Source organism: Phaethon aethereus (assembly GCF_964289735.1).
Source record: "Phaethon aethereus genome assembly, chromosome: 8".
Classification (NCBI taxonomy): Eukaryota; Metazoa; Chordata; class Aves; order Phaethontiformes; family Phaethontidae; genus Phaethon; species Phaethon aethereus.
This window is the reverse complement of record NC_138584.1, coordinates 19,211,525-19,325,885: the sequence shown is the minus strand read 5'-3', so window position 1 is coordinate 19,325,885 and position 114,361 is coordinate 19,211,525. Positions and strand designations below refer to the sequence as shown.

The 114,361-nt window shown below is 44.5% G+C and overlaps 3 protein-coding genes across 3 annotated transcripts; all 3 read right to left on the bottom strand.

Moving 5' to 3' along the window:
- Positions 1 to 20,425: 20,425 nt before the first annotated feature.
- On the bottom strand, positions 20,426 to 22,341 carry LOC309407579 (UPF0690 protein C1orf52 homolog; the record flags this gene model as incomplete). Its single annotated transcript, XM_082003144.1, has 3 exons — positions 20,426 to 20,508; positions 21,733 to 21,940; positions 22,081 to 22,341. 3 exons carry the CDS (start codon positions 22,339 to 22,341, stop codon positions 20,426 to 20,428), a joined length of 552 nt encoding a protein of 183 aa, XP_081859270.1.
- Positions 22,342 to 24,851: 2,510 nt separating this feature from the next.
- On the bottom strand, positions 24,852 to 31,943 carry BCL10 (BCL10 immune signaling adaptor; the record flags this gene model as incomplete). The annotated part of the gene is made up of 3 exons (XM_082002943.1): positions 24,852 to 25,995; positions 27,101 to 27,389; positions 31,860 to 31,943. The coding sequence occupies 3 exons, from the start codon at positions 31,941 to 31,943 to the stop codon at positions 25,628 to 25,630; spliced, it is 741 nt and encodes a 246-aa protein (XP_081859069.1). The 3' UTR covers positions 24,852 to 25,627.
- A 9,166-nt stretch (positions 31,944 to 41,109) lies between these two features.
- On the bottom strand, positions 41,110 to 98,924 carry DDAH1 (dimethylarginine dimethylaminohydrolase 1; the record flags this gene model as incomplete). Its single annotated transcript, XM_082002706.1, has 6 exons — positions 97,723 to 98,924; positions 56,914 to 57,013; positions 55,678 to 55,751; positions 54,966 to 55,085; positions 41,640 to 41,783; positions 41,110 to 41,226 (listed from the first exon to the last, which is right to left on the bottom strand). Exons 1-6 carry the CDS (start codon positions 98,143 to 98,145, stop codon positions 41,110 to 41,112), a joined length of 978 nt encoding a protein of 325 aa, XP_081858832.1. The 5' UTR covers positions 98,146 to 98,924.
- Positions 98,925 to 114,361: the final 15,437 nt, after the last annotated feature.

Here is a 114,361-nt window from a genome sequence, read left to right as displayed (position 1 = left end):
GTGGGCAAAAACGTGGTTTTGGTGTACCTGTTGCCCAGCTACATCGTGCATTAGTTCCATTAGCAAGTGCACAGCCCTTCAAAACCAATCTTGGGAAAAGGTATGTCATTGATTTCTTACCAAGATAAAAATACCGAGACAGCTTCCATTGGTTAATATCTACATGGGTCTACGTCTCCTGCATTTCATTTCATTATAAACAGCTTCAGAAATATACTTTACAGCTTTTTATATGACATTATCTTACAAATCACCTGCGATACACCTATCTCGTGGTGGGTGAGAGCAGAGGAGCCATCGCCACGTCCCACCTGTTGGATGTCGCCGCCCCACGGAAGGCAGCCAGGAGCAGGCAGGCGTTCCGCACGTTCCGCATGCCAAGCACAGCACTGCCTCAATACATAGCAAGCCCCCAAATACTGGGCCAAAGGAAGTGCTCGTTCGGTTCTGGAGAAAACAACTGCAGCTCATGAACATCATGCATATTCACAGATTTCCTCTCTTACCAAATTTTGAGGGGGGGTTTAATAATTTGATCATTTGAAATGAAATCTTCTTGAATCTTCTTAATCTAATTCCTATGAATTAGATTAAAATATTGAATCTCTATATGTGAGACACCAACAGTAGTAACCCAGTAACACCTGTATTTCTCCAATGTAAAAAAAAATAAATTATAGACTAGTTATGATTTCTTTCGGTCCAAAATAAATCTCACAATAGTTATCATATGTCACATTGCAACAACTTGAAATGCCATTTTGCCATCCTCTTTTGAAACCATTTGCACTCCTTTAAATACACATATTGGGAAATATCTATGTACAGATTTCAGAGCAAGATGTAAAACCATTCAAGAATGCCTTTGGTTGGGAAAAATCACAGACAAGGCGGCGGTGGCTAGGACAGTCCCGATGCTCACTGCTGCGGAGGCGAGGAGCTGAAGGGTCTTCCCGGCCTCTGTCTCTGCGGGGGTCAGATCCTGCCCCCTCAGAATGGCATCGCAGCGCCCACAGGCTAGGTCAGAAACAGAATCTCGGGAAAAGTAACATGCAAGAAATCCATCAAAACAAAACCTACATGGCTCCTGCTCTGTGCTGGGGCTGGCCAGAGAAGCTCCAGGGGTCCCATCCAGCCTAAATTACTCTCCCAACTCTAAACTGTTCCTTGTACCGGAGCCGCCGTTCTCCCTAGCTGAGGCGTAGCTTGGATAGAAGGAATGAAGTCCAGCTGAGCAGAACACCAGCAACAAAACCCCTGGTAAAATTCTGCATGGGCACCACAGCTCGACTGCTCTGACCTTACTGATGCTATCAGGAGGTTAGCTATGCCACCAGCAAATGTATGCCTGAAGCAAAGGGCATGCATTTGAAGTCTGGAGGAGGGGATCTGCCCCATTAGAAAACACTGAAAAGATTCAAAACAGCTAGCAGATGAACTCTGGGCTTTTTCTCCAAGAAAAAAAGTTGTTGCAACCATTTCAGACTGAGCAAAGGAAAGAAATCTGCACCTACCTTGACTATCATCTTCACACCTGCAGATTTCCCACCTGTTCTAATGGGAAATCAGATTCCTGCTGTCTACCTGTGCCTTAGATTGTCTGAATTCGTTCCCTAGTGAATAACAGCTTACTGCACTTCAAGTAACCGTATGTAACTTTTAAGTAGTTCCTCTTATTTAGGTGGCTTTTTTTAAAATTTTTGTTACTTGGATATTTCCTTTAGGCAATTAAAACAGTATTAGTAGAAAAAAGGTACTAACCAGAGTGAGGACCAAATCCTGCGAAGAACTGGAGTGCTGACGTTTGGTGTGCAGTACTGCCTTCTCCCGTGAGTATTAGCTGTGGAAACAAAAGAAAATTCAACATCATTGTGCTTTCTGTGCTGCTTCACACAGTATTTTCTTCATGTTCTGTATGGTTTTAAATGTTAGTTTAAGCATTTAGATTATTCCACTATGCAATAGGCACACAGGAAATAGCTTGGTGAAAAGCTGCCAATAGTCGAGTCTATAAACACAGTTTGATCTGTATCTTAGAAAATTGTTTCCATTCCAAAATGTGGTTACAAAGCACTTTTTCTCGTTGGCAGCTGCATTTTTTTTTAAATCCCTATGCATCCTGTATTTGCCAAACAGAGTTGGCATTGATCACGCAAAAAAAAACCCTGCAGATAAAATAACATTAAGGATCTGGCTGGAACTAACTTGAGCCAGTGGAGTAAGAGTCAAAGCTGAGCTTTTGTTTTCCGCTCAGGCTGTTTTGTTCAGGAGTTGCAAAGCACACAGTGCTGAACGTGAGTCCTTTTACTTGGCCCTCTACAAAAAGTAAAAGTTACTTCAAGAGGATGGAACTAGAGCTTGCATCGACTTGAAGAGGCTTCTTACTAAGAGGCTGGCAAATATTTAGGACCAGTTAAACAGTGTGACTTTAAACAAATATCAAGCAGTATTCTTCTGAAGGTACAAAGAAATGTTCTTAAAATGTTAAAATGTTCATTAACAGACCGAGATTTTGCCAATTACTTAATTTTTCTGAGTTGATGACATGAGAACTGTAAATGACTGCACAAGCAAAAAAGTCAAACTTAAGTTGAAAAAAAAAAATGCATTGATGAGAAGAATATCCGTGGTGAAGAAGCTGATGCATAGGTGGCCATGTTTGGGTACTGATATAGCTGAATGACGAAATTAGGCAGATAAATAGTTCCTAATAAAAGACTGACAAATAACCTTCACAGCCTTGCCGACGGTTCCAGAGGTCAGCTCTGCCTCAGCAGATACCATGAAGAAGCTGTGCTTGCCCAAGTACACAGGCTTTCCTTTCTCTGCAAACTTGGGGACTGGTTTTGAACTGCTCTGGTCTGACTTTGGAAAATTCCATCCCTCACAGCATCTAAGACCTGTTCCTGTACCTGAAATGAAAGTTACATATTAATTTAGGATGTAACTGTGTAAAGATATACTTTATTTTACTTCAGTGGGATTCATTCATATGAGTAGAACTAGAAGTGTCTGGAAACGTGAGTCTCCTTTTCATTAAAGCTTAGGAAATCGGTATCTTTCTTCTCTCAAGACCTGTCACAGACAGGGGGATAAAGTGACAACTATATGACTAAAGCGGAGCTGATGACAGCTGGGAACTGGAAGCATTTGAATGCCCCAATAAAATCTCTAAGCGCTCTTTTTACTGAAAGCGTCTGCCCTCCTGACATCAAAATGGCCTGAAAGAAGAGTCCCATGAAACTCTATCAGGCAGCTAGTAGCAGTGTGCATTATCCCCAGCCTGCCAAAAGACTGACCTCTCTCAGATGCAGACACCACTACAGCCATCCATAGCTTTGCTACCCCCAGACCCTATTTGGAACTGGCCAGCCAAGGCAGCCCAGAGGGTCCGGAATACAGCTGTTTATCTCCTTAGGAAGACGAACCAGTGGGAGAATAAACCATTTCTATTCTAAACATGAGGAGGCTGCTAGACAACAGGCTGGACAAAGATGGTGGTGTTCATTACCCAAATGGCTCCACCATCTGCTCCCTGGTCTCTGCAACCATTTGAAGTTAGGGTTGCACTTTTTAAAAGCAAATTTTAGAGACTCCAAGAGCAGTCAAGTGTTTGGCTCAGACCTCTGACTCCCTTCTAGAGCGCATCCTTGCCAGAAACCTCCTTAATCCAAAACTGCTTTGAGAGGCACCGTTGTTGAGACCTGTCTTATATCCAGTGCACCACACCTGCATTGCTGTTGCTTGGCCGTGGCCAACCAAACTTGGTGCCTTCTCACAAAGAGGTAACAGACCTCTGGGAAGCCGCTGCCACCATCAGTTCCCCTCTGATTGGCATGGCCTCCTGGGCTCTGGTGATGTGACTTGTAGCATCAGGATGGTTGCTACCCTGGCTGGCTGTGATGTGCTGAGCCCATTGCTCCCGATGGCATGGCCTACTTGTCCTGTTAAGCTGTAATTAAAATTAAACAGGAGAGGATTTTAAGAACCATGTATGGTTAACCTAGATTCAAATGAGCAGCGTGATGGAAATACTTCTGTTCATAGCTATCAGCTAAGCTAGGCAGCAGGAGTGTTCACGGCTCTGCCTTCTGTGCTTTGTTTAAACAGAAGACAGACAGTAATTCATGCTCTTTAGTATCTTGCACTTATTTTTTTAAGTTGGTATTTGTCTTTTTAGAGAATGCATGATAACATCCCTATGAGCTTTTCAAAACATGTCATTGAACTTCAGGGCTGTCAGCAGGCCACCTCTGACTGCAATCTTACAGCATGCCAGTGCTGTGGTAGGACGCCAGTCTCGCTGAAGATATGCTAAAAATACCGAAGTATTTTGGGTGCGAAGAAGCCAAAGCATTACCCATACAGTAAAAATAGACGGTATCATGACCATCATCACCATTACCTTCTCCTAACATGGAGACAAAACCATCAGACTGGTGACACTCCACCTTGGTTGAAGTGAAAGTAAGCACCAACAAAGAGTGTAATTAAGTTCGAGCAAAAGAAAAACAGATTTGAGTTTATGCTCAAAACATTAGGCGATTCTCTGCAAAGGAACCGAAATCACTAAATAAGCATTTCTATATTTTGTCCTCTCTCTTCAGGCCAGGACCACATCTGTGGTCCAGTCGTTTCTGCCCGAGAGGGCAGAGGAGCAGCAGAGCTCTCACCCACGTCCGCCTGCGCTCCGGGGGTCCGTCCTTCGCCTCAGCCTCAAGCCTTCACAGAGCCTCTGCCACCATTCAGTCTCTCACAGTATTTGGCTATTAATCCAAACTTAGGTTAAACGTAACACTGGCGACTCTCACCCCTCACTAGCTGGAGCCGTAAGGTTTCTGCGCCGTCCCCTGCAGCAGTGCCTGTGAGCGCTGTACGGGAGTGCGGCGCCGGCTGACAGACCCTTAGCAGAGCCGAGGGTCTGCCAGCCCACACAACAGAGTCCGGGAGAGGTTGCAAGGTACAGCCACCATAAATCCCGTTATGCACGGGGTCTTAAAACCTGCTGCACATGCAAAATTCATTTGTTAGAAGTCCTGCAAAACTTAAACGCTGTAAGGAGAATACATTCAATGGCTTTGGATTGCCTATTAACAATCAACAAAACGCCAGAATGGGGGAACACGTTTAATGAATCCACTTTCTTAAAGTTCCTTTCTTTCACTTCTGTCGTTAGAAATAGCGATTTTTTTAAATCGTCACCCTCAAAACTCTGAGTTTCAAGTCAGAGCAAAGTATAGAGGACTTCTAAATGCTGTAAAAGGAAAGGCAATATTTAAAGAGAGAAGTGGAAACATCCTTAAATTGGAAGACTGATGCTTTTTAAGAACTGTATATAGTGTGCTGTGCTCGAAGTGCTTAAGATAATCACAAGGATGCCTTAAAGATGTGTTCTTATAATCTTAAATTTTAAGCAACAGATTTTTTTTCTGTAGGCAAAATCTGCCAGTGACTTTCACATGTTGAAAGGATCTAGTCTATTTTTCTCCTTTATGTAAGCTAAATAATTTTATCACACAAACAGCTTTACACGTGTAAAGCATATGTGATCATTGCATGATAGCACGTTACAAATGTGTCATTTCATCCTGTATGTTACAAAGCCAAAAAAAGGGGAAAAAAAAGCCAGAGAAACCCAGCATATCACCCCAGGCTGCTGAGAGATCTGTGGAATTTCATATAGGAAATATTCTCTTCTTTCTCTCCGTTGTGTGTGTGTGCAAGGGAGCGACCAGAAAAGTTACTATCAGGAAGCTGGGATAACGAAGTCTGTGCACGCGTTAGCGTGCTCCTGCTTAGCTTGTTTGCAGAATCGGAACAACGCTGCTTCAGTACAGCGGCTGAAAACTAGAAAAGCATTTTTGTATGGCTAAGCAAATGAACTCTGCAGTTTCTTTGCATGTCCTGGAGTGCACCTGTCAAGTAGAACAGAATAAAACTGTGTTTCACCGGAGAAAAAAGTTTTCCTGCTTCGGCCAGCGGCTATAGAGCCCATGTTTTGACCTGATGAGCTTTCTTGGCTGGTAAAGAACAAGGCAGCCAGGAGAGGACTCGCACTTTATCCTGCTGGCTTCAGGAGGGAAAGCCCCTCGTTTGCACACTTGCCAGGTTTGCTGCCCGCTGTCTGCTGACAGCTTGCTGCCGACGCTCGCTCGCTCCTGGGGTAACGAGGAGGGACAAAAGCGCAGCGGCTGAGGGCAAGGCGGCATGCTCGAGCTTCTTTTAATTATTAGTGTCCATCCTAACATTCAGTCTCCCCTGGGAGACGCAACGGAGTCCAAGAAAATGGAGGTGAAAAAATGGATTCATAGTCTCATTTGTGCTCCCTTAATCGCACATGTCCTCGTTCGCTCATATTCAGACCAATCTGGTTTTAAATATCTCAAGTTATATGGTGCTACTATTACCCCAACAGTTTAACTAGTCGTGTGGTTAGGCAGCATTTCCAAATACTTAACCCAACAGTCAGTCAGCTATTCTGTCTAGTCATGTCTCATGTGATGTATTAGTGTAATGTCCTGCTAGCCTTCTGTGGCTGCTCAGACTACGGCACGTGGTCCGAGGCGGCATCTCTTCCTACGCAGCCCGACGGGCTGCACAGCTGGCAGCAGCCCCACGGGCAGAGGTGACGCCAGACGCTGGCGCGGGGACCACCAGCCAGTCCTGCATGGGTTCCTCCGAGTTTCCAGGGACGTTACCCGGACGATACCGAAAAGATACATTTAAATGCAATTTAATCTTTCAAATAATTGAAAATCAATTTACTTTTCACTTTGAAATATTTTGTGAGTGGGAGTGGGAAGTCAATGCATCGCCGCTGATTTCAAGGAGACGGGAAAGGTTACAATGGCTTCTGTGCCTTCTCTTGAGGGCCCCCACAGTAAGGGCACTCTTCAGGTGAGATCTGTTACTGAGAAGTGTGAGCTATTGAAAATATTCAAAATATTTACATTCTTTAGTGGATAGAAGCACTACTTTATCCTAATCTCTTCTCTAACCACTTGAGTTTCCAGCCGTGCCACAGCATAATCTGTGTGACGCCCACAACAAAGACCCACAGCACTTTAATACAAGTTTCAGACAGATATCACAATGGTGGGGACTCTGAAAGACCACGTGCATTTCCTAGATTACATCCATTTTGCAAAGTAGCTTTTTACTTGTTTAGCCCCCCCAACCTTCCTTCTCATTGCTAAAATTTGTTTCCTAAATGCCATATTCTTCTCCAGAATGAAAAGACTCAGCAGTATGTAAGAAACAAGTATTTAAGGTAAAACTTATGGGTTTTTTTAACATTGAACTCTAAGATCTGAAATGACAGATTTTTTTAAATCTATTTTTGGATGGGTTTAACTTTGTGTGTTGCCAAACACCCGTTTCTGCTCTGGAACATCATGTGCGAGGTCATTTTCAAGCGTTTTTCCACTTTTGTCTGGCAAATTCCCCTGCTGTTTATATAGAAAAGAAACACAGCTAAACAGGATATACTGAGTGTAAAAACAGAATTTGCATGGGAGGGACAAGGCCAGAGGGAAGTCTGAAACTAAAATTACTCCAACTGGCTTTTTCAAACTGTGTTTCCAAGGCGACAGAAACCCCTTTATTGGAAGGCTGCTCATTTATCTTGAACGGTTGCCAGGATTTTGATCTAATTTTTAGTTCTGAAGAACTAAAATTATCCCACTCCTTCTCAAAATAAAACTCAACCAACCAAACACAACAAAACGGATTTTAACCGCGTAGTGGCTTCTGTCTTTACAGCCAGCAACAAAGAACAATCAGGTCGAATTGCAAAGCCGCCAATTTTAGCATCCCTTTGGAAAACGCATCCCCAAATAGCACGCTCTAATCAGGCACATAGTTCATCCCACGTCACGGGCCAAATCGTGCGCTAAGACCCCGTTACAAGTTTGCAGCCCCTCCGGGCCGGCGCGTTGTGCGCTCCTGTGAGACACGGGACCCTCTCTGGGCCACCACTGGGGGCCAAAGCCTGCAGGCTGTGAGAGGGAGACCCTGGGGGGACACACACAGAATGCGTTTCTTCAGACCGCCATACGTCTTCGCCACTAAGTATTTGGGGAAAAAAGAACCCCAGGCAAACACCAAAGGCTGCCTCCGGCATTGCTTTTTATATAAACAGCCCCAAAACTGGCAGTTCATTTCAGCAACGTTACTGGCGCAGTAAAGCTGATGCTTCCTTAACTACAGGGTCAGGCCTCAGGCCTTTAACACCCGTTAACATTCAATGCCCCCTTTTGCACAGCACGTTTTCCTTCTTTAGGGACAAAAACTGTAATGTTCCTTTTTCTTCCCCAATCCTGCCCCCTCCTCCTACCAACATCCCGCTCGCACAGAAAACAATCCAAAAATTTGACTCAGAGTCACCTTCCCCTTCTACTTTGCCTGCTTCTGAAACACAAGTTAATTAATGCTCTAAGCCAGCATTTTTTTTCCTTTCTAAATAGCAAATGGGCTTAATGAAGACCCTTAGGTATTTACCTGCCTTACCTGAAGAACCCCAGAGAACGATGCCCCCGGTTTTACCTCCTCTCTTCCCCTCATGACTTCCTTACCCTTGCTTCACCGAATCACAGAATCACAGGATCATTAAGGTTGGAAAAGACCTTTAAGGTCATCAAGTCCAACCATCAACCCAACACCACCAAGCCCACTAAAGCATATCCTGAAGTGCCACATCCACATGTTTTTTGAACACTTCCAGTGATGGTGACTCCACCACCTCCCTGGGCAGCCAGCTCCAATGCTTGACCACTCTCTCCATAAAGAAATTTTTCCTAATATCTAGTCTAAACCTCCCCTGGTGCAACTTGAGGCCATTTCCTATCATCCTATTGCTAGTTACTTGGGAGAAGACACCAACACCCACCTCACCACAAACCCCTTTCAGGGAGTTGTAGAGAGCGATAAGGTCTCCCCTCAGCCTCCTCTTCTCCAGACTGAACAACCCCAGTTCCCTCATCCGCTCCCCATAAGACTTGTGCTCCAGCCCCCTCACCAGCTTCGTTGCCCTTCTCTGGACACGCTCCAGCACCTCAATATCCTTCTTGTAGTGAGGGGCCCAAAACTGAACACAAACACTGACACTTACCCTGCCACAGCTGAGCTTACTGCAGGGTTTTGGGACAAGTGCCGTGACACAGCTCCGTAGAAGATTCATTTCCTGAAGCGGGACTTTACCATCCCCAGACCTCACATCCACTGCCGTCCCCGCACGCCTCTTTTGGCCTTGGAAGGGCTTTGCCCATAACGCTCCCAGGGCCTTAGGGCTTTGCCACACACAGGCGCAGAGCCCTCTCTGGAAAGCTAAAGTGTGTTTATCAGTCTTTTTGATGCTCTGTTAGTTAAAACGGTTTTAACAGTCAGAAACCTCTGAATGGAGACAGGTTTACAGATCATTTCAACAGAAACCTGTGTCTCCAGGATTCAGTGTGCGCAAAATTCAGGCAACACGCTTGGCTGGTGCCACTGACTGCCCCAGCTCCTCTGCCCACCCGGCGAAAACCAGCTTGTGACTCACAAAAGCGTCCTGGTCTCCAGTAGCATTTCTGGTTCCACATTTGAGGAGGACAACGGTTGTTGTGGCTGCACGTCAGGAGGAACCGCTTCCCAAGGAGGCGTCTCCTTTGCCGCTGACAGGCGTGAGCCCCGTTACTTCCCGTGCTCAGCGCCACGGCTGCTGTTGCCTTAGAGATCGGCACCAGCTGAAGAAGAATCTGCTGCTCCCAGGTATCAGGGTCTCCTACAGAACTGGTTGATGCTCGGCTTTCACCAGTCAGTCATTAGAGACTACTGCCAGGCCAGAGAGCCAATATCAAAGTCAGCGCTGATTCCTCGTGCAGAGGCGACAGCGGTAGTGACGGCAGCTGCCGATGCCGGAGTGCTGCTCGTGCTCTGCGGGGAAGCGAGCCAGCGCGCGCGGCGAGCAGGATGCGACCGCGCCATCGCTCTCGCTGGCTGGCTCTCTTCTCAGATGACATGGAAGACATCAGCCCTCCCTGCTTCTCTAATTCAGGGTACTCCCCAGAAGCCCAAAGTCAAACTACTTGTCATTCACGGTGCCAAGTCGTGCCAGCACTTCGTGTGCAGTCTTTGGGAATCCCATTAGGAAATGTACCCAAAGCATCAAAGAAAAGGTGAATGACGCTATTTTTGCATGTCTGATTCAGCAAGCGCTGCTGAGTCAGTTGCCTACTGCGAAGGCCTCTGTGGTTGTCAGAAAACATACCCGCCGCCTCTGCTCGTCCCCAGGAGATACGGAGAAGGAGGCTCTTAGCCCAGGCAGCAGGGGCGAGCCCCGTCTTACTGATGCAGCTATGACAATGCAATCTCTATGCGTCTCTTAAGATGCCTGTTGTACTGGCTTGCGCTCTCCCTGCCAGATTTGCATACGAAATATATGTTTTTAAAACACATTCACAAACGTTAACCTGAAGCAGAATTTTTCGTTGCCTGTCAGCGAAGAGCATCTGGAAATGATCAATATCTCTCTCCACCTTGCCCAAATGTCCTCCGGGAGAAATTCATCTTTGAAGGCAACTGTATCGAAATGAAAAAATGCTTTTTTAAGCTTGCTAAATTGAGATGCTAGTTAAGTTTTCCTGGGAAGAAAGCATAGGGAAGGGAAAGGGATCCATTCTTTCTAGGAGTGAAGAAACCGCAGGTCGCTTTCCTTACTCTACTGCTAGGTGCACAACAAGGCTTCAGCCCCTGTCCAGAACCAGAGGCTCGGTGCTATGGCCCCGGCAGTGTAAATTCACGTGTGTGATTAGCTTCATATACAACAGACTTTCCGTCACCTATAGTGGGATTCGTACATGGCTGAGCTTCATGCACACATACAGATTCTTGCAGGGATGAATGCAGCGCCTCTAAGGAGAAATGTTACCGGTCTGGGAACAGACAAGCAATGGTCAGTGCTGCAGTTTACTCTCACTCTCATTCTCCAACCCACCTTGTACTTCATATAAGAACCAGTGAATCAAATAATTAAAAAAAAAAAATTCTAAGGTGAGGAAAAAGCTAAGTTTAGAAGGTGATATTGGCGTGCTACCAAGAGCACAAACCTCAAATACATTTGTGTTTCTCCCAACAAGGCGTATTTTGGGCACGAAGGCGCGTCCCAGAGACACTGGGGTTCTGCGCGTGCAGGGCGTGACTGCAGAGGTATTTCGGTTTGGATCAGGAGGCTGCTTTTGAAGTGACTCTCCCTATCAGCCCGGCAGACTCTGCTTTGGTTTTCAGAGTGCACCAGCTGGATTCCTTTCAGATGAAACTCAAACCAAAAGATGCGCTCCAGGAGTGCATTTAACGTGCTTGGACCGCTGCTGGGCGCTGAGGCTACGGGAGCAAAGCAGAGCTAGTCCACAGCACTGACCAGTCCACGGTACAGGCACTCGCCAATTGTGCCAAATGACTTTCTAATGTAAAAGTAGCCACAGATTAAAGAGCATCCTTTAACATGACATGAGAAATAGAACTGAAGTGCTTGTATCTCATGTAGCTTCCCAACAACCCTATAGCACTAACCGGGAGAGTCAGTAAACCAGCTTATTCTTATAAAAACAGAAGAGCTACTTCTTTAACAAACAAAAGCCATATGCAAGGTAATTGAGAAAAACAAACAAATGTTCAAGATAGAACTGACCTTCTGAAACGGATTATTTCCCAAGTACCAGCAGAGCCAATTTCCCAACCTCTTTTATTTCTGGTTCTTAATGCTCAAGTGTGTATGTACAATCTGAGATATAAACGCAGCTCTGGTGGAAAATCTTGTAGAGTTTCCCAGGAATTAGTGCTGTTACTAAATGTGGTAGTTTTTCAGGTTAATTTCTGCAGAATGCTATTAAAATCTGTGGGGCTTCTGCAGAATGAGAAGGAAAAACAAAAATCAGGGTCTGCAAAATATTCCCAATATAAAATGACCGCTTCATTTAAGCCCGTTCACGTTACTTACTAAACCCTGAATTTCAGAGCAAGCAATGAAGACAACGGTGTAGCCCCCGGCATTACTGTGTCACTGCAGACAACGCAGGCATCAAGGGAAGTTTCCACCTGGCAGCATTGGCCCTTTAAGCAAATCACACTACGTATTTCCACAGTCAACAAGATCATTAACTTTCAGCTTCGTATGTTGCCAAAATCCTGTGAAAAATTAAATGATGTCTTTTAATTAGAAGCCTAAACACATACAGCGAGTCAGTTCCATCTCTAGGACCCCCACGTCTTCTCTCAAGTATAACAGTTTCTTTTCATTCCTTCTGAAGAGTCTTGAGGAACAAGATGGTTTTAAGGGCTAATTGACCTTCTGAGTGAACTGCAGGGTCTGACTGTTAAATCCTGTCCAGAGTTACCCCCGTACCGCAGCAACACAGTCCTCAGCAGAAGCCTGCTCTGAGGAAACTTGGACGCAGTGCTCTGGAGCAGGCTCTATGACCAGACAAACTGCCCTCAGATATGATGTCTTTTGCTATAATTCTGTTATTTAGCTTAGAATTAGTTAATTTTTTTAAAAATTACATAAAATGTTTTTTCCCTTGGCTATGCCACAACCAAAGAACCAAGGCAAAACCTGGGATAAATCACATTTTATAACGCTGAATGCATGATCCTGAGCCATTTACACCTGTGCTTACACAGGAGTCCTCGCTCTGTATTAACACAAAGCTACAAATCATAGAGCTGCTCAAGAGGGTTATATCCTTCCCCCAAATGGAGAAGCTAGTTACAAACTCCCTTGTTCAACTGCATGTTTTTGCTGGTTTCCACTGATTCATTAATGCACTAAGTTGCCGACACTGGAAGAAGGGCTGGCGGTGCTCGTTGCATTGCTCTCTTCCCTTCGAGCAGTTTTAAAGCTGAGAGGTCTGCCAGGACTGGCGCGGGTCCGGCCGGCCGGCCTGGGGTGGCCCGTGGGCTGGGTCGCCTTGGGGAAGGTGCAGTCCAGCCTTATTTGTGTAACTCTCTGTGAAAGAAGTTTATGACTCCATGGGAAATTAGATAAATCCAACTTTTCACAGCCAATTCTTCCTCACTTTCTTATTTTGCAGAAAGAAGGGTTTTTTTGAGTGTTTTAAATTTAAACTGTTACTCTTTCAGTCACAAGATGGTAAAACCCTTGTTCTTGGACTTTTCTCTACTAAGTTAGAAACTCTGAAACTCAATAGTTACTTTGTCTGAAATAGAAGTTTAGCGTGACGTTTAACCATTCATTATTTTCATACTGCTTTTCACTGCTTTGTTGCAGACAAGCACATGTGACTAAAATCGTGTTTGCCAAATCATTTTTTCATTGTCATCCATCAATGTAAGGCTTATTTTTGAAAGAGAAAAGATGACGGTAACTCTCCCCAGACCGCATTCAAAATTATGTGAAATTTACAGTGCAAAAGCTGTCTAAAAAGCCTTTGTAGTACTAAGAAAATCTAGAGCAAGATATCAAGAAAGCAACCAAAACAGATGCTTACTGTTTCAAGAGACACTTAATGAAGTATTAGAAAGAAAATTAGAAGAAAATCAAGGTCTATAGTTTAAAGTAGAGCTGCAAATTCAACCAGGCATCATGCCAGCAGTTAACACAGGCACCCTCTACCGGAGTAGCATGGCTGACAAGCCAGCGAACGGAGAATATAGAAATTACTGCAGGGCTTCGTTTGCCCAGTGGTCTGTTGGATGCTTTTGCTGATGGAGCGGTGCATCCTTCTGCCAGCTGCGTGATACTTGACTGACCTGACAGCATCCCAAGAAGGCTGAGAAAAGGCAGGGGAACAGGGGGTCCCCAGCAGGAGCGGGGGGACGGTACATGCCTGGGATCCTCACAAGGTCAGACCAGAATTCACTTGCCACTGGCACTCAAGTATGCAAGGAGCCCTGAATTTAGATACGTACAGTCTGTACCAGGTAAGTCTCCCTGTTTCATCAGCACTGGAATCACTTAATGACATGGGCTCGACTTACTTTTATATTGCCAGCTTGAGGTGTCAGTTATGCTTCTGTGGGGAAATAATGCAATGAATCTATTAATGTTATAACAATGTGGTAATTCTATAGCATATAACTCTCTGTGTAAGTCTTATATAAGGCTATGTGTTGCTTTATATAGATACTTTGAAAAAAATAAGTTTGTAAGATGTAAGCAGTATTTCATTACTATGTCAAAGATCATGGCGACACAGCTTATTTAAACTGTCAGAGAGATACGGTTTATTTACAACTATCCAAGAGGCATGCACAAAGGTTCCTGTGAGAACAAGTCAGTAATGGTAAGCAAAACCTTAGATCGTGTATAAAAATCAGTATTTCTAACTATTAAAACAGTATGTTTTCAAACAAGCCTTTGCCTCTGCTGACCTTATAGCTACATTAAATAATACAACTCTTTGAAACATTCCAGACAATATATAAGCTCTTAGTCGCACCAAAAAAATGTATTAGTCCTAAAGAAGGGATTTGTGCATTTCTCTTAAGCAACTTCTAATTACAACAGAAAGTGACACTTTTTCTAGACCAGAAGCCTAACAGAGAAACATTTTTTGTAAAACCCTTCTTTAGGTCTTTCTTAAGTAGTTGTGATCCTTCCTACAAAAGAAGCAAAATTAGTCTCTCACATTACCTGGTCTGGTTCCTCAAGGCATCCCTTACAACCCTGTGTCAGAGAAGTTACATGTTTTACCAGAACTGGACCATGTTCTGCTTCCCAGCAGAAAGGCTCCCCAATTACTTTTGTGAGGACCTGGTGCTGGGGGTGGGGGGCAGTTTGGTTGATTTGAGGAGAACATGTTAATCCTCTCCTGATAAGTCCTGTGGTTTAACTCCCCATTACACTTTCCTGGGGTTACCCTTTATTAATCCTTGGTTTCATATCAGTCTATTTACAGCAAGAAACAGATGGTGGGAGAAGTTAAGCAAAGGGATGGGAAATCAATGTTTGCTCCAAAGATTAAGCTCACCTTGTTAGAAGGCAGCAAAACACAGAGTCCTTGTGTTGCTGCTCACAGCTACAGCGAAGCAAAGATGTGATTTATCTTTTGAAGCTACCAAGACGAAAGCATTCTAAAGATGAAGAGCACTTCATCTTCTAAATGAAGAGCCCTGATAAAATTATTTGATAAGGACCAAAAATGCTTATCTCCATTCATTGAATTCATTGCATTCTTCTGTCAATCCAGCTCCGCAGGTCCTGACTTCCCTGAAAATTCCTGCTTTTTTCAGAAGTGCCCTGAAGAAAATAGTTCAAAGGAACCAGCAGCACAAACCCATTCCAATCTCTGGTGCGACTCTGCCTTCCAGGTCCAACTGATCTTTGCGCATTTCTACCAGCGACACAAATTCTGTGGGCTCCTCTGCAGACGACATTGCTCCCTTCGGTCTGCGACACTCTGCGCATGAAGAACAAGCTCACTGGAATCTCTGCCCCTGTGTTATTCCCACTATTTCTTGGTTCCTAATTATGAATCTTCCAAGCTTTTAGAAAGCAGTCCACTGCTACCAGCATGTTTGTCTCAGAAACAGAACCGTTCGCTAAGGTTCCCATATCCCACCGGAAGCCTCCTGTGCAATGAAAACACTGTGTTTCTTTCCGCAATTTTCTGTATCTTGCCAACATTTTACTCTACATAAATCCTGCTTTTGTTTCAGTCTTGATATTGAGACAGCTGCAGACTGCCTAGCTAATCGCTGCCTCTTGTTGCATCGTTCTTTAAACTTCACCTTCGTCAATGCATCCAGAAAACGCCTTTAGCAGTAATGGAATTGGATCTCTTGGCAAGGTGCCTCCATTTGCTCAAGGGTTTTCTAAACACGTCCCATGCGAGTCTTCTTTTCGAGAAGTTTTTTTCCTCTGCAACACTTGCCCTCCTGTGAATTACAGAGAGAGGAGCTGGCGACTCCTCCTGAGCACGCCTGGGCAGCCGCTTCCACCCCGTCGCCGCTGGAGCAACCAGCCTGACACCAAGCTCGCCTCCGCAGGGCACCGCTACGACCCTGCTCGTGCCCCGGCCCGATGGTGCTGGGATTTTTCCAGCTATTTGGAAAGCAACCTTTCAGATTTTTCCAGTCTAAGGAGTTATTGTGGGTGTCCTTGAACATCTTCTCTCAAAATGGAAATGTTGCACAGCTGTAGCCATTGCCAGGGGTCCCTTTCCACTGGTACGGCCATTTATCCTTGAAGGACGCCCACGTCAGCTGGGATCGGCTTCCAGGCTCTCAAGACATTCCTGCATTGTTCTCACCTCAAACCCACACCCAAAGCAAAAGCACAAACATCTGCAACCAGTAGTCAAAGGGGTTTAGAAAAAATGACCAAGCTAAGGCAGAAAGAGGCAGAAGAGCCTTCCCAGCCCGAAAAGAAAACCCAAACTGTATCCTGCTGGTGACTGAAAGCATTGCGTCTTTTCATCCAAACTCTGCCATGATTTTGCAAGATTGGCAAGCTGGCAAGTGAGCTTCCTGTCACCAGAGTCAGCCAGCGCCACACAGCTTCTGTCTCTCTCCGTTGATAAGAACATCCTCCCTCTGTGCTGATTCCAGGTTCATGATAAATTACTCTTTGTGGAACACACAGCATTTCCCTGGATTCAGTGATTGGCAGCCTTAAGCATATCACAAACCATTTGTAAATGAATCGGTTCTTCAATAGCATTAGTAGCCCCAAGCTGTTGCATTGGGAGGGATGACTTGCAACAACCTCTCCATTAGCATTTCTGACATGAAAGCAATTATCCTCAACAGCTGTACTTCTATACTGATGTGAATAATTCTTTTCCAGATCATCCTGCCTTTCTTGGAAATCCAAGTAATGTAGCTGCTACTGTGCCAGCATCTGGAGGCAACGCAATGTGTTCACTGCAAATTAACTGCCTTCCAGCCACAGTTCTTCTAATCTTGACGAATTTTTAAGAGAATTTTCTCAAATCAAATTTGTATGCATTCTTTACTGCCTTTTTTCCCGTTACACATAATGATCACCATCCCACTTGATTAATCATAAAAGCAATACAATGATGAGTTAATAGAGGGCAAATTTTCAGAGCCAATCATCTTCCCCATTTGTCAGTCAGGATGTGTGTTTGCTGTCACTGTCTCCTCCAGAAAAGACAATCCAGGATAAACTTCTCTAGTTTAGTTCTCTAGTTGAGAGATTTTTTTGAACATCTGAGCTATCAGTTTAAGTTTAGTAATTGTTCACTCATGCATTTCACAGATCCTGATGCACAGAGCAGCCGATTTTTCATTATTAGCTGCCCAAACCTGAAGAAAACCTACAAGTGTGCTTCTTATTCCATCAAGCTTTGTCCTTTCAACTTCTTCAGAGTCTTCCCCTCTTCTAGTTTCAAAACAAATGAGAAAACCTTGTTGCTTATTTCTTCCCACTCACCTGCCCTGCTTCCTTTAAGCATTGCATCATTAACAATTTTTATTGGTTTGTACAATCTGTGTTGCTTCTAATCATGCAAAAAGGGGACAGAGAAGACTTGAATCCCCTTTTGGGGACTGTTGGATGCCCTCCTGTAACTGCAAGGCTTATTGTGACCGCATCTTTCTTGGTAATGCTCTCTCTAGCGATTTACTGAGGAACTTAAATGATGGCTGTTCATTTTACAGCTTCATAGCTATGAATGCCATGGATGCGTTACCAGTAATCTCGATCTCGAAGCCCAGCTCCAGATGGGCATTTGTAACTTAGCCTATTGCCCATTTTCCTTAGAAGATTTTTATAGTATCTGAGTAAGACCTTACAGATCTTTAGCAAAATCAGTAGGCTTTCTCTTCCTTTCTTCCTCTCCTGGCTAGTACCTACATTCTGTCTAGCTCAGTCCAACCGCTCCCGAACAGCCTCCTTGTACCAGCTATAGGTACCTGTGGTTTCTTCCCTGCAGAAGCAAGCACTGCTTAGTAAGTACCATACTATGAAAGCTGATCACTGGAAAGATTTTGTGCCTTTCCAGCCATTTTCTCACCACATTCAGGACTGTAGCGTTTTTTTCCACTATGAGGAGTTCTGTAGTTGTTTGCATTACAAATCACTGATGATACAAACATAACAGTTCTTTTATGCAATCTCATTTACTTACAATAAAATGCACATGCTGTTATCTCTGAACTCTGAAGGGTCAGTTCCCTCTCTGCTCTGGGCTTTTTTGTATGCCCTGTATGTCAAGAAATCTTCTCAGTTGCTTCAGAAGCTGCAGCACTAGCACTTCTCTCATCATCTTCTGAAGATGATACACTGAAGCACCTCTACGAAAAAAACTTCCACCAGCAGAACCAGTCCACCCAGATAACTCAGCCTCAGACGGGCTGTCACAGCCTTGTTTCTGATGTCTTAAGAAAAAGCAGAGTAGCTGCTTTTGCCATTTCTCCTGAATAGGGAAGATGCCATGGTCACTGCTTACACTGAAGATTTCCTCAACCTGTAAATAATACAATTAATCATTCTTCTCCCAGATTAGCCATGCTGGAAACTTGGAAACTGAGTATCAGGGAGTGTTAACTTCAAGACAACTGGATACCAATATGATCTGAAAACAAAGGGAGTGATTAGCATGGTAACTTCCTGAGCTGACCTGTAGAATAGCAGAGCGAACAATACAAGGACAAACGCCTCCTTGGTCACAGCAGTCACGGGAATGCATCCTGTTTCCAGAGCTGGTGACATTAACCTTCAGCTGTAACACTCTTCGAGGAGCGCTTCAGTAGCAAACACAGTAAGACTTGAGAATCAGGCAGTCCACTGAACCATGTACTTCATGTCAAATCCTTCAGATTTCAAGAAATGGTAACATTCATCCCACATAACCCTGGAATAAATTCTGTATATATAGGATAGCAGAGGCACATTTCTCAAGCCAGCTCTGCTCTGCTCCCTGCTAGCCTAGTCCCTGCTCTAGCCCGGCCGTCACAACCCGAGATGGAGTATTTTGAGGAACGGTACACAGATCTGGCACTTCATGAGCTCTGCCTATGACACCCTCCCTCATCTTGGAGCTTGCTACGACAATGTCAGATATCTGGGTTTGTGCCAGGGGAGCTGGGGCACGGGGAACCCTCAGCTGTGTACAAGTACCACTCTTTGAATCGTTTTCAGATGGGCAGCACAGCAGGGGTGGAATATATCGTGGATTTGGCCCAACAGCCTGTGAAACTGGCAAGGAGCGGTTGCGGAGTCTGCAGGTAGAGAAGAATCCAGAGAAAGCATCATCACCCTGCCAAGGCTAGAATTGCATAACTTGTTGCTAATTTTTAGTGAGTATATGAAGTTAATACATTTAAATCACTTTTAAAAAAAATATTAACATTAGCGCATACACATACAGAACCTGCTGTCCAAGACAGAAAGAAAATAAAAACTATGAATGTTTACATTAATAATTTAATTACATAAACTCCTATTTATTAGGCCTAATCTCGCTGCAGACTTCTTAAGGCATAGAACCTTTATTTGAAAATAAACCTAAAACAACCCTCCCTGCAACCCAGTTTTGCTGGTACTTTTTCATATACTCAAAAATCCATGCAGCAGCATATCACAAATGCAACGTATACCGACTAGAATTTTGAGAAGATTACCAATGGTTTGTACTGAAATAAATACAATTTGGCAGTAAAGACTCTATGACACCTTTGTCATAATTTTTTTCCACATAAATATCTAGATCCTATTTTCAATTTTAGGAGAAATACATTAAATGCTTCAATTCTTCCTGCATCAATTGGTCTCATGTTTTGCTGATGTGGCTCACATAACATCAAAACTAATTATCAAATATGATAATTAGTTATTATTAGGTCCATGATTTTTCAGCCTGCAGTTGTGTATTTATTACAAACAAAACCCTGAGGAATCCATTGTATCAAAAGAAATACATCACTGAAATGCATATAGTACATAATTCATCTCATCTCTCCTATTCACCAAGCATGCAATGCAATATTTATACCATGGATGTTTTCAAATGCAGTTTTATTCCAGTGACCTATTTGCAGTCTTTACATACCTTTCAAAACAACATTATGCAAACATATCACGTGACAGCACTTAAAGAATCTTTAGTATACAATCCTTTATAAAAGGTCTTGACACAGTGGAAAAGTCAGTCCAGAAACACTCACGTTACAAGGTTTCTTGATAAACAAAATACCACGAACCCCTGTAACCTGCATGAGCACCAGTATCCATCACCATGGATCCCTCTTTAATAAACAGGTTTAAATTTTGTTCAGCAGACGAGTTTCTATCATGACACTGTCCATTTAATTTTGTGCTTTCCAAAAGGCAAGCATACTACAGAAATAAAATTCCCTACCCAATAGGAGAGAGAAATTCAGTAAACAGGTATTTGTTTCCCATTCCAGCAGGGGAATCCAAGTTCATTGAAATTCTCATATGGCTAAATCCAGCATGCCCTGCTTATAGATTCTTCTTCTTTGTCTGCTCCCCAGAGTCTAGTTTACGTTTCTTAGCAGAAGCTGGTTCATCATCTTTTTCACCATCTTTAAATAAAAGACAGAGTTAATCAAAATCAGCAAAGCCAGTATCTTTCTCTTAAACACCATCCTCATCTCAGAACAACTGACTTAACCACATCTGAGATGCCTGGAAAAAAGGCAGCAGTATTAACTGACAACATCATCCTTTTTGAAGTGTGAACAATATGTGGACAGAATAGGAACGATTACTTGTTATTTCTACCACAGACCATTGAGGATAACCAAGAGGCCTGGTTATGCTACTGTACAGTACCTTTTCTAAAAAAATATTATTTGAATAGGTAAGTGAAAAGCTAGGAAATTACATTTTAGAAGCAGGAAGTAATGTCAAGGTCGATTAACAGTTTATCCTCTTAGTCTTTGGATGAAGGCTGACTAAGAGAAATGTGTAGGGTAAAAACAAAAGCATATAGAACAAATAGAGGAAGAGAGAGACAGAAAAACTGCCACTGGGGAAGAACAGCCAGAACAAAAAAAGGAGCAAGACAGCAAAAAAACCTTCACTTTGAAAAGGTTTGCTGACAACTTTACCAGTGAACCAAAACATTATCATGTGTTCTGAAAAGCCAGAATTTCTTCTTCTGGTTTTGTTCTCTTGGTTGTTACTGGCTTTTCTTTTCCTCCAGCAATTTAAAAGAAAATAATTGCTCCCTGCTGTCAAATATTTCTTTACTTCCTATATTACCATTACAGCTTGTACCACGATTAAAAGTCAAGAGAACAGTAAATATTTTCTTCAGCAATCTGTCACATGGGCATTTCATTTAATTCCCCTCTCAGCCCACAACTTTTGCAAACATTATAAAAATAATCTCACCTACATCTACACCTAGCATCAAGACAGCAGCGCTTAAAGCTCTTATACAACCTTCTGTTTTACCAGTACCATGACTGAACCTGTTAATTTCATATAACTACAGTTCTACAGATTCTTTAATCATTCCCTGCTTCCACTAGCGACAACGGAAGGGGAGCAGAGAGATTGCTGGAGAGTCTCAATTAATTCTAGCAAAAACAAAACACACGCACTGAAGCTTCACCCCCCCTGCAGCCAACTACTGCTCTGCCCTTGAGCAGTGGTGGATGTAGAACAGGCCCGCAGAACTTCCTCTGAGTTTTGGGCAGGGAGGTCTCCAGTCACAGATCACTCACAGAATGCACCCGCCCAGTTCGCCTCCCTACGTACACAGATTTGAAGCGCCCAGCTGCTCTACGCCAGGACCTCACCCGATTCTAGGTGTTGCTGCTCCTCATCCGGCAGGAACCTGGCTTTGCTGGCCTGCCGGGGCGCGTCGTCGCCGTTGTCCTCGTAGATGTTGGACCACTTTATGGCCATGTCGATGGCAGGCGGCGGCGGGGGCTTCTTCTCGGGCGGGCTGTAGGTCTCCGGCGGGGGCACGGCGTTGCTCTTCCACACCTTGAACTCCTTGGGGGGCTGCAGGAGAGAGCAGGGCACGCGTCACACCGGCCCTTGGCGCCCGGGACGGCTGCAAGGCGGCGCGGCCCGGCCCAACCCGGCCCCGGCGGCCGCCTGAGGCTGCCCCCCGCGCCCCACCGGCCCCACGGCCCCCGCACCTCCTCGGGCGCCCGCAGGACGCGGCTCTCCCAGTCGATCTGCTTGTTGAGCGGGTTGTAGAGGAAGGCGGGCGGCTGCGACACCCTACGGAAGAGCTCGTCGGGCGGCGGCAGCCGCGGCCGCCGCCCCGTGCTGCCCCCCGCCGCCGCGCCGCCCCCCGCCTGGCGGTCGTCGGGCTGGGGCTCGTCGGCCTCCGAGTCGGAGCTGGAGCTGCCGTAGGCCGCGAAATAGCCCAACGGGTCCTCTCCCTCCGCCGCCATGGCGGGGCGTGCCGCCACAACAGCGCCCGCACGGAAACCGGGCCCGCGCCGAGGGTTCCGGCCTGCCGCCGCACCGACGGGAGCCCCAGCGAAGCGCACGACCGTTTCCGTGGTGGTGGTGGGGTCCCAGTTTGTACGTGGCGAAGGGGAGACGGCGGAAGGAGCCGGTGGAAAGCGCTGACGTTTCTGCGTCCGCCCTGGGGAACGCAGGGTTGAGCCCCAGCAACTCGGGGACTGTTGCTTCTGAGCGACCACAGACAAACACAGAAAACCAGACATGGAACCGAGAACACCTCCATTTCTCCTTTTTTACACCTGCAGGCCTAAGTGGAGAGAAAGCGCGTTTTCCTTAATGTTCGAGCGTTCACTAACCCAGGGCAGATAAAGCTTTGAGCGGCGCCTGTGCAGGAACAGCTCAAGCAGCCCCATAGGCTACCTTTACCAAAACAGATTTTTCAAAGCCATTGGAAAAATTTTGTACGAGACTGCACTTGTCAACAAGGCCCATATATCTGTTTTCGCATCACCTGAAGTACTTAACTAGCGCTGTTCAGGTCACACTACCAAGGAAGCAGGATAAGGTCTAAGGAAAGGGCCTTGGTTATACCATGATCAATTCTTTAACTGCAAAGATACTAAAACCGGGTCCAGCTGATCTCTCATAATCAATACTACAATCATTATTTTGAAAGAAACCCTACACACAGCGTACAATGAAAAGAGCCGCTGAAGTGAGCCTCCATGGTCCCTACAACATTCGTAAGTCCTTTTTTGAGTCACATTGCTCCGCACTCAAAGGTTTTGTTTCTCCCCGCTATTAAAAAAAAATAACAAAACCTTAATTTAAGAATGTTGTCAATACATGCACGGCTGGAAGCAGCACTTCTCACATGTTTAAGAAGTTGAGTGATTGAGTCATTTGGGAAAAAAAAAGCAAGAATCAGGTTCGCAACACTAGTCATGGGCCACAGAAAGTGTAGGTAAGCAGCCGATGCCTTAGTTTCCCATGTATGTTTTCCCCATATAGTGCTCTTGAATGCAGTCCTACAGGCACCTTTCATGTTAAGTCAGTCTTCCCACCAAAGACAAACCTCTCTAACAAGACAATGAGCACCAAAGCCTCCCACACACACAGAACCAAAACCACACATCCAGATACTGGCATGAATTGCTCCTACAACCCATGCATTTTAGTGAAGGGCTGACAGGAAAACAGGCAATTATACAAAAGAATTTATTCCCAAAGTTGTGATAACAATATTTCAAAATTTTAAAAAAATGCACATTATAAACATTCGGTAAGAGAGTACATTCACGTAACGTCTCAGGCGAACAGGCTCCACTGCAGGAGCCACCCCTGCACAGGTGGGCTCCCTGCAGGCCGCGCAGCACGCTGTGTGATGGGCAGCGCACCTCGCGTGTTCGGATTTAGATCTGCAAGGCAGTCTTCACCCCGAGCTGATACTCTTTTCCAGTTAAGGCCAAACTTGCTCATTCTCATCCATCCATCCCAGAAGGGACCCAAACCTAAGCACAGCTCTTCAAGTGGTTACAGTGGGCATTTAGACAAATCAATTTTAGACATCCTGAGTATCTGCAACTGCAATTCAAGTTAATGGAAGAGAGGGATTTAAGCCTATCCTTAATTTCATGTTAGAGAGCAAAATTTTGCTTGTATATGTAGGCACTTAACTTCCAAAGTGCCTTCTGAACCATGCTGTTTTGCTGAAAAGCATTTTCACCGTCCTGACAGTCTATGACCTTTGACGTATATGAGAAAAACGAGGATTTTTATAAACACTAAACAGAAGCTCACATCTTTATCAAATGTAAGCTATTCATATACTAAGTACAGAGTGTAGTTGAACATCGCAGTTTATTTTAACCTACTTCCAAAACCAGTGTAAACATAAAAAAAAAAAATTAGAGGCTATATTGAGGTCCTGCAGATGGCCTGTCTCCACAAAAGGAGAACACAGTTTAGGAGTATTACATGGGTTTGAATTTGAATGGAATTACACAACTATAGTGCTGTACCAGAGCCAAAATAATTTAAAGCCCTAAATACAAACCTACCCTTTGATATACTGAAAACATGCCATCACTTTAAAGTGTAGTACTGCAGAACACAACTGTACACATTTCCAAGTAAGAGTTTGTCCTTGCCTAGAAATTTTAAAGTAATTATAGGCCACCTTCATAAAAAGTAGATTACAATGCAAGAGTAGAGTATGAGAGCATATTACATTGTGTCAAGAAATGAGAACCTTCCCATGTTGAAATAGTTTAAAATGCTTTTGACTCTAAACCGTTTGAAATGTAAACCTGTCTATCTGCTTTGAAGAGTAGGTGTCTTTGAAGTGCAACATTTCCAAGAGTCCTTCAGGTATGGATACTTTCTTGCTACAGGACTCCTCCTCTACTTACCTACTGGGACAAAACATACAAGCTTTGCTCCTTATTATACAATAACATGTTCTTACAGCCCACATGATGCTGTTAGAGCAGTTTACATTCCTTTTCCAGTCTTAATGAGAATTTATATTTAAAGTGCATCTCAAATCAGAAATCTCTAACTAATATACAAGAAAAATATGCTAAGATTGTGGAAGTACATTTGCTAACTCAAATCACTGCGATACCAAGTGTCTTTTGATTTACTGGTAGGATAGAGAACAAAGTTCAGACAATTAAGAGACCTCTCACAAATACGCATAACTACAGATTTGGCCAGATTTTTTTTTTTTTTTTCTCAAATGGAGCTGCACGCACATACATAGAGGGAAAAATTTATCCTACAGGGAAACATTTAGTTTGGTAAATGAGTTTAAGCTAAGTGAGCTTAAGCTTTTAGTTCAGAAAATTATTCTTCAATATTTTTCCTAACCATCTTTCCCAATTCACCTGTCACAGGAACACTAAGAAAAACAGATTTGTTAGTTTCTGTAGGAAGAAAAAAACCCCATTTGTTCTATAATGGCAGGTTAAATATCTGCAATTAAATGTGCAAACTTACATATACTGGTTTAAAAACCTAACCTTTGCTGGTGTAATACCATGATCTTTTGAAAAAGGCTCCCTAAAGAACATAAAGTCAAGCAGCTCCACAGTCACTCAATTTAAAAAAAAAAAAAAAAAAGACTCCTTAAAAAACAGTAAATAGCACAGCACAGATTGTTTCCTCTGATTTTGCTAGTTAACAGTTTGAAAACATTTTTTTAACCTTTATAAAGACATCACACAAAATTTCAGTACCATTTGGATGAACAGACAAAAGCCACTACGTTCACTGTGGTTGAAGAGAACGTGATCTTAAAGGCAAAAAGCAATTGTCACTTGAACTAGCACATGGTTCTTGGTGCTCCGACTGGAGCTCTGGGGGGAGAGGGGGTGCACCAGGGTCTCCAGGCCCTGGAAGGGTGGCTGAGAAAACAGCACTCTCTGCATTTCCCATTTCTGCAATTGGTAAATTCATGGAATGAAGAGAGACAGCAGACACAAATGCGGCAGTGCTATAATCTTCTTCTGGATGATGTATCTGGGTAGATTCTTTATCTTTTGTTTTATCAAAAAAATTAGATTCATCAGAATATGATCTAGAAAGATTATTCGTTCCTCCATACAGTGAGGTCATACAGGTGCTGCAGCTTAGACCTAGGACAAAAAAAAACACCAGAGACTGGATTTAATTACAATGTGGTACACTCTTAAAACCGTGCTCCGATTTAATATCGGAAAGATTGTCAAAGATCAATTGTCTGTATTTTTAACAGACTAACCTCTTCATCTCACCTGTGACATCCCGATACTCAGGACAAATTAAAAAATACACGCAGTTTATCTAGGCTGATGTGATCATTTTCTCTATATCTCTGTATCAGCTACGATTTGACAAAGGTGCACCCTAACTTAAGCTTCATTTTAGGAAGTCACTTTAGCCCTCTGTCCCATTTTTTGACAGATTTTTCTCGTTGTGTTCTTCAAACATTTACAAGCTTCAGCTGCATGGTTCTGCTCCAAAGGAGACTGCATTTGAAGGCTGTTTTACCTGAAGCCAGAGAAAACTTCAGGCCTTTCATCTCTAGGGTTAAAAACGTACTTTCTTCCTTCTTTCTCTTTTGTTGGGTGTGGAAGGGGAAGTAAGGTTTTTGGTTTAGAAGGCTTATACTTTCTTTATCCACCTTAAAATATGAGTACATATAGTCACTTCAGGATTAGTGGGTGAAAAAACCTCTCCACCTGCATGATGCAACACATGCATACATTTACAGTATCTAATTTTAAGTTTTGGCATTGAAGGCATACAGGAGAACTCCCCTCAGGTTGCACTTGCTGGCTTATCTCCTGCTGAGGTGCAAAGTTTAACAAAACCAGAGCATCCTGCCCCTGGAGTAAATAGCTTCAAGAGAAATGCAAGATAGAAGATAATCACCTATTTTGAATTCTGAATTAGAACATCATAGAAAGCAAAACTAAAATGTGAAGACAGAATTATCCATCATAACAACACATGATAGGGTTTTTTTTCAATTTGTTATTTATGATGTGTTCAGACAGTAAAAAGGCAAAACCAGGATACGTGCACTAGAATCTTAAGCACAAACTGGCAAGATTTCCAAGAATGTTGTCCCAAACACTAGAGGAAGAAAAGAAAATAATCTGTACTAAGAAACATGATTTAAGGAATTGCTGGAGTTTAATTTTGCAGACCCTCAAAATAAAACTTATGTCTTACAAAATATTATTATAAACTTCTCACCTTTGAGAGCTTCAAGTTTTTCATTTTTGACTTTCAAGACTACGTCAGTTATCTTTTGTAACAGGAAGTTTTGTGTTCTTTCTCGTCTGATAGATTCAATCAAAGCGTCTAGCCCCTTTGGGTTTTCTGCTAAGTAGTCCAATAACTTCCCAGTTTTTTTCCTACTGGAAGATCGAGAAGAAATTTCTTCTGTGTCCTCTCTAGTGAGTATTTTCCTTGAACGCAGATAATCAAAGTGTCTCTCAGCTATGATTTTATCACACAGATAAGGACGCATCCTTTCTAAAGCCTGAAAAACAAAACAGACTACTATTAGCCAACATTTCAATTTATTTAGAAGCCTGTATCGATTTATTTAGAAGCCTGTATTTGAAACCTATATGATTTTGATACAGGTTAATGAAACAATTAAAGCTGACACTGTGTTACCTAGCAGAGATTTTTCTCTGTAAAAAAATCTTTTTTTCTTTTTTTAAGTCATCTAATTTACTTATCCCTTTCACTAGTTTTCTTTACACAAACTCAGGAGTTCTACTGCATGCTAAGTAATAAGGTGAATGCTTACTGGAAATGTTAATTACATCAAGTCTGTCATTATCACATTTCAGAACAGTCACCAAGTAAAAATAAAAGGAAATTATACCAACAAAACACAACAGTGCCTACTTGCTTTGTCTACAGACACACTCATTCTCACTTACTACCCAATTGCCACATCTCCATACTATTTGTATCCACAAGGCACAACTCCAAAATATTGCAATTATTGATGTTTTCTGTACATTGAGTAACAGCAGTCTCAGAGCAAGAGCATGAATGTACTCACTGTTTAAAAGGTTTGTTAAATAAATTTCACTATTTACAAGTTCAACAGATTACTGGCATCCAGAATACACGCACTTTCATCCACAGATGTACCTACTCTCAACAACTTCACTGGCTGCTTTTTGTCTTCATCAAACTGCATTCTTTTGGTTTAAGATTTTATATTAAACACCTGAAGCAGCTTGCACACCTCTGACAGGCTGCACAGGCCACTGAAAGTGCAACTCTGATGACTGGCAAAGCAGAATGACTCTACCCTCTGCTGCATAACTTCAGCTTACAAGTGTGAACTGGTTGCTTAAGTCCTTTCTATAACCAGCAAAAAGAAAGAGGTGGAACAATCTGCCCATGGGAGGGGACTCCATCCATCCTCTAAAGACCCTAACATATAGTCAATTAACAGTGGGAATGATGAAGCAGAGACATCTGTCTCGAGCGCTTCAGCAGCAGTGCCACTTTACAACTTCAGGAACTGTAACACCTTGCATCGGGTCACATTCCCTCAGAGATCTTCTTCCTGGGGAAACACGCTATCTTTTTAAACCATTTTCAGTTCTAACCTAACTACCAATTTATTTTGGAGGTAATTTTATAGGAGCAATGTCAGAACTAAAGACTGCCACATCACCACTTTGACTTCCTCTTTGGAAAATCAAGTGACTGTCCTGGTTTCAGCTGGGATAGAGTTAATTTCTGCTATGATAGGACATGACAGTGTCCTATTTTTACAGTTACCAAAACAAAAACCAATCTTCCTCCACCTTGTTCAGATGGTACATATAAACACAAACGTTGCCAAAATATAATAATTTTATATTATTTAATATAATATATTAAATTATATTATTTAATATATTAATATTCCTCTTATTTCAGTCCGTACATTAACAAGCCTGCTCGTTAAACAGAATTAACGCATGTGTTCACAACTCTCTGGTTTCAATATCTACTACTCTATAAGGATGAGAGTCACAAATGACATCTGTGTTTGAATAACAAGCTCTCATTTTACATAATACTACAAAATTGGCAGTTTCTCCCACCAACATTTTTCACTGTGCAGAATTACACAAGAAGTCAGATACCCACTAGCTGAATATTACTGATGTGAAAAAACTAACACCCCCCCAAAGTCTCATTTGATTCAAAAAAAGAAAAAAGATTTGAGAGCCAGGAAAAACACCTTTACATAAGACACGTGAAAAGACTGAAACAAACAAAACATCTTTCATAAATCAAGTTTTCAAATATCCTCCTGCTTGTTGAGATTAGATTCCATAATAGCAGCATTTAAAAATTAAAATTTGAAAATTACTATTTGCTTTATAGCCATTTAGTAGCTCAGTAAATAGAAGGTGAAAGAAAGCTAGATATCAAGATGCACTTTAAGACAGATTATTTCAAACACCAAAATACTGCCTGGCATACCGGTGCTAGGGAAAGCACCAATAACTCTTAAAAAAAAAAAAACATTCCTGGACTGCTCCAGTAAGTACAGCAGAGGATAAATGTGTTCTTCTAGTTGCTTTTTAGGATCCAACAAATACTAAGCTATCAATAAACAGCCTGTGGTTACAGAGTTGTTAAAGAAAACATCAGATAAGCATGCACAGAAGATAAAGGAAGGCTTTTAGCAGTAGACTATCACCACTAGATTGACTACAATGTAAAACTGGAAACATAAAGGCGCAGCTCCATGGTGGCCAATTCAAGTGCAAGGAACACTCTCCCCTGCATGGCAGCTGCGTGTTCCTACCCTTTCCCTTGTACTGGTGGATGAGAGGATCCAGACAAGAAAGTGATTTGGTGCTTTTTTTCCCTCCTCCCACAGCCAGATTAATTACCCAATCCAGTTTAATGTGCAGTCACATTGGCACTACTGTGGCATAAGAACTACAATATGAGCAGAAAAGTGCAACAGTACAGATTATATCAGTTTAGGTGGCTCTGGAATACATCTCACCAACTGCAACAAGCCTGTGCCTGAATGGTTACCCATGTAGCAAGCAATAACAGGTTTCTTCAGCTCTCATGGAAATCTCATCCTACCACCAGGAGGATCAATCAACAAACTCTGAAACACAAAAGTCTGCCAACATTTCAACATTAGGATAGAGTGAGTTGTTATTGAATGAAAAGACCATTGTGTTTTGACTAACATCTTCCTGTAATGATTCTTTCACTGTATGAAGTGTATCAGTTCTGAACTCCCCTCTGCATTGTCCTCCTAGGTTAACAGCTTATGACAGACAGAAAGAGTAAACACATTAGAACAGAAGCTTTAAATATACTTTGCTCTACATCAATGATTTTTTTATAGCTCACTGCCTTCTTCCCAGCTCTTGAATGTAAGACTCCAACCTTTATAATTCCTCCTCAAGATAAGTTTAACCAGACCAAGTCATCCTTGCAAGGTAGCTTTCCGAGCTATGCTATCACATAATATACACAGGACTTCTAGAAATGCAGCACTCCTGTTTGAAGTGATCCTATTAGAGTTACTTGCACGACTTTGAAACTGCTAAGTGCGTTTACACTGAACCAGCACTTTGTATCATGAAGCTGCAACACTTCAAATCAGAGAAGCAGCTCTAAAGTCAGATTTATTGGATTGTATTTTGATGATAAAACTAATGTTATTTCTTTCTACATATTAAGTTTCCATCGAGTCCTACAATTACTATGGGAGACCCTATAAGTTTAAGGGCTGAAGTGACACAGATGTGTTTCTGTGAGAAGCAGCCCTGAATTCAGTCATTGACGCTGATTAACATATGTATCATGTTACGTACAGTAGGTTTTTTTGGTGTAACTACCGGATGCTAACTATTGCAGTATTACCCTATGGTTCCACAGAAGCAAGTAATAACTTGAAAAACGTGCCTCACAAAACTATGACAAAGCCTCTAAAGAAAATGATACACACATAGAGCTCATAAGAAACCAAACTCATAAGAGTCCAAACATTCTTTATTGTACCTTAAAAGAACACAAAACCCAAATAAGTCAAACATAAGAAAACATAAATTACAAACAGAAGCATAAATGGTCAATAAGTAATCGAATATTTTTTTTTTAAAAAATCACAGTTTAAATTAACCAATCACTCATTGAAGTTGGTTAGCACATTGCTTGCTTCCCAGTCTTAGCAAAGAAATAAGTAAATCCCGACTGAACCGGGATTAAGTCTTCCCTCCGGTTTCAGACATCAGTGAATAAATACGGGAAAAAAATAGCAGGAAAACATAGCGCAAAAAGCCTCAAAAATTTATAAATATTTAATCCAAATACTCGTGCTCTACTAGAGAGGATCTTCGTGACACCAAGAGAAGCATATATAATCGCAACGGACCTTGGATACCCCACTAATTACTCATCACTTCTAGTCTGCCTCCTGCCTCCCGCCCCCCGGCGCGGTACCGAGAGGCGCCGGGAGAGCCGAACCCCGCCGCTCTGGCCTTACAGAGGGGCAGAGGAGACGACCGCTTGGAAGAAAACAGGGGAGCGCTTTCAGGCGAACACCCGGCCCCAGGGCCGAGGTTTTGCAAGTCATTATCAGCCTTAGACCGGCAAGCCGCCGGAGACCCGAGCCGCTCCCGGCGAGCTCCGGGCGGGAGGCCCCAGGGCCCAGCCCGGCGCCGCGGAACCCAAGGCCAGGCCCACCGCCCCCGCTGCGCTGCACGTGGCCTGCCCGCCCCCGCCGCGCCGCCCTCCGGGAAGGCGGCGGGGAATTCCGGGCGCCGCGGCAGGGGCCCGGCCCGGCCTGGCCCGGCCCGGCGGCCGCTGGCGGCCCTCCCGCCTCCGCGCCGGCCTCCCCCTTCGGCCGCCCCCTCTGACAGGGCTTCCGCTTCCCACGCCCGGCCTCTGGCCCCACCCCACCGCTCCACAACACGGCCCCGGGCACTCCGGCCTCTCAGCCCGGCCCACCACTTACATCCTTCTTCACCTCAGCCATCTCGTCCTCCGTTAGCAGCCGCCCCACAACCCCCGAGCCCGAGCCCGGGCCCAGGCTTTCCATAGCCGTCGCCCTCCACCGGCGCCGCCGCTGCCGGACAAAACCACTCGGGGCAGCGCTTCCGGCACGGGCCCCGCCCCGCATACCAATGGACCCCCCGGGAAGTCACTCCGCCCCCACGGCGGCACCGACGGCGCGTCGCCCCGCCCAGTAGCGCGTGCGCGGAGGGGCGTCGTCGTCGGGGCGGTCGTTGGTGCTGCCGCCCGGGTATCGCGGCGGTCTCGCTCTGCCGGGAGCCTGAGGCGGCCGGGCCGGGCGGCCGTCCTGGGCAGGGAATTCCCTCCTGCGGGCCGAGCCCGTGGCGGCGCAGGGAGCGGCGAAGCGCCGGGCCTGGCGGCGGGGCTCCCGCAGAGGCTCAGGGAGCGGCTCCCTTGGCGCGTGAAGCCCCGCCCTTCTCCGGAACTGTCACCAGACTGGAGCAGCCGTCTGCGTCCGCAGCTCGCGGCCACCCCCCGAGGCCCGTTTGACACCCCCTGCGTTACAGCGGCGTTTGGATGAGCGACGATGAGGGGGGGCGAGTGCCTCAGGCCCGTAGCTCCGGGGCTGCTGGCGTTGGGCCACGCTGTACGGAGAGGCGGTGGCATGCCTGGGTGATGCCACGCTCCTCACGGCGTTAAGTGAAGTGGCTGATGGCAGGACATGGGGATTTACAGCAGATTTCGGGGACTGACCGTGGTCAAAACCCGCTGCTGCTGCAGGGCTGAGAGCACGCCGAGCCGCGGGACCGGCCCTGGGCTCCCGGGCTCGGCCGGAGAGGTGCCGCTGCCCCGCCGGGGACACCGCTGCTGCCGGCCCCGGCCCGCCTTGCGCGGGAGCAGGCGCTTGACGACAAAGGACAGAAGACAAAACTTAATCAATCGGTGTTTTTTCAGCTGTCAAAGGTAAAACTCGGGCTACTGCTGCAGTCTTGAATTCCAGCAGTTCAACGTGAAAGGGTAGAGAAGGAGAAGCAACCAGTACTGGGTTTTGCTGTCAAGTAAGGCAACGCTACCAGCTTTAGGGTATTTTGTGAAGTCCTTTGCTTGATATGCCTTGTTAACTCAATCGTGCTTCAAATGTTAACTGCAACAATATCCATTATTGCAGTGCTAGCATTCCCAGCTTTTCACTAAACCCACTGGATAGCAAAGGTCCTGCCCAGAAGATTTAAAAAACAAAGGACTAACCACTGTTCTTACCTGGCGACAGGGCTGATTTCTGTAGAGCTGGGTGTTAAAATCACAGCTGGTTACCAGAAAACACCCAACCAGCTCTCCTCCCTGCTGCTGCTGCTGCGGACACTTCTGCCCAGCAAAAACCCCTTCAGACTCACCCTCACCATCCAGCCTTGCAGACCCGATTGCTGGTAATTTAGCAGCACACCTCTGCTCGTGACCCAAACGCTATAGTGCATCTGAATTTCTCAAAGCTGTCTATCTCTGGATTAAACATCTGAAATACAAGGTAAACAAGTATTTATCTCCTGTTTTCCTGCTCAGAGGGCTGCAGGGCCAGACATTTTTTTCAAGTCCAAGCACCCATATTGATACTCCTTTATCAGTGCTAGGCACCCAAATACATGGGAAGGTTTCAGATTCTCCAGTGCTTCCAGGGAGCTGGTTGTGGCACATCCCAGACACAGCCAGGCATCTCCCCAGCTCCTGACTCCCATCCTTGTTCCGGAAACCAAATGCTTTCCAGCTCCTGCTCTTCAAGGTAAACTATATTGTAGATTTTGCTGGCTCTGTACAATACTGCTGATAAAAATAGCTATCGTGCATTCTGGATTTAGAGTATTCATTAATAATCCTGCTCAGTGAGAGGTGCAGTTCAAAGCCACACGATGCCTGGAGGGTTAGGCTTCTGGATTCCTAAGCCGTGTAGAAGACAAACTGAAATGAATTAACTTCAGCAATCAGGAAAAGAGCATGTGGTTAGAGAATGCAAGAACAGAATACATTTTAGCAGACTTAATGCCGATAAATCCTAGCAGGATTTAACGGTTCAGGCAGCTGGAAGAAGACTACTCTCAGCATGAAACTCATTTCAGGAGGTTAACATCAGTATTAAGAAGTGAGCCTCAATGAGGAGCGAGTTAGAGATAATTCCTTTCAAAGGAGCTGGGAAGATTCTGGACATTGCACTGGTTTTATGAGTATGTACACATGTAATGTCCATCAAGAATAAATTTCTGAGACAAAGAAGTTCCAGAAACTGCTTACAAACCAGTGCTGTTCAAATCTTTCACAACACTGGACCTAGAAAATGTTGTAACACTGTCACAATCTGTGAAGTCGGTCGGCTTTTCAGAGCTGCGACTGGCTCCAGGTTTTCTTCCCCCTCTGCCCTCGTTGATCAACCCCTCTCCAGGCAGCCTGTCCTTACTGCAGAGCAGGGGCCTCCACCCAGGAGCTTCATGCACTCCCACCCCATACTGCCTCTTGGTCCTGACTCAAGGGACTGGGTCCTCCCCCAGGACAGCCCCTTTTTGGAGCTGGCTGGACCGCTCTCCACCGCAAGAGCAACTGGGCTGTGCATCCCCACGTCCCTAGGGAGGGGGCAGGAAGCTGCCAGGCAGAGAGAAGGGAAAGAGTGTGGTTCAGTTACAGATCCAGATCAAGGGCCTTGCCCAAATCAAATGGATGTCTGGAGCTACCAACAGCAAGTTTTCAACTACAAACCCATAGCCATCAACCTACAGCTCATGAATTTTTGGGGTGAGGATGTTTGGAGTTTATGATGCAGGAGACTGTGATTGATGCTTTTTAAGCAAGATGTACTTACAGTGGAGAGTGAATTCATACACCCAAGTGCAGAAGTCTCTACTTGCTGAAGGAATATTCTACAGCTAAATTTTGCAAAGGGCACTCCTTTTTAAATTACTATTATGCTTTGATATTCCATGAGGGACTTCTTAATGTGGCAAGTGGGAATGGCTTGTATAGCTTTTGTTATTTTTAATTATTGCTATTTAAAAACAAATTCAAGTAAATTGGTACCAACTCTCTTCCATGTAGGTACACAAAAATGCATATAAATGCAGCAGTTTCCTATAGTAATTGCAGCAAACTAAACGTATCCACATTAGATATAGCATCAACTTAAATATATTAATATAAAAATCACATTTTTAACCAGTGTAGTTGAATTAGTACAAAGGCTGTATTTAGATCAGCCCTAATGAAATCTTTCCTTGTCCCTGTTTCCCCAGCAAAAGTATGATATTATGGTTTATTATAAGTCCTATTACTAGCAAAGCTGTACAGTCTGAAAGTGATGTAATTCTTTTGCTACAGTCTTGTTAATTTATGTTGGGTTTCTTACGAAAGTGAAGCAACAATACTGAGGCCTTGAACAATTGACACTTGGGTTGCCACAAGGTGGCACTGAAGGCCCACGACCACTTCCACACCGGTCCATGAAGCCTGGAGTAACTGCATCGTCCCCCGAGATCGTTAAGCCCGGTATCATAACGTAACGATATTAGAGCAGGAGGGTACAAGCAGAGATTAGCCGCACATGCACTATTTGTAGCACACAACAAGTAGTATTTAGATATAAAACATGCGACTGTCTGTCATGTTACCACAAAGCAATGTCTGAAATGTAGTCACCTCTCGACAACCTGGGGGAGAAAAGACACGAGAGCTACATAAATAGTTTAACCGTAATGGTCATGCCACTAAACCTTTCTAGTTTTACCTTTTGTAACTTACAGTAAATACTGGAACTACAGAGAAAATACTATACTACAGTAACATCTGTTTAGTTATCTTGGACAAGAATAAAATTTAGTCATAACCAGTTGCATCTGGAACACACAGGCAATATCCCCCCTCTAGACATTATTCTTAAATGTAGAGTCTAAAATCTAAATCAAAATCTGAAACAGTGATTTGTTTTTAAAGAATCAAGATTTCTTCTAACAGGCTCAAAGGTTTTAGCACTAGTGTCTATAATTGGCTTTATTTCTAGGCATGTAACAAGCTTCCAAATAAAAAAATGGCATGAAACAGTATTAAATTAGATGCATATGCTTTCAGTTTCAAAACAAGAGGCAAAAACTACACAGTGCACAATACAACTGACACTTTATTCCTTCGTGATGGGGATATATAGTATTGAAACTGCAAGAGTCAAAGAAAAAAAATCAAAGTGCAAACCTCTATTAGAACAGATTATGGAATGTATTGTTTTTGGCACAAAAAGTGGGGAACTATATACTGCAACAAGATTTTAAGTTTAATGAAATGTAACACTTCTGTGTTCAGTAGTCATATTGCAGAACAATACAATGTAAAACAGTGACTAACACGATTCACATGCAACTCTATACAAGTTACATCATACGTCCAGTTAAAACTTTTCTGAAAATACATGTGAGGTCCAATGATACTTTGTTTACAATCACTTAATAAATACCATTCTTTAAGCAGTCTTACCTTTTCAGCTTCCTTATTGATAAAAGCAAAAAGAGAGAATCTTAAATAGTAAATTATTTTTCCCAAATGGTTCCACGTGAATGTTGATGTTTTCTATCAAAGTAATTTGGCTGACTTCATTGATAAAATGCATAAGAAGCTGAATGAAATCAAAAGCTCATTTTTTTCCATATTTCATCCCCAATCTGCTGCAAACAAACAGCATTCTGTGCACTGACTTTTTGTTTTTAAAACTGGACATGGCCTATGAGCTCTGTACCTATCACATGGAAATCACCCAAAAAACCCAGAGCATAGCTTCATACAGTGGCATCTATTTAAGACTGAAAAGGAGTATATTAGCATGGAAAAGACAAAAATGCAGAAATAGAAGAATTCAAGTTTATCTTATAAGGTACAGTATGCATTCACATTTTCATTGCAGAGAGAGACACTGTATTCACATTCTGGTGAAGAAAGAAACCCACATATCACAGCTCTTCCTAAACTCACAGTAAAGATAACATCTGTGAAAGGTCTATAATGCACATTGTAGCTCCTTTATTTGAACTGAGCTAAAGTGATTGCTCAAAGGGGAAAAAAAACACCTTTGATGAGTAATTCAAGCCCCACTGCTGAGCTATTAGCCACAAGACCTTCTGCACTGGCCTCTATGTCATATAGCCTGACAGTTGTTATCAAGTGTTTTATGTGGGCGCCTATTAGTGTTCAGTGTCTCATCTCCTTTTTTGGTTTGGGATTTTATTTTATTATTTATATTAATCAAGGATGATGATTTCTATCAGGCATCTGAGAAATGTCCTGATGACAAGATGTGCAGGATGCCCATTAGATGCATATGTATCACAGCAGAAATGTCCTCACAACTGAATTCTTCATTTGGGCAACAGAAAAAACAGCAAACAGCAAGAACAAAATGCATTTGGCATGATTTTAGTTCTTAGTACCTTACTGAAAAATGCACAAATTAAAGTGCTTTTAATGTTTTTGCTTTATAATGCCAAAATAAAGAATAACGCTAAAAGCAGAGAGGTGAGGGCAATCCCACTAAGCAGCTTCAGTAAGTTTTGGCATCAGGCTAAGATGTAATTTAGAGCATGTGTGTTAGGAGGCTATGACACCTACTGAGACCAACAGAGAAAGCAGGTGTGACTTAGAGCACCTAAATTCTGTGCCTGGAGTTAAGACAGTTTGAATACAAATTTGAAATCATCAACTGAGGGAATTCACATCCCTCAGCCACTCCCTTGCTCTTTCTGTATATCAAAATGCAGCCCCAAAGGCAAGGAAATGTAAATGGCAATAGGTGAAAGACCAACCTCTCAGTCAATGGAGATGTTTCTCAGCTCCCAGATCCCAACTTCCCCTCTCCCTCCCTTGGGCAGCTAGGGAAATTCATTGTCACCTATTCTATTGCTTTCAGGGACGCAAGATATCAACAGTGTCCACCACCAATGTTTCTCTCTTCTGGAGTAAACCTAAAGAAGAGGAGCCACCCTTGACACTCCCTGAAGCTATAGCTCCTGTTGACAGTCATCTTCGCAGCTCAAAAGAAGTCACTCAATGACAAAGTGGACGCCTCAGTTTCTCCTCTGTCCTGGCACCTACTCAAGGAAGGACTGAGTTTACAATAGTCCACCATGGGTTGGGATACTTTGGAGTGAACAGCAAAGAGGGAGGAGCGTGGAAAAAAGATGACTGAAGTAGGAGAACTGACAGAACAGAAGGCAAAATCACTCGGGGTTAAAAAAGAAAATTGTTCATCATGTCATAAACTAGAAATGAGAGTCTGAGGAGAGACAGGAGAAAGGTGAGAGATGGTGGGGGAAAAAAAACCCCAACAGGACATTTAAGAAATAAATTGAATAGAAATCCCACAGCCTAAGACTGTCCCCAGTGTAGCTGGATGCTCTGGCTCCTTAGCAAGAGGGAAGAGGAACTGAAGGACATGGATGGGGGCCAGGCCCCAGGAGGTGCACAGACAGATCAGGGGGATTTTGTTCTGGCTTTGTCTGACAGCTCTCACAGCTGCATAGGTTTTTAAGAGTATAGCTTGCCTCTTGAAGGTCACAGTTAAATACTACAGGTTACTTTTGGCACAAAATCTTTGTTTAATGTCAGGTTATTTTAAAATGCAAGATGTTTTATCAGATATTTAAAAAGCACTAAGGGAAGGTAGGAAGAGAGATTCCCCACTGCAATGTTTACATCCTTAGAGTCTGATCACCTGGGTCAGCTTAAATGATGGCACATGGTGTGGCAGACCAATATGCAGTTTCTGTCTTAAACATTTCACAGTTCCGAGGAACTCACACCTTTTTCTTGGTACAAAAGCTTGAACATGCCTCAATATGGGGTGGACCCCAGAAAAGACTGAGATAAGGTGCCTTTGCCTGGTTGAATACCGGGAGGCAACACCACAAGGTGCCATTGCCTGATTGAATCAGCCTGCGCAATGCCTGGGAAGAGACACCAAGGCCTGAAGAGGTGCCATTCCCTGATTGAACCAGCCTGTTGCATATGCATGCAGACAGAGATTGTGGGACTCAGACTGTATAAAAAGGACACCATCAGAAGCAAAAAGGGGGACCCCCACCACCAAGGAGCATCAAGAGGACCAATGGGACACCGCTGGATCCACAGGTGGTGGTATCTTCTTTGCTGTCTTTCTCTCTCTCCTCTCTTTGTCAAAGTGTAAAAGATGTACTGTAGGGGACTTGTTTGTTTAGTTGAATTACTTACTTAGAGTAGTTGCCATTGAGTAATTTAATAATACAAAATGCAAGGCATGAGGTTACATAAATTGTTAAATTGGTTGACTGGTGTCGTTTCACCTTAATTCAGTCCAGGGGGATCACGAACTTGGTCATTGGTCTCACGGGGAAGGAGGTCGTCCTAAATGACTCCTTTTGGGCTGCGACACATGGGAATGGAGGAGACTAAGGGGAAACATTAGGAGAACCCTTTGGGACAGCACTCAGCCACAAAAACAGCACTTGCTTTGGCTGGCTAGAGACTTCCTTTGGGACATGCTCTCTTTCCACATATATTGTATTCGCTCGTCATTGCTCTCCCCCTCATGGTACCTTGTGTCATCACAACATACAGTGTGCTCACAAAGCACCAGATGTATTCTGGTAGCTGCCAGGAGGTTTCCTCCTCATTAGCCGCTGAGCTGAAGTGAGAGATACGCTGAGGAGTCCCTACAGATATGAATACTCATGTTTCCTCCCTTATGACTGCACAAAAAAGCATGCAGGTTTCCACAGGATATCCAGGTGTGCGCTCGGTTAATACTGTTGCTTTCCTGCAGACCACATTGCCTTGGCCCCCTCTACTCACTTCCTACTGTACCTTAGCAAGATGGTTCAGGAAAGGGGGAGGAGATGCCTAGGAAGCTGATAACATGTTCAGACTATTCATGAGTCTCTAGAGAGTTCCCACTACTGTCTCTGTTTGGGAATTTCTCCATCCTTAGTTTACAAGTGGTTTAACAAGAAGCATGTGAATACAATGGGGTATGCTTCACTTTACTGTGGTAAAAAAAAGTATGACTCAGTGGGTAAACATGTTGTGGAATTTGCTACAAAAATTATATTTGTTTTAACTGAATACCACAGTACATATTCATGCAATCAAAAAAAATAAGATGGCTATTGTTCCAAGGAAAACTGCCCAAGGACAGATAAAGTACAAATGCCAATCTTTCAGGAAAAAATAGCTTCCCTTATTCATGAGCATAATCCAGGAATAGCTGTCCTTTAACTCCTTCTATCACCCTTTGCTTTTGAATTTTGCTAGAAAGTGGACTCCAAAAGAGGAGAAAACAGAAAGGAGAGATAGAAATAAAGTAGTAAACAAAGAAAATTAGAAAACCCCATATTTTAGATTACTTATGTAGGTTTAACTTTTCCAAAAGCATCTCAGTCTTTCATTTTTGTGGTCTGGGTGCTCCCTGGGATCTGGTCTTTTTAAAAACTCCTCTTCCATTCTCACCAAATTGAAAGTCACAGCATTAAGCAGCAAACTGGGACCTGAACTTGCAAGATGTACCTTTTGTGTGTGCCCTGCTATCTCTTTTTCTGTCATTTGAGCTTCTGAGGCAGACATCACCCCTGAACGCTCCTGTCGGAGGAAGCTTTTTCTGAAGTCGCTACCTGGCACCTGAAACCAATTTCAGCCACAACTCTGCCCAGCAGCAGCAACGTGATACATCTGAGACTTTGAGCACGGTCCACTGCCCACTCTTCCAGCTAGTGTACGGAAAGCTTCTCTACCACACAAGATACCAAGTAAAGAGTAAAGTCCCCCCAATACCTTGCATCACTGAAAGTAAAGAGGACTGAGGAAGGAAAAAAGATGCAGAGCAAGGAAGCAAGAGAAAAAAGACAGGAGAAGAGAACAGTGTAAAGACAGAGGTACTTGAAATGTTGAGAATTAGTTGGCTTTCATAAAATTTTCACAAAGATATGTTAAATCACTAAAGCTAGAGGTTAGCCATTATAATTGTCTTCTGCTAGCCCATGGGACTAACATACTTCAGAGTTATGTGCCCCCAACAAACCATACATCCACCTTAAATACCATTTGCAAGGACATAAAAATACACAAAGCAAAAAATTTGTAAACAAGGGTTAGTAGCACAGTGGTACAGTAGATTGTCAATAAAAACAATAAAAGTGTGGATACAGATTTGTCTACCTTTTGTGTAACATTATTGCCAGTTACAAGGGAGGGACTCTGTAAACTCATAATTCTGAAGTTTTGTTAATAAGCACAGAGCAACAGGTGAGTGCCCCGTCTACTTTCTCCAGTTCTGTGTTGGCTATTGGGATCAGCATGTGGTCCTTCAGTTTTTCAAAAACCTGTTTAGGAAAGAAAATGGAACAGAAATCATTACATTTTACACCTGTTTTCCTTTTTCTCTAAGTATTTACAGAAGAAACAGGTGTGGATTTCAGCACGTGCTCAGCAACAAAAACATTTACAGTATACATGGCCTTCTGGCTATGGGATTCATGCACATCAATACTGCAGTGAGGGGAACTGTTGCTGTTTCCAATTATGCAGACACAGCACCAGGGGCAGAAGAGACAAAGTAATTAAAACAGTAGTGGAGATGAGAATGGAGCCCAGGCCTCCCACCTTTCACCATCTGATAATTCCATGACAGGATACAACAGGTCATTCTGGAAAGCACCCAATTTCAATTCCCACCGACTTCCCAGCAAGGCTGGGACACTGGGGGTCTCCCAGCCACCCTCAGCACGGCTCTCACCTTCGCGCTCTCCGGGTACTCCTCAGGGGCTCGGTGCAGCAAGACATGGCCTTTGCTGGGAATGTTTAAGTAGATGCAGTTCGCTGCAGCATCATCAGGCACCGTCAGCTTGTCATAGCGGTGGTCGCTCATCTGTTGCATGGTCTGCCAGGAGACACAAAGCACAGCTATTTAGACCAAACACATTAGCAGCCCCAAACAAATGGGAGAACAGAGGCTTCAAAAAGTAGCTAATTACAATTGCCAAGTCAGCCAAGAGCCATTTTGCTATGCAGCAAATCTCTGCCCTTCAAAGAAGAATCTACCAACCCTAACTGAAAACCTCTGTAAAATAGTTCCTGCAAGCGGCAGGATTAACCAGTGCACTTGGTAAGGACCAGACCTCATGGACAATGCTTAAGAAATGTGCATTGAGTATGCAAAACTCCCGTTTGCATTGATGGAAACTGTAGGTGTTCAGCACCTTCAAAGAAAGCAGCCATCATTCAATATTTATAAATGACCATGAATTAACACCAACAGGACAGGAACCATTCCCAGTTTGGATATCAGCCCAATCCTAATTCTTTTCAAGGACCTCCTTTCTGCTTTCCAAGCAGTTACTCTTTCACTAAGCACCTGTGCCGGGGATCGAGAAGGCATGTCTGCGCTAATCCTCGTTCCCCAGGGGATAACACAATAACCTGCTCAGAACAGTAGAGCTGGTGGGTTTCAGAGGTTTCATTTATAAATATAGGGCTCATAAACAAATTTGGATACTGGCTGGAATTTCAGAGACAGAGACTCCCAGCACACAAGAAGCCTGAGATCCCATGTTTTGGATCAGACTCAACTTTTTAATAAAGATGGGAAAAGCCTGGAGACACCACGCCTGACGCCCCATTGTACCGTTCCAGCTTTACATCGGCTTCACCCCGATAGAGACTGAGAATAATGTCGAAGGGAACAAAGGTCAGTCAAAGACTTTGGTCCTACTGAAAGCCTAAGAAAATGCAAGAGTTTCAGTTTCTTTTCTAGTTCCCCGTTCTCACATGGATTGCAACAATGCAAACAGGAAGAAAAGGCTTTTTTTTCCAGCTTAAAAATACTCACACTAATATTATCTTAATAAACTGATATTCTGTTAACAAATTTTTTTGACTAAATTCCCTTCTCAGGGAAACCCCACAGATCTGCATTGCATAGCAGAGAGCAGACTTTGATTTGAGGCACAGTTAAGTTTATAATTGAATTATTTACAAGGTCATTCATTTGTACTACTTCTCATTCATAGAAACACTATATAGAACTGAATTATAAGGAGGATCTACAATGTATCGGGAAGCAACAAAGCAACTTCATGCTTGCACACACCTACAGTAATTCCCTTATAGGTCTGGATACATTTTTCATGTTGTATCCTGACTCATCCACATCCTGTGGAGAACACGAGACTCACAACGAAGAATGCCATGCATTCTTGAGGAAGTGTTATCAGACTGTCATTTCTTGTTTCTTCTGAAGTTATGAAACTCAGAGGAGTTCCCAAGATCACATCTACCTCCATAAAAGGTTAATGTGTTTTTCTGGGGAAAAATTCTTGCACCTTTACTTCACCAGATGTATTTTTATTACTGTGCTTACCCTGGTTGACTTTCCTATTTATAATTTTGTTTGTTATGTTGCCAAGATGTATTTTATGACGCTTTCCTTTATCTTGCGGACACCTAGCAGCAGGTGACATGCTTGCACCCAGTGAAACTCTTCTCCCCGGCAATCAGAGACAGCAGACTCATCCTCTACCTGCAGCTTCTCTTTTCTTCCCTACATAATCTTTTTAAGTCTGGATTAAGGAAACATTTATTAAATCTGCACTGAAATACACGTATCAGTAGACGAAAAGCCACCACGCCTGGATTTTGCTCAGCTCCCAGTTGTGCCTCCTTCAGTCCTTGTTGGAAACTGAATCCCGACATTGTAGGTTTTCTGGAGGAACAGCTCATTCATCAGAAATACGTTGTGAATCACTGTGAAACACTTCCATACGAAATTACGAATGAATTCTTAAGCAGAAGGGTACGGACACATCTCCCATTCATTCGCAGATGCAAAATGCTGACGTGAGAACAGCAGCAGCAGCGAGCAGAAGTGAAGAACAAGCGGCAGGGCTCTAGCTGTGCCGGCACGAGGCACGAACCAGCTTCGGGAAGCCTGGGAGGTGATGGCAAGGGCACGTTAGGAGGATTGTTTTCCAGGTGAAAAAGCACAGAAGTGGTGGCTGAATTAATTCAGAAACAAACGAGAAAAAATGAGCAGGGAAGTGAGATGAAGCAGCACAGGAGTTTGAGCACACAGCTGTGACGGGATCTCAGCTAGCTCAATCACCACCACAAGAAACTGCTTACTAGTAACTGGAGGTTTGACAAGATTACTCCCTCCCTCGGCTCTTAAGACAAGAAGGAAATCGTATTTGCAAGCTTTCATCGCTGTTACACCTATGCCTGCAAGTCGAAGTAAAATTTCAAAAACCACTTTCTTGAAAGAGTGCCCAGGCAGTAACACCCCCCAAAACCTGCCCCATAGGGAAGCTCTGGATGCAGCACAAATGCACCAATATGATGCAATCAGGTAATTTTAAAGACCCATGGCATTTTCCATATTTCTGTTATGTAAAGTCATTGAGCACATGTGCCTGGCCAGATAGGACTCTATGGCAGAGAAAGCGATAAAAGCAAGGTTTTATCTTGCTTTATCTTTGATTGTGTTTTCTATCAGACACACCCCAAAAATATGGGGCTTTTTTGGAAATGACAAGTTTACAAAGACTATAGCACTTGTACAATGAGCTTGTGGAGAGCTGGCTTGCTGCCCACAAACATTGTATGACCAGCTATGTTAAGAGCCAGGCATTTCCCACATGCCTAGTTTTTCTGGGAATTTTCTTCAGCCTGAAGAGGGTAATTTTCATTGCACATTCTCTCAGCCCTTAGTCATGCTTTCCTTATATTGAAGTCATTCACATAGCCTAAAATGCCTTTTCTATAGTTTTTTACAGTGTGTCCTCAGACAACTGAGGTAATGGATAAGCTAAATAATCCTAAATATGAAGCCGCATTATGCATGAAGGAAAAATGTGCACGTGTTTAGGGTCTATTATCACTGACAGAGTTAAGATGACCACATGTGCTTCTAAACCAGGCCAAGCTCAGTTACAGATCTTCCCCCTCCATAAGGAAGGCCCCTGTCTGAGCCCTGCTGGCATCTGGGACCAACTCACATCCAGATTGCAACGGGACAGACAGCGACCAGACCCACCACACCTGCAATGCACCTTTTTATCTCCAACACCCCACAAGCAAAACCAAACATGCACTGAATGTTTCTCTTGCTAACAAGGCAATGAACACTGCACTTAAAAATGCCTGTGTCATGTTGGCAGAGAAGCAGAAACACAGATTTTCAGGGTCTGATTTTTGTTTTGATTAGCCCCTTCTCATCTAGCCCCCAACTAGAAGAAAAACCAAACCTAAGCCCAAGTCCAATGCATGTAACCCTTCACCTCACCAGATTTCAGCTACCCTGTCCTAAATCCTTCAAGTCTCACTATTATTAAAAGAAAACTATTTACTTAAAACTATTTAAGATACTTTTTCCATCCCATCTCTTTTTTTCTTTCCAAGCTCATTAAAGTTTGGCCTGTTTTACAATGACGATTAACATTTGCCCTGGAGTACAGAGCAAATTGGAAGATTTTAATCCAAGAGATTGAAAGTTGGGAGAAGAAGATTAAACTACATCAAGACTTTGCCTGCAATGATGAAAAGTAAGTCTTTTGTGGTGCAGGGCCATTAACACTGATGAGAAGAATAACTCAGGAATATGCAGTCAGATCTTCCCAGGTTGGCTGGGAGTTTGGAGGACAAAGTGCTTCTCTTCTGCTTGGAGGAAGGACCACTTCTCTGAGAACAATGGCAGCCTTATGCCCTTACACATTTAAGGCAAAAGATGAGGACAGGCATCTGGCCAGTACATTGCCATCTGAAGGGAGGACTGAGAAAGGTAAATTATTACTTGCAACCTGGAAAATACTGCTGATTACCAAACCTGCCATTTTTTAATGCTTGCAGAACTTAGAAGAGCTTTTTTAGTGCTACACGATGTTGGGCCCCAGCCCCATGTCAGAGATGACAATATCCCACTTCTGGATCTTAAGACAGGGACTGGAGGCTACCAAGATTTGGTGTGGGGTTCCCAGGAACTCAACTCATCAATTGTCACACAGAGTGATACCACCTACAGCACTGCCCCAGGAGTCAATCCAGTTGGCTTCTGAACCTGTAGCAAGGTAGCTTCAGAGTTAAGACACATACTATAGGAGGAAGCATTTCTTTCCCTTTCGTGCCCCTTGCCTTTAGAGCTCCCCTGGTTCTTGCACTGGAAGAGACAATGAACAATTGATCCCTTTTCCTTGGGAAAACATCCCTTGATGTGTCACCTTTTCCACATCATTCCTGATTTTACAGGCATCTATCATCCCATCTTAGACATCTCTTTTTCAGGTTATAGTCATAGCTTGCTCAGTTCATCTCCTTGGGCAAGCTGTTCCAGGTATCTGTCCATCCTTATTGCACTTTTCTCAATCTTTCCAGTTCTGCTCTATCCTTTTTGGAATGACGGGATCATGCATGCAAAAAGTACACGCAACAGCCGACATGCAGATGCACCACAGCTTTAATCAGTGGCATAATGATGCTCTCCATTTGGTTTTCTGCTGAGCTGGCAATTTCAACAATCCCAGGATCTTATTTCTGTGGTAATGATCAGTCAGAGCACATTACTTCGTATGTGATGTTCACATTGCCATTCTCCCTGTCACTGCTGCACATCACTTTACACTAATCTACACCGAATGTCATTCATTGTTTTATGGCCCTGTCTCTGTCTATTAAGTTCCTTCCTCACTTCTTCGTATTGGAGAAACAGTCAGCACCAAAGAGAGAAAGTAACAGCGTTAGCATTCAACACAGGAAGATCCAGGACAGAGTGGGGCTGGAGAGATATGCCACAGTGCTACACACCTGGGTGCCAGGACTCAGCCTGCCATACAAACCACACTACTCAGCTTCTCAGAGTTTCCCTGAAATGCAGCAGTGCCAAGAGTGACCATAAGCCGTCGGCCAGACTGACCAGAAGGGACAGAAGAGCAGAGCTGGAAAAGCCATTGATCTTGCTTAAATGTTGAGATATATCAGGAGTGTCACCCCCGACAGGCAGGAGAGACAACAGCAGGGTAGACTCAGCAGGAAGTGGACAAGGCAGCCACTTTGAGCAGCATAAATCACAGTAGAATGATCTAAGGTTTCTTGTCAGGTATTGAAAAGTCTGCTAGAGATATAGGATAGGATAGACAAGACCCTATGGATGCAAACACACCAGCAATGCCCCAGTCCGCCATGGTCAAAACGCAAAATTTCTTAGTCCACACACAGCCCAGCCAGAGCATTACTTTAATTTCTACCTACCACCCATGCTCTCAGCAGCTGGGCTTTGGGCTTTTCCTCCCTGCTGCACCCTCTCAGTCATGTTTTCCAGAAGGCAGAGTTCTATAAGCAACCTCTCCCACTCCACTCCTCGGCTTTTCCTGGCACAGGACACGTTTTGCGTCACTGCAGACGTGATGGGTACCTTCTGCCGTTCACACGCACGCCTGTGCTGCTCTGCCCCTCTGAACCACCTTGTGTCACAGCCACATTGTCACCTGCCTGCCAGCTCTGCCCAAGGACTGCTGCAAAGGGAAACCACGACCTGAGGAGGGGAAAAGGAAGAGGCTTACGTTTGTTCTTGAAGAAGGCGAGAGGGCAAACATCCTGTGTTTTGGAACAGGAACCCAGGGAGAGAATAGACAAATAGAAGTAAAGGAACAGAAACATGAGTCTCCATTTACGCAAGTAAACGATATCTTCTCGGTCAGCCTCTGACCCAGCTCCTGCGGCTGACAGCCTTACTGGTGATGGCAAATATGTATTGAAAGGGATACTTCCGTCGTTCTTTTCAAAAAAATGGATATAAATTGACTAATATAGCAGTCTCGATTCTATAAACACATACTTTTAAATCTGTATCTTCCAAAAGACTAGATTCTTCTCCATATATGAAAACTGAACAGCACTGACACTCAGTTAAGCACGGTATGTTTATTAGCACATCTAACTTTAATTAAAAAAAAAACCCAAAACTAATTGCCTTTTTAAAGTAGCAGGTCATCTGGTACTCGGCTAAGACCTCTGTTCTCTGAGATGCTGTACATCCATAATTCATAAAGTAATGGAAAATCAGGAGCTGAAAGTACGCAATATCTCATAGGATCTGACCCAGAGGAAGCAAACATGAGCTAAAGGGAAGCACAGAATTTTATAAATGGACTAATTTTCCCATCTATAAGGTTGAGAGCAAAGTCTCATTTTTTAATTTTTATTTTTAGGGGCAAGTTGTCAATTGTTCTCTGCATTTCACTAACCTTTCTTTGTTGCTGCATTACAGAAAAGTCAGCATTCATCTGCACTTTCTACTAATTCCCTACCTGATGTCATCCTCTTTGGGTTATTAATATTAGTAATCATTTCCACAGCAACCCACTGTGATATCGTAAATAGAGGATTATGACTTCATGCAGGGAATAAGCAGAGGCACAAATGATGAATTTTTAAGGAAGAAGAGATAAACTTGTGCATTACTAGAAAAGACAGACACTATACAGACAATAGGAAGAGCGGATTTAGATGAGCTGTTTCCTGCTGCCCAGGGGTACGGGCTGCTTTCTAAGAACATCAGATAGATGAAGTTTTCCCTTAGGTGCCTGTTCTGGAGATGCTTCTGTGGCAGAGCTGGGAAACCCTTAGCTTTTATGCAGGCAAGAGGTTCTCTTACACAGGGAAACAGTACTCGTCTTTTTAAACCTGGCACACAGCAGGGACTTCAGTTATACAAGACAGAATCTAAGAACAAAAGACCTTTAATCACAGGAATGGGGGCAACTGCCAATGCTAGACAACTCCTTGCACCCAAGTCTTTAAAAGCACTGCTCTAATCATGGCTTTGGATACAGACCAAGGGCCTAGCTGCCCGGAAGAGAGTCCTTTCTACTTTATCCTTAAGATGTGGTTTCATTAAGCCTCCCTTGACCTCTGTCAAAACAGTGTATGGGGCTGCATTTGCAATAGCATGCTTCAGGGAATAATTGAAGGGATGAATGAGCAGCTCCACTCCCAACAGAAGACATCGAATGGGAGAGTCAAGAACAAGGCAGAGCAATCATGTCCAACCTTTTATCGGAAGTGGGGTAAAAAAAGAAAGGTATTTGCTGAAGCCCTGGTATTACACTACTACACATATTCCGATACACTCCTGACCATAATTAAATCCCACCTATTAATGAGGTCGGAGCCCAGGATACCAAGGATGAGCTCAGAAGTGCAGATGTCACCATCGCTCCAGGTTCTGCTAGGGCAGGTCTGTCCGTGGGACGTGAGGGCTTACAAGCTCAGCCACACTACCTGCTCTGCCTTGCACTCCTTGTGGCAATGCCACTCAGCCCTGACATCTGCCACGGCCACACTGCCTCTGTAATTGGCATCCATTCCTCTGAAACCACCAGGTGAAATCCCAGATGTTTCACGTGAAACCAGGAAGTCCTCCATCATCCCAGATCTTGGAGGCAATATTCCAGATACAGTAGCCACAGGGATGAAGCTCAGGCCATAAGAAAGACTGAAAGCTGGGGTTGTTCAGCCTGGAGAAGAGGAGGCTCCGGGGGGACCTTACAGCAGCCTTCTAGTACTTAGAGGAGGCTTATAAGAAAGATGGGGACGGACTTTATAGCAAGGTCTGTTGCGATAGGACAAGGAGTAACAGTTTTAAACTAAAAGAGAGTAGATTTAGACTAGATATAGGGGAAAAAAGTTTTCACAAGGATGGTGAAACACTGGCACAGGTTGCCCAGAGAGATGGTAGATGCCCCATCCCTGGAAATATTCAAGGTCAGGTTGATTAGGCTGCTCAGAGCCCCATCCTAATTGAAGAGGTCCCTGCTCATTACAGGGGGGCTGGACTACATGACCTTTAAAGGTCCCTTCCAGCTCAAACTATTCTATAATCCTGTGATTCTATATGGTGGGATGAGTGCTATCCGCATTGCAGCCCTCACTCCTAGGCACCATGATGGGTTTCCCACCTTCCAAGTCCTCCGCTCCCTTCCGAGATCCATCAGCAACCACCAGGCACCCGGCATTACTCTGGAGCAGGGGGGTCAGCCGGAGGCTTTCTCTACCAGTCCTGTGGTGAGACCCTGGGGTTACTCCTTTGGAGAGTGCCCGACATCAGAGCCTACCCAAAGGACAACCCTCATTTCCCAACGGGTGAAAGAACACCTTCATTAGCAGGCACTTGCTACAGATACATGTACTGCTTGCATGGAAATAGTTGAGATTGCCAAAGCTGGGAACAACACTTGTAACCCTCAGATCCTTTGTGACTGATACTGAGTTACCCAAAGGGTGACAGAGAATAGCTTGACTGTAGACAAAGCTGCTTAAACCAAGCCTGTGTCCCTCATTCATCTGTCGATGTCCAAGCCTTCATTCATCATAGAAAGCAGAGGAGATTTCTGCTCTGTAGCAACCAACACAAACAGCCAACAGACACAAAGGTGGCTTTTCAGGATTTAGTATAGAGCAAGAGAGTACAGAAAGGAGTGTGTAACAGATGCTGCGTCATGATTCCCATTGTCATCTTGCCTAGCGTTTGCTTTATGCTGCTGGAACCTGAACTGCGTTACATCCCGGGACAGTTCCTGCTCATCTGCTGTCCCAGCAGGACCCCAGGGCTGTGTCCCTTCTTGTAGAAAAAGCAGTGCAGAGCACTCGCCCACAGCACAGCGCTGTCACCTCCCTATGACAGGGCCGGCACCATCACAGCCTGAATTTGTCTTCATTCACACTCACGGTGAAGGTCAGCGACTCCAACAGTGCAGCATCAGAGCCCAAAAGTGACATGTTTTGAGGAAGTCCTGGCTTCACTGAGGGAACAGAAAAATAATCCCAGGCCTTACTGGCTCAAGAGCCATGGCCAATGTTCAACTATGGAGTTATGTGTACAGAATTATGAACAGGTTTAGCTACAAGAAGGAAATAAATGCATGCAGAAAACAGCAAAGGGAAGCTGAAGTTTCAGATGTAATAGCCACTACAGGCCCCAGTAGTTTCTGCAGTTAATTTGTCTCTCTCTTTCACCCAGTTTCCTCGAGTGCCACTTCTCAGTTGCAGCCCAAATATTCTTCACCTGCCAGAGTCTGAAGAGGATTTCATGGTTAAAATGTCACTTCTAATGTATTATCTGCTTCTAGCAAGTGCTCTATAACCCTAAACTGTGCACTCATTTCCTAGCTCACTTGCAGCGCTTTACATTACACACACAGCACTATACTCATGATCAATTGCACTCTGCCATATGTGAGCACCAGATGCAATTTCTTTTTCTACTTTTAAAGTATTGTAAGGATACATGAACTGCACCGGTAAGAACAATGAAGAATTTTTTCTCTTTCAAACAAGATTGCTAGTGGGAAGACAGACCCTATTTTAAATATAAAATGTTGGCATAGCATGACATAGCAGTTCACTTGTTGCCTAACAAGACACACTACAGAATGAACAACTCAACAACCAGAGATGGTTAATGACAGCTTAATCACCTTGCTTGTACGACTGCATTTCCAGAGCAGACATGAAAAATGGCAACAACAAAAGAGAGGTTTAAAATAACAAGCTATCACAACAAAGGAGTGGCATGCTGGGCTGTGCCAGGCAAATGACTCAGCTGAAGCTCGGGGGACCAAACTGTCACACAGATTGTGATGGGGAACAAGAGCAGCAGCTGACAGCGCTGCTGTAGCTCAGTCTGGTGAAATCCAGGGAGCAGCTTTTAATTCAGAGTATCAGTGCCTCACAAGATTCTATTGCAACTGCATTTCTCCAAGACTGCAAGAAGCTCATTACCAACGGAGGTTTTTTTAGTTTGGAGGCAAGTGAACAAATACAAAGAACTCACTGAGGTCAAAAAGCAAGATTTCAAACGTTAGAGAAAGCTAGGTATAAGCAGCGCTGCCAACTCTGCCATTTCCAAGACAGACACTTTACCTACTTGTTTTCCAATAACTTCTCTGAAGAGATTTAGACTGCTGGAGGAACAGCTAGAGGTTCCCCAGGATAAGAGTGGGGTAGCATCCCATACAATGAGCAAGAAACACACTCTGGGTAACTTCATACGTAGCTCTGACTGTGACGTGGTTGCCTGATGTAACCCGTCAGCTCGCTGGGAGCGCAAGAAGGGCACAGGCCATGGCACATGCTATGGCACAGAACCGTTCCTCCAGGCCTCGGCTGGCAGGGTGCGAGCAAACACGACTGTCACACATGTAAGCGTGCTGCTAAATCTCCGATGCAGAGAAACACACTGAAAACTGACATAGTTGATTTATTTTTAAAGGATATCCACCAACAACCAAAGACTGCTAGATTATCTTGTTAATTATAATTTTCTTTTAAAAATGTATCTGCTTTTTACTGTACCTTCATTAATGTTGGTATTTACTGGACAGCTAGTTACCAGCAACATTTAGTCAGCTTATCCAAAAAATATTTTTTGTTACAATAGCTAAATTGATGCGCTGCAACACGATTAGCCGAGCTGTGCAAAAGGCTTTAATCAAACTGATGAGTTCTCAGATTAGTCCTGGCTCAAGTTCAAATTGCAGCTCTGAGCAACCGGTATTGCACTTGAATTTTGCTCATGTTTATAAACACTCTATACAAGTGTAGGGCTGTCTGGATATCTGCAAACTTCATCAGGCTACTGCTCACAACGCATTTCAAGTTTGAGCCTTAATATTTGGGATAGTGCATATTTCACAGGGAAAGATGCAGGGCACTTTCCACCCCAGACTACATCAATCTCACAGCATCAGGAACATCAGACCTTTACAACCAAAACCATTTGTCATAAGTTTCTCGAGGAGAAGACATGGGTGATAAGCCAGGAATGTGCCCCCAGAGCTTCACATAGTGATTTCTAATAAGAGAGTAACTTCGACAGCTTGTTCAAATGAATGAGCAAACTGAAGGCCACTCCAAACTATGGGGGAAGCCAAGGGACCGTCCTCATGTTTAAAAGCTCCTCTAAGCTCACACAGAGCAATCAGACTTCTATCCTATTCCCTTAATTCCTGCCAGGCTGCAAGTCTAAGCCAGCCAAGACTGCACTTTCCTGGCCTCCATAATTCAACCCATGTCCAGCAGGGGAGATTGAGATTTGAAATGGTGGTTTTATCTTAGCTGAGGACTGAGATATTTTACATCTTGAGCTCGCACAAGATAAAAAAGAATCTCTGCCAAGCTCTGATAGTAAAAATTATGCTGCTGGGAAATAAAAAGTCCTAGGATTATGCCCATAAGATCTCAAAAGCAAACGTGCAATGAAATATCACAGCATGGCAGTAAGGACAAGAAGTCTCTCAAGCCTCCATCTTGCAAATACTTAAGGATGTTTTAAAGTAATACATATCACTAGCTTACTGAAGCCAAGGACGTGTACGAGATGTGCAGGATGGGTTCCTAAGCTCTTTGGGGGCCAGGGATGTTGATTTCAGAGTTTAATACTATTCTGTTGTAAATGTTCTGCCTGGCACAGATTCAGACTGGTAGACTTGGGCACTGAGAGCAGTACTGTTCTTTAAAACAATTCATGCTTTAGAACCAAGGCAAGAGATACAAGTCAGGTTGCATAAGTTGCATTTAAATGGAGCAGATTTCAGAGAGCTTTCTCACTAGGTTAAGCACAGCTATCTCCAGCCCTCCTCATTTACTATAAGGCAGACACAGCTGGCTTCCTCCATGCATTAGTGATGATGTTGCATCAAGGAGGCCTCTGCATAGACAAAGAGCAAAGGTTTGCACTAAGGTTCTTATTTATTGGCAAAAGAATCAGTATAATCATAAGCTGAAAATTTGGGACTTGCTGCCATCGCTGAAAAGTAGATTTTGGTTTAACCTTTGAAGGCAAGTCCTGATAAAAAAAAGTGTAAGAGACTTAGCTATAAAGCTTTCAGACACGCTCTGGCTTACCTGTGTCTCAAAGCAAACCATGCAGGATGGTAAGTCCTAATTTATCAAGGCAGACAAACTCCCTCAAGCTTCACTTCAGGTAAGGTCTCAGTTGCACTTTGCTGTTTTGGTGCCCCACCCACAGTTTCTGCTGCAAAGCATCAGTGCCTGCAGCTGTGCTACCATGCAGGGGCAGAGATGCTTGATCTCTTGGGTGAGCTGTCTCCTTGCCTATGTGCATAATGAGATCCATAGGCTCAGAGGTCTCTGAAAAAGCTTAATTTGGTAGATTTGCTCTGAACACACCCATCAGGCAAGAAAGCCACTGAGCCCAATGCAAACCACAGGCACAATAAACGTTTCCCATTGCGGACGAGGGTGGTAGTACAGCATTGACCTACTGCACAACAGATTACTGGTTCGCCAGTCTGCCAGCAAAGAGACACAGATCCACAAGGCCTGTTAGCCTGGGCGTTCAAACCCACACCTTCCACTTTGAAGGAAAATGTTCGGAGACTCAAATTATAAGCAAGGCTGGGATAAGACTACTCTCCCTCCTTTCTGCTGAAGCCACACTGTTATGAGACCCTCATGGAATCAGAGAGGAAAAAGTGGCACCAGCAAGGAACTTCATTTTGCAGCGAGGTGATGGAGGAAAAAAGGATGAGGAGTCCTGGACTCTGGTCCCTGTGGCTGGAGTTACTTACTGATCTTATCCAGAAAGTCTACACTGCAAAATGTGTACAGAGGTCATCTTCGCAACAGGGAACAGACCGCTCTCCCACCTCCTTCATACCAAAACTTTTACTTCACTTCTAGCAATTTTAAAAGCCACATTTCCTCATGGCAACATCTAAAGTAAACATCTCCTCCTGCTCTGATATCTCCTTCCTCCCTCCTATCACCAAATTACCACCTCCTTAGTCAGCAAAGCTTTAAGTAATAACCTCCATAATCCATTTTAACACGTAAAATCCATTTATTTCCTGAAGATAGCTAAAGCTAAATTAACTGTTCTCTTGCCTAATATAAACATTCTTTATGGTTTGCACACACAGGAGACTGAGAAGTACTGAAGAAGTACTTCCTCTTTCATTGATCTGTATCTATTTTAAAATGCCAGCATCCTTCAGTAGAGATTAAAAACAAAAAAAAAAGTTTGTTGTTTAGAAAATTTTCTTATGTGCTTTACCTTGAGGGCCTTCTGTGCAGCTTCACTTGATCCAATAGCAATCAAGTTTGGTCCAGCCATGCTGCAAAAGCTCTTCAGATGCAAGGAATCATGAACAGGGACTGTGGAGACAGCATAATCCTGTATGGGAGCAACGAATGGTTGCTATAAATATTTTTAAATTGTCCTAGTTCCATAATTATATTGACACATTCCATAATTAATTTTACTCTCTGCAAATTAACAATAGCAACATATCCCAGGGCACAGTGTCAACTGCTTAAGTATGATACATCCCTCTGGACCAGCTTGTCTTGTCTCATGTTCTGAATTTTACTCCAGTGCACATTTCAAACATTACTATTGTTGCAACTGTAAAGAAATACATGAAAATGCACAATTAAACAGTATGTACATAAAACCTCTCCAGGGACCAGCAATAAGAACACATTGCTGATACATGAGAACATTAAGAACGTGAGTGTTGATACGCTCTCAAATAACAACAGCCTCCCACTATCCAAGTTACTTTTATGCAGCTCTCTCACATTTCAGATCCAACTTGAGCATCTGTCACTTCACTCTCAAACCTTTTCAGTAACTTGTACTTTTTTTTTTTTTGAAGTCCTAAATAAAGCACTTGAGTATGACAAACGGCTTGGCTAGTAGAATTTTTAAATTGGTTCAGTGGATAATACCTTATATTTCCTGTGGCATGAATGAATCTACAAACCTTAAATGTATCAGCCAGTATTTCTGCACCACGTTGATTTGTCCGCCTGGAAAGACCCACAAAAAATTCTCTGCCTGGAATGAAAAAATGAAGGGCAAAACAATTACACCTTTTGGGTTTTTTTAAGCCATACAAAAAAATCACATCAGCTCCTGCATCAAAACATACACATTTCAAAAACAGGCCAGCTTTAGAGACATTCTGAAGCAATCTTCCATGGATGTCACTTTCTATCTTTTCTCAAGTTGAATAGCAGAACTGAAAATTCAGCTTAGAAAAATGCAACCTACAATTGTGAGCTGATAATTTAAAGCAATTATCTTTTTCCAGAAGACACATTTCACCAGAAGCATAAATAGCTTCCTCTTCTAAAGCTCTGCAATGGTCATTGAGTCAGGAAAGAACAGCTGGGCTGGATTAGTACAGCACTGATTGACCATTTCCCCCTCCCTCTGAGATTTCCTCTGGTCTGGAAGGCAGCTCTGCAGCCACTGGCATCCTCCAGCTCCAGAGGAAATCGGTGCTGGATCTGCACTGCATTAGAAAGGCCTCCCTTCCCAGTCTGCCTCTTTTGAGACCCTTCTTCCCCTTTGGTGAACTAAGGCAAGTAGCCAGACTACCATGATGCTGATCAAAATGAACAGGCTCATTCAGCACAGGCAGGGAGCAAGCATGTGTGCAGCCGATGTGAGAAAATGCCTAATGGGTTTAATGACATAAAAAACACAGTCGGTATCTTCATCTTTGAAGTCAACCGTGCATGTAAGTTGTCTAGCACATGACATCTGGCAGGCAACCCCACCACTTTCTCCATAAACTAAAAATGGATTTTTTTGCATTTGATTCATTGAACTAGTGACAATTGTCTGCATCAAGCTTTTACAAGTCCTGAAAATGAGTGTGGTGAACGTAGTTGCTTGTAGTAAGAAATATGAAACAACTGCAGACAGCTGACTACTGAAAGCGTTTTTCTTATTGGCACTTTACAAGCTAAAATAAAATTTGTATGCACAGTGCTGCTCTTTGTACTGTGTGTACTGCTACCTCATTTATTCAGGCATTAGGCAGGACATTAGGGGTTGCATTGAAAATTCATCTCTTTGCTACCTTTGTGACGTTTAGTAAACAACTGATTTAACAAACCACACGAATAATATTTTATTATGTAGATGACAGATAACATACTGTCTTCAAGGCAGTCAGAATATGTAAACACGAAATTCACTACCACTATACCTGTAAATAAGACATCTCCACCATCCAAGGTTGCATTTTCATCTACCATCTCTACTATATTGAGGTTAAGACTTTCTAGTACTTTCTTCATGGCTTCAACCTGTTTAAAAGAAAATTGTTTAGAATATGTTTTATCATTGAAAAACTTAAAACTACCAGAAATAGGTATCATTAACAAGAATTAAAGTCCTTTAACACACAAGATGGATGACAGCAGGGTCCTTTGTGTCCCTGCCCATCGCAGCTCCCCAACTCTCTCCAGAGGCCTTTGTGGTCTGGAGGAGATGGGGTGTCTATTGGCAGTGATCGGGCTCTTGCCTTTGCACAGGAACCATGCAGCACCCAGAGGAGACCCAGATGAGGGGTCCAAAACATTTGTTAAGTCCAGACCCTCTGCACAGTAATATTCTCTCTTGCAAATCCTGTCCCTTGGATTTGAGCAGGAAAAAGGGTCAGCGAGAGTGATCCTTCCAGCTGCTCAAACACAAGATGTGGCTCTACCAGGCATGGGGGCAGCAGCTCTACCCCAGGCCCCTCTTCAGTCGGGGTGGGGGGAACAAATCAGTAAATGTTTCGCAACTTTACTGAGTGCTAGCTCTCCTTGCATTTTTGAACCACCTTGCTACAGAATTACAAGACCTCTCATGTCTTTAAGTTGTACGGCTGGCTGCTCCACCACGGAGAGCTGCAGGCATGGCAGGGAGCCAGGGGCGGCTGAGCCCATTTCCTGCTGAAAGGAGCTCATAGCAGGAGCAGGGAATGCAGCTTCAGTAGGTTTCCTCTTTCCCAGTGAGAGCTGCTGAGGATGCCCATTTCCATAGAGGCTCACATCATCAGCCATCCATAAGAGGGACTAATGTTCACACGCCATTATCTTGGTGCCTTGTCAGCCAAAAGAAGGACCTACACACAACCAACTGCTCACCAAAAGCTTATGACTACAGCTTGCAGAATGTCAATATAAATATGAGCTCATCCACAGAAACCTGTGAACCTGATCCCACGCAGCAGCATCTTCGGTGAAACCTCCTCACCATGGAGGTTGCCCAGCAAGCTTTAACAAATGTGGAAGACGCCGTAAAGACCTGTTAGACAGCTCCGATTTTTCCATGTCCCACAGGTCATTTATCTATTTAATGTGATAAATTAAGCAGTTCTAGAAGAAACACAGGAAGCTAAAGCAGGTGACATGGTACTTGTCTTCCAGCACCACGTTCCAACAGAAACAATTCCAGCAGCCAAACTCTTGGGCTCTGCCAAACTATACCTGTCACGAAAGAGAAAGGAGATGTGATGGTAGTTAGTCCTTCACCCTCACTGCAGCAGCCTCAGAGCAATAGCAGCACGTGCTTTGGCTGTCATACCCTCCTAACAGCAGTGCTGGCTTCAGGCAATAAGGGAGGGGGCACACATGATCCACTTAAGCCCACTTTTTCTGCTCAGTTTCCATTGCTTGGCTATGTGGCCTTTGTGAATCATCTCATTAACCCCAAAGTCCAGGCCTAAAAGGCAAGAGCAGGTCTCCATGGGCTGCCAGGACAGCTGGTGTAGGTCTGTAATGGATACACTGATCTTACCAAGATCAGTCTGCTCTCTGGAGGTGCCCCCTTCTCTCTATCACTTTACAGAAAAAAAACTTGGACAAGCACACTGCTGAAGTAGGTGCCTCAGTTAAGTTGAAGAGGATGAAGGCAGGTCTTTGTGCCACCTGGAGAACGCTAACGCATTACACTGCAACGCAGTACTGTACTCGGAAGCTCCCCGAGACCGAGAGACTCGTCCTTCCCACGCAAAATCCCATCTGAGGCTTTGGCACACAGACTGGAGCAAGCCTGCAGCACGCCCTTTACAATTATGAACACTTCTTTTTGCTCCTGTCTTTCACTTGATGCCAAAACAACTTCAGGCGAAAACTTGGCACTCAAGAGCCTCCGGGCTTAGTAGTAAGGCTTCATCTTCCTTAGTCTCGTTGCTCTACCTCCAGTGATCTTTAAAATTAGGTTATATGGAGGATTGGACCCATGTGGTATTTTAAAAATAAATGGGAAACAGCTGAGTTAATACTGGAAAACTGACTGTTGTACAAACACAGCAACATTTCATAACATCTGTGTGCTGATAGCAGAATTTCTTTTACCCGAGAAGCGCAGTGGTTTTTACTATGCAGGTGCTACGTACTCAAGAGCCATCAGATTCCAAAGAAAAAAACAATTGCTTAATACAGAGTAATACAGTTGCAGCATTACATAAGAAGGTTCCCGATGCAAGAGCACACAGACTCACAGCTTTGTGCCAGCGTGAAGCTGACAAGCAAACTCATGGTGGGCATAAGGATGCCCTGACGCACAAGCACACCAGCCACAGGCAGCTGGAATACATAAATAACCCCATCTGATGGCTATATTTAAGGCAGAAGGCCAAACTACAGGAAAACACAGGTGACAACAACAGGTCGGCTAATCCTATCTCCAGTTAATCCACTCCCTCCAGCAGCTTCCAAAACACAAAGAGGAGAAAACCCTTTCAGGAGACATGCTGCTGATCGGGTGCAGAAGCAGCAAAGCCAGCGGCTGCCCCTGCCGAGCACCCACTCTGCTCCTGTCCTGCTCCCTGACGCTGCATCTCCACCAGTCTGGAGCATCAGCAGAGCTGTGGATGTTACAGCGGCAGAGGACCACCCCACCTGCTTTCTGCAGGGAGAGCCAAAACCAAAACCACAACCTTCTCTGGACCACTGAAGACCATCTCAGAGGGGTAACACGTAAAACCTGAGCAGCCTACAGAGAAGATAGGAAGGTGTGCTGCCAGGCTGCCCGCAGACCTAACGGGGCCAGGGACTGTGCAACGAACATTGCATCCAAGCTAAGCACACTGGCTAGAAAATTTGCGGCTGTTAGCGGTTTAATAAGCATAATGGTCAGGAGGAGACAGCTCACTGAAAAGGAAAGCAGGATGCATCTTGGCTATGTGAGGAAGGTAGAGGGGGTACGAAAGCCAGAAGGTGGATCCGCCTGCAAGAAGATGTGCCTGTGACCAGGGCAAACACACACCATCACAGAGGCGCGGGTGGGAAACCTACTTTTTACCTGAGCATTACAGCCATGCAAAATGCTTGCACGTCCTGAAAAGCGACTCCAATGCAGCTGGCAAAGGCCCACAGAGCTCCGCGGGGAGAGGCAGCAGGGAGGGAGGCAGCACTTCACAGCCCTGGGCCAGAATGGCCCATTAATAACACTTGTGCTAGAGTACCAATTAAGTGAAGTGCCTAGCTAATGAGAATAGTGGAAGGTAAATGCTGACTTTGGATTTGTGATTTGAGTCATATGTATGTTTTCATCACCAGCTGCTGAATACCATTTAACCACCAGGCTACATCAGAGATGCCTTGAATTGTTTCTTTATTTAATTTACAGGGGTTGATGCAGCTGTAGTGCAGACATTAAGGAAAGTTATCAGAACTAAAAAGTTGTCCAAAATCACAGAAAGCTTGTTTAATTTGCTTTGTGATTGTTCCAGGCTTTGAAGATATTTCTAAGGTACTCAAGATGTTTTTCCCCGACAGTTGAGCTCATTTTAGCTTCCGAAACCAAATTTAAATAAATAAATGGCATATAAATAGCTAGATCTTTTTTCCATGATGGGTGTTAATGGATTCAAGTCTATGGTTCAATGTTGTGCAGGGTTTTTAAGCAACCAGTAGAAATTCCTAGAGTTTTAATTGGAAAGTGCTGTTCACATGTCTGGTGACATATGCTAGGAATATCTTTTAATATCCATTGCTTGTGTAAAATAGAAGTCTCAAGTTACGGTTTGTTTTCTACGGGCAGCACCAGGAGCTTCATTCAGTAGAAGCAGAAATGAAAAAAAGGAGCACAGAGATGGAGAACATCAGAGGGAAGACTTGACATTGTTAAAAAGGCAACTGGAAAAAAGAACTTGTAAATACAGGATTCCAGAAAAAGAAACCCAAAAATGAATAGCCCACCTGCTTTCGCATACAGCCGTTTTCTGCACAGAAGATGGCACAGATTACCCTCTGATTATCCCGACCACATCATCTTTAAAGCCATCCTGCAGCAGTTCTGGGTAAGATCCCCAACATAGCATGTCCACAGTACGTTTGACACACGACCATCTTGGAAACAGCGTACTGCATCACTCAGCTTGGATTAATGTGGTAAAGTCCACACAAGTAGCTTGAGTCTGTATCTCAACATTGCAAAAGGGAATCAAGAGCTTGGCTCCATCCTTCAGCCTTCCGATATCGGGAAGGATTGTGCCACTTAGCGACAGAGCTCCTACCCCAGAGAGAAAACAAGATACAACCCTCTAGCTACAGAAGGACAAGTGACTGTCCTCCTCAAGCCAGAAGTTAAAAATAGGTATGCAGCAAAGGAGTTTAATTTTATGAAGTCCTTTATTCTCACATTTTATTCTCCCCAAACAACTGATACCCATTTTTCTGAATTGTGGAGTCTTAACACATACTGGTGAGATTTTATAATGAAAGTAATTCACAGAGCTAGCTTTGATGTATGAACAAATAGCCACCTGGGTTTTTTTTCTCCCAAGAGAGAACTGAAAAAATGTGGATGGAGAAAGTCCTCTGTGAAGCCACAGTTACCCAGGAGACACTAGTAAAGTACACAAAGTGCTTGTACATGGCCTGATTACAAGCATATTCACTATGAAGACAACTTACTGGTTGCTTTTTTCATAAGTAGCCAAGAGGAAAAGTTACCTTCCCTCACTTTACCTCCTTTATTTGAAAACTAAAATCCCAGGTAGTCAGAATGTAGCACACAAAGAAAACACTCATCTGTATCCTTTAAGATTTCTGTATCATATTATCTCAGGTCAGCTTAAGGTTTGTAACACGATATTGGGTTTTATTGTACATGTACCCATTAGTACATTTGTTGAGTGTTAAAGCTTGTACGCTTTGTGTAGTGATATTTTTTCTAATAAGCACATTCCTGGTGTGAGATGGGATGTGTCTAATCCATAGCAAAAGCTGATTGAGAGACAATGGGCTCCAGCCAGCTCAGCTCTGTTTCAAGGAAAGAGGACAATAACTGCGTTTGACATTTATAAGAATCTAATTTCCTCGTGCTTTAAAAGTGGAGCTCATTACCCTCTGGACTGGTGCCTTCCAATTACTGTAACTGATGTGCAGGGATTTTTCCTTCTCTATATTAGTATTTGATGCACTCTAAACAGAGGCTGCTTCCTAAATTATTTACTGGCCTTCTGCACACTAACCATGTTACGGAATTTACATTATTGACAGTAAGAAGGAAATTACCTTTTCAAGAGACAGTGGAAATAGGGAAACGATTTTGCAAGCCACGGGCTCACCCCTGTCAAGAGCAGGGCAGCTCTTCCCCCAGGGCACCAGGGCTGGGCAGCAGGGCCACGGGCAAGGAGCCACCGAGGCTCCCCAATACCCCATGGGCAGGGGCACAGCTGGGGCTCGGCAGAAGCTGTGGATGGTACCACATCAGGCATCCCCTAATGACCGCAATTACCCATCCACCTTTGCCGCTGAGCTCGCGGTGAAAGGGGGAATATGTCTGCAGACCTGTTTCAAATGAAAGGACGGAGAGAGAGATTCAAAGAGCAGCAGACCGTCCAATGAGCCAGAGATTAAATGAGGTTTCTAAAACAGCAGAGCTCAGCTCTAAGTGCTAAGAGCTCGGTTCTCCGGAGACCAACCACAACCCTAAAAAAAAAAAGGGGTGCTCAGCCCAAGACACACACTATCACACTGTCTCTTGAAATTTTACATCCACTACTGATTTCTCAGTAAAATCACAATTATTGGGTTTCAGTCTCCATTGTGTTTTAAACTGTCATTTATGGCTGTGCAAAGCAAGTGTCAGACTTGATATATGCAGAAGTTAGACTACAATATCTCTGAGATTACTATTTCTGGAGCCATTAAGCTTTGAGTTCACAAAGTGCCACAGCAAATATATAATGCATTTTTCAGCAAAGCTCTGAGTAAAGGCTATAGAGATGGACAAAACCAGGGCTAGGAAAGGGTAGACTTCAGTTTTGCAAAACCAGATACCAGTGTTGGTCACTGTCCATGTTCTTGCCTGTCTTGAATCCACTCTGGAGATGAGAAAGGTCTGTCTCCTCTTGACAATAAGCATTGCCCTTCTGGACTTGCAGAGGCTCCAAATAAAATAAAGCAGCACTGCACTGTAATAGTTCTGAGGTTTTTGAGAAGAAAAACCTGCTACTGGTTGTTATTTGCTTTAAGTAGGTCAGATACACAATTCCTGAGGGAATTGGCTGATGTAATTGCCAAGCCAGTCTCCATGATATCTGAAAAATCATGGAAGTCAGGTGAAGTCCCTGGTGACTGGAAAAAGCGTAACATTGCACCCATTTTCAAAAAGGGTAGCAAGGAGGACCCTGGGAAGTACTGACCTGTCAGCCTCACCTCTGTGCCTGGGAAGATCATGGAGCAGATCCTCCTAGAAGCTATGCTAAGGCACATGAAGGGCTGAGCAGTGATTAAAGACAGCCAGTATGGCTTCACCAAGGGCAAGTCCTGCTTGACCAACTTAGTGGCCTCCTATGATGGAATGACCACATCAGTGAACAATGGAAGAGCTACTAATGTCATCTATCTGGACTTCTGTAAGGCCTTTGACAACATCCTTCTCTATAAATTGGAGAGATATGGATTTGATGAGTGGACTGTTGGGTGGATACAGAACTGGTTGGGTGGCCACATCCAGAAAGTAGTGGTCAACAGCCCAATGTCCAGATGGAGACTTGTGACAAGTGGTGTCCCTCAGGGATCCTTACTGGGACCAGTACTGTTTAATATCTTCATCAAATGACAGACAGTGGGATTGAGTGCACCCTCAGCAAATTTGCAGATGACACCAAGCTGAGGAGTGGCAGTTGACATGCCTGAGGGACAGAATGTCATCCAGAGGAACCTGGACAAGGTCAAGGAATGGGCCCATGTGAACCTCATGAGCTTCAACAAGGCCAAGTGCAGGGTCCTGCACCCAGGTCAGGGCAGCCCCTGGTATCAATACAGGCTGGAGGATGAAGGGATCAAGAGCAGCCCTGCCAAAGAGGACTTGGGGGTACTGCTGGACGAAAGGCTGGGCATGAGCCAGCAATGTGCACTCACAGCCCAAAAGGCCAACCGTATCCTGGGCTGCATCAAAAGCAGCATGGCCAGCAGGTTGAGGGAGGTGATTCTGCCCCTCTACTCCACTCTGGTGAGACCCCACCTGGAGTCCTGCATCCAGCTCTGGAGCCCTCAGCACAGGAAGGACATGGGCCTGTTGAAGCAGGTCCAGAGGAGGCCACAACAATGATCAGAGGGGTGGAACCCCTCTCCTGTGAGGACAGGCTGAGAGAGTTGGGGTTGTTCAGCCTGGAAAAGAAAAAGCTCCAGGGAGACCTTACAGCAGTACCTGAAAGTACTTCCAGTACCTGAAGGGGGCCTACAAGAAAGTGGAAATAATTTCAGTCAGATATAAAAAATTCACAGAAAAAAAAAAAGGATGCTTATAAAGACTGAGGTTTGAAGTCGCTAGAAGAAAAGGCTCACTAAGATCCACTAAGCATAAAATCAGGTTAGTAGAAAAGTTTAAGCAGCATGAATGCATTGTTGCAGAAAAACAGTGAAGATTTTTGTCGAATAAAGACAATGACATGAAATCTAAGTCGTACACAGGCATGCTGAGAAAGTAACATTCTAAATACTTTCTGCTTACAATTATAAAATGATCAATTGTTAAGTGTCGGACAGAGAAATATATTCCATTCTGCCTGGACATGCACAGCAGGCCAAGAATGCACCTGGATAAGCGAAGCATTCATTATCTCCCAGACACTCAATATCCCATAATACCCCCAGCGGCTGCCAGCTCCTTGTCCACCCTTGACCACATGCCATGTGCCCCATTTCACAGCTGAAAAGTATTTAAAATTCATGAAGCCTGCTGAAAGCTCGACTGTCACATTCTGCTCATTCCACAGGGTATGGGAAAACTGTGCAGAAGGGACATTTCAACCGAGGCTATTATGGCTCTTGAATAACCAATATTCCATTAAATTGCTAATAAACCCACTTGAAGATAAGTTGATCACAATCGAACCATACAGTAGCATTCCTTTCCTTTACCACCACGTTGTCAGGTTTCACTCTGTACTGTACTACTGTTTCTGTGCTGTTTGTTCGTGCCTTGACACATAGCATTCAAGATACCCACTTTGTCCCCAGTAATCTAAATGCCCTATTCTAAAGGGGCTGAAAGATCTTTGGCAAGGATAATACTCTGCTTGTTTTATGGTAGTGAACTTTTCAAGGGAAAATCTATGCTAAAGAGAAAAATAATTATATCTTAACCAGGATATTTGAGGTTTTGCAACTTCTTAAATGGGGCGCTCACAATTTGAATGTAGTAGTAAGTGGTACAAGCACATCCCAGCTTCCCTAGCATTCAGTCAAGCTTAGTCTGGTCTGAGTTTTCATTTGAGTTTGCTGTTCAGCAACTCATTTCCTCCTCCCTTTACCAAATTGTAGTTTTATCAACCAAAATAAATATAAAAAAACTTCTGAAAAAAACCCTCAAGAGTGTTTGTGTTGCATTAAAGTGGATTTTGCTTAGATTCCTCTCAGTTAATTGTCAAGCTGCTGGCATGCCCGCTGTTGCCTTCTGATCTTGCTGCGTGCACATGTCATTGTGCCAAGAGGACTCCAAATTTTATAATCCCTAACACTGAAAAGCATGTCAGTCTTCTCAGAAGGGGATTTAGAAGCTTTGATTTTATATTAGCTAACACAATACTGCTGAAAAGCAGCTCCCACCCAGCTCCATCCCAACAGGGAACCATTATCACCACCCAGCTTTGAGCTCTTCCCATCATCCCCCTGAGGCATGTGGGAACCAACCTGCCGATTTCAGGTGCACAAATGGCTGAGGATCATCACTGGGAAGGTTTGGCCCCATCCAGTCCATCTGGTGGGGAGCTATGGACAAGGCCCAATGGTTGTCACCAAGTCGCCATTGCCCTGTGCTGAGGATGGGCAGGGAAGAGAAGCAATTGCTCCTGCAGGTGCCTGCCCAGAGCCCCACTGGAGCCAGCCCAGCTCAAGGAGCTATGATCATCATCACAAGCAAAGAGAATTTTTTCTTCACATTGAATTCACTCAATAACTGGCCTTTCATTGTGGAGCATCCGGTTGCTCCTGTGTTATTTTATAACAAGGGCCCCAGGGGCAGGGGTTATACTAACCCAGCATTTTTTTCCCCTCTAATAATGGGTTTCATTCATGCTTTCAGAGAAGTTGACTTGTCTGTCTTATTTTAGCTATGCTAACACATCCTGCAGGAGTGCCCTGAAGTGTCTAAACACATACAACAATAATGGCAGAAAATGTAAATTCTGACCGTTTTCCATCTCTCAGTTAGTTCCTGTAAGGTTTCCACTGCTGGGTAAGAAAAGTGTCATCCCAGTAGGATTACAGAAATTTGTTGGTATACATGAAATGGGGTTAAATCCTTGATGACAAACCAATAGTTTTAAGTAGTCAAAAATACATCTCAATATAAATAAGCAAACTGGCCTGACACAGTGCTGGGTGGAACATTTCAACCTGAAAATAACCTTTAGCAGTCTAATACTATACCGACAAACTTTAATAAATTCTTAAGCTTTAACGAAAAATATGCAGTAAGCATAAGCAATTATCCATCTCTTGCTACTGTTCCTTCAACTCAAACTGACAAAGGAAGAGCCAGTTTGCAAGTCCTGCTCCTGCATCGACTTCCCATTTGAGGCTTACAGTCATAAGGAAGAAACGAGAATAAAGCAGCAAGCACTAAAACATGAAGAGCACATGAAAGATACAGCAGTTGGTGCAGTTTCTCTACAACCACACATTCTTAAGAGTTAGAAGCTTTTGGATATGCAGTGCCCTGCCTTTCCTTGCAGCCTCACCATGTGTTCAGGCAGCTGCCTGCAGCGCTGGGCAGAGAAGAGCTTCTGTCCTCACCAGTCGCTTGCTGTGCACCCTGCGAGGGCAGAGAGGGACGATGCTGCCTCCCGAGCTGCTTTGCCAGGACCTCCCTTACCCTCCTGTGCCTCCAGTCACAGCAGGACTGTAGTACAAGATCTCTTCTCACCTTTTGCATTTTTAACCCATAAAACTCACCGGCAATATTTCATTTAAAAACATCAACCACCACAGGCAGACTGCCTTCACTGTAATGTATGTTACATGATACCAACAAAACACAACTCCTACTTTTAAACCAGCCTGCTCACACTCAGCCTCCCCTCCTTCCCTCATTAATGTCTCAGGGGACTTGGGACACTGTTGCTTAGTAAAATTACAAGATCAGGGAGTTATAGAATAGGAAGTTTATGGCAATTAACACGTCCTACGTGACAGCATTGAGTCCTACTGCCCAAGAGGGGACAACGACCCACCAGACACAGAACCATGCCCTTGGCCCTGGGGAGGGAGCATGGGAGCCTTCCAAAAAAGGCCACCCCAAACCTCACCATCAGAACTGCTGTGAAAGGCACCCATCTGCCCTGTCATCGAGCACCAACTTCACATATAGGTGATACATCACCAACAGCCCTGAAAGACTGAATTTCTTGTTTATGACAGACATCTAAATGTTTGGAAAAAGGAAACAGCCACCTGCCTTTCATGCACTGATGTATCACCCAGACAAAAAGGGCGCACGTATGAACTCTAATCTATGCAACAGACATTAATGAAGTACAAGCCAAAGCAACTCCTTTAAGGACTCCCTGCATGTAACTACTTTGAAGTCTACATGAGTTTCAGTGCGTTGACATTTACACAAGCCCTGCCCCGATTTCTGCAATATAGGCACAAGGATAGAGAATATAAAACATTTCGTAAAGATGCAGCACCGCAACACTCATCTTTTAATACTCAACAATGGATGAGTACTGATCAAGTTTAAAACAAAAAACTAGATTAGAATACTACTTTTTTCTAAACAGAAATTGCCTTGACATGTCTGCAACTCAGTTACTACTGCACTTTGCTACTGTACGAACATCTTCCACTTGTACATGCATGAAATACGAGCGGATTTAAACAAAGAGAAACAGGTAATGCACAGCAACAGGGGGAAAAAAATGAAGAAAACCAAAGTCACAGCTAAGTAAAAAGTAACTGCTCAAAGATTCTGCTTAATTAAAGCTATTCTAGTAGAAAGACACTTAGATGTCTTTCTAAAGCACCCGAGGAGCACAGCCCATCGTGCTCCTGGAGCCAGATGTGCTTTTGCAGTCGGAGCCTCCTCCCCTTCGCTCACTCACCTATCCCACTCATCAGGCACTTTGCTGGAGCCGCAGCTTCTTCAGTATCTTACTACTTTATCTTGCAAACAGTTACTTTGGGAAGGAAAAATCTCTCTGCAGGCTTTTAAATGCACCTTAGAAATTACGTTTTCACTTAAGGTATTATTTAATAAAGAGCTACTCTGGGGGAAGAGCAAACCCAGTAAGAACTCTTCCCAGCTGCACTGCACTGGGCTAATTGAATTTGATGACCTACATTTCCTAATTACTCCTGTTGCATGCAGCAGGACATTCCCATGTTTCACCACAACCAAGGCAGCACCCTTTGCAGAGCAGCAGCGATGCTCCCAAGGGGTTCCATACTGGAGTACCCCAGCTCTGCCCTCCCACCCACCGCCAGCTCTGCACACACCAGGCACCGCTTTGGGGGATGCAGTGATGCCACAATCCTCCCAACAGGTCCCCTGTTCAGAGCGATACCTGCCTCACAGGAGCCTGGCCCAAACCCACTGCCGCACAGAGCCAACAGCAGCAGCACAACTGATGGACGCAAGGCACCAGCAGCCTGTTCCCGGACTCACGTGGGAATAGGGAGCATGTCTGCTGGAATAACAGCCAAGAGTCAACGATACAGCAGCCTCCAGCATTACTATGTAGTCAGCCTAATGGCTTTTCCTTTCTCCACACACTACTACGTAACTTCACTGCCATACAGAAATAAAGGGAAATACTGAAACTTATAAAATTGTAACTAAATGGAAGCCATTACCTCACCAGATGCTATCAACACCATCAGAGGTATAGAAGTAACCTGACAGCTTGTAACTGCAGTGCTCCCAGACAAAGGCGATGTCAGAGCCCACGGGTACCTGTAGCACTAGCTGCAAACAAAAGGTGAGCTTGGGGCTGGAGCAGGGTCAGTCATAGAAAAGTTACATGAAAACAGCTTAATGCACTCGTGCCATTGAAGAGCTGAACTGTTTATTTCCTTGGCAGCTGTTTTTGGTTTCAGCTGCTGGGGGCTCCTGCCCCACTGGGGAGGACATCACTGCTGCACAGGGTGGCCAAGCCTCCCCAAGGAGGACAATCCTGGCCAGGGAAGACCCAGCCCTACCAAAGAGCTCAGCTGTGGACATGGCATGTCGTCCAGCCTGGGAGGAGGAAAATGATGCCTGCAACATGTGGCAAGCATGGGGGGAACTGCCAGGAGCACCTGCAGTTCCTTAGTGCATCTCCTGCAAGCATCCTGGAGAAAATTAAGGTGTCCTAAAACTTGCTAGTTATGTACCCCTATAAGGAAGGCAGCTCAAGAGCTACTCAATTCACTCCTCATGATCACTGGGTTATGCTTAGGAAGACCAGAGACAAGCATGTATTGCAAAGCAAGTTTTTTAGCTTCTGCAGTAGGAAGGGTCTTCTGCTGGCTGGTGTTAACGCCACATTACACATGCTTACAGATCTGTGGGTCAAGCAATAAAGTGGAAACGGGGGTAAATGACGACTGCTATGTTCTTTGTAAACATTAACGTTGTTTTTAAAACTTGTCTATCTACTGCTGAATGTTTTTGATGTCCTACAAGTGGTAAGTGCTCAAGGGCGAAGGTAGCAAGTCAGTTTTCCTACCTGTTCTGGCTGATGAAAGAAAGTTGTAACTGTAGTTACACAACAATGAAGAGAAGCTGCAGAAATGAATACAGCCTGCAAGGTCAGAGCAGAAGGAATGTATTTTGTTTGGCCTGTTCCACATTTATCTTTCACTTCAGCAGAGCAACAGGTTGAAAAGAGGGTGGAGGTAGGAAGCAAAACTCCAATGCACTGGAATACACCAAGTCTTTTCAATACTCACTTTGCTCTAGAGGAAGAAATACAGCTTCTCCTTCAGAAACCACTCGTTACAATGACCAGAAAGATGATGCTCCTGAAAAACCTAATGCACAGTTAGCAGATGTTAATTTATAAAGGCACGATAATTTGTTCAAAATACAGATAATACTCCATGCTCTTTCAGTTACAGATCATGTGGAGAAGCTAAAATGCATGAAACAAGTGACAGAACTTTTCATAGACAAAATGGATGTCCTTAAGTGAAAGCAGTTACATAATGAACACATAGAATGAATAATTCTCAAAAGCTTTATTTTCACAAACTTGAAATAGTTGAGCCAAATCATTAAGCAGATAACTTGCATGCTAAAAATAAGTGATGTCCAGCAGCAGTTTTAAGAAAAAGTCATTAAACGTCCAGAAAGCCTGCTCTCACGTATGACAAAGAACACTGTACTAGATTAAGGATCAAAGATAATGGACAAGTTAATTGGTGTAGAGAAGGGAGACTGAATAAGTTATAAAAGCCAAAACAATTATAACAAGTGAGTTTTATGACAATATACCAGAAATTAAGAGAACTTATAAACACAAAAGGACCTAGGGAAAATCTCTGGATAGCAGAATCAAGATTCACAAGGCCTTTTTTTTTCCTCCTTTGCTTCCCTATCTTAGGAACAACAGGAATGGCAACAGTGGTGCTGATTCATTGCTACGTGGAAGGGATGAAGTTTTCAATATTCACACCAAAAAGGTAAAAATACTGAATAAATATTTCTGCTCCACATGGGGAAAGAGACAGTTAAGTACTCAAATTGTATTATGGAGAGTAATCTTCATCCCAACTGTAACACAGGAGGGCATTAAACAGCAGCTTTTAAGTAGTACTTTTAAAACAGCAGGTCAGGATGATTTCCACCTAAGGAGGAGTTCTGTAGTGTTCGTAATACTTCACAGCCTAATGGGATGCCAGAAAAATTGGCAAAATGACTGACAGGGGAGCAATAAGGAATTGAAGGATAAATAACACCAATCAGCATGTGTTTACAGAAAGTCCATCTTGTCTAGCTTGATACAGGTTTGGATGACAGGACAACTTCAGTCAACAGCAGTGATAGCATTGATGCACCAGGTCAAGATGTATACAAGTGGATGCTGCTGGTGGTATGCAAATAAAAATGTTTTCACACATGTCTCAACCTGATGAGAATGGAAATCACTGCTGAATAGGTGTTTCAAACAGACACCCACCCATAGAAAGTCACTCAAGATTCACACAAATAGCCTGAGGGCACACACTTATCACTGGTCAGCAACCGGAGTGTTAAACCAGGTCACAGGCAGGGAGGACAACACAAGGAGTACAAGTGACCAACCACACTGCCATATGGCCACCAGGAAGGCTGCATGGAACACCAGGACAGGACAGCCAGAGGATGGGCTATCTGTTTAGGTTTGTAAGCCAAGCCACTATGAAGCAGCAGCATCTGCATGTGGGCTCTAACCGCAACCCTGCAACCAGAGACCTTCAGACAGACAAGCAGGGGAACTCCGGGTAGGGGCAGAGAGATCCACCACCCTGGTGTGTGCCACTGCCACAGCTGCTCTCCAGTACCACATCCACCACACGGACATGTCTAACAGTCAAAGGGCTCAGAGGAACCGCCAGGTGGAAGGCGCCATTTCCAAAACCTCAATCAAAGCAGCATTCACAGAGTTAAAGCTGTTTCCATAATCAAATAAAGGATTATAAAGGTCTTCAATGATGTCTGCAAAGACCTACCCAAGGAATAGAAATTTAGTAACAAGCTCTGACAAAATGCAGTGCATAGAAGCCAAATCCAAACCAGGAGCCATGGTTGATGCAGAGATAATGTATTTAAAAAGAAGAAAATTTATCATTTAGATAACTTAGCAAGGATCATGTTAAACTTTTTCCCTTCTTTGCAGCCCAAGCGGAAGGCACCTGTAGCACAGTGAGCAGCGCACCCCCAATGCAGACAGCATGGGTCTGGGAGAAGATGATGGGCAAAAGGTTGAACCCAGCAGCCTACTGCTAGTCCGAGCACCAGAAAACACTGCTGGACAAACCACAACTTGACAAGTTTTCCTCCATGTTCAGTGAAAGGGAAGAAAATACAAAGCCTCATGAGAAACTATGGCACTTTTCAGATAGTGCCTAATGCCTGTGCAAATGATGTAACTCTAGGAACAGATGTGTCTGAAAATCTTGACTAAAGAAGAGTTTGGGTTTTTTTCACTTTGTTTAATTGCTGCCACAGATCCCCACGCAGGCAGGAATACAGTCACAGAAAGAGGTGACGTACTCAGTTTACTACTGACAAATGGATCAATTTTCTCTTTGTGGGTAGTAAAAGGCCTCCCTGGAAAAGCTTGTGGCTATTTAGGACAGACAAGGTGGTTAAAGATATCTTACAGTACCACTTACTCGCCACTTCTGCTGGTGTACTTAGCAAACAGGAACATTAAACAGTATGATCTTGAATAAAAGCACACAGCATCTGCAATACGTATTGCAGCACGTCCAAGCGATGGGATAACTGGGGAGGAGCAGTGTGAGAGTTCACTTGGGAGGGGGCGGGGGGCAAGGCAGCTTGGGAAACACTGACGTATTGTCTTTCCATTACTAAAAATTACACTTTGTGAAATGGCATTAGATCATTTTAAGAGGTTTACATAAGGACACTGAAAAACAAGTCCTCCTGCAAACTCTATTTTTTTAATGTCTCACTCCCCTTTCTATTTCCACTATGCATCAGGTTGTGAAAATCCAACATGCAATAAGTCTAGTGTTCCCAGACAGAGGAGGCCAACCTTGACCCAAGTTAAATCTTCCAGCTGTTCCCGGCTCCTCCTCTTCTCTCCATCAGAGAGGCTCACAGCAGCGCCTTAATTACTTGTTTAGGAAGGATGTGACATGTTCCAATTTAATACATTTAGCCCTTCTTAGAGCAAATGTAGAATTAAGCCTCAGTATGCACTTGACAGATCTCTTAGCAACTAGAGTGCAATCAGCCAACAATGGATGATTCACAGTTTTAGCAAGAGTGTGCAGAACTGCCTGCCAAAAGTCTGAATAAACTCACATTGCTAGACACTATGGTAAAATGTACCCTGATCTCTTTTAAACTATTATATCATAGAGGAAAGTTAAACTGCATGCATTCCAGCAGCTCGCCCAAGTCTGGAAATAAAATTGAACTGCAACATCTTGATTTTATGATAACCAAGATTCTTCAGCGGTTATCTCAATTAGGATAATGGTACCTTTCAAGGGAAACTGCTAAAATCCATCAGTTGGTGTAAATAAGGGATGACTTCTTCCACTTCTGGTGCTCTGAAATGGGAAAAGGAAGAGCCTAGCGGACGCTAATGGGGGTAGTCTATCCAGAGTCACATAGATTAAAAAAAAGGGCCTTAATCTCACACCTACTGCTGCAGGGCCCACTGGCATTTAAAGTAATTTAGAGATCTCTGTGCAATCTGAGAGTCACAGGGGAACAGCAGGAAGCAGCACGAGAGAGTGCAAGTATCCATACTGACGCATTGCTATACTCACTTTATCACCCTCCAAAGCCTAGTTGAGGACCAGGCTGCCACAGACAAGCCTGTTTGTATTTCTACAGCCAAATTTCTGCCTTCATTGGCCGGTTTCACTCTAGGCTTCATATTTTGCTTTGGAAAGGTTTCCTCTATGCTCTCCATGTGGATATCTTCATACACAAAACCAGACTCGAGCAAATACTTTACAAAATACTACTGAAAAAAATAAACAAAACTGGAAAAGCACTGCTGGGATTAGTCCCACGCAGCAACGGCACTGAGTGACAGCAGATAAGTCGCAGACCCTTCCCTTTCAGCTACAACCATGAATCATGACTGAAGAGTTTCCTGTGGCACACTGGACACCAGAGTGAAACTCCTCATGAGTAACAGGATCCAGACCCAGGAAACATGGACAGCCCTTCCCCAGCATCCCAGCCTCACCTTGACGTCATTACAATGAAGAGTCCCTTTGGATCCCTGGCACAAACTTCAGCTCCAGGGGTCTGAAAAGCTTTTCACTATTTTATGGTGATTTATCCATTGCATCTGCTCATACCTTACATTTTGGACTGTTTTTCACCATCCCTTCTCTGAGACATCAACATTCACAGAAGAGAGCTGGCACTGTTGTCCTTTCTACTTTAAACTGCCTCAAGCCACCACTTACTTGGTACCCAGCTGAATGAAACCATTTAAAAATGCAGACATCTTGGCCACCTTTCTTTGTCATCTTTTCAGTAGGTCTTGTCCTCCAGCTCTCTCTCAGAGCAGGGGATGACTTGGTGGCACATGGTGTGAGACCCACCCTTAGCTCCATCCAGGCACCACAAAAGTGCTCTGACCCGGCATCGCTCCTGGGAAAGAACGCCACGGTCCTCACAGACCAGGCACAGACTCAAGACGATGAAAAGCTGCAGCGTGCTAAATCCGTTTACCATTTCGGCAACACGCCCTGGCAGCCCCGCACTGTCCCAGCCACCAGCAGCCTGGGGATCTCTCCTGCTGCAGGCAGGAGCCGCGCTCCGGCAGCCTCAAGCAGTCATTTTCCAGGTAAAGCAGATACACTTGGCTGAGTAAGTAGCTTGCTTTGGCATGGAAGAGCAGGAGCGGGCCGCTCGAGCCGGTTAGCACACTTTGCCTCTGAAAAGAGGGTTGTGGTCAGGGAAAGGAGTTTGAACACATTGAGCTCCATGCTGTCTTTAACCGTAGGACAGTCACAGGCTTCCGCCTGTATGAACTGATGACCCCTCAAAGCAAAACAAAGGCAGCAGGCAAGGTAGGGCAAGTGTCAGGAAGAGGCATTAAGTGCAACACCACCACAGCTGAGAGTTTCTGGAAATGCATAAAGACAAAAATTAGGCAGGTAAAGAGAGGAGCAGGTACAGAGTAGAAGGTGCTTATACATTTATAACTTCTGTAAAGAGAAGCCTCCTACTGACAACACTCTCAACAGAAACCAGAGCCTAGGAGATTTTTCTATCTATTTCCTAAGGATTAGATCAAAGGCCTGAAAAGAATGTGAGCAGCAGGGCCACAGGGAGCTGGGGCACAGGCACCTTGGTCAGGGAGGGAGCCACAGGCAGGAGGGGGGGGATCTGGCATTTGACTTCAATCAACCAGCAGCGTGTGATCGATGCCATGTACCACCAGCATCATCACATACCGCCAGCTAAAAAAACCTCCGTTATATCTAGAAACAAAATACACCGGGGACTGACTTTGCCTCTGTGCTGAGCAGGCTGTCCTTTGCCTGGATGGAGGCAGATAGGATGTCATTTTTTCCATCCCTGAGTTGCTCTGCTGCAGCTCTTTTGGGAGCTCTGCTACCGCCTCGTCCGCAGAGCACGTGTGGTGGTATTTCTGCTTCGGGGAACTCGATGTTACTCAACGGCTGACGCGAATCCCTACATAGTACGAGGCAGCAGAGCAGAATTCCCTCACTCCCTGTTTTACCCTATAAGGGCATTCGATGATGGCGCTGCAAACCTGCGCCTTCACACAGATTTTCTGCAGCTGCTGCAGCACAGCAAAGCCAAGCCCAAGTTTGGATTCTTGCATGTTGTGATAATCAGCTGGGGTTCGGAAAATCCTTTTTAAAAAAAAAATCTAATATTCTGGCAACTTAACAAGGCTTCTGAAAAAATAACAGTTTAACATCTGGAACAAAAATACTCTGAGGAAGTCCAAGACCAACACAGCACAGAACATTTTCCCCCCCGTAACTGTTACTGTACAGCACTTCCTTGTCCCCAGCTCAGTGAAACTGGAACATTTGCATCAAGATGCTAAAACATTTTATTGGAAGTCATGCAGGAAGGTGGAAAGATAAAGAGCTATTCATATACCTGAACATTTTTTTTTTTAATTTTCTGGGTTTTGTTTATTTTTATTCCTGTCCCATGAATTTCCTTAGTCTCTTACTGCATCTTAATCTTCAGAATACTGCATACTCTGTTTTCCCATTTAACTTGAGAGCTGGGGGGGAAGCTATGGGAAGAAGTAAAACATCCAGTTCTAAAGGAAACAACTTTTCCTTTTTCCACAAGATGTCCTGAAATAGAATCAGGGAGAAGAATGAGAGAGAAAGGTAGGCAGCAAAAACACCATGCTACTTCAGAGAGTTAGCTAGGGTCATCATTTAGGATACTCTTCTTCCTATCTCTGGGTCCCAGGTTTAAGACCTGCCTAAGATCAAAACCAAAAATATTTCTCAGCTCTCAGCAGACATTACCACATAAGAGCAGTTCCCTGCAGTAATAAACCACTGCAGTATCATTCACAATTAACAAGTAATCATATACATATAATTACATACCCTATGTATATATACGCACATCTACACATACACAAGATCCTTTCAACTGGGGATGGGAATGCTTAGTGAACTTCTGCAAGCTAAGGGAGATCTCCCATGATTTTCAATATTTCCTGGAATAGTAATCACCCACCACATACAGACAAGTCTGTAAGAAACTTCCCAGGACAGAGCAGAACTGATGTAACCCCATGCTAGCAGAGATGCTCCAAATGACAGTACCTGGCTCATTGTACCATGGCAGAGCCTCCAACAGAAAAACAATATTTGTGTTTCCTTTGTCTCTGAATTCTGTAAGTTCAGGTCATGCCATGAAAAGTCTGATACCTAATGTTCCATCTGCCCATTCTGCCAGGGAGCAGCACTTGTGCCTGGAACACCAGCAGTTTCCATGCATCTGGTTAAAAATAAAATGAAGAAAGTATCAGTTAAAGTGTATGGGGGTTAAGCTTTCTAACACAGTATTTTCAGTGTTGGCCATGAAATGCTACATGTTTTTCCTTGAAAAATCAGACTTGCTGTGTTTGGACAAGCTCATGCTCTGCCCTCTATCAGAGCTACTGGGGCTTGTGCTACAGCAAATCAGACCCCACATACCAACAACTGCAGCATTAGAAATAACATGGAGGTCCCTGCACAGTCACTCACCTGTTTCCAAAAGATCTTAAGGCCCCTGAAGAACCTGTGCACACCCTCAGCTCAGCCAGAGAAACCACATACAACAGGGCTGCTCTAGACTTTGGATCCAACAGGAAGCAAACACAAACCCAGGATACATTTCTATCTACAGGTATTGCACGGAGGATTTATACACTTTAATCCTCGTGCATCAAGCTCTCCTGCAAAGCGGTCTCAGAACTAGCAGAGCACAGGAGCTCAGCACTTGTATCATCCCTCCACATGATTATTTCTAAGGAATTTCGCTAGTGTAACAGGACAGCAGAAATGGGCCCTGTAGTATTCAGGTTTGTGAACGTGTTTGGAAGCAATCTGGCTCAGCAGATGATGGGGGATGATGCCATGCAAAACCCTGCTGTGCAGGAAGCCATGCAGACTACAGTGCCTTGGAACACCTCTGGATTAACTGCAAAAACAGACAAATCAACCTAATAAATCTCATGTGCAGGTACACCTTCCAAAAGTGTAGAAATGGTGAGAAGAGAGGAGCTCTGATAGAGCCACCTGTGAAAGGCTCAGATTACAGAACCAAGACATAATTGCATCTCCATGCCCACGTGCAGCTGAAATCTAGAGTCACATCAACAAACACTTGTCACATGAAACAACAGCTTTCAAGTGCTCTTATAGAAATTGATGACTCCTTCCCACACCTCTGCAGCTCAGGGGGGTCATCTGCTGTGGAGAGACAGAAAATGGTGCAGCCCTGCCCAGCCAGCTCTGCCAAGGCAAGCTATGGGTGCTCCTGGGAGCCCCTTTGGGAGTGCTTTGCCACCACCCGGGGTCCTGGCACACAGCGTGGCAGTGCCAGGGCACAGCTCCCTGGTGGCACAGCTCTGCTTGAGCAGAGCTGGCAAGGGGGAGCCTGGCCACAGCAGGCAGAGAACCAAAATGCCTTCACATGCTAAGGAGCCGAGCGAGCCACGAAACTCACGCTAGAGAAGAACCTGTACCCATGGTTTCGTTGCTCTGAATATGGAAAACTCTACCCGATTAGGCAAAACCCAAACCTGAAGAGACGAGAACTACGACCAGAAGAAATGCGCTGTTTTCAGTAGGCTCCTCACAGGACAGCAGGTCTGATCAGTAATGCTAGGCTTTCTGATGGTTTATTTGTTCATTTAAAATTTTCCCTCTTGATCAGAGCAAACAAGACCAACAGGCACTTCAGAAAGAGTACAAACAAGCTTTAAGTGTAGCCCTAGAATTTTCTCCAGGCTCATGATACACCAAAATGCCCCTCCCCATGTAAGTTATTCTTCTTTTCAAACACAAATTTCAAATAGTAGTAAGACCTATCAAATCTTCTCTCATTTCAAGCAAAATCAATCCTAAACCCCCCCAAACCCAATACACAACTCTTCATCCCTGCCTTGAAGCTGAAGTTGGATCTACAACTTAACAGCATGTGCAGATGCTCCAGCGGCACCGCTGCACCATTTGGTGAAATCGTGAGAAGTGTTTCTCCAGTGCAGGGCCAATTGCCACCATGGACCCTGGCACAAAAGGTGTTAAGTGTGTCTTTAGAAGTGCATCATTTTATGGATTTCCCTTCTCCTGGGGTTTCCTCATTTCCTAGTGAGACCCACATAACCGCAAACCACACAGGCTTTGGAAAAGGCTGCAGGAGTCCGGTCCCTATCTTTTGTACTGTCTACAATAAACCTTCTTAGAGGGCAGCAGAGGACAGTGAGAGATCTACCCTCCCACCCGTAGGCAGGATGAGCGCATCCCACAGATGCACATCTACCCTCTCTGCAGGGCTGGAAAGCCCCCAGACACACGCTATTCTACCACTTAGTTCTCTCTCCCATTTTCCCCCAGTATCCAACCTGTATCTTGCTCCCTGCATTTTAACCCCACAACTTCTTACCCTGTCCACCATAGCCAACCCCTCCCTTCCAGCAGCTGGCTGCCCAGGGGACACTTTCACTGCATTTTCACTGTTACACTATACAGAATATAATGAATCTTTAATTAAATGGCTTGATGAGGAAAGTCGTTCAAATTGGGCTTCATCAGCAAGACAAAACCCCAGCTGTCTTTCCTAAAGGATATAATGAAGCACAGTTTAAAATACCTGGAATCCCATTTTAGCACTGCAGAACAATGGTTTGGAAAACCAGCATTTGTTAGGTAAGCAGGGAATGGCAGAAAGAGAAGAGTCTCCAAGATCTTAAACAATCAGGCACGTCTTAAGCTATACAGCCTTTATGGCAATACCTTCATAAAGCAGGAGCTTCTAACCATCTAACAAGCTTAATGCAACCAGTAGCGAGAATGCAACTGCACGTGGATCATCATTTGCACATGCAAGGTATTACAGAAAAACAGTGCAAGGTGCCCTGGAAAAGGCACCTCTGGGAAGCTTACTGTAGCTCCACAAAAATGGAGTAAATAAAGCATGCATCATCAGCGTATCATCAGCATATCCTCAACGTGCTTCTCATCTCTGTAGGATGAGAGCAACATCGGGAGCTTCTCTTGTTTAATCTGCACAAGAGGATTCATGCGCTTGGTGCTGAATGACTCTTCACATTGACTTCAGCGGGAATGAGTTACCCTGGATTTCAGAAGGAAAAAAAGCACTAACAGAAAGTTAATGAGGTACAAACCAGGTTATGAATGGACCAAAGAAAAAATTCTCCTAAAGCTATTTCCTGCCCTGCTGTGATTGAATACATGCCTTTTAAGGCCTCACCTTACGCCCTCCCCTTTCTTTAGGCAATGCTTTATTGTACCCTGAGACTTTCTCCGCTTTTCTAATCAGTTTCCATTATGTCCTTTTCCTTTAAAGTTTGCCACTGTTACAGCTCCACCAGGAGCAATAATGCTGAAAACAGCAGCATGGACTGGTTATGGCCTTTTAAATAGTCTTGAACTGGAGCCAAGGTGGAATAAGTCTACTGGACGGGGGGGTTAAAGCACCAGGGCTCTCACTGCAGCGCCTGCATCCCTGCTCCTGCCAAGGCAGCTCTGCACACGACAACATGGAAAGTTTTAGAGCAGAGTCTAGCCTAGGGTAAGAAAAAATTCCTGACCTACGAGTTTTAAAAAGGATGTTATGAACCAGGGGGATGGATTTGGCCCCCCTTCAAACCAGAGGGAGACCCAAAGGCAGTGCACAGAGGCAGACCAGAGGAGCGCTCAACCCGTACGGGGAGTTTTCCCTATTTCCTCCTCCACTGGAAGAAGGAAGGTGATGCAAGTTTGCTTCATGGATTCATTTCTTGCTTTTACATTCAAAACAGAAAACCACCACCACGCCTCACACACATGCACTGCTATCACTCCTAATGACAGACTTTACCCACCTTCAAATATTTTTCTTTCAACCACATTCCCACCTCACCAGCTCACACTAACCGGCAAGGCTCAGAGCTGGCTGGCAATCTCATGAGACAGGCTCTCACAAGAATTTCCTGCTTCTGGTTCGGCCAGACATACTGCAGCAACAGACGCTCTCGCGGTATTTTGGCACCTCCACTCCTTGTTCAGGCCAAGACCCAGGAATGCAAGTGACAAACACACTTTTTAATTTTTAGAACTCTAAAATAACTCCGCTCTTCCCTCTGCTGTCATGGGTGTCTGGTTGGCTTCTATGCTAAGAGACTGCTTCCACTGAGATTAACTGAATTTGGAAACTACAGGGCTGAAGGTATCACCAAAAAATGTGCTTCCCAGAAAACAGCTCAGTAAGATACCACCCCAGTAGGGCGCTGGAACAGTTTACTCCAGAGAAGCAAGTGTTATGGAAAGAACAAACAACTGATCCTCCAAGTACACTGAATTAGGTTTTCCATGAGTCCTGGGGTACTTCCAGCAAGCACTTCTATCAAGATGACCTAGCTGGTGAAAACTCTGCGTAGGAGACTCAGGCAAGACTTACAGATCTTCCACGCATGTTCCTAAAAGTGCAACTCATGATGGACTGAGGAAGCCAGAGTTTCCATGTTTTCTAGTCTCTTCAATTGAATTACCCTGCAAGACTGCACTACAGCTGGACAAGGCCATTTCTTGGTGTGAGATACTTATAGGCTGCTACAGCTCACACCTGTACTTCAGGGAGCCTTTTTCTAGACATCGCTGCTGGCACAAGACAATTCCCACTGACAGATCAGCTTAGGAAAAAGCCTTGCTGGAAATCCAGCATTTAGGCCACATACAGATGCACTCAGACAAATCCCCTCTCCTCACGCCAGGTCTCACAAGCACCTGAACGCGTGTCCATGCCGCTGGCATGAAGTAAGGACCACGCTGGACACTGTGAAGGTTCTTGGCTCCTTTCAGAGGTGACCCTCAGATATACTAGTTGTTCACAGAAAATGCAGCTTCCTACAGCCTGTGCTGATACAAGCAGCAATCATAGCTTAACATACTTTCTAACACACCTTTCCTACCTCCTGCATGTGATGGCATGCTCCTCTGCCTCACGCTTAGCTCTCTTACAGCAGCAAAAGCAGGGGAAGTGGCAGGCAAGAACATCTTTTGTGAAAAACAAAAACCCCACTCCTAGCATACCAGCAACTCAAGTTTTAAGGATGAGTTGAGAAACAGAAGCCCAAGCTTCTCAGTATGAGTGCCTATATAGCTGGGCTGGGCTCCCAAATCACATGTAGGCTCAGTAGGAAATCGTGCCTTTCAGAGGCACTTTGCCTGTACCTCCCATTTCAGGGCTTTGGCCAGGGGTCAGAGAACACATACCATGGTGTGAGCAGTTCTTCAGGCATGTTAAAATACTTTAAAGAGATTCTGCTGCTGATCTCATCTACAGGAGTTATCACCTACGCCGGTGTCTGTGCAGGGCTGGGAGCAATGCCTTGCACCAGACAGGGTACGCGTGACAAGGAAAGCTGGGGTCAATGGCAGCCACCTCCTCATGCTCAGCTCCTCTGGAGTAGCTTCCCAAAAAAGTTAAATGAGCACATCTATTTTCTACTAGATATAAAGGGGAAAACCTACAGAAAATCCCATTACTAGAGCAGTCAACACATACGGGAGGCATGTCAGACGCTTTATGCATCAGAGACAGCTTTCCCATCCCTGGAGGGGCATGCAGAAAGCAAGGCACAAAGATTAAGCATTCTTTAAAAGATCCATGCTCCACATAGATTTAGCTTGTTCTTAAAACTTGTTGCTGGATATATTTAATATTGCCACTCACTGTACTTAATATTACTATGCATGCAAGTTCTATTGTGCTATTAACCACACACTTTTGTCAGCACCACACTACAGTCTAAAAATCTCCTAGTCAATATTTAAGGCTAAGAAAAACTTTAAAGCTAAAGCCGTATCATCTTGACAAATGTTACATTATTACATTACATCAGACTTTCCACTATTGAAAAACATGATCATGAGATCAGCTCAGGGAGATGGTAAGCAAGCAGACACAGGGCAGGAAAGAGTTGTAAGTGCTTTAAACTAAGACGACTGATTACAGGCTCTGCATTAAGTACTGTCACCTTACAGGATTGAGCCCCAGCTACTTATACACTTGCATCACAGACACAAGCCTTAAAGTTAAAAGAAAAAGTCCCTCTCCTCAAATCCTAACATACCATATGCATAGCAACTGCCTGTCTATCCTTTCACTCCTTCCTGGACTGAAACCATCAGCTAGATCTACATCCAGCTCCCCCACACTCCTCCCTGCTCTGAGTCCCACCAGCTTCAGAGCAGGTAGACAACGCTTGCACTTCTGACAGACACCTCTAGGCCACTTCCCATGCTGGATGCCTCCTGCTAGTACAAAGCCTGAAGTCCATTCTATGTGTTTAAATATTTAACATGACTGTCAATGTGTATTTTATAAGGCTAATAAGATTAAAACGGGTTTTCAGCACTTTTCATGCCACTCATGAGAAGCCCAGTCTGTTACCAGCATAGCACTTCATGGCAGACGCAGTTATGTAGTGAATCTGCTTTCAGGAATGCAAAATAGGGCACTTTTTAGATAAGGTTTCAGGACTTCTATAAATGTGAATGAGACCTTACACACGGTTTTACTAGCAGCCCTTTGTTTACATTCCATCAGAGAAATACAAACCCACTTCTCAAAGTTTTGGGAATACTGCTGCGCATTGGAGGGCTGGCAGACCTTTAGGAGCTACCATTAGGCTTCTGGTTGTGCACAGCAGCCCTGTAAAGAGGATAAGGAAACTAAGCAAAGTGGAAACTAGGTTAAAATCAGAGAAGCCTGGTGCAGAATTACAAGCAGTGCCTTTAGTCCTTAAGATGAAGTGCAGACAGAGCACATTTCAACTGCACAAAAGCTTTTGGCGGTTTCTGGTGGCTGCTGACATCTGTGCCAAGGTTCCCCTAAGGATGGAGAAACGAGAAACAAAGCCACGCTTGGGAAATATCAAAGCCAGGACATGCAACAGCAAGCCCTGGGAGGGACACGACACACCCGCAGCTAGTGGAGGAGACAGTCACAGGAGTATTTTCCCACCAGTACCACAGACCCAGCTGCCTTTGTCAGAGCCTGGAGAGCAGTTGCCCTTCTCTGTATTAGTTTCACCTTTCCTGGCATTTACTTTTGCTACTCTCCAGTCATCCAGCACGGCCAGGACATGGTGCCACAGCAGCGCAGGCTGCAGGGGACCCACGGCTCCAGCTGTTGGGTCAGACCAACCCATTGGGAGTCTTACTGCAGCCAAGCGGCCAGCACCAAAGCAAACAGAAACGCAGCACAAGAGCCCTTCTTCCCTGCTCAGCAGGCTGTAACACCTACAGGCCCCAGAACCTCACCGCCTCTGTTTGAGCAGGGCATCACCGATGCCACAGGTCCACGCCAAGTGCTGACAGCCGGGTGGCCTTTTGGAAACATAGCCACAGAAGAGCACTTCCCGTCCAACCCCGGCCACACCATTCCTGGTTGTTGTGGAAGCTCTCCGGTCAGACCTGCACGATGCACGTCCGGCTTGATGCTCCCCTCAGAAATGGCTTTCAGGCTGCTCATGGCATTTTCTCAGGTAAGATGGATGCCACTCCTGGCAGCCTGCCACTCAAACACACCTAGAAATGGCTCCTGCATCTGCTCTTTGCAGGCATAAAAAGACCAGTTCTGCTTTGTAGATTTTTAATGATTTGGTTAGCTGTGAAGCAGGGGTATAAGGGCAGAGTGGCACCTTTTCCAAAAGGCTCCTTGCACTCTGGAAATGAACAACTATTCTCTATCACCGATGCTGGTATTTTCAGGCTCGCTCTATATCAGGCCACTCAGGAAAAGCCTGTCCATCATCCCCACAGCACAAACTGGGAGGTTATCAGCTGCCATCAACAGCCCCACAACAACATAGACACCAGGGGCCATGGGAGACCACCCTCCCCATGGTACCTTTCTGCAAAGGCTCTTCTAGGACACTCTCTTCCAGAACCTTAAACCTCAATATATGAAACCTCTGTATGCCAAGTATTCATTGCTAGGCCTTTCTAAGAATCATTTTGCAAAGCTTGGATGGCAATATGTTTTCACAGCTGATGTGGAAAGGCTAGAAACAACATTTTCCAATGAGAAATCTCTGCTTTACAAAGTGTGCCCTGTTTCTTAGGGTTAATCTGACTTGCTAAGGGAGGGGAAAAAATCCTTTTATACTGTTGACATAAAATATCTCTGTCTTAATGGTGGAATCATTCCATTTTCTACTCTGTTCTAGGACGGATATACTGAGACAGGGAAGAAAATAAATCAACATCTGACCTCAAAGCACCCATTCCTGGTGCTAGTGATGGCCCATCTTATGCCATCTGACACCCTGATTAAGCCCGAACACAGGTTCCCTTTGTCCAGTGGGACGAAAACACCAGCAAGGTCTCTGCAGGGTTAAAGCAGGGCAGCTGCCTCCCAAACAGCAGTCCTTGGACAACTCATGACCTTCAGGATCACAGCAAGCAGCTCATTATGAGTCTGTTAAACAGGTATCAGTATTACAGCTTATTCATAATACATGAACAGCTTAAGTGGGTCACAGAGACCTGTATATCCAAGTAGCCTGACTCCAACAGTGGTTGGTACTGGCAGCTTAAGGAAAGAATAACAGAAGGAGGACAAGTACAAAGTACTGCTGTCTCTGGTATATTTTCCCCCAGCTTATTGTAAGAGGCAGCATATATTTCCAAAGCCAGATATTGCATCTAGATCAAAGTGTTAAACAGCTATTGATGGATCTCTTTTTCATTAGCTAACACCTATCTGTACTTTTGGCCCCAGCAACATCCTAGCAATGAATAGACAGTTCAGTTGTGCGTTGCATGACAAGGTACTTCCTTCTGCTTGGATTTGCTGCCTGGGTATTTCTCTGGATGTCATCAAGTTTCATACTATCATTCCCGGTTCATTTTCTCCATATCATTTGAGATATTGTAGAGCTCTCCTATTTCTCCCCTCCCTGTCCAAAATAACTTTGAGATAAAGGCATGTATCTAATTAGCATCACTCCATACAGAAGCAGTCCTACACTACAGCAAGGTTTTTTCATCCACTCCTACCTTTTCTGCTTACACTGCATTTCCAGAATGGGTAACCAGAACCTCACACAGCATTTCAGGTCCAGATGAATAATCAATTTAAGCCCAGTAAAAAAATGGCCTTTCAGCAATACTGGAGGTATACAGCATTTAAGAGAGTTTTAGAAGTGCTCATCTTGAAGGGACTGTCCTACCCCAGAGCCCTGTGGCCAAGGCAAGCTGGTTGTTTTACTGTGTGACAATAAGGTCACACCCCAGAACAAGAGGAGGATTAACAGAAACATCTGCTTTAAAGGACAGAAATATAAGAGATTGCTGTATGGCACTACTGAAGCCCCATTTCATACGGATTGGGGTTTCAGTTGGACTTGCCTGCATCAGTGAAGACATGGCATCCAGCACAATGCATAAAGTGCTGACAAGGGGCTCTGCCCTACATCAACTGCCAGGTCACACCCCCCCATCCCCACCCTTTCCTTCATACTGGCTGTGACAGCATGCCTTTCCTACCCTAACTTCTGCCCTGACTACTTACCCTGCATTGGTGGGGTTCTGCCTTTCAGTTTTCTTCCTTAAAATCAGCTCAGATCAGCCAAAGGGATCAAGACTTACTGGACAAAGATCAGTAAGGCCAACAGCAGAGTAGTTCTGCCTGATTTCTCCTAGAAACTACACTAAAACCAGTTGCTCTTTGTACACATTTTGAGCTGCTGCAGCCAGGAGGAATGTGGAAAAGGGTCTATCACAACCCTGTGCCAGCCCACCTCCTTTAACACCCTTGACTCCAGGAAAGTACCACATTTGGAAGTTTCCAAATACATGTGGCTACAGATACCAAGCCATGAACCAGTGCATTAAACTTCAGTGAATACCTAGTGACTAGCAATAGCCACACCACCCCTCCTCTGCACAGTGTTGGAAGAATGTGAGATACTTGAGATCCATCACTTTTACTGTTTTAAGCACAGTGATGACAGGCACACTCAGCTATCTGGGTAAGTGGAACTCTCCAAAACACTTGCACTGTTTGCAAAATCGACTCCTGTAGGACTGGAAAATGTCTCTCACCTTTAGAGGCATGGTCTGGAGTTTAGTAGTAAACAGTCAAAGTATTCTAAAAGACATCGCTTGCCATTTTTGGAGAGCAGGCCAAAAACTAGCTCCAGCTCTAAAACACTTGCCTTTCTAGCTTGGGTTTGGATGGAGACAACCATCTGCATGGCTGCTGGTCTGTGACTCAAAGGACATCAACCATACTGAAGTGCAGAGACGTATGCACAAGCTGGATTCTCGTCATGTAAGATCACCCTTTCTATGAGGTATGGGATTCAGATTCCCTGACAGCTCTTACATTAAGCCTCAGAAAAAGAAGAGAGAAATACAGAATCAATCACAACACTGTCAGTACTGTCCAATTATGTGGCAGTCTTGTTTCAGTGGCCAGCTGGGACTGAGCTGAGACAATTTCATCTTGCCAGAGAACTTTGGTTGGCACCCAGAGACAGACATGGACAGCCAATTCCTGTACTATTAACACACATAAACCTTCCGGAAACAAATTATCACATTTTTTTTTTTAAAGATAGTGCCAAATACTGAATCTCTACAGAAAGGAAAATGAGTTCTGCAAGTCCTGAACCAGCTATTTTTTAAATACTTGTTTGGTTTTGCTATTGCTTCAAAAATGACAGAAAAATAGCACATTGCAGTGTGATCAAGTAACTTGTGTGTGATCCGTGGCCTTGGATTAAGGCAAGACCTGATTCAGGTACATCTCAGCCATAAAACATTTAATTTTTCTTCAAAGAAAAAAATCCCAATACTGCTACAAAAGAGGCAGCAAGAAAAGATAGTCACCTGATACTGTGGGCACTTCATTTACCTTCACCCTATAGTTGTGACTGCCCAAACCTGATACCAAAGGTGAAGCTCTTTTACAACTTGATTAGAGATATGCACTTGTAAAAAACGGGGTATTTTAAAAGCAATTAATGATCAGCAATTACTGACAGTAATTTCTTTCTAGGTAGGAACACATTCTCTGCAGCCACCAACCTCTGCGAGTCTGCCACAAGCAATGACGGCAGAAGCATTCTACGAAGATGCCTCTAGGTAATGGGTAACTTATGGGCAATGAAGACTCCGCTTTGTATAGGTGACTTGTGTTTCAGGTCAGACACTTAATAATCAGGTCTACGTTTTTGATCCAGTACTATTTACCAGGAGACTTTTGACAGAGACAAGAAATCCTCTGCAACGTGAACAACACAGAAGCATAGACACTGTTTGTGCAGGATAATCTGAGCTGCTAAGTTCACAAAATACCCGGTATGAGCGGAGTATTGCAAGTTAAAGCTTGGTCACGTCCCACCTCACCTGTGCTGGATTCATGCTGTGTCTGCAGCAGAGGCTGAGTAGCTGTTCCAGAGTCACTCTGGAGAAACCAGCAAGGGAGAATAACCAGTAGTATTGGTAGAAATTAAAGTCTGCATGTATTTATTTTAATAAAAAAGTCAGTGTTTAGACTAATGCTTGTTGAAGAGTTGCATGCCCTGGTCATCTTGCCAAGAGTGATAATTGGAGGCAGTGAGTTTAAGGACACAACTGGCCTTATTGATCAAATGCAGTTTTGGGAGAAATAGTAACAAACCAGAGGTTCTTGCCTCTGCCACATTTATGTTTCTATGTCAGAAGTATGTTTTACTATGAACCACTCTGTCCACTGCCAGAGCTGAGACTCAAGGAGCATCAAGGAAATCACACTGGTTTTATATGCAGCATTAGGAGTTTTGTATAAAAATAATCAAGACTCTAGAACTGGAGGAAGCTTGGCAAGATGCAGCATTGGGGCAACAAGTGAGCACAGTGAACTTGGCATCAGAATGTAGAAAGTACTGTCCTTATAAAGCCAACTGCCAGAAGGGCCTGCAAAGAAACACAAAAATTTAAAAGATAATAGGAATAAAAGATTAAGGAATATCTGTTCCACTGGGTTAGAGTGTTAGCTAGACAAATAACATTGTGTAAAAACATGAGACATGTCTCTTCCTAGGAAGTGAACTACAGGACCTGTACATCTTTTCTCAAGACAGCGCTTTATAACAAAAGCTCCATATCAGCTAAAAGACCTTGCACCACACTGCTCAAAGGAAACGCTAGATTGCCATACAAACCTATAATGCGTTCATTACTGAAGCGTTTAGTGGAAAGGGAAATCAGTCAAGTTTAGAGAGCTTTAATGAAGTGAGACAGGCACCTCCACACGCTATTACCAGCAAACAGCTGCACTTACCCTCGACCACGGCAGAGCCCTGCAGAGGTGCTGTCAGAGGTGTGCCCTGCCAGCAGAGATGCCATCCCAGCTCCTGTTCTTCCCACAGCGCTGCAGCCCGTGCTCCGCATGGGAGCGCGGTGGCAGGGCACATCAGGACCCTGCCTTGGGGGACCAGTACAGAGGGGCTATGAGAGGCCAACTGGGAGACATGAGGGCTAGAGAGGGGACCAGGTGGAGAGACATGGGACTGGAGGTGGGTTTGCAAGTGGAAGCACATGGGAGGCAGCAGAGGGAAAATGAAGATATATGCTGCTTCTGTGCATGTGTGTCCTGGCACAGTGCTGGGAGCAACTGCTGCTTGTGCCATTGGTGCAGCATGGCAAACCTCAGCTGGGGACTTTGCTCCCCATACTGGAGCATCTCAGAAGCCAACAGGCAGACGCACAGCATGCAGGAGCTCTTCTGCATCACATGCTCTGCCACACTCTGGAGCTGCTGTCAAGATCCCACGATGCGCAAGACAGCACTGCGTCCTGCATACCAACTCTCTCCTTTGCAGAGCACGTACGGTGCTGCAGGCTTGCAGGGAGCATTAGGATTAAAGAAACCTATCAGACAACCTACAGGGGTTTTGTAACATCCCCAGCTTTAAGTCTCAAAACCAAAATTCCAGCAGTGACTGTGGTAAACTAGTTTTTATAATGCTTTTAAGTGAGGGAGTTACCAAAGAAAGATTGAGGTTCAATCTGAAAGTCCGGGCAGGGTAGCTCCAAGCCAGATGTATAAGTCAGAGCAGCAGAAAAGGCTCTCTTCACTTTTTTTGAGGAAGCTCTTACAGTTATTTGGAACCTTTAACCACTTAGCATTTGCACTGAACTGTAAGCTCACCAAGGGCTATTTATCACAGCTAAAGGAACAGTGATTAACAAAGTACAAAAGCTGAAATCAGGCTTCCACAATAATAATCAGTGTCCACAGGATATTAAAAACAGGCATTTAATTTGGGTTCTGCCATTTTTTTTTTAATCTTCTGGTGAACAACTTTGATAGTCCCGAGAAACTTGACATTGCAGTTTAATAACAAAGTCTAAATATTGCCTCTGCTAGAAAAGCATTAAACCCAAGTTGCTCCTAGACTGTCCTTAAAGATTGTTTTACAGTTCTATAGATAGAAACCAATTACAATGAACATAGTCCACTTATATTGATCTGACTAGAAGCTACTTCCTAACATTTTCATTAAATCTGTGATCACAGAAGCAAAACTGAAAATTAAAAAATACAGTTCACCCAAAGTGACAGCCCTATTAACACAGGGTTAGAGCTACATCAGCAATAAACTTTAAGACCAAAGAACCACCTACCCGAACCATGGGACAGCACTCAAACTGCAAAGCAGATAGAAGGGGCAGAGCCACAGAAACAAATCAAACTGCTTTTGAAATAGTCTGCTTTAGGAGGCTAAAACATCCCTTCTCTTGTCTACTGATACTACCATTACATAGACTTCTGATAAAGGTCTACCTGATACTGTCCGAAAGATTGTTTTTTAAGCTTCAATACTCTTTAAGAGAAACTTAAATACTGTTTAAGAAGCTTTTCTCCTCTACTGGGTGCTTTTCAGTTAATTTACATGCTAATACCAAAACACTGAAAATGAACACTAATGAAATACATTAAAGAAAACACAGATGCAGATTCTGACCAGAGTTACTTCATTGCCTTCTGTGCCCCATGATGAGCATCACATGTTTGCTCCTGGAGAAAGCAACTGACACACTGTTTATGGGAGATCATTACATTTGGTTCTGCCAACTATATGCTCTGCAAAAGACAACCAAAACCCACATTAAGGCTCAGGTATACATCTTACCTGAAGTCTGACTGGTACTTCTCAGCATGTTTTCAGTATAACTGAAAATAACTCACTGACAGTATCTTGCACACTTGCACTCTAATTTTGAGGTTAGACTGAGAAGATGCTGAAAAGGACAAGCTAAAGGAACATGTATATGGCTCAGTATAGAATGGGAAAGGTATTCAAGAAAAAAACCTATCTGACAAGAGGTTGGAAAGGTACCTAGTGCCATTCCTAATTTTTTTGTCAATCTTCACATAAAGCTTTTGCCCATGTTTACTCACCCACTGTTTTAAGCACTAAGAAATGACACAGCAGTAACCCCTGTGCTTTCTATCGTAAGTTTTCTATGCAGAACAAAGGTAGTCTGTAACATCAAGGGTAAAGCACAATAAGAACATGCAAAGGGGTCAGTGCAAACGTACAAGACCCCCACAGTTTGTTATCACAGTTTAAAGAATTATGAATTATTTAAAGTGGTAATAAAATGTTTAATCACTTTCCTCTCTAGTGATCCACAAGTGCTAATCCTCCATGGAAATGAGGCCAATCTTTGCCAGTTGTGCAGAGAGATACTGGGTTAAGTGATTAGTCAGCAAATACAGGGTTTTTTTGCACTAGCATGTGCTATAAAATAAAAAACCCATAGCCTAATTAACCTCAGGAGCTAGCAGAGCCTTGAATCTGTTTTTCCTGAGCCTAGTGTTTCCATTACTTTGCAATAGACATTGTTACACTACAGACCTGTCTAGGTCTACAGAGGGCACGGAGGAAGTGTCTAGAATTCAGTAGCAGCTATGTAGTACTACCTCAGTCTGTGCAATACATAATACATAACTTACTACGTAACTCTTTTTGCCCTCTATTTTCTCAGAAGCCTCCACCAACCGGCCTGAGAATTGTTCCTGCAAGTGGTAAGCTGCAGGACTCCAGCCCAGCACAGGGTGCAAGCTCTAGTTCACATGTGACAGCAGAAGCTGGGCAGGGTGGGAAGGAGTGGCAGCTCAGGGTGCTCGGCACTGAGGAGCAGGTCACCTGGCCCAGCGCAGCTGGAAGCTCTGCAGAAGTACTGCTGTGGGCAAAGCCCTGCCATCGAGCAAGCAGATTAGGGAAGAGGTACCCAGAGATGCTCAAAAGGCAGCTAGGAGTTCTCCCCAATGCTTGTTGAGAGCATGGGATCTGACAAACATACTCCTTTGCTGCTCAACCCCTGTCCTCACTGCTGAAGGACTGTATCCTCCTACACCACAGGAATGCAGCCCCACAAGTTGTGCCCAGTGGGTCTTGGGGGAGCAGGGAACAATAACACTCTTGGGTGGAAGTTTCCTCTTGACAACCAAGGAGGGAATCACAGCGATCTTTTATGCGGCAGCTCCTGAAGCTTTCCCAGCATCAGCTATTCTCCCTTTCCTATGTGGCAGCTGGGAAGACGCCAGGTCACTGTGGGTGCATTTTGCTGAGCTTTCAGGTTTCCATCTGTTTGTGTATGCACAGAAATGGCAGAAATGCTGTTTTGTGCTATCCCAAGCACATTAAGACAACTTCAGCAGTAAGAGCAACGTGCTGATGAGGGCTCTTCCCAGCAACTAACACTGTTGTGTTCAGAAGGTGACAAGAAGAGTTTATACCAGAGGAATAAACAACTGAGAACATACTGCTGGAACAAAAGGTGCTGGAACTGGTGGTCTGGTCAACGATCACAACATTTCCATTGGAGTTAATCAACTTGAACATCAAGCACACTGATGACTGCACTCAGCTACACAAGACACCCAGCTTATCCACATTAGTGATCTACCTCTGGCTTACTTCAAAAGTCTTTACCTTTCTGCCAAATGCAAGCCTCCCCAGAAACTATGAATTTTAAAATAAGTTCAGAAGTTGATAACACAAATATAATGCCTTGAAATAAGCATGACTCTTGCAAACAAATCATTAAATGCATGACTAATTTTTATACTTTACTAAAAAAATACTGGGCTTTTTCCCAGTACTGACTGAACATGACCAAATTTAATTCAAGTCTTTTTTTCTCCCTACAATAACTTGGAGCAAGAACAAACATAACCCCAGATTTTATTTTGTTTTGCTCCAGACAGACAACCCGTAAAGAATGCAATGGTGCTGAAGGGGTAAGCAATAGTATCTATAAAGCCTGAAAGCTCAATCAACGCTATTACAAACTACTGCAGAAATTTGCCTGCTGCATAGTGTTACAGTAATTGATGACAAGCCTTCTTAATAAGAAGTCTAGTCAGTGAAAGAACACGCTGCATCAGTTCTTAAATATTGCATTATGGGTTTTCAGTAGCATGAAACAGAGGAGATGGAGGCAGTGCTGCTCAGTTCACACATCTGTCAGACAGTTTATCAGGGAGCACAAGACACCTGAAAGCACTGCTCCAGCTGCATATTCAGCCAGGCTGTTGTCTTTGGGATGCACCTGGGTTTTCACTGGTCTGATCAGGCTTCAGAGCCTGACCTCCTACATGCCTCTTGGCAGGTTTCCTGAACACAAACTCTCCATCTATTAATTCTTTGCAGAAACGGTACCCTACAACCCTGTCTCCCTCATTCCTTCCTTCCTCCACTGCTCCAGTCTGCTCTGTACAGAAGCCCATTAAACAGTTAAGAGATCAGCAAGACAAGCCTGGCTGAGTCCTGTCTTGCCAGGAAGCTCAAGTCAGGAGTACGCGCTCAGGAGTTGGGCTTTACATTAACTAGGTTAAGCCAAGCATACACCAACTGTACTGCTAAAACATTCATGCGTTTGTGCTTACGTTACATAAGAAGAATAAGAGATTGCACTTTGAGAAACTGGTGCATAGACTATATCCTCCCTCTTTCCCTCTGTCACCCAGTTGACTGTATGAGTCACAATGCACTACAACAGCCTTGGTCCACTTTCATACCAGGCTGACCAAGCCTGCTGAGGTGAGAGTAGTCTTTCAAAGGCAGCATGAAGAAACTGGTTTCACAGGGCTTCATCCTCCTTGTTTTCTAGCAGTGGATCCATCAGACCAGGAGGCATCCAGATTTAATGACTGTCAGCTGTCTCAACAGTGGAGATTTCATGGCAATTCAACTGACATGCCTGACTCCATATATCCTAATATACAACAGGTTTCATGCTCAGAGTAATTCAATAGGAAGGGACCTCAGGAGGTTTCTAGGCCAACCTCTCATGGCTGGCCTTGCCTTGAGTGGGAACAGATCAGGTTGCTCAGGGCTTTATCCAGCTGGGGCTTGAAAACCTCCAGGGATGACAACTGCACAGCTTCTCCAGGCCCTTGTTCCACTACCTGGCTGGCCTCACTGAAAAGCCTTCTCCTTATACCCCATTAAAACCTCATGCTTCAATCTGCGTCTGTGGGCCCTCCTGGCACATGACTGAACAGCCTGGCTCTGTGCTCTTGATGGGGTCTGTGAGTGCCAAGTAGAGAGGGCAATTACTCCCCTCCATCTACTGGGTCTACTGTTGTTAATACAGCCCAGGATCCTGTTGGCTGCCTTTGCTGCAGGGACCCACTGCTGGCTTATGGCCACTGTGATGCCTAGCAGATCCCCTCAGGTATTTCTGCAGAACTGTCCCCCACCAACTCAGTCCCACCTAGGGATCCTTCCTTCCCTGGGGCAGGACTTTGCATTTGTCCCTGTTCAACTCCATAAGGTCCCCATGGATCAGCCCCTTCCTTCAGCCTGGCGAGGTCCCTCTGAACAGCAGCCCACACCTCATGGGTATTGCCTCTCACCCTTGCCCCCCTCGTCCCTGTTCAGGGCCATTCACAGCTCAATACAGATGCCCCAGGTCACCGATAAAGACATTTAACAGGGCAGACCTCACAAACTTCACCAGCCTCCAGGAGTTCTCAACCAGGAATTCAGAGTGAATATAAACCTCAGGAAAGACCTTGGGAGGCTGCCAACAGCCACCCATCAGGATGAACAGAAGGGTCAGGAAGCAGCGCTGGGCTCCTCCAGCTCAGAGTGGCCACAGGCCTCAGTGCCTGGCCTGCCTGAGCACCTGCAGCTGGTACCTCCAGAACCCCGGCTGGCAGCAGCGAGAGCAGAGCAGCTCTGGCTACAACAGGGAAGACCCTCTCAGGAAGCTACAAGAAACACTGCTGCTTCTTGGGGGGCTCTTCATGAAAGTGAGGTTGTCATAGATGTTTGCCAAGATGTCCAAGGCACATGCCAAGCCCTCCATCACAGCACACAAAGCTCTGGGCGAAGCAGTCGTACACATTTCTGCTTTCTAAAGCCTTGATATAGTCTTACTGTTTTCAAGATGATATCCTGGTCACTAACTACTCAAACAAAGCAGACTCCCTAACTAAACACAACTGACTCACAGTCACCATGCCAGGGAGGGGACGCCGCCCCGGGGGGTGCCTCAGAGGGGAGAGGGACCAGGAGCAGCCAGGCACCATCCCGCAGAAACGAGCATCTTCTCCCCCTCTCTGCAAAGCACTGCTGTAATGATGTTCCCAGGAGGAAGAATTGTAAATAATTAAGTTACATGTTCAGACAAGCACTACACTGCAGTGTCATGCATTGTTGTAACTTTAAGAGGATGTTTGTTCAGTATTTTTTTCTTTTTTACTTCACAGAAAACTCAGGGGAGGGATTGCTCCATCATTCAAGAGAACTAATAAGGTTCAAATTATGCTTCAAAGCTTTTTCTCTCCTCTTGAGTCATGACTCTGCCTGGACAAGCCACCCATGGAAAGCAGTAAATCTGTTCTGCTGTTTCTAGTAAAAATTTACCATGTTCAGGCTTTACTTCCAATCACTTCTGAACTAGGGAGTACAGATCAGTAAGAAACCTGGTCTCAGGGCCAGCAGGCATGGGCCAAGCAAAAAAAAAAAAATCCCAGAATATAAACAGAATAGATCATTAGATTTATTTAGTATTATTCTCAAACTGACAATAAACTGTGTAATTCAATGATAAATTGTTACCATATGCATACCCTGCAGCACAATTCTTTTTCATATTTGTGGATGCTGGGAAATAACATCTAATTATGGTTTAAAACAATTTAACATCTTTAGTATTATAAAAGTAAATGTCACATCTTGTAGTGTTTTGTTAAAAGAAGAAAGCTTTGCTTTACCTGACTGATACTTGTAACAGGCAAGATACAATTAATTTGGTGTTTAATTTGCTGGTTTTAACCCCAGGAGAGGGCTAATGCTGTCAAGTACTCACACCCAACGCTATTTTGCTCAAGGGTCCAGCAAAACCCTTCTCTTCCTCACAAATCAGTAGCTCTCCTCCATTACTCCTGCAACCTTGGGTTGTGTCTCTTTGTCCACTACCTTTCCTGAGCCAGAACAACTAGTGATGCTGAAGGGAAGAACAGAAAGTAGCCTGCTTTGTAGAGAGTAAAAAGTATCCCGCACCCTTTGCTTCGTCATTTCATGCTTTTTTATTTCCTTATGGCACCTCAAATGGTACAGCAAATAGTAACAGCCACTCCCACTTTCAGCTCTGCTGCCCTAACTTGTAATTCACTGTGCACGGGCACAATTTGAGACCTCAAAATGGAAAAAAATCACATATTGAGCCAGAGCTGATTCCCCACACATACACAGCTTGTGAATTTGCACCATTTCCCCTTTGTGAGAAATTATGCAAATGGCAATGAGAGTCAAATAACTACATACCAGTGAGTCATGGGACAGATCAGTGAAAACTCACTTGGAATCTGGCTGAGAAACAGCTGCTTCTGAGAGCAGCATGTGGTAAACACACTTTAGTGATGCTGTCACCTTTAAGAGCATTCCGATGTGCTTCAAAAAGTAAATACACATGGGTACACTCAAGGAAGCGCATGTACAAGAACTGCGCAGTATCTCAGACTGTTATACAGTTGCGCAAAATTCAAGTAAACTTTGTTATTGCTAAAAGAAGGTCACAATATCAAAAATAGCAAGTGGAGATACTTATCCATTGCAATCAGTGGTCAAGAGCAGCTACCGGTGGACTACAGCTAGTAGCCCAGCTCTGTCCCACAGGCACAGCAGTATGTGCTTGCGGATCACCAGATGAGCTACAGTACCACAGAGAGGGTGGGAGATGGAAGGGGTGCGAAGAGGGTTAAGACATGCTCACAGGAAGGCAGGTTGCCAATGTAGTAGTTTTGCAGTTTCAAGCAGAGTAAGGTTTGTTTAATTTGCTACTCACAACCCGTTGGGAAGGAGATAACTGGATGGCACTTCAACGCACGCACTGCCTGATGAAAGAGTTTATGAATGGGCTGAGTGTGTTAGAGTCCTAAGAACACCCAAAGCACGGCTCCCGCAGCTGCACATCCTTCACACCTCTCCAACCAGTCGGCCTGTGTCCCCTGCACGCCCGCACACCTCTACCCCACTGGGCCTGCAGTGGCTGCACAGGGAAGGCGACAACAGGTTCAAGGGCATTCGGGCTAACACCGAGTACAACAAACACCAGCTCTTGTGCACAGGCCAGCAGGTACTAGAGGTATCAGTAACGCGCTGCCTGGAACAGAGCTCCAGCGAGCGTGTTATGAAAACGGGGTTTGGATCGAGCAGGGCTGCAGCGCGGACACAAGCCTGCACGACCGACCGGGGATCCATCCCGCTGCACCGAGCTGGGCAAGCTCGCACGGAGCGGGGCCCCGCACGCCCCAGAGAGGATGAGTCACGGTTTACACCGTCCACTAGTTCTCAGGAGCAGCACGCCGCTCGCCGCTAACCGCCAGCGCAGCCCGGCTCCGCGGCACCGGGCGCTGCCAGCCGGAGCGGTCGCAGGAGGCCGGGCAAGAGCCGTTGCCCGGGGCCCGCCGCGCCGGTCCCACCGCCGAGGGCTGCTGCTCCGTGAGCGGTCCCTGCCGCCGCCGCCCCCACACCACTCCCGCCAGGACTCCGGGGCGGGCTCGGGGACACGCCCGGCGGTGCAGCCGCCCCGAGGCCACCTGCACGGCGCGGGCACCGCTCGCCCCGGCCCCTACCGTACCGTACCTCCTTCCGGCGACTGGGCGCGCCCGGGCGGGTGAGGAGCGCCGTCTCCTCGCAGACCACGGCCGCGTCCTCCACGAAGACGCAGTCGGGGAGGCTCTCGTCGGCCGGCAGCTCCAGCACCTGCAGCCCCAGCTTGCTCCGCAGCACGCCCACGTACAGCTGATGCTCCCGCTCCGCGCGGGCGAAGTCTACCTCGGGGCCCGCCGCGCTGCGCAGCGCCTGCCGGCACAACGACTCGGGCAGCGCCCGCACCACGGCGTGCGTGCAGCGCCCGAAGGCGGCAGGGCCGCCGCCCAGCCCGGCCATGCTGCGCGGCGCGAACGGCGGGACGCGGAGGAAGGCGGGAGGGACAGACGGGCGGCCACCGCCGCCGCCGGCCCTGGCAGCTGATAAAGCACCGCCCGCGGCCCGGCCGCGCCCCATTGGCTCCCCACCAGGCACATTTCCATGGGGCCGCCGCCAAGCGCGCTCCCATTGGCTGGCGGCGGCGGACGGGCCGCGCCATTGGCCGCCCCCCGCAGGGCGCCGCTTACCTGTGCGGCGGGCGGGAGCGGCGGCACCACCCGCTGAGCCCTGAGGGGGCCGGGGCGATCCCTTCAAGCGGCAGCGCGGGCCGCGTGGGAAGAGGCGGTGGGGCCTCGACCGTCCGTGGGGCGGCCCCGGCGCTTGGCCCAGGCCTTGCCCCTGGCAGGACCTTGGGGCTGCCCGCCTGCCGTGGGGCTGCGGTACCACAACGCGGCGGCCTGGGGGGAAGCATGGTTTCACATAGTAGTTTCACGTAGTAGTTATGCACAGACAGCTACGCTGACAGAATGCGAACACCTGTGTCTCCCTGCGTTTCTACGCTCATTCAAGCTCAGCATGGGCAGGGGGAAGGCTGCTCACCGCTCTGCTCGAGGACGAACTGGGCTGCGTGCCCTCTGTGGCCGCCTGCCGCTTCCCGGCAGCGGAGCCAGAGGCCAGGCGATTTATCCATGCGGCTGAAGGCAGCATCTCCCGCAAAGGCAGGCAGTTCCAAATACAAATCCGAAGGGAAATAAGCCCAGACACTTCCTAATCCCTTGTTGTGGCTTTCCACAGGACCACTCACCAGGAGAGCTTGTCCACCTTCTTCCACTCCTTTACGCTGTCCAAGTTTCCATCTCTGCAGGGCAGAAGGGACACCAGCGTTTTTTGCTCCACCTCAGGGACTGAAATGATGACCATTTTCCACTCTTTCCCCTAGAAGAAACTTTTACTTCCCTGTGTTTCGTTTTCCCCAGGTTTGATCCGCAGCTGAGGTTACCCCAGACGAGGGCCAGCCTTTCCTAGCGCACACCTCTGGCTTCCAGGCAGGAGGCGAATGAGGCTTTGGGCCAGACCTCGTACCATGGGAGATGTCCGCAGCACCAGCGCCGGGCTGCGCTGCTCCTGCTGCCGCCCTCCAGGTACTTCCGAGGTCTCTCCTCTCCAGAGCAGACAGGAAGAGAGGAGGAATATCAGTTTTCCTTCCAGTTCTTCTTTTACTGGCAAGGGTCTCTCAAGTGTCCCGCTGGTCACGGAGGGGACCCCACCAGCACACAGCTCCATGTTCCCCCTTCGGTGCTCCAACAAAACCCGGGCAGCTGCCTCGGCCGCGCTGTCAGAGACATCGGCACGTGTTCAGTGTTTGGCAATATGGTTAATGAATAGCATGAAGGAAAGTGTTCAAGTGTATCAAAGTGTGTTTCCAAAATGGCAGCTGACTAGATTTTCATCTGCATTTTCCATATGTTCTCCAAATATCCTGTGAAAGCTGCCTTAACGTGCACAGGCACAGTTATTTAAATAACTGTGATTGACTGAATAATGTGCAAATATTATTCTCCTTAACCAAATGGACAGGTAACTGAGCTGCTATCATGTGGGACATTTCAAATTGTTGAGAAACCACTACAAATGGTATTACACCATCTTTGGTATAATGTGTGATCCTTCCACAGTTGTTAAAGCTTATTTTTACTTATTACAGATTGATATGGCCATTGGCGTGCTTTGGTTTGCTTTTTGTTAGTGTGAATTTTAGCCAGACAAAAAAGTGCTACTATCCTTCTGTAATTTAAAAAATTGCCAGGGTTCCTATCTGAAAGGGTATTGAAAATAGTTGTTCTTGCAGCCAACAGACTGGAAAGTTCTAGTCAATACATATTTTTTTGACATCCATACATACCTTACAAATTTATACGTGATGACAATTTTTAGATCTCACTGAGATTACAGGAATATGAGATAGGAGGTGATGCCATGCAGTGACCGTGTACACACGATACGCTAGGACAGTGACGTTTGCCCCGAGGCGTTGTCACCGGCCCAGGCTGACCTCAGGTGGCCATGACTGCGCCCTGGGAGCTGGCCAGGTATCACTTCTGACAGCTTCTCAATAACCTCCCGCATGATGGGAGACAAGGCTGGAGAAAGGAGGATCTCTTTATGAGATGTAGTGGTATGAGGCAGTGGTATGCTAAGAATAGAAAGTGTTTTGGAAATATGAAACGTTATCTAGTTAAAATTACGGAAGTAACGACTGCAGTAAAAAAAAAGTAATCTGTAGTTCCAGAAGTGTATAAAACGGTGCAGTTTAAATACAGATGGAGATCTGTTTGCTGATTCTGATTGTTCTGTTATTTATGTTGAACAGAAAGGCATCATTAACAATCTCGGAACAGATGCAGCCAGAGCAAAATTGTGCATATTTATAATAAGATTAACAAAATATCAGTTTACTCACAAATTAACATTACATAATAGAATGTGTTCACATAGTCTTGTGGGAGTGATGTTCAAATTCATCATGTGCAGTAATACAAAATGGGTCAGCTACAGTCATTGACATAGCATTTATTGTCTACCTTGGTAGACAGCATTTCCCTGCAATTTTGTCCTGCTGGAGCGACTAGTGTAAAAGAGCAAAGCTGTCCCCGAGCAAAGAAAAAAGCTGTGTCACACTACAGAATTCATGCACAAAAATGAAAACCATGCTTGCAACAGAAGATGGACCGCAGACCACTTAAGCAGTATCACAGAAAGCTGTATTTAGAAAGGAGAAAACACTTTATACAAAAAATACAGAAAAGGATGCAGGTGTTTTGTGACTGACACTACACAGACTCATCTGCTGTCAGTAACAGGGAGAAGAAAATTGCTTTGCAAAACGTACTTGAGGAAGCATATGTGAAGAGCGCATTCACTTTCAGGAGGAAGGAATAGATACTGGAAAAGGAGATAGGGTTTAAAAGTTATGACAGAAAAGCCATCGATACACAGAGTGAAATTTCATGCATTTGACAAGATCACCAGCAGCATATTGATAGGGTTTTTTACAGCTGTGACTTGAGAACAGTCTGCAGCTATGTAAAAAGCTGCCACAAAGATGAAGGGAATAATTTCCACAAGATAGAAGGCAAGCAATGGATTTAAATTAGTGCAAGGAAATGTACAGAAAATTTTCTAACAGTAAGAAGCAGAGAAAAAGATTGCCCAGCAAGAATGTGCAGCCTCTATACCAGGTGTTTTTAAGATGAAGTTAAAGAAATATCTGCCAGGAGCAGAAAGCCAGAGCGGGGGAAGGATGAGGAGAGGTCCTTTCCAGTCCTATGATTCTATTATCATTTTTACACTGAAAATGACTGTTTTAGTGAAAACAGCTATGCAAAGATGAGTCTAACATCCCCAGTAGCAAATGTGCAACCTTTCTGTGCACCGCTAGGTGACTGAAGGTCACAGCTGGTCACTGCTGCCGAACAGTTTGTGTGACCACGATAAAGGAGACTTCGGATCACCACCGAATAAAAAGGCATACCACACGGGCCGATTGCTCGGGCGTGCTAGGTAGCTGCAAAGTTTGAACACTCTTCCCATCGCTCGCAGATGCTGGAACAGCACCGCTGGCTCTAAAGGGCAATGGACAACTCTCACGGTATTAATTAAATGATACCTGAAACTTAAAACAGTGAAAAGCCAGGACAAGACAGCAACTGAGCCATTCAGTCACCAGCACGTCCCGCTATGGTGATAGGAGTCTGCACCAGAAAGACGGAGAGACACCGAGTTTCATTTTTTAAAAGGAATACAAATTTCAATGATTTCTTAATCTCAAGAGAAAACTGTGCAACTACTGCACAGCCAAATGCCATTATTAATAGAAGCAAACACTGCTCTGCAGGAAAAGCTCCTGTTACGATCAATGGGTCACTCTCTTCGTAAAGGTACAGGATCAGGTCTTCCAGCCATAGAATAGAAAAATGTTACTTTAATCATGCTTTAGATACAGGAAACATGACTCAAAGGGGTTTTCACTCAGACAGTTGACAGAAGCTTTCAATTTCTGCCCTAGTACTGTAATACAAAAAAACACGGTGATTTAGTGAAGCAGTAAATAACTAAGTGTCTGTGCTACTCATTCAGAGGAGCTAAAGACGTTAGGCAACAAGTCACTTAAGTTCATCCACTGCATGGACAAGCTCCTGAGTATTTTTGCATTTTCCAAATGCTGAACAGGTTTAGCTCGCCATCTCTTCTGTATGTAACAGGTCACTCCTGGAAGAGGAGACCAGCCTCTTCTGGATAGTGGAAATCAACGGTGTGCCAGCCTATAGAGAAGTCCTTTTTGGGAGCAGCATTTTCCCTTGCCCGATTTGAACCCAAGCTCTCTCACAGTCTTACTAAGGTCAGATTAATTCTATATATAGCTGGTTCAGGGGAAACACAATATTGTGTTTTGTCTGCTATGGGATAACGAACTGGGCTTTTTCTCAGCTGGCATTTTGCATCCTCCGGAGAAGGAGGAATTTCCCTGCGCTGACAGCTACGCAGCTGTTGGGAGACAAAGCTGTCAAAGGGCAGTTCTTTAAAAGTCAGCTTTGGCAGCATTGTTGCCATGACACGTGGCACCAAGGAGCCTGGACAACACGCAGAGGCGCAGGGCATTCCTCACATTTATAGTCTTCCCACGTGTTTTCTTACAATAGGTTGCACTAGTACAACCAGGATCAACTTTTGGACTCACTTGTCTGAGCAAACAGGTCCTTGGGGAGAGAGCTGCAGAACTATGACTATTTCCCTTCTGTTCCCCTATCTCCTCACATTCACCAGGCCTTACGTCCACTTCTGCCCTTCTTTCTCTGCAGGGCTAAAGCCACTGGTTGAATTTCAAAAAAGCATGAGTTGGGTACCACAGGTTCAGACGACCAGGACTAAAAGGTGAGATTAGTACTCTGTGGGAATTTATGCTGAATTACAATGGTTGATATCTGTCTTGTGGAAAAGAATAGAAAGATACCATTTGTTTCCCTGATGGACATTCTTCCCAGAAATGTGCCAGAAATGTGATGCCAGCCAGGAGAGAAAAAGGGGGCAGGCGAGAAGGGTTAGGATAAGTGCTTTGTAAATTGTTCTTGTTGTCGCTGCCCTGAGAAAATTAGACAATAAAACTTCTCCCTGCTATCCAACAGCATTTTAAATAAACTGTGCTATTTTATCAGCTTGGCAAGAAAGCACCAGCTCCAGCAGGGGCTGGCTCATGCCATTTGTACTTACGCAGCTATTGTTCAGTGGGTCTCAGGAATCCAAAACCAGCTGCTGTGAGGTGCTGCAGGTGCCCCTGTGGGCAGCACAAAAAGGCTGCCTGAGGAAAGGGTGGAACAAAATCATTGGTAAGTGAGGGCTGCTAAACACAGCTGCATTGATACAAGAGGAATAAAGTACATGCTGTTTTTTCTCTCCTACAATCTTCCACCAAAACTATACCTTTATTCCCTAAACAAACAAAAGCCTAAAAATGCCGATTGATGCAGGTTAATATTTTCTAAAGGACCCAAGCCCTTTGCAATGTAACTTGAGTTGCTTTTTAATGTTTATCCTAAGTCTCCATTTCCCTTTTCTATGGAGCCAGCTGACCAGTTGGCAGCACCCCGCAGGTGTGGCAGGCTGTCCTTCCCTCTCATTGCCTGAAAAGCCCTTGCAAGCTCAGCAGTAAGATGCGATGACATTTGGCTGTAGCTTTTCTTGGTTTGCATTTCCCATTCCGTCCAGGAGCCAGCTGTCTGAGAATGAATTCCCAACCTTTCTTACCACTTAAGCATCTTTTGCCTTGATTTGTACATGCTTGGTGCATTTTTGGTGTTGGCTTGGTCAATAACTTGCAAATGCAACTATGAAACTGTGTATTTACATGAAACTTGTTAAAGTAGAATTAGCTTTTGTATCCACAAGAAACAGAATATGAAGAGAGAGATATATACGTACATCTATATATGTATGCACGTAAGTCAACAACTTTGTTGTTTCCCTTGAGTGCCTGCAAAGGGGAAGCGGTTCTTCTGTCAGCTTCCTTGGCACTAAGATTAGTGCTAGAGACAGACAGACAGATTAATACATCACAAATCAAGCTAAGAAAGTTAAAGATTTCCAATGTTTTTTTTACTGTGTTTATTAATATGCTGTCCTAAGTGTCAGAGTTAAGAAGCTATAAAACATGAAAAGATACACAGATTAGCTTCAGTATTAATATATCCAGGCTGGTAGCAATAACTCTTGCTGTAATTCATCACAGAATAAACGTGAAATGCTCTTTTCTTCTTCAAAGGGGAATGTTCAATAGCTGTTTGCCCATTCACAGGGGAACAACAGGTAGTGCTTCCATAGGAAGCAGGTAGGATGGAGGGAGTGACACTGGTTGGAAGGCTTGTGGAGGCAGCGGGTGATCAGTTTGTTCCGTTTGAACTTGTGCTGTTCCTCATCACCTAGCCAAGAGGTTTCTGGATGCCTCTAACTCATCCAGCTGAAAAAGATGGAGAAATGGAGCAGCTAAAGTGCAGTTCAGAAAGGGACAGAACTCCTACTCCCCCCAATTTCCCTGACAAGTAGTGCCACCACACATGACGTGTACCAGAGGCAGCACAGAGGGCACAGGCTGCAGCAGACAAACCAGCAGGAGATATATCTTGATATATCTTGATATCACCTAATGTTTGATTCCGAGGGAATGCTGAGCTTAAGCATCTATGGGACTTCAAGGTCTGTTTTCCAAATGTCAGTAAGAAGATCAGAGCCTATCTCTGTGTGTTTGGTGTTAGACTCACGTGCCCCTGCAGTGCAAAAGCTTTTCCTAATGTCCAGTTCAAACATCTCTGCCTGATTTATCCTCTGCATCTACTGAGAAGAATTTATCTCCACTATGTCTGTAACTGCCTCTGTTGCTATTAGTTCTTTCTTAGCCTTCTCTTTTGCAAACTAAGCAAGCCTAGCTCCCTAAAGTTCTCCTTCCATGCCACATACTTCAGACCTCTAATTACCTTGGTAGTCCTCTGCAGGGCAGTCTCCAGTTTCTCAATCTGCCTCTTGACCGGGGAGCCCTAGACTGGACACAGTATTCCAGATATGGTCTCACCAGTATCAAGTAGGGGGATAGTAACTTCTCCCAGTTTGCTGCCCGTGACCCATCCACTGCAGCCCAGAACGCTGTTTGCATAGTTGCAGGCTGTGAACTGGAGCCCACGGTAACCCTCACATCCTTTTCAGCAGGGCTCCTGGTCGGTTGGTTCCTATTTTGTACAGATTCACCATTTACAAATCTCTGCAGTTCTCCTTGCTGACCTTCATGAAGTCGCCGTTAGCCCAGCGCTCAGGTTTCACAGGGTCCGCCTGAATTCTCCGACAGACTGGCACAACTCAAAATGAAGATTCACACCTCAGCATATTCCAAACATGAGGAGCAAAAAGGTAGATAAAACTGAATTACTGCTCTTAAAAACAACAGCAATCTACATATAATACAAACCCTCCTATCCTTTCGCTTGATTAGCAGGATTTCTACCAAAAATCAGCTCCTCCCATTTAGTTCTATGGTAATCACACATCTGTATTCAGCTCCAGGGAACTGTGCCTAGTTACACCAGTAAAAGATGTAATTCACCTTTTCTTCCGTTGTCTTGAAACTCATGGTTACAATTTTCTTTCCCCCGAAATCCCGAGGACTTGTGATGACCTGTAAATTACTATTTGCTGTGTGCTGCAGGTATTCTGCACTGATGCTCACACTTCTGCCTGATCTGTTGATATTTCAAAAATCTCTATCCTTCTACATTTGATAGCAATTTAACATTTTGTGGAAATCCAACCACTTTAATTTTAGGTAGAGATACAAACACTGCCGGCCACGTTATTTGAAAGGAATGAATGTTGTCTTAATAAACTGCTAGGAGGAGTCAGTTCACAGAGTGAATATGCTTGCCAATAGCTTTGCTGACAATAAATTTGTAAATTTAGTTCTGTTTGAAATGTGTTTGTGAGATCAAGTGAAGAGGACCAGTTATGCCTTTCACAATATAACTGCAAAGACAAGATCAGCACCGCAAGCAGAGAGCTCTCATATTGATTTCTCTGAAAGCGGAAACAGAAAAGTTTATTTCATGCATTTTGGCAGTTCTACTCCTTACTGCTATAAATACATATAGACTAGTGCCTCAAAATGCTCATATTCCTATTCCATTCAGGATCGGAGAAGAAATACCATATGGTAATGAGTGCAGTAAGTGGGGATGGAAGAAATTTTATTGTGCATCTAGATAATATATAATTATTTAATGATTATGGTTGTAGTTTTACAGGATAGATAGATCTAAAGTATAATTATCTGTTCACTTTAACAGATACATTAGTGGCAGGAATGGAACTATATCCTCTTTTATTCCTTTCAGTTACAAGTAATTTAAAACAACTTTTTTAATAGCAGAAGGAAAAGCATTCTCTGATTTATTTTTCACAAGAGAAAGATATTTGAAAAGATAACTGATGGCTTCAGGCACTTCTGCTTACGGGTACTCTTCTTTAAAGACCTTAAAGTCAAAGGCTTGGGGAAGCACCTTGGAAAAAGCAACATTTGAAGTATCCTAAGTAGGGCACACCACACCATGAGTCATTTCTCAAAATCTCTCCAGAAACAGTGAAGATGACAAGACACTGTCATGTGGGAAGTATTTTGTTACAAGCAGTAGAACTGCTCTGCGTAGAAAATGAGACTATAATCCAACACTGAATAACAACGGGGATATATCAATAACTGTTGTATTTTAACAGCTGTCTGAGGTGCCAGGCGACTTTTGCTGCATATATTGTCATCTCCTGATTAGAAAGGGAGATATATATACACACACACAAAAGTAACACAGCAGTGACATCATAACTTAAAAATACTCTAATAGCACAAGATGGAATTCAAGATCTAACCAACCAACCGAAAATGCATCATTTTCCTATTTTAAATTTGGCAAGTATGAATCTGAAACTTGCCTTTTTTATCTCTACTATCTTGTCCACATTTAAGGTTTGCTTTCCACTGCAGGCTATTTTAATACTTTGACTTACTAAAGCCAACAGGAAGTAAATCCCTGTTTCCAAGAGGGCCTGTTTGAATTTGGACTTTTTTTTTTTTCCCCTACTGCATCAAGTTAAATCTTTCTCAAACAGAGACAAACAAAAAAAAAAAAATTGAGATATGACTGCTCAATGACCATATTAATCCATTTTAGGCATTTCTCTCCTGGCAAGTCAGAAAAAGCCACTTTTAAAATATAAAACATATTAGACAATATTACTTTTGGATGATTACTTTTTAGACATTAGACAAGTACTGCTTTCATTTTAATTTATAAGCCACCACTTAACTTTACCGCACTTACTCAATATTTAGAGATCTGGAGGCCGATTCCGCCCTATCATTGCTGTCAGTGCAGAGTCATTCCAGTAAAGTCAGTCCAGATAAAAACACGAGCTAAAAGAAAACCAACCTTGCATGCGTTTATGTTTCTTCTCATTTGGTGTATGAATAATTTTGCTAGAATTGGGTACGTCTAACAATTTTTAATATTGACCATGATTATTTTTACTATATAGTGTCCAATGCCCCTGGGGCACTATATGATGGAATTTCCTACATGAATAAGTTGCATCTGCTGAATATTACCATTTGACTAATTATCCATCCCTCAACAGAAGGGAATTCATTATTCTAACGTTTATTTTTTTAATTTCAGAAAACCATACGCACGTCTACCCTATGGGGCACACCAATCGCCATTACATGCATAATATTAGATTGATTAGCTGTATAAAAATCTGTTTGTGCCTAATGATTCTATTTGCATACTGTAAATTGCAGCAAGTCTGGTTTTGGATAGCTTTGCAAGTGTAATTCTACCTCTTCTTTCTCTCTTGTCAATCTTTTCCCCCAAAAATACCACCTTTTTTTTTTTTTTCTCCTACTTAAATTGCTACACTTTATCTCTGCATATGAGTTTTCTTGTGGTGCCTCTGTTTCAAGATGGTGACCTGGACCAGCTATGTGCCCCTGGAACAAGGAAACTGTAAACAACATGGCAAAAATGTGGCATTTAGCCCATGAAATTTGGAAGCCGCCCCCAAAAGGAGATCATATTGACGATGGACATCTGTGTCTTAAAAGTGAAATGCAAAATCCGTTTCTTTGATCTAGTCCTCTGCTCAGTAACACCACATTTATAAACAAACATGCATCATATAAAAGAAACATTGCCTTGCTCCTGTTGAGCAGAGAGCGAAGGCGGCTCCTTCTGTGCCCATTTTATTTCTGCGAGGCAACTGGACACTACAGCAAACAGACGCCTTATATAAGGACCTCGAGATGTGGAGATTTTCCAAGACTAACAGCACATCGTGTGCTGACAGTGTGGTAAGGAAGGCAGTTTTTACCATTAACGCCTTGCAATTCTAGCCATGTATTCAGCTGAACCCCCACCTGAAATCTGCCGATGAAAGCAGCTTTAGCTTGCACACAGCAGTGACAGGGAATGAAGATACACATCAGGCTGATGAGCACTAAGAAGTAAATTGTTTGCCCAGATGGAAATCAATAGCTCTCTTCACTCTCTTCATTCTTTGGCAAGATCGGCAGCTTTGGATGGCAATTAAAGCTTACCCAGCTGCCATGAGTCCTAATTAGACACACAAGAAATCCCACATTTCTCCTTCTACCTGAAACATCCCTTGTGCCGCATTCATTAAGCTCATTACAATCAAGCCTGCTGCTGTTGCTAGCACTGATATTTATTTTTTTTACAAAAAAAAACCCCAAATCCTTGCTTGCACCTGGCTCCACCAGTAAGCGATCCTCTCCGAGCCTGACGGACGCTCCGCAACAGCCACCAGCCCCTGTGCAGCACGAGGATTTTCACAAGACCCTTCCAGGCAGTGCCTTCCCTCTTCTACTCTTCCTTTGTGAACTGAGGCGGGTCTGCATTCTGAGGAAAGAGCAGATTTTACTCTTCTTGCAAGGAACAATATAGCAAAAATTTCTCATAGAACTTTATAATCTCTTTAATTTTCCTGGCAAATTTTTGATGCTGTAGAAATAAAAGTAACTAATGGACAGCTGAGCCTGAGCAGTGCAAACAGTTTCCAGGAACTTGTCCTTGTCCAAAATATGTTTTTTCAGAAGCTTTCAATAATTCAAGGCTGAATCTAATGCAATTAGTGAAGGTGTGCAAAGCAGACTGAAGAGAAAAGCCACTAAAAGCTTATGCCTCTTATTTTATCATCATGATTATCACTATGAATTAACTACCCATGGAGCCAAGAGCAAGGGCTCTAAAAGGCTCTAAAAGACAAAGTCAAAACAGCGTCCCACTTAGCCCAGCAGCTCGAGACCACAATGCTCAAGACATTGTGCTGCATAAATCATCTTATGTTTGCAAAAAGTGATTAGATTATCTTAATTAAGCCACAAGATTAGCTGAATAGGGTTCAACTATATTCACCAAAAAGCAAATAAGCTATGGGATACATCAAGGGAGAAAAGAAAGGGTGAGAGGGAATCCATCATTCCCCTTGAGCCATCCGTAACCTTCCAATTTACATGTGAACTTCTACGGAGGAGAAAGGTTAAAAAGAGTATTATGAACATTAAGGAGTATTAACTTATGTTACGCTTTTTTTGGGGTACCTTTAATAGCACTTTGATTCTCATTTATCCTCAGCCTCTGTTGCACTGCTCTGGAAGGGCAGAGAGGCCTTAGAGGCAGGTATAAATGAATTTACACTGCCAGAGAAGCGCAAGGGTGCCTTAGAGCTAATGAAAATGATCTCCATTATCAGAGAAAGAAAGAATATTGAACAGCCGGTACTATTGTTGATGCAACAAATAGTTAAGAATTTCACTTCATCTCGATGCACTATAGTTTGCCAATAAATGCCATATTAATTCTCTTTTAATACAAATAGTTCATATGCACATAAACTATTGCAAATAAAGCCTGGTGGGAATTCTCCTTGAAGAAGACGACGACCATCTGTCCTTCATCAGCCAGGCACAAAAGGGATGCCTCGCTATTTCATAAAAGCTGCCAGTCAGTTCTAGGTGTGGGATCATCTATCACAACAGGCAACATGCCATCTCCCACACTGGGGAAGTGCTGTGTAATTTGCAGTGCTGTGAACATGGTTTGTAATTATGTTTGATAGGGCCACAGGACGTAAATTACATAGGCTTTACATTTAGCTGCTACCACAAATTCTTCCCTGGCATTAGCTCCTAGGGCTTTTCAGTAGGGATGAGGAGGAAGAGAGGAAAAAGACATGTTCAGAACTTTTTAAGAGACTTGATTTAAAAAAAAAAAAAAAAAAAAAAAAAAGAGTTTTAGGGAAAAAAAATTAATAATATCTATGTGGGAATGTTGTTCTTCTTGTTATTATTATTGTTTTGTTGTCAGTTCAATTGGACAACATCCCAATAGGACTAGCAAGAGAAGAAAAAGACACAATTTTAATTTTTTTTTCTTTTTTCCTTTTTGTAAAGTCCAGGGCTGGCAGTATCTGTCTAGGTATGTCACAGCAAGGCCAGTTTTCTTCTCCTATTTGCAATAATTTGTAAGCACAGCTGTCGGGCAATATTCTGGTCTGGAAACCAGCTCCATAAAAACGATAGCTTATCACCCGTTACGTACGTGTCGGGTGCAATACTCGATCATACTTTCTGACTATCGTGACAGACACTCTCCAGGACACAGAGCAAGGAGGCTCCTCCTGCATAGACCTTAACGATGGAATTTGAAGAGGCAGATCCTAATCATAGCACAAGAGTCCATACGCTGTGATTCCCTGGGGTTTACCGTCATTAAGGAACCGGAGGCTGAAACGGCGGCACGGCGAGGCCATCCTCCAACAGTGATCCCAGGGAAACGCTGGGCGATTGAAGATTAGCAACTATTTAATCCATTTTGGCCTGGAAAGAATTTAAGAAGAATGAGAAGCTTGAATCAAAACTTGAGTAAGCCTGAAGCTATCCTGACATGTTTGTGAACTAAATTCCCTTCTGACACTTTTCTATTATTTGGGTTCTTGGATCATCATTCTTTGCGTGCTGGGCCCAACAATGCCTTTTATTGTAGCCTGTCCCATTTTCCTCTTGCACACAAAGGGAAAGCTCCCTCGGTGAATGCCAGAGGCAAACACTGCTTTCTCAAAAAATGACACGGGAGAAGCATGCTTCGGCTTTTGTTTGCCTACTGTAATCTTCAGCTGCCTTGAGAGCAGGCTGAGTCATTCATAAATATGGCCTTTGCACCTTAAAGGTCAGCCATGCTTTTCATAATAAAAACCTGTTAACACAGAAATCATCCTGGCAAACCCAAACATCAGTTTTAAGTAACGTATCACAAAGGACCCGCCATGACAAACACTCCACCCATAAACTGCTATTCCGCAGTCTCCAACAGGCAGTACCAAAACAGGAAAAAGCGATGGAGATAAGAAGGTCTTGGAAAGGTCTATAAAAACCTGTGGTGTTTTTCACATACCACAGCTTGGTGAAGGAGTTACAGAAATGCCTGACACAGCTGAATATGAGAATACATAGACTTCTGAAACAGCAGGCCAGCTTAGGAAAGCAGCAAAGGATCAGCTCATGAATGAGAAGCCTTCCACTGCGACGGCACGGGCCACTTGTAAATGAGAGTAACGTTTGAGACATAGAAAAGCAGCACAGGCTGTTTTCCAAACGTAATGAAAAATTCACACTCTTTCAGGGGCTTAAGAGTATCTAAATGTAAATGAGCTTACCCAGAATCAAGAGCTGCTTAGAAACTGTTGCGCTATTTTCTGCTGAGTAATCACAACTTTTGAGCCTCCAGCATGCCCTCTGACAAAGAGCTGCGAGCATGGTGTTTGGGCGTGCATGGGACTGTCTCCTACCAAACAGAGCAGATGTCTGTTTAAAATGCTGTAGCCCCTTCACAGCTGGATTTCGTGCACATCTTTAGATGAGACCAATCCCTTACACATGCGCCTGAGCCACAGCACTCGCTGTGAACTTGTTATTTTTATGAAAATAAATTAGAAATATGTAGAAAGAGTGGCGTGGGGTTGCTTCCACATGACAGCTATAATATATTAAAAAAAACCCAAAGTATGACTGGGTTTGGAGCTGATGACAGGCTATAGGCTGAAGACAGAAACCAAAGCCCAGGAAGCTCGCGCGGGCGGCCGCAGGCAGCAGCTGCCCCCAGCCCCCCGCACCGCGCTCTGGCCGCAGCAGCGGCCGCCCCTGGGGCGACCGGCTGCCCACAGCCCGACTGGCCTCATCGCTCCTCCGCCGGTGCCGGCAAGGACGCAGCTCGGTGCCAGCTGTCGCAGAGATGTCTGTGCCCTGGAGGGTTTCCCAGCGAGACGGCCGGAGCGAGGGCGGTACGGACCGAGTCCTCGCATTCCTCCTAGCCCCCCTCCTCCCGCCCTACTCGTGTCAGCGGTCTCCCCGCCGCTCCTTCCGCTCACGCACTCGGAGTCGGGTAACTTCTGACTCCTCTGTTCCCTTACCCCTTCTGGGCTCCCAAAATGCGTCCAGGGTCCGATGTGTCTTCCTCCACAAACCTACTGGGAAGTCCAGGCTCACCTGGTCATGACTGCAGCATGGTGGTCCTTCTGCCACCTTGGCACTCGGCCACCCCACCCCACCGGCTTATAATGTTGCTTTTGAAGTTGCCCAACCCTAGGATCTCTCAAAACCATAGCTCCTCATGCTCCTTCGTCAGGTTTGGGCTTCCCAGAGCCAGCCCAAAGCCAGCGGGAGCTGCCCTAGGTCCCTCTGACCTCAGTATAAATGTTTTTACCATCTGCAAATCTACGCCTTGCTCCTCCTTTGAAAATCCAGCCCTGGCCTCATCAGACCCTAATGCCATCTCTTACATGCACACCCCTGGTGCTCCTTTCAGGCTCACCCAGACCGATGTTTTCTTCTCTTTCTTCCGTAGCACCTCTCCGTAAGGAAATGTTTTGCTAATTCCGCTCAGCTTACCACATCTTGCCCTTTCAATCCCTCCTCAAACCCACCCTCGCCAGCCCGCTCACAATGCCAACAAAGTAATACCCGGCTATTTGCATCAGCTTCTCAAGAAGTTACGTCACATGGCGAGAACTTACCCTTCTCCCGGGCACTTGCAGCCGGTGCTGCCGAAGGAGCTGGCGGGGGGACGGGACAGGTTCCTGCACTGGTGGGAAGGCTGAGGAGGAACAGAACACTTCCCCCAGCTGCCCTGCTCAGATGGCGGCCACCACAACCCCCACGCGCAGCCGGCGCCCAGACCCCAGCCCTGTCTGTGGCTCTGGCCCCGCTCTCCATCCCCGCTTCTGTCAGAAACACTCAGCTCTTGGTCTTGCTCGAATCTGGATTATTAAGCTCTCTGGCCAGGAAGCTCGTGCCCTCTGCAGTAAGAGAACTTCCCTTACAGCACCTGGCAAATTCCTGAGCGCTGCCAATTTACCAAAGGGAAGGCCGTTCCTATTTCCAAGTGGTGTGAACATGAATGGAGTTGGCAATATTTGTTTCTAGTGTTTGATAAACATTTACTCACGCTGATGAGGAACGACACCACTCCCAGGTCCCGTTAGCTCTGCCGCGTGATTAGCAGTGTGTATGGTTTCAGCCGACTGACTCTTGGACCAACTTAAAAAGCCAAGGCTGGAAGCCTTCAAGTGAGCGTGTGAAGATGGAAAATGAAACAAGAAATTACACGCATTTTAGAGCATTTGTGCTACTGGGTTTCCGTTGCAGATATCTAAATACTGAAATGCCTCACACCATACTGCTACCCTGTTTCTACATCCAAAAAGGCACGAGAGCTATTGTCATGGCTTCTACATTTAAGAGCTTGTTAAAAGTTTGCTCTCGTAACCCCTGCAGGTTATAAAAAGGCCTATCCCTAGGGAAATATGTATTTAATTTGTATTTAAAGTCATTTTTGGAAACTAGACCTAGACTTATTTTATACAGAAGAGTGCAAAGGCTTACGGCTGACATTTTCCTAAGCTTCAAATTGTACTCCGGTGAGCTAAGATCTTACTTTAACTTGCTTATAAGGATTTCTGTTGGTAAGTGGCTGTAAGGTGTTGTTTTATTCGCAGTTAACGTCTTGGATAACGAGGTGACAAGGACAGCAGTTACAGAGGCCGTTTCCCCCCCTGGTATCGCGGCAGTAGCGAGGAGCTGTGTGGGTGACACCCGACTGCATTTATGAGACGAACTGTCGTGAAGACGGAAAATGAAGGAAGAGGTACCAGCGGAAGGAAGGTGAGCGGGGCCGTGCGGGAAGAGTGCTCA